This window comes from Theobroma cacao, chromosome 9 (assembly GCF_053813885.1).
Source record: "Theobroma cacao isolate CCN51 chromosome 9, ASM5381388v1, whole genome shotgun sequence".
Lineage (NCBI taxonomy): Eukaryota > Viridiplantae > Streptophyta > Magnoliopsida > Malvales > Malvaceae > Theobroma > Theobroma cacao.
In genome coordinates, this window is record NC_142647.1 from 36,822,182 (window position 1) to 36,966,360 (window position 144,179).

Consider the following 144,179-nt stretch of genomic DNA (forward strand, 5'->3'; position numbering starts at 1 on the left):
ATACGAAAAACCAAAGTATGAAATTTAATTTACAATGCTACATGGGCCCACAAATGAACAAAAGTAGTAAAGACACTAAACCTACAGTTTTTGAAGTAGTATGGCCAACTATAGTTCTCGACGATGTCTGCTATCTACAAGCTAACCCGGCCTAAAATGATGGGATAAAAAAAAGGGTGAGATTATAAAATCTCAGTGAGTAAACAAACACCATCTAAATAATCTAAAGGCGAGTAAAGAGAGATAATTAAAAATAATTCATTTCAGCAAATTTTTCACAACACGAATATTCATTTCAACCAAATAATCAATATGGCTTGTGAATTTCTCAAAACTTGGCTCATGCCAAATCTTGTACTCGGGGACACTTGGACCAAGGGTATCTAACCGAGTCCGCCAAGGCTGTGAAAAATTTTATATAATCATAAAACTTGTTTTTATTTTGAAACAAAGCAGTCGTTCCTTGGCTTTAATTGAGTCTCACTTCACGTGGTGGTTAACGTGAAGTGCACTCAAAAAGCCCACCTCAGGAGATACCATACGCACCTCTACGACCGAGGTGAGAATATAAAAGAGTTTACCGTGCCCCTTTAATAGGTTGGTCCACGGAACCCCGCCACTGCAGTAGCTAATCTTTAATCCACCAATTGATCAAATCTCAATGGCATAGCATGGCAATTACATTACTAACCAATTTTATCAAGGCAAAACAAACAGTTCATATTTTTCAACACAAGTATAAATTCAGCCAATCATGCCAATTTATCACAAGCCATTTAATTCAAATCATAATTTACAATAAATCACATGGTTTCCAATTACTCAAATTCTCAAATCCAACATTCTATTTTCAAATCAATTTATAAAAATTTCAATTTATTTTATAATTTCATTTATTTTATAAATTCATATTTTTCTCATAAAACAAGAAATTCGTCATTTAAAATAATTTTCACAAATCACAAAATTGAATAAAAACTACTCTAAATAATTCAGTCGATAATAGGTTTACTCACAAGTTTCAAAAGTTCAGATTTCGGGTGTACTCAGCTTAGTGATCTCCAGGCATAATTTTCTTGCCTTTGTCGAAAGGCACACCACCTTGACACAGTATAAAATCAAGGAATTTACTACATTGCCTTTAAATTGAAATAACTAATTTAGATCACTAATGCATGGTATGAAATGCAAAAGGTCTAAATTTTGCCTAAACACCGTATTGACCTATTTCGGTCTTTTACCCGATAAATTGAAATACGCATCCAATTTAGCTCCAATTGATCCCATTTCTTTTTCTAATGCTTCAAATCACCAATGTCCAGCAAAATAACCAAAAATCAGCAAAGCCACATTCATATTCCTTCTTGGAAAAATTCGGCCAAAATGGTGCATCATTGTCACAATATTTCCTACTTGATTTTCTTTCCATAATTCATTAATTTTCATATCAAAAACCATGATTTCATAATCAAATAACCTAAAATAACATCACATTCTTCCTCACCATTGACTTGAAAATTCAGCTAAGGCTAGGTAATGGGAAAAATGAATGTTTTTTGTACATATTTTGTTTACTAACATGCTAAACTAACACTAAACACTAACATATATCAAAATCAAATCAATTCAAAAATTTTCTCTCTCTAGACACATATGACCAGCCATGAAATCACCATGAAAACATGCAATTTAATCATGGAAAATAAGGAGAAATGCTTGGGAATAAGAAAACTCAAGCTTAATAGAAAAAATCTTACCTTTTTCACTTAATTTCCTTGAAAATTCACACTTTTTCTTTGATTTTCTCTCTTTAGGGTTTGATTTGTATTTTCTCTCTCTTCTTGCTGGTTTGGTCAACCATGGGGTGGAAGATGGGCTGGTTTTTGTGCCTTTTAAAAAGGAAAAATAATAAATTAATAAAGGCATGACACTTGACATCATGTCATTGGCCCGTTTTTTTTTTAATTTTGACTTTTCATTTTAATTTTCCACCACACCTTTATTCCATCTTTATCCATTCCCACCATAATTAAATTTCACAAATTTGACAGGTGTTGGTGGTGCAAAATTACCATTTTACCCCTGATATGGTAAAATTACCGTTTTACCCCTATACTCCAGAAATACCGAGAATTAAAAATTTCTCACTCATTAAATGCCAATTATGTTCTAAATAATCTAAATAATTAATCTTGATCAATTGTTACCAAAATTTTTTTTAAAAAAAAATTCTCGTTTGGTCCTTAAATGACAAAATGATCGTTTTGTCCATAATCGATCAATTCTCCCGATTGACTCCAAACTGGACCTCGAACTCCAAATCACTGTTTTGAGAAATCCCTGGACTGTGAAATTTGAAAATTTATCTTAAAATTCCTATTTTAATTAGTTCGAGGTATAAATCAACTTAGTTATACTTTTAAGTACAATACCGACTTTTACCTATTTTACCGAGATATTCTAGTACACCGGCATGATGTCAACTATATGTATGACCTGACAGATAATTTAGGGCTGGTCTTGACACAGACACCTTGAAAAAGGTTAAGTTAGAGACGCAGTAATCAGTTAAGACATACCCTAATCAATTAGAGCACCCTTGCTAGTAAAAAATTGTTTCGCGGGAGAATTTAAAAAAAATACTGGGTAAGTGGTACGTGAAACCACCTATTCAAAACGTGGAGTAATCGATTAATAAACTCCGTTTAAAGACTCTCCAACTCTTAAAGAAAACCATTCCCCAGAAGATAAATGTCACGACCTGGAACTCCCATCGAGCCTGTGACAACCGTCGCAATGTCCTGATAAGCACTCATTACCCCGAATGCCGATCGAAACCCCGCAAGGCTTAGCATTAACTTCCGCATCTCCCCGGTGAGCGACAGTTATTAAATCTTGCATTTCAAGAAAACATAAGTTGTTTCCAACTCAAAACAATAAAATATTATTTTCTAGCTCACAAGGGCATTTTCGTCACTTTTTTTTTTTGAAATTTCGAAATCCGAAAAAAATGTAATATGTAAGTGGAAACACATATTTCATGATTTAAATTAAATTTTGAAGTCTAAAACATTCGTTTAAAGTAAAATTATAGCTATTTGAATATAATAAAAATATTAAATAAAATATTCTATTTTCTTGAAACACAATATTTTCAAAGTCTTCTTAAAATAACTTTTGTAGCGTAAGAGTAAAATAAATTTATTCATATAGTAATAAAGATAATTAAAGTATGAAATTTCGTTTACAGTGACACGTGGGCCCCCAACTAACCAAGAAGGTGTAGAGCTACGAACCCTTACTTCCTATGATGCAACTCCGAGATTAATTCTCGTCTTAATCAACTATCAACAAACTGTCCTAAGCCTGAAAAATGGATAGGAAGAGGGGTGAGATTAAATAATCCCAGTGAGTAAACAATTACCATCAAAAGCATCTAAAGCCGAGTAGATGGAGACAATATAAAAACGTTATATCTCAATAATGTTCATAACACAAAATTCATTTCAATCTATACCAAATAATTTCTTTTCATCAAAATTTCCTAGCTTATGAATTTCTTAAACTTGGCCCCTGCCAGAATCATTCTCGCAGGTACCTTCGTCAAGGTATCCCACTGAGACCGCTAAGGCTGTTCAATGACCCATACCCATAAACATGTTTTCACATCTGACACACAACCGTTCCTTGGCGTTGGCTGAGTCTCACTCTCACGTAGTGGCCCGAACGTGAGGTGCACTCAAATCATACCTCAAGAGATACTTCACCCAACATCTCCCCCGGGAGGTAAATATATAATTGAGTTACCGTGCCCCTCTCATAGGCAGTCCACGGAAACCCCCACCACTGCAGTGACAGTTTAATATACCACTAGACCCATAAAAATTCCAGTAGCATAATATGGCGAATAAAATGTAATCCAGTCTACCGAGACCAATCCAAAACTATTCATATATTTCATGCCAACCCCAAAAATTTAGCCATCATGCTACCATATTGTCATAAGCCCCAATTTCAATAACATATAAAATCATAAATTTCAACACAGTCTCCATATACTCAATTTTCCCAAAACAATATTTGATTTCAAAATCAGTATAAATCTCATTTTTATTAAAAAAAAAATTTTAATTGGAAAACATAATATTTTCTAATTTAAACTCTCCATTTAATAAAAGCATCAAAAAAATATAATTACTCTAGATATTTAAGACGATAAATTGTCCACTCACAGTTCTAGGAGTCGATGTACTCCTAATCCCAGTCTTCAAGCACAACTCTGTACTTTTACCAGTGTAATTTGCTCACCACCTATCCACAATGTAAATACATAATTCACCACATCAATGCTTGACCATTATAAAATCAATTCAGGCTCGGTATATATGCATGATATGACATGCAACTTATCCGACTACCGCTTAAAAGCGATGCTGACCTAATTCGGTCTATTACCCGATTAAATTACTAACGCATCCAATTTAATCTCAAATTAATTTTTTTCAGTTTCTATACCTCAATTGCACCCAAATTGACTTAATGTTCCTCAGTGTGGTGCAAATTATCAGTCTCGGTAGCAAATTATGAAAATACCCCTAGTGGGTAAAAATTCATATTTTTGCTTCGAAAATTCTCATTATTTTTCTAGACTCATAATTCATCATTATTCATCATAATTCCTCAAATAAACATCAAGATCATCAGCCAATATTCCCCTTGAAAGTTCAGCCAATAATGGTAATGGAGGAAAATAAATTCTTTTCTTGTTGTTTTGTTCCTAAATATGCTAAACTAACTTAAAACACTAACATAACTTAGAATCAAATTAATCTAACAAGTTTCTCTCTCCTAACCCATTTTTTCAGAATTGAATTCATCCTCAAGTCACATGATTCAACCATGGAAAATGATGGGAAATGCATGGAAATGATAAATCTTAAGCTAAGCTTGAAAAATCATACCTTTAAACACTTTATTCATTGAAAAATCACACTTTTTCTTTGAATTTTCTCACTCTAGGGTTTGTTCTTATTTCTCTCTCTCTCTCCTGCTGATTTTGGCTGACCATCCCAATGAAGAATTCTGGAATTTTCAAGCCTTTTAATAGGCTTAATAAAATATTATTATTTTATTTATCTTTTAAATATTTTATTATTTTATTATTTTATTTTTTTCTAGCCATCTTTTTGACTTTCTTTTTCTACCACTCAATCCTCTTCACTTATCCATGTCTTCCATGAAATTTCTAGACTTTTTCAAAGTTTTGGTGGAGCAAATTTTTAAAAATTACACTTTTGCCCCTGTAAAGTGAAAAATTACATTTTTACGCCAAAAACTGAAAAATTGCCCATAGACATATTTTTCATCCCTTATACTCATACCATTCTCCAATTTGTCAAATGTGATCTAAATTCTCTCAAAATCTCAAAATTTATCCGCAGGTGGAAAAATTACAATTTTACCCCTAGATAGTGAAAATTTCGGTTTGACTCCGAATTGATCCTCGAACTCCTAATTACCATTTTGAGTAATCCCTGAACTGTGAAACTCTTAATTTCACCTTAAAATTCCTATTTGAACTAGTTCGAGAATTAATCGATTTAATGATACCATTAGGGGCAATATCGTCTTTTAACGATTCTTTGAACTTCCTAAATATGCAAACATTCTATTGAGCATGTAAATGACATCGTAATTATTTTATAGAACAGGGTTTGACAATAAAAGCCCCAAGAACTTTCAATTTCTCTCTCTCTCTTTGAAACTTGAAAACGCTAAGTGCACTTCATCGAATCCCATGGCTAAAACTTTTTTCACCCACAAAGTTGTCGATAAAAGAAAAGGGAAAAGATAGGGTAATGATCCCCCATCTCTTCCTCCAAAGAAAAAAGGGAAAAATCAAGATCCCTCAGCCGAGAAGAAGAAATAAAGTAAGAAGAAAACTTCAGAGAATGAAAAATGAACAATCGTTATAGCGATCTTTTAATGAAACACCAGCAATAAAGAAAGATTTAGAAGGATATTTTGATGAATTAAAACTGAAGAATTTGAATACCTTTGAGGATAGAAAGTTTAGCCCCTTATTAGTAAAAGAGTTTTATTCTAACATTGTAATGCATAGAATTGAATTAGTTAATCAAGAGGAATATACAGAAGATGGGCTGAATGTTTTCCTAAATGGTAAAGAATTACAGATTAATGCCAAAGACCTAGGAGAATTTTTAAAAACAAAGTTTGAAGTAAGAGAATTTAAAGTACTAGAAAAGTATAATCCTTGTCACATTTGGGAAATTGTGACTAGAAAAAAAAAATTCCCATCCAGAAGTTATGTCAATGACATAAAAAATGCACAACTTAGAATCCTACACTATTTTATTGCAACCACACTACATGGTAGGAGTAGTAGCTTCAGCTACGTTAGGGGTCAAGACTTATGGTTAATGGAATCTATGTTTAATGACATCCCATTGAATGTAGGCAGATATATGATTGAGAGAATCAGGGGAACATTATTAGGGGATAAAGCTAATTTGCCATATGGCATTATTATTTCAGCTCTTGTCAAAAAGAAGGGGATTTGGAGTCTTAGGTTCGAAACTGACTTAACAAAAAACAAAGATCAGGGAATCTTTTTGGGGAGTGTTTTGAAGATGGGATACAAACTAGAAAGAAATGAGCGCATTAAGTCCACGAGAGGAACACCACTAAAACTCCATCCACCCCTTACTCAAAAGTCAGCCAACCTCCACTTCAAAGTGAAATGATATTCAATCTTCTAATGAAGATTGATAGAAAACTAACTAAATGTTGGTCCGTATAATATGTGCTAGAGGGGGGGTGAATAGTATAATTTGGCTCTTGACAAGATTGGAAACTAATTTCTAGAACTTAAGAAAATAAAAACAGAGCATAAAATGTACAGTAATTTAGAATGGTTCGGTCCTAGACCTACATCCATTACCTTAATTATCCAACCAAAGATTTTTCCACAAATCCAGTATGGACCAGTGAAATTCACAAGCTTTCACCAAGCTTTACAATGGCTTTTACTAGGCTCAGCCATAACCTTTTACACTAATTTTTCACGGGCTCAACTAAAACCCAAAGTGGTTTTCTAAGGTTCAACCACAACCTTCAACAATCAAGCTATCCCAAGCTTGAACAACCCCTTAGAGTGACTCCCTCACTCTAAGAATACAAAAGAAGTAATAAAGAAGTACCTATGATCACTTACTTGATCTAGATGGTACAAGATGAAGTGCTGAACTCTTTTACAAAGATTAGCGTTTAAGTGCAGTAAGGTGCAGTGAAGCTTTTCTGGTTTTTTCTACTTTCTATAGTTCAAATCTCATTTAAGGCTTCAAAAAACTTGTTTCTCATTGTTGGAAAACCCTTTTATACTTGGAGATGCAACTCTTATGGCAGATTGATAGTTTATGGCCGTTTAGGATGAGTTCTAACCGTTAATCTGTCTTGTAATGCTCTGGTTCAAATTGCAAACAGAGAGCTCTTAGTCGACTGACTTGGTCGACTAAGTTGATTCTGTTTCTGGTTTGCAGATCTTGGCTGTAAAACCCGACCCTATAAATACATGTCATGACATACATGCATTGAGTAGCATGTTATTACGCTAGAAAAGCACCTAAGAATAGACGAAACCTGATATTGTACCTAACGGTACACTTAAATTGATTTAACCTCGAACTAGTTCAAATAGGAATTGTAGGATGAAATTTAATATTTTATAGTCCAGGAATGACTAAAAATGATTGTTCGGAGTTCGAGGGTTCATTTGGGGTAAAATTAGAAATTTTGATATTCAAGGGCAAAATCGTCATTTTGCCACCTAAGATAATAATTTGATCATGGAGTGAAATTTTTGACCAAGATTAACTATTTGGAGTATAATTTAATGATAGGAAGTGAAAAAGTTTAATTCTGGTGATTTTTGGAGTGTAGGGGCAAAATCGTAATGTTGCCACCCACGAACAAAATTTGAGATTTTGAGAGAATTTAGATCAAATTTGACAAATTGGAGAATGGTATGAGTACAAGGGATGAAAAATGTCTATGGGCAATTTTTCAATTTTTGGGGCAAAAATGTAATTTTTGACTTTTACGGGGGTAAAAGTGTAAATTTTAAAAATTACTCCACCGAGACTTTGGATAAGTCTGAGAATTTTATCTAAGCTATGGATATGTGGGACAAGTGTATGGTGAAAATTTGGAAACAAATGGATGAAATTTTAAAAATGGGCCAATGGGAAAGTGACACGTGACATTTTTTTAATGAAATAATATTATTTTAATGAAAAGTCAGCCATTTAAACCCAAATTTTGAGTGCTGGCCGGCCATAAGGAAGAACAAGAGAGGAAATAGAGAGGAAAGGAAGAAAAAAAGAAAACCCAAAGAGAAACAAGAAAATTCAAAGGGAAATTCGCGGTTTTCGACCGTTTACGTGTCTAACGGTAAGATTTTTCGATTTTAGCTTGATTTCTACCTTTCCTATGCCTTTATTTCCATTTAGCATGCTTGAGGAGAGAGATCAAAAAGTGATATCAAGGGCTGGACGAAATTCTAGGGGAGAGAAATTGAAATTTTTAGGTTTTGATTTTTAGTTAACTTGATAGTTTTAGTTAGTTAAATGTGTTTAGAAATTAAATTGGGCAAGAAATCATTAAATTTTCACAATACCCACTCTTGGCTGAATGCTCAATGCTGTACAATGATGATGAATTGATTTTATTCTAAGGGAAATGAAGAGAAAATGATGAAAAACGATTAAACGTGATAGAAAAACAAAGTAGAAAATTAACCGAGTTAATGTCCCATTTTTGGCCGAATTTTCCAAGGAAGGGAGTGAGCTGATTTTGTTGTTTTTAGAAGGTTATTGGCTGATATTTAATGGTTAGAAATGTTGGAGAGAGAATGGGATGATTTAGAGCTAAAATGGAGCGCGTTAGCAATTTATCGGGCAAAGTGCCAAAAATAGGTTAATACCGCGTTTAAGCCATTTTAGGCTATTGCATTTCATACCATGCATTAGTATAGGATTTAAGTTAATTATATAGTGATTTAGCATCAATGTGATGAATTGTGTAAATTTTTGTAATGTGTCTAGGAGGAGAGCCTTCCGGAAAAGGCAAAGAAGTCGTACCCGACGAGTAGTGATTGGGGCGCTTAGAAAGCTTTTAGTTTGTACAAACGGTGAGTAAACTTATTATTATTGTAAATTATCTAGAGTTTATTTTAAATGCCCTTTATGCATTTTATGAAATGAGAACGAGATTAAAATGGGATTTTTGATGTTTTAGGAATAAATGTGACAAATAAAAATATATTGTATTGATTATGAAATTGAGTAATTGGAGGCTACAAATTGACTTGAAAAAATATATATTTTCCTAGGAATGGCTTATGAGAAATGAGTATATGTGGCTATATTTTGTGAATGCATTGGGAAATTTATGTAAGTTGTTTTACTATGCAGGCTGGATAAATAAATAAAAGCCACGTTATACTGTCGAAATTTTATTAAAATTGGTGGGTTAGTCACTGCAGTGACGGGTTTTCGTGGACTGCCTATTAGAGGGGCACGGTAAACCTAATTATATAGTTACTCTGGTTGTAGAGGCGAGGAGGGTAACTCCCGGGGTAGTATTAGAGCTCACTTCACGTCGAACCCTCACGTGAATGTGTAACTCGGCCAACGCCAAGGAACGACTGGTTTTAAAAATAAAAATGTGTTTCACGTGTGAATATTTTAACACCCTTGGTGGACTCGGTTAGATGCCTCGGCCAAGGTATCCCCGAGGATTAGTTTTGGCTTGAGCCTTGTTTTAATAAAAGACATAAGCCTTAACAACTATTTTGGTAAATTACAAATATTTTATGGTTTAAGAAATAAATTGAAAACATTATGAAATGGGTTGAAATTTGTTGTTTAAACTTGCCTCCATTTTACTCGCCTTTAGATATTTATGATAATGTCTGTTTACTCATTGGGATTGCAAAATCTCACCCAACTCCTTTCCACCCATTTCAGGTTCAGTATAGACTGTAGATAGCTGATCTCATCGAGGACTACCATTGGATCTGCATTTTCCAAATCGTAGGTTCACAGTCCTCTTTACTTTTGTTTATTCGGGGGCCCTCTTGTTATTGTAAATTAAATTAAATATTTTGACTTACTGTATTTCAGTATGTATAAATTTATTTAGCTTTTACGCTATAAAAATTATTCACGTATAACTCTATAAATATTGTTTTATAAGAAAATAGAATATTTTCCTTAATATTTCTTTTATTTTCTTATTATATTCAAATAACCGTAATTTCGTTTTAAATGAAGATTTTAGACTTTTAAACTCATTTTGAATATGAATTATGTGTTTTGTACTTGTATATTACGTTTTAGCCAGTTTCAAAATTTTTGAGAAAAAAATGACCAAAATATCCCTGTGTGGCGAAAATTTTCTTTTGATTGTTTTTGATCTAAAATAGTATATATTCTCTAAAAACTCGATATTTAACAATGATTGCTCACAGAAAAGGAAAAAAACTGATATGTAAGCCTTGCGGGGTTCCGGTTGGCATTTCGGATAATGAGTGTCAATCGGGACGTCGCGGCGATTGTCATGGGCTCGAGGGGAGTACCAGGTCGTGACATTGGCAAAAAGTAGTTAGTCGACTGTCTTGATCGACTAAGTTGATTCTATTTCTCAAACTCTTCAGCCCGTCATTTCTCCAATTTGAAACTTGGTCAACCAATGTTCTTCTTTATTTCACCAATAAGCTTCCTCCTTGTTATTCAGTTACATTTTGCTGATTTTATCCCTCTTTTTCTTTCAAAAATACTCTTTGAAGAGTCAATAAATTAATTTTATATATTAATTTCTTACACACTCAAGTAAAGGTATTAGACACAAATAAATGGGAATGTTTTATTATCATCAAAAACTAATGGAGCTAACACTAAACAAGCTATAAAGATAACAAAAATTGAGGAAAAGCTACATCATCTTAAAGCCCTTCTCCATCAAGACAAGGGAACCAAACCTCTTATCTTTAAAGCTCAAGCCACTGCTACAAGTATGTCCAATGAAAGAACTGCTATTCAGCAATTTGATCCACACACATCTGAACATGAAGAAGAAATTATGAAAGAGAAAATAGACAATGAAAAGAGCAAGATGTTGAAATACCTCCTGCAACAGAACCAAGCCAAAAAAATTGAAAAAGAAAAAGAAGATGAAGAATTTGAAAAGGAAAATGAACAAGAAAGAGAAGTGGAGAAGGAAACTCAAGTGGAAGAAGAAAACTTGAATGAGGAACGATCAACTATTGTAAAAGCTGATGAAAATCCCTTTGAAGAATATGAAGGCATCCTACTTAATGACTTTATCAAAGAAATTCACAAAGAAGCTAAAGTGGACCAAACCAAACAAAAAGTAGAGATGGAATAGAAAGCTCAATCAACTCAACAAGGGAAAGAACAAGTTGCAGGGGAAGCAGGTCAAGACAAGGGAAAAGCAATTGATATTGATCCAATTGCAAAGAAAACTGCTAGAGAGGGCAACAAAACAATGGCCACCAAAGCCAAAGTCTTAAAAAGAAGAAAGTTTGCCCGAATAGCTAAGTCCACTACCAAGCCAATTTTCAAATTATCTCCTCTAAATTTTCCCCCTCTTCTGAACCTAAATCCTTTCATTCCATCCACATTGAACCTCTTAATGCTCACTTGAAGACTGATGAATCCTCCTTAAATGAGTCTTCTTTTGAATCTGATTAAATGAACTACAACTTTAGGCCCCTCTTATGAATGATGACAAAAAAGAGGAAAAGAATAAGAATAGTAGGTGTAGGAAGTAAGTTGGTAGGAAAAACAAACTCAGTTTTTTTTTTAAAAGCTTTGATTTTATAGTGTGTTTTATGTTGAACAATGCTTATGTATTTTATGCCTATATGGTTTATGCTGTGTTGAAGTTTATGTTTTTATGATGCAATTGTGTTGAATGGCTGAACAATGCTTATATATATTCATGGCTGAACAATTCTCATATATATATATATATATATATATATATACATGTTTATGATTGAATGCCTTTATTTTCCATGCCTTTATATTGGATAATTTTATTAGGGCACATATTTAGGGGAAGCACATATTCAGGGGGAGCAATCCCCAAATCTGCACATAAATTCCTTTTATATATACATTGCACTCTTAATCTATAAGTGTTTTGTCATCATCAAAAAAGGAAGAGAATGTTGACTCCATATGTTTTTTATGATAACAAAACATTCCTCATTCATTAATGTCTAACTTCACTATTTAAGTGTGCAAGATAAAATTAATTCCCTTAATAAAATGAATGATTAAAAACAAGATCATATAAGAGATAGGTTAATCAGTTAAAGTGAGAAAGATGAAAGTAGTTAGTGAAGATAGGGCTTTTGTAACTGATTATCAAGAAGCCGTAATCAGTTAAGGAATGGTTGGGCTACAAATTGAAGCAAAATAAAAAAATCCTAATCAGTTAGCACCGGGCTTTATTAATTAAGAAGATGCTGGACAAAGGAAAATAAAGGTGTGCTAATCGATTAAGGCATGGGGTTAATCGGTTAGTTCACAAGACTTGAAGAACCTCCAAGCGCCAAAATTCAAATTTGAAATAAGTCTGACCATTGAAAGGAGCCAAAATGAGGAAATTCAAATTCAAAAATTTCATAATTGATTAGAGCTTGTGTTAATCGGTTAAGATTAAAGGAAGTGAAGCTCCACTCAATTAAGGAGAGAGTTAACCAATTAAAAGAAGTCTGCTGAAGTAAAGAAGCCTGAAGACAAAAATGAAATTTTTAAGGAAAGTTACATGTGGTAATTTCCTTAAAATTTTCAAATTAAAAATTAATTATAGGACCTTGCCAAAAGTGTTGGGGTTAATCTCAAAAATTATTTTTACAAGAATGTTTATTTCTAATTAATAAAACATAATAAAATAAAATAAAAGTAATAATTAAAACAGTTTTGTAAATTAGAAATCACACACCATGATATTTATGTGCTTGCATCATAGGCATTTGATTTGAATTAAATAAAATGTGTGAAAATCCTCCAATGATGGAATTTTAAGAAAGTTATGAGTGATAATTTCTTAAAAATTTCGAGATGAGAAAATGTGCTAAAATTATATCAAAAGTGTTGGAGAATTTAGAAAAAATTTCCAATGTATGTAAAGAGTTTGCATTTAAAAAAATAAAAAATAAAAAATAAAAATAATTAAGAAAATAAAATTAAATATAAAATTAAGGCTTATTTATCAAGGTTAAAAATACATAACACATGATTAATTGATACCATTATTTGAATGGGCATCATGGGTTGCTCATACCTTCCCCACATATAATCGTACTCTCAAAACTAAATGTGTTTCATCGACCGAAACCTATCATTTTAATGAACTTAAATCAAGTATAAGTGACCAATCACATCTAAATAAAAAAAAATTGATGATGACTCATCTTTTATGTCGAATGATTGGGTTTTGAACTTGCACGATATAATACAATCATTTAAATTTGTTCAATGCATTTGATAGTTCAATTTTAGAAACCAATTAATAGAAGATTTTCGATGAAAAGGCGTTGAAAATTTTAAGTCAATTATATTTAAAGAAAATTTTTTATTTAATTACATTAATCTTTTATATCTTCCAATTTTTTTAACTATTATCAAATAAAATTACTTATAAAATCATATTTCTCTTTTATAAAAGATTTCATAGAAATATCTATTCTGTATTTAATTTTTAATAGTATACAAAACAATTTTTATATCATGAATTGAGTACTTAATATTTTCAAAATTAAAAAAAATCAATACTTAAATTTGAAGTATTAAATTTTTTCAGTTTATTTGGAAGAGATATAAAGCACATAATAAAAACGTCTTGTTTTAGCGTTGCGCCTCTTACCTAAGCATGGGGCCCGCACGGAAAAGAATAAAAAATAAATTGAAGCTGGTATTTTACCTAAACTCTTATCGACATGACTGGGACAACGGGTGCATCAGAGCTCCGGCTGTCATTTTCTTCTGTGGGACTTTTGGCAGGCAATTCTTATACAGAAAAATAGTATTTGAGAGTAGAATACACAATCAGCTTTGTAAGCAAGAATTAGGGGTAGAAATTCAATGGTGGGGACTGCTTTCTTGTCCACTTGGGGACAAAGCATCTCTTAAACCAGGAAATGCGTATCCCACATGCTTTTCCTCCTTTTATGTATTCCTTGAAGCATTCCACATGATTACGAATAAACTATGTATGCAAGTACAACGTGCAATATGTCACAAATTTTGTAGTGCTATAAAGCAACCTTAATTTCATGATTAAAGGTAACTGAGAAAGCAATCTGCTTTAAAGAAGGGAAATGTTATGATGAAGTTTGCATAACTGTTTTGCATGCCAATTAATGCACCAGTAATTAATTTGGGGAATCAATTATTTCTTGTCTTGACAGTTAAACAACGAAGTCATTCATGACTTGAAAGTTTAACTATATATTAAGGCACTTAATACAAAATTATGAATTGATTACAATATGGTATGAAAAAAAAATACAAAAGTGATGACACTAATTTTAATAAATATTATAATATATTTGAGCATGTGCCTAACTGATAAGTGTATATATATTTTTCTTAAGACACTCTTTGTGATTTCAACTTTTTTAACATGCATTTTATGATTGTTTTCTTTTCTCAATGAGCATCCAGTGGATATCTTTTTTTTCCTCTAAATAATTTATGTTCTTTAAGGAGATTAGTTGTTAACTTTATCTAATAAAATTATTAAAATACTTTCAATTTAACATAACTTATTTGTACTCATTTAAAGGTACTTTAATAATTTAATTATGAGAAATCGACATCTTAACTTTTTGTAGGAATAGAAGATATTCACAATGAGTTAATTGAGAAAAAATATATTCATAGAGCGTTAATTGAGAAAAAAATATTGTAGGATATTATATAAAAAATTGAAATTCTAAGAATATGTTAAAAGTAATCTATGCCTTGACCATATAAGATTCCTTTCACATTGCTCTTCAAAAAAAAAAAATTTCCTTTCAGATTGAGTGGTAGTATAAAAATTTTTTAAAATGTTTTTCCCTTGTATATTTGGAACCATCATCTGCTAGAGAATTGATTGCAGCTGAAATTAAGGTAATGATTTTATACTTTGTGTACAGAGAGAAGAAAAGCCTGCATGGCTATTGTAACAATCTGAAGCATTGCTTCTATATATCTGTATCCGTTCTTCTCTTATAAATTTATCAATAATTTGCTTAAAAACGTCCACCACTTTATGATGGAGAATATAGGATGACTTATGGAATTTAATTTTATCAAACTCTTCATTAATTGTTGACAGTGATATTTCTTTGAGAAACCATACATTGTGAGGCTTGAAATGGAAGGTTGATGAGATCGATGAGTTGTGTTAATAGATATTATTGGAAGCTTGTAGAGACCAACGATCGCTATATATTGTGGGGTCTCAAGAACAACTCTTAGCAATGGAAAAGTTATTGTGGCAATCAAATAGTTAAAATTACTGGTGAGAAAGGAATAGTGGGGGCAATGGTCTCGTGTGGGGAATAGGAATGAAAATGCACTGTTAACTTGAGGTATAATCAACATAATGTATACACAAATTCATTTGATAAGGAAAGTGACATGCAATTGACAATGATCTCGTCCACCTTGGTGTTTGTTTCCATGTACAGAACATTCTCAACCCTTCTTTTAATTGGAGAAAAGGTGAAGAAGCCTTTCCATGTTCAGTCAGGTAATCATACCCCCTGGGAACTTTTGTGTCAACCTTTATAATCTAAGACAAGCAGCGAAAATGAAACAGGCATGTGGCCTATACATCAAATATATGTATCTTATCCTAATGGCCAGCTTGTAGAAACCTCAAACTTACCTGTCAATACCTCAAGTTGTGTATTATTCTTCCCATAATAACCATTATCACCATACTCATAATTTCTTATTGACAAAAACAATACCCACATTTATTTATATTAATTTCTTCACATATTTTGTGTGCTTTTATTTATTAATTGTGAGATAGGACCCTCATGTTTCTCACCCAAAGTCATTTTCAAACATCAGATTGCTTAGAATGTTCACCAAATATGAGTTGAAGGCAAGGTGGCAGAATCAGCCTCCTTTCTTGGAAGGAGATGCGGGAAAAGATAGGGGTTGTTAATTTCTTGCTTGTGCAAGGATATGTGGAAAGCCACTGCTTAAAAAAATATTAAATATTCCCTGAGTATCAAATTCTTTTGTTAATAACTAAGTTGAGTTCACTGTATCCATTCTTGTAACTAAGTTGCATCATTCTTTTTTTAAAACGTGATTTGGTTTCATGCCAGAACAAAATAGCTGAGGATGCCTAAATCTTTAAAATTATCTTGCAATCAATTCAAAATAAATGAAGGATTGTTTACTTATTAATTACTTGCTTTCAAGATGCCACAAAGAAATTCTTTTGTTTAATAATTAACTTTCTATATAATTACAATCACAATGAAATCACCCTAACCCCCAAAGCCCATGCATTCAAACCAAACAAATTTCACACAGAGTTTCTCCCTAGGTAGCAACACACTTTTTTTCAACCCCCTCCCCACAAGACATTTAGCTGTCATTAAGCCCCAAATTATTGCAAAGTTTAATTAAAATGAGGTGGGATTCCCACCAACCTTAACTTTGTACACATGCCTAATTAATATCTATTAATTTCTTCCTCTTTTTTCATTTGTCTCTAATATCTACCTCTCAATGTCCATAACTGCATAGCCTTTTCCCATTTGGATAAAGCTTTTGGGCTCCCCATGTTTGCTGATCTCCTTCTGAGATTCAACATCATCAGAATCTTCTTCCAGTTCCAGCGCTTCTTCCTTTGCCAATGTTGAATACTCGACCTTTTCTCCATATAATTTAACCAAAACCAAGTAGAAAGCCATGGAAAAAACGGTTACAAGTATCAAGGTCCAACTGAATTGAATATTCACCAAAGCTTTCGCTCGGTGTAGTGCTTCATCGCTGGAGCACCTAACCACCTGGTGACCGTCTTCAGAGTGGATGAAGCAGCCTTTTGAAATCAAGTCTGGAGTCCAGAGCATGTACCCCATGATTATGAGCCACACACCTTGATACAAAATACTGAGAGACCGAATAAAGCTGACCATAAAACTCTTAGGAAGCCCAATTCCCATTAGGGTGGTGGCTAAAGAAACAACTATGGCACTCTGTAGAAGCAGGTGATATTGACCCTCAACTCCCATGTGATCTGCCGAATGAAGGTGGAAGAGGAGGAGCTGTTGGGCAAAAGCTACTGCTCCCAGAAACTGTGTCAGGGCATACTTAGCTTTGGGGTTAATTTTATCAAGGAGTAGAGCAAAAGCCGCATAGGTAAAGAAAGTCATTGATATAGCGGCGTGCTCAAAGTTGTGGAGATGATTTGATGGGATGGTTCCGTCGGGGTCAAACGGTTGGTGCCTTTCAGGGCCAATAAAGAGCTCCATGGAGATGGAGATGGACGAGCCTACCATGATGAAGAACAGCTCTATGTACCTTAATTTTGATGAGGGGAACCATGGAGAAGATGTGTAGGAATTCGGGTGGAGAATGTGGAGCTTGATGTGATTAAAGAGATGCCAAAAACCAAGAGCCAAGAAGGCAAAACCTGGTGCAACATGCCCCACTAAAGAACCCATATCTTGCTCGATCAGTGTCCGACTGTTGTTTATTTCCTGCTTGTTTTGTGCACAGGAGAAAGCGAGGAAAAAAGAGGAGGGGCTTCTTTACAATGATGAAGGGGGCCAGAGAGGGAAGGGGCAGGAGAGAAAAATGGAGGCAAATGGGTGACGGGTAAGGGGGCCAGTTTTAAGGGTGGGTTGGGGTTGAATTTCTAAGGACTCCAGAGCCTTCTATTGAAAGTTTGAACACTTGTGATGAGTTAAGGAATGAGATTAACACGTTGACGATCAAGCTATTTGCCTAAGAAAGGCAGCCCCTGTTTTCTAGAATACAGAGTTTACACCCCAAAAAAATAAACAGAAAAAAGAAATCCAAAAAACTTTCTGTAAATGACAAATTAGCCCCCAAAATGAAAAGACCATGTTGTTTCAATTTTCAAAATTCAGCCATCGAGGCATGCGTTTCATGCTTCGCTAATTTGTGATCAAAGTTAGGCGTTGCTAAGAAAAGTAGAAATTTGCTATTTAGGCTGCTTCCCCCTTCTTTAATACCACTCTCTTATGGGGCATAGGATGATGTTTAATTTGATAAAAACAATTTTGACAGGCTTAAATTTAATTGAAATATATTTGTATTGGTATAATATTTTAAAATATCTTTAAATTATTTAAAAAATTTTAAATAAATTTTTATTTTTTTATTACATATAATCAAATTCTTTCATTCTTATTTTGGATAAATAAACTCTTACATTTAGTAAAAATACCATATATCATTTTATGTTCATAACATGTTGTTGACTTAGAGGTAAAAAGGTCATATAATCATATTATTATGTTACATCATCATTCATTATAACATGTCAACATACGATGTTAGTGTCACATATCATAGAATGTCGAATGATATTTTAATTAACAATAGATAATCAACCTTTATTTATAATAATTTGGTTAATTTAAAATAAAAATATAAAAACTTGATTGAACGTAATAAAAATATAAAAATTTATTTAAATTTTACTCGATAGTTCAAGAATTTTTTTTTTAAATATTTTACCATTTGTGTTTCAAGGTAAATTACTTTCCTTGAAAAAGGGTTTGGTCCAAATGTTGATGAAATAAACGAGACCAAGCAAAGGATTGAAAGAGAAGATTTCCGTAGTCAAGTCAATTATGCTTATCCAGTAGGCCCAAGTACGAAACCATAGCTGTATAATTGAAATTAACATTTGGAAAGAGAGTGATAGATACCCTACTTATCTCGACTTATCACCATTTTTCACCTAAATGTCAATTCTCAACCAATTCAAGTTACAATTTTGGTTTTGTTGCATTTGGAAACTGTGGATGCACTCTTTTTGCACTGCTAAGTATAGGATGCCAAAGGAATTAAGAAATCGCTAAGCTGTCCTGTCAATTAACGGGACGAGGAATCTTTACGCTGTAAAATTAATAAATGTCTCGTTAACCGCACGCCCTTTTGCTTTGTGGCTTCTATGTTTTCTAAGGACTATTATCTTTTTTTATTATTATTATTTATAGTTAACTTTATTGTAAAAAGAAAAATAGACCCTATATAGAATTCTAGAAATTTAGAATTGTATAGTAATCGAAAAATAATTTACTGAAAGAAAATATTTTTAATATTTTTTGTTGTTTAAATAAATTGTCCATAATCTTATAATTATTTTGTTTTTTCATGTTCATAAAAAAGAGAAAAAAACAATATTAACTTTCAGTTTGTTAACCGAAGAAATAACTTATTGGGAAAAAAAATTTTCTGTATAAAATATTTTTTATTGAAATTTTTAGATCTTAATAATTCAAAATATTCTTTAGGTCTAAACAGTTTTTTTAAGTCTTTTGAAAAATGCTAAGCGGTCAATATAAATTTTTTTGATTGACCTGTAAAATGTTTAACATCTAAAATAAACTTTTAATTTTGGAAACAAGTATAAATCTTAAAAGTATTTTCTGAAGAATATTTTATGTCAAAATAAACGAAAGCTAATAGAGAAAAGGAAATTTCTGCACGGGAAAGAAGAAAGGGGAAAAGGAAATTTCTTCATGTTCCAATATGGAAGTTGAAAATGACTAGGTAATTGGATCGTGTGATTGAAGTTTGGTGTGATTATGACGGCAAGGGCGTCTAAGAAATTGAAAATGATGCAGGAGAAAGCTAACCTCATTCTTATTTGTTTACTTTTGCTTATGGCTTATCTAAGTTGAGCTCTTGCATTGCATGATCAAATTGATAAAATATGTGATAAAAAAAAAAAACGGAGTTGTAATAATGATTTATTGAACTCAGCTTCTAAGCAAAGTCTGACTTTGCTCATCATTTGAATAACAAAACAGTTTTGAATTGAATTTGAATCTCCTGTTGTGAGTTGTGTTTGTATTTGCTTGTGCTTGCACGCAATTTCCTTCGCTAATCGCCACCTTTGTACCATTCTCCTGCCTTGGAAGCCTCAACTACAAGATTATAACTATCGTATCAATTAATTACAACTGTAAATTGTTTTCTTTCTTTTTCGAAAATTACCATTTTTTACATCTTTTTTTCTAATTTCTATCTTCAATTTTTTTTTTTTTTGCACTTAATTAACACGTAAAACCATGAAACCCACTGGTTGTAACTATAATTTACTCTTTTGTTTTCAATACTTTTACTACTAAGTATATCGTAGTGTTACTGTGTATATATATAAAAGTACGGATACCTGTAAAATTTTTTATCGACAAAAATAAATTTTTTATTTATAAATTATTAATTTAAATAATTTTTTAATAGTTATAATATTAATGAACTTTATTTAATGTATAATTAAATATTATTATTGGAATTACAAATTATAATAGACAAAAGTTAATTTCAAATAACGATTTAGAAATTTAAAAAGAATTGAAAATTCAAGTGAGCTTGCAAACCGCTAAAATTGAGTATTACTATATTCAAATTAATTAAACTCGAATGATTTTTTCTAACTGTTTAAAGCGGAACTAAAGTTTTGAACAGTTTAAATTGAATAATGAATGAATTGAATTCAAATATTACATTTATAAATGACAAAAAAAAAAAGAATAGTTAAACCTAGAGTAGCTAGTGTCGATATATCAATTGTGTAAAAGAAGAAGAAAAAACTAAAATTCCCTTTTAGAGTTTTAAGATACTTGTGCATCGATTAGAACTTGGAATGATAGTAATACCCAGATTAATCAAGGAAGTCATTATTTAAGCATCATATCAATTTTCTTGCCAGAATTTTGTTATCAAATAATTAGTATAAATAATTCTCTGATTATTTAAAATTCACATCTTAAATGTGCATTTTGGTATGCAAAGTATAACATTATATTTATTTATTGACTAAATACCCAAATAAATCCCCTTACTATATCAAGACAGTCAATTTAGCTAATTTTTTATTATGTTCAAATAAGTCTTTAAACTTTTATTTTGTATCAAATAAGCCTCTATCATTAACTATTGACTAACTTTCGTTAGCCAATAGTACAATCAATAATTTTTTATATCACGTTATCTGCCATATAGCACGTTGATGTGTTATCTTAATGACGTCAATACCACGTAACACATAACGTGACATAAAAAATTACTGACTTGGAATTGAGTTTTTTCCTTTTCAATGTTAAAAAATTATTTGTCAGGGATTTGAAACAACAAATTAAAAAAATTTAATTATTTCAAATTGATTACCATCATTTCTTAACTGATTATTATCTTCTTAATTGAAACCATCCTCCCTAATAAAAAAAAAAAAACCCAATCTAACTTTTTTAGTTTGATTGAAGCCATTGTTGCTTGATTGAAAGCTAGTGTAGAGAAATCTGGAAATATATAGAAATGATTTTGAGAAGAAGATGAGTAAAGGTAGGACACACAACATTTATAATATTGAAACTAGCAACGACACACAATGCTATTCCACAATAAAAGAAAGTCAAATCCTCCTCTTCTCTTCTCTAAAATTTGTAAGGAAAATCTGATGTTCTTCTCTTCCTTAGAATCTGTAAAAGAAAGTCAAACTATTCTCTTCTCTTCCCTAGAATTTATATAAGAAATCCAATGTTCTTCTCTTCCCTAAAATCCGTAAGAAAAATTTGATGATGTTGAATTTTATTTACTAACAATATATATTCTCTATCCTCTTTTTTCACATTTTTTGAAAATTTAAGACTACCTAAAGAAAGATTTTAGAAGAGGAATAAGAATTTGCAAATAGGGAGAGGATTTAAGTACGTTGATTTAGGAAAGGTTGAAGAAAGTGAAAGGCTTTTTTTTTTTCTTAGGAAGAATGGTTTTGATTAAGAAGATGGTAATCAGTTAAAAAACGATGTTACTCAGTTTGAAGTAATTAGTTTTAGTTTTAAATTTTTGTTTTAAATCCTTAACTAATAATTTTTGGACATTTAGATAGGTAAAGAGGAAAAAATCCAATTGCAAGTCAAGAAAATATTTTTTGAAACGATAGTCAAGAATTTTTTATGCCATGTTATTTACCATATGACATCGACGTCATCAAGATGACACGTCAACATGTCACACGAAAGATGACGTGACTTTGACTAACATTCGTTAATCAACGGTTAGTGTGAAGAGCTTATTTGATTCAAAATAAAAATTTAAAAACTTATTTAAACGTAATAAAAAATAAAAATTTATTTGACTTTCTTTCTCACACTAATTCAGATGTTAAATATGCATTTTGATATGCAAAGTGTAACATTATATTTGTTTATTAGATATCAGGATTGGTCTTTAAAATTTGTGAGAAATTGTGGGATGTATTTATGGAATTAAAAATCCATGGATGCATCCGGTATTTTTGAGGTACGATGTAGATATTCAATTGGTTATGGAACAAGAATGAGATCAAATATGATGGTTACTATCTTATATATAATTATGAATAATTATATTTTCATGATCAGAGTATCTCGTTTTTTATTATTTTTTTCCTTCGAATATGCTTTTTGTTCTGGCTGCCCACTGTGTTCCATTATTTTATTGCTCTTGCTTCCAGTATTACCTAAATTTAATAAATAGTAAAAAACCATTTCTTGCACATGCTGCTCAAACCAGAATATTGGAAGGAAGTCGTATATCTGAATGGATTCTTGCCCTTTTCATTTTCTTGGGCTAACTGTTCTGCTTTTGTTTTCTTTGTATTCATATATATGGTCATCAAAGTTGACTGACTGATTTTTTTTTTTTGGAAGAAGACTGACTGATATTGTAACGATATAGATTAGGCAGAATATTAAATTTCACATTTAATCAATTAACTGGTCCCCAAGAAACACATTAAAATTGAAGTCACTGGTGACGTTGGGCAGCCTTGGACCAACTTGTGTAATCTAGAAAATACATTGCACAATATTTACATAATTATTTTTCTTTGGTATAATGAGAAAAATTTATATAAAAACAAAGAAAAGGAGCTGATTCCTTCTGGCCTAAAGATCTAAACGTGGTGAAAGAAGATAGGCATCCTTCAAGAAAAGAAATAAGGGTAAGCCATTCTCCAAATTAACAAAATGGGTAACTAATCATTTTAACAATAAAAAGTTACATGTACTTAGATACTAATCAAAATTACAATTAAGCAGTTTAATTATTAAGGGAGTTTAGATAAAGTTCAAAAAGATTTAATTTATCAATAAGTTGAGCCATATATTGTTGAATTAATTAGAGTTCAGAATTCAATCTACTAAGCTTTGGTCAAATATAATTCTCTAAGTTAATTCAAACACATGATCAAAGTCAAAGACCAAATTAGGTGTTGTTGATATTGGAACCTCAAGTACAATGGGGTATGCCTTGCCCAGGAAACCTTAGAATGGGGTCCACCAATTAATTTTTTAATTGCAATTATCATCATAAAATGAAGTTAATGTTCCCTTCCTAGTTTCTCTTTCTTCTTTTTTAACGTATAAAGATTTATTGTACAAGAAATACAAATTGATAAATTAATTATTATTTATTACTTTTAATTATTGAAGAAAACAAAATTGCATTACTCTATTTTTTTTTATGTAACAAAATCAGATGGGGTAAAACCAACTTTTGGGACCTCATCTTTCATTTGTACCCATTCAAGACCCAATGTTTCAATATTCTCTCAATTCAAGTAGGGATGAGCAAAACTGTCACGACCCGATACTCCCCTCGAACCCGTGACAACCACCGCGGTGTCCCGGTAGACACTTATTGCCCGAAATGTCAACCCGAAATCCCGCAAGGCTTTACTATCAGTTTTTCTGTTCCCTTGTGAGCAACCATTGTCAAATATCGTGTTATAAAAGATTTTAAGTTGTTTTCAACTTTAAACAAATAAAATATTAATTTTTCGTCTCACAGGGGTATTTTGGTCATTTTTCTCAAAAATTTTGAAACTGGCTAAAACGTAATATACAAGTACAAAACACATAATTCATATTCAAAATGAGTTTTAAAAGTCTAAAATCTTCATTTAAAACGAAATTATGGTTATTTGAATATAATAAGAAAATAAAAGAAATATTAAGTAAAATATTCTATTTTCTTATAAAACAATATTTATAGAGTTATATGTGAATAATTTTTATAGCGTAAAAGCTAAATAAATTTATACATACTTAAATACAGTAAGCCAAAATATTTAATTTAATTTACAATAACAAGAGTGCTCCCGAATAAACAAAAGTAAAGAGGACTGTGAACCTACGGTTTGGAAAATGCAGATCCCACTGTAGTCCTCGATGAGATCAGCTATCTACAGTCTATACTGAACCTGAAATGGGTGGAAAGGAGGGTGGTGAGATTATAAAATCCCAATGAGTAAACAGACATCATCATAAACATCTAGAGTTGAGTATATGGAGACAATAAAGTAAATCATCATAAACTGGGTTATACAATTAGAACACATCTCGTTCAAAATACGTAAAAAGGCTTATGAATCTCACAAAAATCTAGGCTTGTGCCATAAATCCATTCTCGAGGACACCTTGTGTAAAGCCCGACCTTATAAAATATTATTCATGACTTACATGTGATGATAGCATGATTGCATGCTAGGATAGTCCCAAAAAAATTTACAAAAGTCGGTATTGTACCTAGAGGTACAACAAAGTTTATTTAATCCTCGAACTAGATCAAATAGGAATTTTAAGGTGAGATTAAGAGTTTCACAGTTCATGAATGACTTAAAATGGTAATTTGGAGTTTGAAGATCAATTTGGAGTCAAATCGGAATTTTCACTAACTAGGGGCAAAATTGTCATTTGCCACCTTGGGACAAAATGAAAATTTTTAGAAAAGATTTTTGGCCCCATTTGACTTATTGGAGTAAGATTTGAGGTTTAGAAGTGAAAAATTTTAATTTCGGTATAATTTGGAGAAAAAGGGTAAAATGGTAATTTTACCATTCGAAATCGAAAATTTAATTTTTTGAAAGGATTTTGATCAAATTTAATTATTTGGAGTGTGAAATGAGTATGAGGAGTGAAAATTATGCATTATGGAAAATTTTCAATTTTTGGGGTAAAAATGTAATTTTTGAAAAGTTCGGGGGCAAAAGTGTAATTTTGAAAAATTTGCTCCACCAAAACTTTGGAAAAATCTGGAAATTTCACTTAAGACTTGGATAAGTCAAAGGGAATGCATGGTGAAAAAAAATAGGACAAGTGGATGGCTAGAAAAAAAAATGAATTAATAAAATATTTAAAATATGAATAAAATAATATTATTTCATTAAACAATAAAAAGGCATAAAAAAAAAATCAGCCCACCATTCTTCTTCTTCAATATTCGGCCAAGCAAGAAACAAGAGAGAGAAAGGAGAAAACAAAACCCTAGAGAGAGAAAATCAAAGAAAAAGTGTGAATTTTCAAGGAAATTAAGTGAAAAAGGTGAGATTTTTTCTATTAAGCTTGAGTTTTCTTATTCCCAAGCATTTCTCTTTATTTTCCATGATTAAATTACATGTTTTCATGATGAATTAAATTCTGGAAAAATGGGTTAGGAGAGAGAAAGTTGTTGGATTTATTTGATTTTAATTTATGTTAGTGTTTTTAGTTAGTTTAGCATATTTAGAAACAAAACAACAAGAAAAGAATTTATTTTCTCCCCCAACCATTAATGGCTGAATTTACCATGTAGTGAGTGAGGATGAGTTTGATTTTATTCTAGGAGAATTGGTTAAGGAATGATGAATTATGAGCCTAGAAAAATAATGGGAATTTTCAGAGCAAAAATACGAATTTTTACCCACTAGGGGTATTTTCGTAATTTGCTGTTGGGACTGATAATTTGCACCACACTGAGGGACATTAAGTTAATTTGGGTGCAATTGAGGTATAGAAACTGAAAAGAATTAAATTGGAGTTTAAACGGACCCGTTAGGAATTTAATCGGGTGATAAGACGAATTAGGCCAATACCGGGTTTAGATAGTTACCAGTGCATTTTTGCATTCCATATCATGCATTGGTAGTCTAAATTAGTTTAATTTTGATTTAGTACCAACTTGGTGAAACTCTCGATTTTGTATTGTGTCAAGGTGGTGAGTCCTCCGATAAAGGCAAGGAAATTGCATCCGAGGACCAGTAGACAGAGTGCTTCGAAAGTCTGCATTCTAGACATTGTGAGTAAACTTACTGTCATTTTAATTATCTAGGGTGGTTTTTAAATGCTTTCATGAATTCTATGGAAAAAGGAATTTAAAAAGATAAATTTTCATGTTTTATGAATAAATGAGTTTCAATGAAATTAAATTATAAATTGTTTTGAAATTAATAATGATTTTGAAAAATAGAGTACACGGAAACTGTTAATTGTGGCAATTTGATTGTTTAAATTAACTGGCTTATGATAAATCGAGCATGATTGGCTAGTTGGCAATTGTATTGAAATGCGAATTGTTTGGTTACCTTGAAAAACTACGAATTACAAAATTGCCATATCATGTTATTGAGTTTTATTATATGGTGGATTATATATTAATTAATCACTGCAGTAGGGGGTTTCTGTGGACCAGCCTTTTAGAGGGGCACGGTAAACCCCATTATATTCTTACCTCGAACGGAGAGGCGCGTAGGGTATCTCCTGGGGTAAAGTTTAGGGTTCACTTCACGCTAAACCACCACGTGAGGGGGAACTCAGCCAACGCCAAGGAACGGCTATGTTTTCAAAACAAAAACATGATTTATGTGAAATGTGAATTTTAATAGCCTTGGCGGTCTCGGTAGGATGCCTCGGCCAAGGTGTCCCCGAGAATGGATTTATGGCACAAGCCTAGATTTTTATGAGATTCATAAGCCTCTTTACGTGTTTCGAATAAAATGTGTTCTAATGCTATAACACAGTTTATGATGATTTACTTTATTGTCTCCATGTACTCAACTCTAGATGTTTAGGATGATGTTTGTTTACTCATTGAGATTTTATAATCTCACCACCCTCATTTCCACCCATTTCAGGTTCAATATAGACTGTAGATAGCTGATCTCATCGAGGACTACAGTGGGATCTGCATTTTCCAAATCGTAGGTTCAAAGTCCTCTTTACTTTTGTTTATTCGGGGGCACTCTTGTTATTGTAAATTAAATTAAATATTTTGGCTTACTGTATTTAAGTATGTATAAATTTATTTAGCTTTTACGTTATAAAAATTATTCACGTATAACTCTATAAATATTGTTTTATAAGAAAATAAAATATTTTACTTAATATTTCTTTTATTTTCTTATTATATTCAAATAACCATAATTTCGTTTTAAATGAAGATTTTAGACTTTTAAACTCATTTTGAATATGAATTGTGTGTTTTGTACTTGTACATTACGTTTTAGCCAGTTTTAAGATTTTTGAGAAAAATGACCAAAATACCCTTGTGAGACGAAAAATTAATATTTTATTTGTTTAAAGTTGGAAACAGCTTAAAATATTTTAGAACACGATATTTGACAATGGTTGCTCACAAGGGAACAGAGAAACTGATAGTAAAGCCTTGCGGGGTTTCGGGTTGACATTCCGGGCAATAAGTGTCTACCGGGACACCGCGGCGGTTGTCACGGGCTCGAGGGGAGTACCGGGTCGTGACAATTCGATTGGTATCAGAGCTTTTGGTTTTCAAGATCAAAGTTTTTAGTTTTAAAGTTGTTTTAAATATTTACAATATCAGTGTGGCCCCGGATTAAGTTAAGTTAGGTTAGGTTGAATAGAATGCATGCATTTGCATATAGAGCCTAAGGTTACCTAAACTTGCTCGTATTTTTTTATATAGATTATAATGCCTCCTCGACGCGGACGCCCACCTCTCACTAGATCGGTTGGGAGGGGAAAAGGTCGTTCCCAACGTCATCAGCCAGATACAGTAGAGGAGGAATCAGCTGCATCTACCATTCGGGCAGCACCTGCTGCTGAGCAGGCCGATAGTCCTCCACATCCTCCATCTCCTCAGCCACCTACTGGTATTCCCGCCATGCCTACTGAGGCAGCACAGGCATTGGCAGCTTTCTTTGCAGCAATGGCTAGTCAAGCTCAGACTGGTCAAGTTCCACCTGTAGTGCCTCCAGCTACTCCTTTAGTTCCACCACCAATACAAGATGTATCCATTTCCAAGAAGCTGAAGGAGGCTAGGCAATTGGGTTGTGTATCTTTCACTGGTGAGTTGGATGCCACTGTGGCAAAGGACTGGATTAATCAGGTGTCCGAGACTCTCTCTGATATGGGATTAGATGATGACATGAAGCTGATGGTGGCTACGAGATTATTAGAGAAGAGGGCTCGTACTTGGTGGAATTCGGTGAAGTCCCGTTCCGCTACTCCTCAGACATGGTCCGATTTTCTTAGGGAATTCGATGGTCAGTATTTCACTTATTTCCATCAAAAAGAAAAGAAGAGAGAATTTCTGAGTTTGAAACAAGGAAATCTAACTGTAGAGGAGTACGAGACTCGTTTTAACGAGTTGATGTTATATGTGCCGGATCTGGTGAAATCTGAGCAAGATCAGGCCAGCTATTTCGAGGAAGGGCTCCGTAATGAGATCAGAGAGCGAATGACAGTGATTGGTAGGGAGCCACATAAGGAGGTGGTACAGATGGCTTTACGGGCTGAGAAGCTCGCGACTGAGAATAGAAGGATTCGGACTGAGTTTGCAAAAAGGAGGAATCCTGGTATGTCTTCTAGTCAGCCAGTAAAAAGAGGCAAGGACTCAGCGACTTCAGGGAGCACTACTTCTGTTTCCGTGACATCTCCTCGACCTCCATTTCCACCATCACAGCAGAGACCTTCGAGGTTTAGCAGATCTGCTATGACTGGTTCTGGGAAGAGTCTCGGAGGTTTTGACAGATGCAGAAATTGTGGGAATTATCATAGTGGGCTATGTAGAGGGCCAACAAGATGTTTCCAATGTGGACAGACGGGTCACATTAGGAGTAATTGCCCACAGTTAGGACGAGCCACTGTAGCTGCATCATCTCCACTAGCTCGCACAGATATACAGAGGAGAGATTCTTCTGGGTTACCACCGAGACAGGGAGTAGCCATACGGTCTGGTGTGGAGAGTAATACCCCGTCACATCCACCTTCGAGACCACAGACTCGTACCGCGACAAGAGTTTTTGCTGTGACAGAAGATGAGGCACGAGTCCGACCTGGAGCAGTGACAGGTACTATGTCTTTATTTGATAAAGATGCTTATGTTTTGATAGATTCTGGCTCAGATAGATCTTATGTGAGTACGACATTTGCATCAATTACTGATAGAAACCTGTCACCATTAGAGGAAGAAATTGTAGTGCATACCCCTCTAGGAGAACAGTTGATTAGAAATACTTGTTATAGAGACTGTGGGGTAAGGGTAGGTGAGGAAGAATTTAGGGGTGACTTAATTCCTCTAGAGATCTTGGATTTTGATTTAATATTAGGTATGGACTGGTTAACTGCACATCGGGCGAACGTGGATTGTTTCCGAAAAGAAGTTGTTCTTCGGAATTCGGAGGGAGCAGAGATTGTGTTTGTAGGAGAACGTCGAGTATTACCATCTTGTGTAATCTCGGCCATCAAAGCTTCAAAATTAGTGCAAAAAGGGTATCCGACTTATTTGGCATACGTGATCGATACTTCAAAGGGGGAACCTAAGTTAGAGGATGTCCCAATAGTAAGTGAGTTTCCTGATGTATTTCCTGATGATTTACCGGGAATACCTCCTAATCGAGAGCTTGAGTTCCCTATTGATTTACTTTCGGGTACCGCACCTATTTCTATTCCTCCATATAGAATGGCTCCAGCAGAGTTGAAGGAACTGAAAGCCCAGTTGCAAGATTTGGTGGATAAAGGTTTCATTCGCCCTAGCATTTCTCCTTGGGGAGCACCAGTCCTATTTGTAAAGAAGAAAGATGGCACTCTTCGATTGTGTATTGATTACCGTCAGTTGAACCGAGTGACCATCAAGAATAAATACCCTTTACCCCGGATAGACGATCTTTTTGATCAATTACGAGGTGCTATGGTATTCTCTAAGATTGATTTGAGATCTGGGTACTATCAGTTGAGGATTAAGGAGCAGGATGTACCTAAGACTGCCTTCAGGACGCGTTATGGGCATTATGAGTTTCTGGTAATGCCGTTTGGTTTGACTAATGCCCCGGCAGTTTTTATGGATCTTATGAACAGGGTGTTCCATCCATACTTGGATAAGTTTGTGATAGTATTCATCGATGACATCCTGGTTTATTCGAAGAATGATGATGAACATGCTGCCCATTTGCGCATTGTGTTGCAAACTTTGCGCGAGAGACAACTCTATGCCAAGTTCTCTAAATGTGAATTCTGGTTGAAGGAAGTGGTTTTCTTGGGACATGTGGTGTCCGGAGCTGGAATTTATGTCGATCCCAAGAAGATTGAGGCAATCTTGCAATGGGAGCAACCGAGAACGGTAACTGAGATTCGTAGTTTCCTTGGCTTAGCCGGTTATTACCGGAGATTTGTTCAGGGATTTTCTTTGATAGCAGCTCCTCTGACTCGTTTAACTCGTAAAGGAGTTAAGTATGAGTGGGATGATGTTTGTGAGAATCGATTTCAGGAGCTAAAGAACCGATTAACCTCCGCTCCCGTTTTAACACTTCCTGTTAGTGGAAAAGAATTTGTGGTATATAGCGATGCATCTAAGTTGGGATTAGGGTGTGTGTTGATGCAGGACGAGAAAGTAATAGCTTATGCTTCCCGACAGTTGAAGAAGCACGAGACGAATTACCCTACTCATGACTTGGAGTTAGCAGCAGTAGTATTCGCATTGAAGATTTGGAGACATTATTTATATGGTGAGCGTTGTCGGATTTTTTCTGATCATAAAAGTTTGAAGTATTTGCTCACCCAGAAAGAGCTTAACTTGAGACAGAGACGATGGTTGGAGTTGATTAAGGATTATGACTTAGTGATTGATTATCATCCGGGAAAAGCAAATGTTGTAGCGGATGCCTTAAGTCGTAAATCCTCATCGTCGTTAGCAACACTTCAAAGTTCTTATTTTCCGATGTTACTTGAGATGAAATCTCTAGGGATCCAGTTGAATAATGGTGAGGATGGAACCCTACTTGCTAGTTTCGTCGTGAGACCTTCATTGTTGAATCAGATAAGAGAATTGCAGAAATCTGATGATTGGTTGAAACAGGAAGTTCAAAAGCTGCAAGATGGAGAAGCTAGTGAGTTTAGACTCAGCGATGATGGTACTTTCATGCTTAGAGACCGAATTTGTGTTCCTAAGGATGATCAATTGAGACGAGCTATTTTGGAGGAAGCTCATTCTTCCGCCTACGCTTTACATCCCGGAAGCACCAAGATGTATCGGACTATTAAAGAAAGTTATTGGTGGCCGGGTATGAAACGAGACATAGCAGAGTTTGTAGCGAAATGTCTCACATGCCAACAGATCAAGGCGGAGCATCAAAAACCGTCAGGTACTCTTCAACCTTTACCGATTCCTGAATGGAAGTGGGAACATGTGACTATGGACTTTGTATTGGGTTTGCCGCGGACGCAAAGTGGGAAGGATGCTATTTGGGTGATTGTGGATAGATTGACTAAGTCCGCCCATTTCTTGGCTATCCATAGCACGTATTCTATTGAGAGGCTGGCAAGACTTTATATAGATGAGATTGTGAGATTACACGGAGTCCCAGTTTCTATTGTGTCAGATCGAGACCCTCGATTTACTTCTCGATTTTGGCCGAAATTTCAGGAAGCTTTTGGAACTAAATTGAGATTTAGTACTGCCTTTCATCCACAGACAGATGGTCAATCTGAGAGAACTATTCAGACCTTGGAGGATATGTTACGGGCTTGTGTCATTGATTTTATCGGGAGTTGGGACAGACACTTGCCATTGGTGGAGTTTGCTTATAATAACAGTTTTCAGTCTAGTATTGGGATGGCACCATACGAGGCTTTGTATGGAAGGAAATGCCGAACTCCGCTCTGTTGGGATGAAGTAGGTGAGAGGAAATTGGTGAATGTGGAATTGATTGATTTGACAAACGATAAGGTCAAAGTTATCCGAGAGCGATTAAAGACAGCTCAAGATAGGCAGAAGAATTATTCGGATAAACGAAGGAAAGATTTGGAGTTTGAAATCGACGATAAAGTTTTTCTTAAGGTTTCTCCTTGGAAAGGTAATAATTTGAAATTTCCAAGTATTAAATCTTATTTGATTATACTATTGTGATAATTTGTGGTATTTATTGGATGATGAAAGGTGTGATTCGATTCGCGAAGAGGGGAAAGCTCAATCCAAGATACATTGGACCTTTTCGTATCATTGAAAGGATTGGGCCAGTGGCTTACAAACTTGAATTACCCCCAGAGTTAGATCGAATTCATAATGTCTTCCATGTCTCGATGTTGAAAAAGTATGTTCCCGATCCCTCTCACATTTTAGAGACACCTCCCATTGAGTTGCATGAGGATTTGAAGTTCGAGGTGAAGCCTGTACGTATTCTAGATCGAAAGGATCGAGTGCTAAGGAACAAGAGCATTCCAATGGTGAAAGTATTGTGGAAGAATGCTCGAATGGAGGAGATGACGTGGGAAGTCGAGAGCCAGATGAGAAACCAATATCCACATCTTTTATTCGAATCAGGTAAGTGAAATTTTGAGGTCAAAATTTTATTTTAAGGGGGGTAGTGCTGTAAAGCCCGACCTTATAAAATATTATTCATGACTTACATGTGATGATAGCATGATTGCATGCTAGGATAGTCCCAAAAAAATTTACAAAAGTCGGTATTGTACCTAGAGGTACAACAAAGTTTATTTAATCCTCGAACTAGATCAAATAGGAATTTTAAGGTGAGATTAAGAGTTTCACAGTTCATGAATGACTTAAAATGGTAATTTGGAGTTTGAAGATCAATTTGGAGTCAAATCGGAATTTTCACTAACTAGGGGCAAAATTGTCATTTGCCACCTTGGGACAAAATGAAAATTTTTAGAAAAGATTTTTGGCCCCATTTGACTTATTGGAGTAAGATTTGAGGTTTAGAAGTGAAAAATTTTAATTTCGGTATAATTTGGAGAAAAAGGGTAAAATGGTAATTTTACCATTCGAAATCGAAAATTTAATTTTTTGAAAGGATTTTGATCAAATTTAATTATTTGGAGTGTGAAATGAGTATGAGGAGTGAAAATTATGCATTATGGAAAATTTTCAATTTTTGGGGTAAAAATGTAATTTTTGAAAAGTTCGGGGGCAAAAGTGTAATTTTGAAAAATTTGCTCCACCAAAACTTTGGAAAAATCTGGAAATTTCACTTAAGACTTGGATAAGTCAAAGGGAATGCATGGTGAAAAAAAATAGGACAAGTGGATGGCTAGAAAAAAAAATGAATTAATAAAATATTTAAAATATGAATAAAATAATATTATTTCATTAAACAATAAAAAGGCATAAAAAAAAAATCAGCCCACCATTCTTCTTCTTCAATATTCGGCCAAGCAAGAAACAAGAGAGAGAAAGGAGAAAACAAAACCCTAGAGAGAGAAAATCAAAGAAAAAGTGTGAATTTTCAAGGAAATTAAGTGAAAAAGGTGAGATTTTTTCTATTAAGCTTGAGTTTTCTTATTCCCAAGCATTTCTCTTTATTTTCCATGATTAAATTACATGTTTTCATGATGAATTAAATTCTGGAAAAATGGGTTAGGAGAGAGAAAGTTGTTGGATTTATTTGATTTTAATTTATGTTAGTGTTTTTAGTTAGTTTAGCATATTTAGAAACAAAACAACAAGAAAAGAATTTATTTTCTCCCCCAACCATTAATGGCTGAATTTACCATGTAGTGAGTGAGGATGAGTTTGATTTTATTCTAGGAGAATTGGTTAAGGAATGATGAATTATGAGCCTAGAAAAATAATGGGAATTTTCAGAGCAAAAATACGAATTTTTACCCACTAGGGGTATTTTCGTAATTTGCTGTTGGGACTGATAATTTGCACCACACTGAGGGACATTAAGTTAATTTGGGTGCAATTGAGGTATAGAAACTGAAAAGAATTAAATTGGAGTTTAAACGGACCCGTTAGGAATTTAATCGGGTGATAAGACGAATTAGGCCAATACCGGGTTTAGATAGTTACCAGTGCATTTTTGCATTCCATATCATGCATTGGTAGTCTAAATTAGTTTAATTTTGATTTAGTACCAACTTGGTGAAACTCTCGATTTTGTATTGTGTCAAGGTGGTGAGTCCTCCGATAAAGGCAAGGAAATTGCATCCGAGGACCAGTAGACAGAGTGCTTCGAAAGTCTGCATTCTAGACATTGTGAGTAAACTTACTGTCATTTTAATTATCTAGGGTGGTTTTTAAATGCTTTCATGAATTCTATGGAAAAAGGAATTTAAAAAGATAAATTTTCATGTTTTATGAATAAATGAGTTTCAATGAAATTAAATTATAAATTGTTTTGAAATTAATAATGATTTTGAAAAATAGAGTACACGGAAACTGTTAATTGTGGCAATTTGATTGTTTAAATTAACTGGCTTATGATAAATCGAGCATGATTGGCTAGTTGGCAATTGTATTGAAATGCGAATTGTTTGGTTACCTTGAAAAACTACGAATTACAAAATTGCCATATCATGTTATTGAGTTTTATTATATGGTGGATTATATATTAATTAATCACTGCAGTAGGGGGTTTCTGTGGACCAGCCTTTTAGAGGGGCACGGTAAACCCCATTATATTCTTACCTCGAACGGAGAGGCGCGTAGGGTATCTCCTGGGGTAAAGTTTAGGGTTCACTTCACGCTAAACCACCACGTGAGGGGGAACTCAGCCAACGCCAAGGAACGGCTATGTTTTCAAAACAAAAACATGATTTATGTGAAATGTGAATTTTAATAGCCTTGGCGGTCTCGGTAGGATGCCTCGGCCAAGGTGTCCCCGAGAATGGATTTATGGCACAAGCCTAGATTTTTATGAGATTCATAAGCCTCTTTACGTGTTTCGAATAAAATGTGTTCTAATGCTATAACACAGTTTATGATGATTTACTTTATTGTCTCCATGTACTCAACTCTAGATGTTTAGGATGATGTTTGTTTACTCATTGAGATTTTATAATCTCACCACCCTCATTTCCACCCATTTCAGGTTCAATATAGACTGTAGATAGCTGATCTCATCGAGGACTACAGTGGGATCTGCATTTTCCAAATCGTAGGTTCAAAGTCCTCTTTACTTTTGTTTATTCGGGGGCACTCTTGTTATTGTAAATTAAATTAAATATTTTGGCTTACTGTATTTAAGTATGTATAAATTTATTTAGCTTTTACGTTATAAAAATTATTCACGTATAACTCTATAAATATTGTTTTATAAGAAAATAAAATATTTTACTTAATATTTCTTTTATTTTCTTATTATATTCAAATAACCATAATTTCGTTTTAAATGAAGATTTTAGACTTTTAAACTCATTTTGAATATGAATTGTGTGTTTTGTACTTGTACATTACGTTTTAGCCAGTTTTAAGATTTTTGAGAAAAATGACCAAAATACCCTTGTGAGACGAAAAATTAATATTTTATTTGTTTAAAGTTGGAAACAGCTTAAAATATTTTAGAACACGATATTTGACAATGGTTGCTCACAAGGGAACAGAGAAACTGATAGTAAAGCCTTGCGGGGTTTCGGGTTGACATTCCGGGCAATAAGTGTCTACCGGGACACCGCGGCGGTTGTCACGGGCTCGAGGGGAGTACCGGGTCGTGACACCTTGGCCGAGGCATCCTACCGAGACCGCCAAGGCTATTAAAATTCACATTTCACATAAATCATGTTTTTGTTTTGAAAACATAGCCGTTTCTTAGCGTTGGCTGAGTTTCCCTTCACGTGGTGGTTTGACGTGAAGTGAACCCTAAACTTTACCCCAGGAGATACCCTATGCACCTCTCTGTTCGAGGTAAGAATATAATGGGGTTTACCGTGCACCTCTAAAAGGCTGGTCCACAGAAACCCCTTATTGCAGTGACTAATCAATATATAATCCACTATATAATAAAACTCAATAACATGATATGACAATTTTGTAATTCGCAGTTTTTCAAGGCAACCAAACAATTCACATTTCAATACAATTGCCAACTAGCCAATCATGCTCGATTTATCATAAACCAGTCAATTTAAATAATCAAATTGTCACAATTAACAATCTCCGTGTATTCTATTTTTCAAAATCATTATTAATTTCAAAACAATTTATAAATTAATTTCATTAAAACTCATTTATTCATATAACATGAAAATTTACCTTTTTAAATTCCTTTTTCCATAGAATTCATGAAATCATCTAAAAACCACCCTAGATAATTAAAATGACAGTAAGTTTACTCACAATGTCTAGAATGCAGACTTTCGAAGCACTCTGTTTACTGGTCCTCGGATGCAATTTCCTTGCCTTTATCGGAGGACTCACCACCTTGACACAGTACAAAATCAAGAATTTCACCAAGTTGGTACTAAATCAAAATTAAACTAAATTAGACTACCAGTGCATGATATGGAATGCAAAAATGCACTGGTAACTATCTAAACTCAGTATTAGCCTAATTCGTCTTATCACCCGATTAAATTCCTAACGCGTCCGTTTAAACTCCAATTTAATTCTTTTCAGTTTCTATACCTCAATTGCACCCAAATTAACTTAATGTCCCTCAGTGTGGTGCAACTTATCAGTCTCGATAGTAAATTACGAAAATACTTCTAGTGGGTAAAAATTCGTATTTTTTTGCTCCGAAAATTCCCATTATTTTTCTAGGCTCATAATTCATTATTCCTTAACCAATTCTCCTAGAATAAAATCAAACTCATCCTCACTCACTACATTGTAAATTCAGCCATTAATGGTTGGGGGAGAAAATAAATTCTTTTCTTGTTGTTTTGTTTCTAAATATGCTAAACTAACTAAAAACACTAACATAAATTAAAATCAAATAAATCCAACAACTTTCTCTCTCTTAACCCATTTTTTCAGAATTGAATTCATCATGAAAACATGTAATTTAATCATGGAAAATAAAGAGAAATGCTTGGGAATAAGAAAACTCAAGCTTAATAGAAAAATCTCACCTTTTTCACTTAATTTCCTTGAAAATTCACACTTCTTCTTTGATTTTCTCTCTCTAGGGTTTTGTTTTTGTTTTCTCTCTCTTCTTGCTGGTTTGGCCGGCCATGGGGTGGAAGATGAGCTGATTTTTGTACCTTTTAAAAAGGAAAATAATAAATTAATAAAGGCATGACACGTGGCATCATGTCATTGGTCCGTTTTTAAAATTTTAAAAATTTAAACATTTTATCTCCACCACATGATTAGTCAAGGGTCAAAGATGAAGATAAAGGAAGACCATGTGCTGGAAAAATATCCTGGTGGTGGAAAATTACAATTTTGCCCTTGAGGTGGCAAAATTACCATTTTACCCTTTTACTTCAAATTATACCGAAATTAAAATTTTTCACTTCTAAACCTCAAATCATACTCCAATAAGTCAAATTATACTCCAATAAGTCAAATGGGATCAAAAAAATCTTTTCTAAAATTTTCATTTTGTCCCCAGGTGGCAAATGACCATTTTGCCCCTAGTTAGTGAAAATTCCGATTTGACTCCAAATTGATCCTCAAACTCCAAATTACCATTTTAAGTCATCCATGAAATGTGAAACTCTTAATCTCACCTTAAAATTCCTATTTGATATAGTTCGAGGATTAAATAAACTTTGTTGTACTTCTAGGTACAATACCGACTTTTGTAAATTTTTCGGGACTCTCCTAGCATGCAATCATGCTATCATCACATGTATGTCATGAATAGTATTTTATAAGGTCGGGCTTTACAAAAACCAAACCAAACCAATTATCACTCAAATTAAATACGATTTGGGTAAAATGGTTTGGTTTAATTAGATAATTGAATCAATTGATCTAAAATGTTTGGTCCAATTAGTTTTTTTTAATGGTTCTCGGTTATAAAATTTTTAGACCAATCCACTAAAAAACTCAAACTTAATTTTTATATATATTAATATATATAATTTTTTTATATATATTAAGAAGAATTGATAGTTAACTTAATTAATAATATTTAAAATATATTAGTTTATTATATGTATGTATATAAATTATAATTATAGCAATTTAATTTTAGTTATATATATTATTTATAAATTTGTATTAATATGAAATTACAAGATATATATTTTAAATTATATAACATATATGTTAATATTGCAATTTATGATAGTAAATATCCTACATATTAATATATTAAAATTATTTCACCTTAATAATATTTCGTAATATAAAATGTTATGAATATATATATATATAATTGTATAAACATTATATATATATATTTAATTTTTACATAAGAATTACTATAACTTATAATAAACTTTATTTATTTATATGTTTCTATATATTTAATTCTTTCTCTATTCTTATTCTTAAGATAAAACTGCATTTGATTTAATAGAATGGTTATTCCTCATAACAGCTATTCCAAAAAGGACCTAAATAGCCATTACTAAAACCCCTTTTAGTAATGGCTATTTCAAATTGTTGGAAATAAAAAAAATTAATATAACAAAAATACCCTTTTACAATTTAAAAATTACTTTATAAAATAATACTAAACATATTCGTTTTTCTATCTCTTCCTCACTCCTCTCTCTAAAGCAGCTCCGTTTTTTGAGTTTTCAGTCATTGCTACCCTGCTCCATTGTCGTCCACTCTCTCTTAGTTGTTTCTCCGCCATCCATTTTCAATCAAGTGTGAGATGCTGTAAAACCCGACCCTATAAATACATGTCATGACATACATGCACTGAGTAGCATGTTATTATGCTAGGAAAGCACATAAGAAAAGACGAAACTCGATATCGTACCTAACGGTACACTTGAGTTGATTTAACCTCGAACTAGTTCAAATAGGAATTGTAGGATGAAATTTAATATTTTATAGTCTAGGAATGACTAAAAATGATTTTTCGGAGTTCGAGGGTTCATTTGGGGTAAAATTGAAAATTTTGATGTTCAAGGGCAAAATCGTCATTTTGCCACCTAAGATAATAATTTGATCATGGAGTGAAATTTTTGATCAAGATTAACTATTTGGAGCATAATTTAATGATAGGAAGCGAAGAAGTTTAATTCTGGTGATTTTTGGAGTGTAGGGGCAAAATCGTAATTTGACAAATTGGAGAATGGTATGAGTATAAGGGATGAAAAATATGTCTATGGGCAATTTTTCAATTTTTTGGGCAAAAATGTAATTTTTCACTTTTACGGGGGTAAAAGTGTAAATTTCAAAAATTACTCCACCGAGACTTTGGATAAGTCTGAGAATTTTATCTAAGCTATGGATATGTGGGACAAGTGTATGGTGAAAATTTGGAAACAAATGGATGAAATTTTAAAAATGGGCCAATGAGAAAGTGACACGTGGCATTTTTTAAAAATGAAATAATATTATTTTAATGAAAAGTCAGCCCATTTAAACCTCATTTTAAGTGCTGGCCGGCCATAAGGAACAACAAGAGAGGAAATAGAGAGGAAAGGAAGAAAAAAAAGAAAAACCAAAGAGAAACAAGAAAATTCAAAGGGGAATTCACGGTTTTCGACCGTTTACGCATCTAACGGTAAGATTTTTCGATTTTAGCTTGATTTCTACCTTTCCTATGCCTTTATTTTCATTTAGCATGCTTGAGGAGAGAGATCAAAAAGTGATATCAAGGCCTGGACGAAATTCTAGGGGAGAGAAATTGAAATTTTTAGGTTTTGATTTTTAGTTAAATTGATAGTTTTAGTTAGTTAAATGTGTTTAGAAATTAAATTGGGCAAGAAATCATTAAATTTTCACAATGCCCACTCTTGGCTGGATGCTCAATGCTGTACAATGATGATGAATTGATTTTATTCTAAGGGAAATGAAGAGAAAATGATGAAAAACGATTAAACGTGATAGAAAAACAAAGTAGAAAATTAACCGAGTTAATGTCCCATTTTTGGCCGAATTTTTCAAGGAAGGGAGTGAGCTGATTTTGTTGTTTATAGAAGGTTATTGGCTGATATTTAATTGTTAGAAATGTTGGAGAGAGAATGGGATGATTTAGAGATAAAATGGAGCGCGTTAGCAATTTATCGGGCAAAGTGTCAAAAATAGGTTAATACCGCGTTTAAGCCGTTTTAGGCTATTGCATTTCATACCATGCATTAGTATAGGATTTAAGTTAATTATATAGTGATTTAGCATCAATGTGATGAATTGTGTAAATTTTTGTAATGTGTCTAGGAGGAGAGCCTTCCGGAAAAGGCAAAGAAGTCGTACCCGACGAGTAGTGATCGAGGCGCTTAGAAAGCTTTTAGTTTGTACAAACGGTGAGTAAACTTATTATTATTGTAAATTATCTAGAGTTTAATTTTAAATGCCCTTTATGTATTTTATGAAATGAAAATGAGATTAAAACGGGATTTTTTTGATGTTTTAGGAATAAATGTGACAAATAAAAATATATTGTATTGATTATGAAATTGAGTAATTGGAGGCTGCAAATTGACTTGAAAAATATATATTTTCCTAGGAATGGCTTATGAGAAATGAGTATATGTGGCTATATTTTGTGAGTGCAATGGGAAATTTATGAAAGTTGTTTTTACTATGCAGGCTGGATAAATAAATAAAAGCCACGTTATACTATCGAAATTTTATTAAAATTGGTGGGTTAGTCACTGCAGTGATGGGTTTTCGTGGACTGCCTATTAGAGGGGCACGGTAAACCCAGTTATATAGTTACTTCGGTTGTAGAGGCGAGGAGGGTAACTCCCGGGGTAGTATTAGAGCTCACTTCACGTCGAACCCCCACATGAATGTGTAACTCGGCCAACGCCAAGGGACGGCTTGTTTCAAAAGTAAAAATGTGTTTCACGTGTGAATATTTTAACACCCTTGGTGGACTTGGTTAGATGCCTCGGCCAAGGTATCCCCGAGGATTAGTTTTTGCCTGAGCTTTGTTTTAATAAAAGACATAAGCCTTAACAACTGTTTTGGTAAATTACAAATATTTTATGGTTTAAGAAATAAATTGAAAACATTATGAAATGGGTTGAAATTTGTTGTTTAAACTTGCCTCCATTTTACTCGCCTTTAGATATTTATGATAATGTCTGTTTACTCATTGGGATTTTATAATCTCACCACCCTCCTTTCCACCCATTTCAGGTTCAGTATAGACTGTAGATAGCTGATCTCATCGAAGACTACCATTGGATCTGCATTTTCCAAACCGTAGGTTCACAGTCCTCTTTACTTTTGTTTATTCGGGGGCCCTCTTGTTATTGTAAATTAAATTAAATATTTTGGTTTACTATATTTCAGTATGTATAAATTTATTTAGCTTTTACGCTATAAAAATTATTCACGTATAACTCTATAAATATTGTTTTATAAGAAAATAGAATATTTTCCTTAACATTTCTTTTATTTTCTTATTATATTCAAATAACTGTAATTTCGTTTTAAATGAAGATTTTAGACTTTTAAACTCATTTTGAATATGAATTATGTGTTTTGTACTTGTATATTGCGTTTTAGCCAGTTTCGAAATTTTTGAAAAAAAATGACCAAAATACCCCTGTGTGGCGAAAATTTTATTTTGATTGTTTTTTATCTAAAATAGTATATATTCTCTAAAAACTCGATATTTAACAATGATTGCTCACAGGAAAGGAAAGAAACTGATATGTAAGCCTTGCGGGGTTCCGATTGGCATTCCGGATAATGAGTGTCAATCGGGACGTCGCGGTGATTATCATGGGCCTGAGGGAGGTTCCGGGTCATGACAGATGCTATCTGAGAAGTTGCATTTCAAGAAATCAAGGAGAAAATCAAGAAACTAATGATGAGAAGAAGGCAAAGAAAGTCGAATTGATGGCCAAAACACATAAGACATAGGGTAAAGGTAATGCTTCCAATGTGCTGCTCTAGAGGGCCCTAAATTGGGTTGCGGTGGTGAAAAGTACAAAAGACACAAAATTTTTTACTTTATTTTCAAAAAAAAAAAGAAAATATTTAAATATTATTTAATTATAATAAATATTATTAAGAACATTATTTAATATTATTATTTGAATATAATAAATGTAATAAGGAATATTATTTAGTATTATTTAAATTTAATGAAGAATATATTTTATCTTTTAATATTAAATATTATTTAATTATCTTTTAATACAAAATATCATTAAATTATAATAAAAATATATTTGTATTTTGGTGAAAATATTATTTAATTATAGTAAAAGGTATTTTGATTTTATTACTTAGAATATTTTTATCTTTTAACAAAATAAATTCTTTAATTTTAATAAAAGGTATTTTTATCATTTACCACTTACTTCATAATTATTCCTAAAACTATTCTCGTCAACCAATCATTAGAATAAATCATAATAATAATTATTATCCTATTCCATTCCCACGAACCAAACTATATAATAGCTATTCCTCTCTTATTCTATTCCTATAGATTAACGATTCTATTCTCCCTCTATTCCATTCTACGAACCAAACATACCCTTTGTCACGACCCGGAACTCCCATCGAGCCCGTGACAACCGCCGCGACGTCTCAATTTACATTCATTACCCGGAATGTCAACCGAGACCCCGCAAGGCTTTAATATCAGCTTCTCATTTCCCCTGTGGGTAACTGTTTCCAAATACCACATTTTAAAAGATTTTAAACTGTTTCCAACTTAAACAAATGAAATATTAATTTCTGTCTCACAGGGGTATTTTTGTCATTTATCCCAAAAATCTCAAAAATCATCTAAAAATATAGTATGTAAGTGGAAAACACATATTTCTTAATCAAAAATAATTTTGGATGTCTAAAACATTCGTTTAAAATGGAATTATGACTGTTATAATAAAATAAAAATATTCAATAAAATATTCAATTTTCACATAAAACGATATTTTAAGAACACTGCATAAATAATTTTTTATAGCGTAAAAGCAAAATAAATTCTTACATACCGTAATACAGATAACCAAAGTATAGAATTTAATTTACAGTGACACGTGGGCCCACGAATGATCAAAAGTATCAAAAGAAATGAACCTACAGTCTTTGGATGTGGCAAGTTCAACTGTAATCCTTGCCGATATCAGTTATCTACAATCTATTCTGAACCTGAAATGGGTGGAAATGAGGGTGGTAAGATTATAAAATCCCAGTGAGTAAACAAACATCACTCAAAATATCTAAAGTCGAGTAAAAGGAGACTATTAAAACATTTCATCAAACTGTAATTTATCATCTTTCAACTTATTTCAACCAAATGAAATCAATTTATTTAAAGCAAGTAATCAGTATGGCTTATGAATTTCTTAAAAAGCTTGGCTCATGCCAAAAATTATTATCATACTCAGTTATTTGGGATACCTTGGCCGAGGGCTATCCCAACTGAGTCCGCCAAGGCTATTAGAAAGTCATGTTTTTATTTTGAAAACATAGCCATTCCTTGACGTTGGCCGAGTTCCCCTTCACGAGGTGGTTTGGCGTGAAGTGAACTCTAAAAGTTATACCTCAGGAGTTACCCTACTCGCCTCTCCAACCGAGGTAAAAATATAACAGGATTCCGTGCCCCTTTAATAGGCTAGTCCACAGAACCCAGCCCACTGCAGCAGGTCAAACCCACCATACAATAAAATTTTGACAGCATGACAGGGCTAATATATATTACTACCCAGCCTGCAAGGGTAAAATAAAGTGATTCATATAATTCATAAAAACACAGCCCAGCCAGTCATGCCAATACAATAACATAAGCCATTAATTCAATTTTAAATTTACAACATATCAGTGGTCTCCAATTACTCTATTTTCAAAATCGTTATTTCGTTTCAAGACAATTTATAAAATATTTTCATTTAAACTCATTTTGTTTACAAAACATAAAAATTTACCATTTGAACTCATTTTCATAAAATTCACCAAAACCGAATAAAAACATACTTTAGATAATTAAAATGATGGTAAGGTTACTCACCGTGTCTAGAGTTAGGATTTTCGAAATACTCAGACTATTGGTCCTCGGGTGCAATTCCCTTGCCTTTATTAGAGGACTCACCACCTTGACACAATACAAAATCGAGAAATTTACCACATTGGTACTAAATTGAAATTAAACTAATTTAGACTACTAATGCTTGATATGGAATGCAAAAATGTCTAAATTTTTGCCTAAATGCGGTGTTAGCCTATTTCGGTCTTTTACCCGATAAATTGATATACGCGTCCGTTTAAACTCCAAATTAATTTTTTTCAGTTTCTATACCTCAATTGCACCCAAATTGACTTAATGTCCCTCAGTGTGGTGCAAATTATCAGTCCCGATAACAAATTACGAAAATACCCCTAGTGGGTAAAAATTTGTATTTTTGCTCCAAAAATTTCCATTATTTTTCTAGGCTCATAATTCATCATTATTCATCATAATTCCTCAAATAACCATCAAGATCAGCAGCCAATATTCCCCTAGAAAATTCAGCATAATGGGTTTCAATGGGAGAAAATTATATTTCTAGCTTATTTTTGCTATATTTCAATATAACTTAACTAAAATCACTTAATTCAATTAAAATCAACCAAAAATCAAGCTCAAAACTCATCCATGGAGGTTTGGCCAGCATGGGTGTCCATACCCACTTTCTAATTTTGCATGGAAATGAGAAAAAAATGCATGGGTAGTGAAAATCACAAGGAAAATCAATGAAATTTACCTTTTTAATGCTTGATTTCTTGATTTCTCTTGATTTTCTCCAAATTTTTCAGGTAGGATTCTTGTTTTTTTTTTTTTCCCTTTTTCTCCCCTGGTTTGGACAGCTGAAGAAGATGAGAATTCCGGAATTTTTACCTTTTTAAAGGCTAAAATAATATAATATTATTTTATTCATTTTTTTAATGTTTTATTAATTCCTTAAATTCTAGCCATCCATTTGTTTCCAAATTTTGACCATACACTTGTCCCAAATATCCATAGCTTAGGTAAAATTCTCAGACTTATCCAAATTCTTGGTGGAGTAATTTTTGAAATTTACACTTTTACCCCCGTAAAAGTCAAAAATTACATTTTTGCCCCAAAAATTGAAAAATTGCCCATAGACATATTTTTCATCCCTTATACTCATACCATTCTCCAATTTGTCAAATTTGATCTAAATTCTCTCAAAATCTCAAATTTTGTCCGCGAGTGGCAAAATTACGATTTTACCCCTACACTCTAGAAATCACTGGAATTAAACTTTTTCACTGCCAAACCCTCAAATTATACTCCAATACTCAAATCATACTCCAATAAGTCAAATGGGGCTAAAAAAAATTATTTTCTAAAAATTCCCATTGTGTCCTTGGGTGGCAAATGACCATTTTGCCCCTGGACAGTAAAAATTCTAGTTTGACTTCAAATTGATCCTCGAACTCCAAATCACCATATTAAACCATTCTGGGACTTTAATATTCTTAATTTCATTTTAAATTCTCTATTTGATCTAGTTCGAGACTTAAATTAACTTAATTGTACCATTTGGTACGTTGTCGTCTTTTAACGATTTTTCTTTCAGGGCCTTCCAAGTATGCAAGCATATTGTCAATCATATGAATGACATGGAAAGTATTTTATAAGATCGGGCTTGACACCCTTAATAACCTTATTTATTATCACTTTATTTTTTATAACATATTGTTTATAATTAGTTATTATTTATGCAAACTTTGATATAAAACATTATAACATATAAGTTGTTTCATTAATTTCATATATACATAATAAAGTAATATATTATATATATACATTTATTTAATTTATACATAAGCATTACTGTAACTTATAATAGAATTTATTTATATGATTACACTTAATAATTTTATTAGTTATCATCTTAATTTTTATAACATATTGTTTATAATTAGTTATTATTTATACAAACTTCGATATCAAAATTAAAATATTATAACACATAAGTTGTGTCATTAAATTCATATATATAATAAAGTAATATATTATATATAAATATATTTAATTTATACATAATATGTATAATTTATGATTATGGATGAAGTTTATAAGTTTTAATATTATAATTTGTAAAAAAAAAGTGATAAAATTTTGGTATATTGGTCTAAAACCAAACTGACCAAACCAATTTTATGTTTAGTCGGTTTGGTCTTCCTTTATGCTTGGTCAGTTTTGATTGGTTTGGTCTTCCTTTATGTTTGGTAAGTGTTTTAAAATGTTTGATTCATTTGATCTTTAGTTATGATGGACTAAACCACCCAATCCACCTATTTGCTCACCCTTAGATTCAAGCGTGTCCTTAATGGTAGTTAATATGTGGTTATAAGTGCCGTTATCATTTGAAAGGTGTAGTGTTAGAAAAAATTTCATGGGGTTTGTTGACATGAAAAATTAAAAAATTTTATTTTTTGGAAAAAAATGTGGGAAGTCATGAAAGCTTGAGAGAAAATTTTGTGGAAAGAAAATCCTTTCATTCCTCAAATGAAAAGTTACAAAGTGATGGTTTATATATGGGAAAATATAAAAGCAATAAAGTCTATTACAAAGGAGCGAAAAATTAGTACCGTTAGTTAGCAACTAACTCCCTATTTACTTCGAGTAAATAGTAAAAAGTAAAATGGTAAAGTTCAATAAATAAACTTAAATATTGAACAAGTGTCTATCACCTTTCTTAATTGAACACATGAGCTGCACATGCTTTCTTCTTTACTCAATCTTGCAAGTTCTTCAATCTTCATTCCCAGATTAATACTCCCTTTCAAGATAAATAATCATAGCGGAGCATGAATATTCATCTTACTTAGTAACTGGTAATATTGTTTTGGTTGCAATGCTTTAGTAAGCAAATCTACAATCTGCCAATCTATAGAAACATGTATAGGATTAATCACACCTGTAAGTACCTTTTCACATATGAAATGGCAATTCATTTCTATGCATTTTGTACATTCATGGAATATAAGATTACAACAAACATAAATCGCAGATTGATTACCATAGTGAAGTTTGATTGCTATTTCATGCTTAATACCAAAATTAGACAATAAGTTTCCCAACCAAATGACTTCACAACAAGTAAAAGTCATAGATCGATACTATGCCTCTATTTGACTTCGAGCAACAACTAATTGCTTCTTAGATTTTCAGTTAAGTAGTGAATTTCCTAAGAATATATAGTAACCAATGACTAACTTGCGTGTAACAGGGCACCCTGCCCTAAGGGTGAGCAATTACACGATTCGGTATGTTATATTTAAAGACTAAATGGACTAAACAATTTTAAAAAATTGATCAAAATTGACTAAATATAAAATAGGGCCAAATTGATCAAACATTAAATTGGTTAGGTCAGTTCGGTTTTGGATTATTGGACCAAAATTTTATCACTTTTTTTATTGTAAATTACAATATTAAAACTTATAAACTTCATTTATAATTATAACGTAAACAAATAATCTAAACTTAAAAAAAAAACATAACATTTATTCCTTCACTTACACAATTATGTCTTTTTATATAAACCATTAAATTAATGTTCAAAATTCAACATAACAAAGAGTTAAAGATAATAAATTTAACATCCACAAAATAAAACTATTTAACACAAGACCATTAACCATTGCAAATTATCAACTTGAATCTCCTTCATAACTTGGCTCTTCACATTCACTCACATAGGCTATCTAACAATTGAAAGAATATAAAAATATAATTAGTATAATTTTTTAATAACAAAGTAAAAGAAGATTGAAAATGAAAAATTATGTAAAAAGTCATAAAATTGAACATTTACCTTAATTGAAGTGTGAAGAATGCATTTTTAACCTCTTTCCTCATAAATCGTCAACAATAGAAATGGAATCCACAATCCCAATCTTTGACATCTCTAAAATGCATAAACAAAAAAAAATTATAAGAAATAAAGAAATAAGAATTGTAAAAATAATAAAATGAAAAATTACAATTAATTACCTAATTCAAAATTTTCAATGTCTACCATGTCAAACTCAATCTCATTGCAATTGAAAGATAAAGATCCACGCCAATCTTGGGTACAACTAAAGGCTTGTGCAAGCTTAGGAGCTAAAGAACTCCTCTATGCATTAAGCACCCTACCCGTAGTACTAAAAGTTGGTTCAAACGCAACGTGGATGTTGGAATCGCCAACATATAACAAATTATTTTAGCAAAAATTGGAAACCCCTGACTATTGAGTTTCGTCCACATCATAACATCAAAGTCATCGGAATCAGCAGCATCTTGCTCACTTAAATATTTGTCCAACTATGTTTTCTGATCATCTTTGTCACTTGCAATCCTATACCTTTTGTACTCGGACAAAATAGCTTTCCTATGTAATGAGCTTTCACTATCATCTATTATACATTAGCTCCTTTCAACTTGACTACTTTGACCAACATTCACATATTCAGGAAACAACATACTTTTATACTCATCAAGCAACTCTTTCATTACTTTTTTCAAATTTTTAGTCATCATAGAAGCTTGATCAAGAGAATAAATTTTCATTAGACACCATTCTACAAAAGCAAGTTTCTTCTTAGGATCAAGAATAAAAGCAATGTAAAGCAATGAATTCATTTTCTCAACATTTCCCCAATACTTATGAAATTTTTCCTTAATTCTCTTGGCCATTAACTTCATATCAACATCAGGAGTTCTTTGGTAATCACGCATAGTGCAATAAATGATACAAATAGAATCAAGAAAAGTATTAACAATGGTGTAAGAGGTACCTCAAACGTTTATGGTGAGTTCGTAAAACTGTTTCAAGAAAAGACAAAGCCTCATCACATTTGTCCAATCCGTGAGATGGTGCACCCCATCCCTTATCAATAACTCACCTATGTAGTATGGATCAACATCTTCAAATGAATCAAATGCTCATTCAAACTTTTGAGCTGCATCCAACATCAAATAATTGGAGTTCCACCTAGTGTTAACATATATACACAACTTACTTTTTGATTGAATCATAGTAAATCTAACACACTCTTTAAATTTCACTAACCTAGTAGAAATTGCTTCATATATCTCATAGCACCTTTAACATGAGCAACAAATTCATTCATTTCTTTTAATCCGTCATTACCATAAGATTAATAATGTGAGCAATTCATCTGAAATAAAGATATTTGCATCCAAGAATATCTTCCCTTAACATATACATTTTTTTCAAGTATACAATTACAAGATCATTTGAACTAGCATTATCAACTGTCGCTGTGAAAACCTTACTAATCCCCCAATCTCGTAAGTTTTTCTCAATTGCCGTCCCAATGGCCTCACCTTTATGACTAGAAAATGGACAAAAGTTGATTTTTTTTTCAATTTCTAGTCCTTATTTACAAAGTGAATTGTTAAACACATATAATGGATCCTTTATAATGAGGTCCATGTCTCTGTGGTCAAGGATGCTATCGAAGAAGATGTCCTCAATAATTGTTTCAAGTTGTTTCTTTGTTTAATAAAGATTTTATAACAATCCCTTACAATAGTCCATCTTGATGGTACAATAAATTTAGGACATGCAATATGCATCATTTCCTTAAACCTTTGCCCCTCCACAAACTTAAACGATAACTCATCGCGAATTACCATTTTTGCTATGGCCTTCTTAATGCCATCTTAGCTAAACTTCCAAGTACCTAAAGGCCCATCTCCTGATTGAAAAACTAATTCCATTTGACAATTATTACTATCTTGGGGAAATTCCTTACAATTATCCATGTGTTTGTTTAATGAAGATGTACCATTAAACTTAGTATCAGCAAAATATTCCTTACCACAATAATTACACCTAGTTTTTTTCACACCATCATCATTAACAAACCTAGTGAAGTGATTCCATGATTTTGTCTTCAACTGAACTCCTTTCTTCTTCTTTGCTTTGGAACTTAAAGTCTCACCCTTATTTGCTCTTAGTGAAGAGAAATGTGATGTTGGTTATGTACTAGCCATGCCTATTGGTGGCACTAAATCATCATTCGCACTTGACATTGCTACAAAAAATATATATAGACATTATTACATTAATATTGGATAACAAATTATCAATAGCAATGAAATAGAAACAAAACTTAAAAATAATGAACTGTTAAACAGTAAACACAAATACACAATGATGATGACTCAACAGGCCAACACCCTCACTGGAACTGGAAATTTGGCTTCCTCTTAATTAGCTATGAACTATAAGAAATATTGTAATATATACATGAAATATCTTATTATCGATACTCAATTCAAAGCAGACTATAAATGACCTATATATATAAATGAATCATAAGAAATATATAATACATATGTAGCATTTCATATAATATCTCAAAATTATGATTCTTTCTTTTTTTAATTTATTTTGTAGATATGTTGTTTGATTATTTGATTTTTGTATTTAACTTTATGTGGTTTGTGGATGCTTATATTTAGTTTTGATTAGTGAATAAAAAATTGTCATATTGTTAGTTGTTGAACTTGATAATTGGTTATGTAATATCATATTTGATTTAATTCTAATATCTTAGTTATGCTAATGAGTAGTAATTCTGGATGAATGATTGCTTGGTGACATATATTGAAAAAGATGTATTTGATAGTGCTTCTATTGATGCTATCATGCATCGTTTTCAAAATATGAAAAATGATCATGGACAATTATGGTTATCTTAAATATTTTTACTTTGAAGTATTAAATGAATGTATTGAATTTATATTTTCTTGAAGTTAATGTTAAAATTTTTAGTTTATGAATTCTAACATATTTATATTTTTTAAATTATTATTATTATTTTAATTATAACACCACTCGAAAAATTTCTAGGTTCGTCGCTGGCTGACAATGACTATGTCATTGACATAAACCAGTAATGCAACAAATTCTGCACTTATTGTTGTCTTGGTTAACAAAGAATAGTCTAACAATGACTGAGTAAAACCATACTTCAACAGAGAAGTAGTAAACTTAGAGTTCCACTGCCTTAAAGCTTACTTGAAGCCATAAAGTGATTTATATAGCTTACAAACCATCTTAGAACTAGGTGGATACTCCCTTTTAACAGAATAACCCTAGGGAAGATCCATATAAATTGTTTCTTGTAAATCTATATTCAAGAATGCATTATTAACATCTAATTGTGATAAAAACCATCCTTTTGCAACTACTAAAGCTAAAAAAGCTCTCATAGTAGTCTGTTTAGTAATAAGCTTGAAGGTTTCTTGATAATTAAAACCTTTTATTTGATTGTAACCTTTAGCTACTAACCTTGCTTTATACCTTTCCATAGTACCATTGGCATTCATTTTGACCTTAAACACTTATTTAAAACCTATTGCAAAAAAATCAAAAGGAAAAAAAACAACATTCCATGTTCCATTATCCTCCAAAGCTTTCAATTCACATTGCATTACATCTTTCCAATGAGAGTAATTAACAGCTTGATCATAGTTGTTAGGATCATAAGTTTGAGACAAGGTAGCAGTAAATGTCTTATGAGTAGAAAATAATTGATGACAAGAAAGAAAACTAGTAATAGGATGGGATGTAACTGAATGAGAAGAAAAAGGTAGATTAATTTGATAAGCTTCAAGATACTTTGGAACATGCTTAGGCTTACTACCTTTTCTAGGCAATGAAATAATATCAACAATCAGATGGCTCTGGTGGAGTTAAAGGAGTTGAAAGTCCAGTTGCAAGAATTAATAGATAAGGGTTTTATTTGCCATAGTACTTCTCCTTGGGGTGCACCAGTCTTGTTTGTAAAAAAGAAGGATGGCACTCATGATGATGTATTCATAAATGAGATTTTGGTGTATTCGAAGGATGAAGATGAACATGCTACTCATTTGCGCAATGTGTTGCAAACCTTGCACGAGAGACAACTTTATGCCAAATTTTCTAAATGTGAGTTCTGGTTAAAAGAAGTAGTTTTCTTGGGACATGTTATGTCTGGAGCTGGAATTTATATTGATCCCAAGAAGATTGAGGCAATCTTACAGTGGGAGCAACCAAAAACAATGATAGAGATTCAAAGTTTCCTTGGTTTAACCAGTTACTATAAGAGGTTCGTTCAAGGGTTCTCATTGATAGCTACTCCTCTAACTTGTCTGACTCATAAATGAGTCAAATTTGAGTGGGATGACATCTGCGAGAGTCGATTTTAGGAGCTGAAGAACCGGTTGACCTCCGCTTCCGTTTTGACAAATCTTGTTAGTGGAAAAGAATTTGTGCTGTACAGTGATGCCTCTAAATTAGGATTAGGGTGCATGTTAATGCAAGATGAGAAAGTAGTAGCTTATGCTTCTCGGCAGCTGAAAAAGTATGAGACGAATTACCTTACCCACGATTTGGAGTTGGCAGCAGCAGTTTTTGCATTGAAAATTTGGAGGCATTATTTATACGGTGAGCGTTGTCGGATTTTTACTGACCACAAAAGTTCGAAATATTTACTCACCCAAAAAGAACTCAACCTGAGACAGAGACGATGGTTAGAGTTGATTAAGGATTACGACTTAGTGATTGATTATCATTCGGGGAAGGCAAACGTTGTAGCAGATGCCTTGAGTCATAAATCCTCATCTTCATTAGCATCACTTCGAAATTCTTACTTTCCAATACTACGTGAGATTAAATCTCTAGGGATCCAATTGAGTAATGGCGAGGATGGAACCCTACTTGCTAGCTTTGTTGTGAGACCCTCACTGTTGAATCAAATCAAGGAATTGCAGAAGTCTGATGATGAGTTGAAACAGGAAGTTCAAAAGTTGCGAGATGGAGAAACTAATGAGTTCAGACTTGGTGATGATGGTATCTTGATGCTTGGATATTGGGTTTGTGTCCCTAAAGATGATTAGCTAAGACGGGCTATTTTGGAGGAAGCTCATTCTTCCACCTATGCTTTACATCCCGAAAGCACCAAAATGTACAAGACTATCAAGGAAAGTTATTGGTGGTCGAGTATGAAACGAGACATAGCAGAGTTTGTAGTGAAATGTCTCACATGCCAGCAAATTAAGGTGAAACATCAAAAACCATCGAGTACTCTTCAGCCTTTACCTATCCCTGAATGGAAATGGGAGTATGTGACTATGGACTTTGTATTGGGTTTACCGTGGATACAGAGTGGGAAAGATGCTATTTAGGTGACTGTGAATAGATTGACTAAGTCCGCCTATTTCTTGGCTATCCATAGCACGTATTCCATTGAGAAGCTAGCTAAGCTTTATATAGATGAGATAGTGAGATTACATGGAGTCCGAGTTTCCATCGTGTCAGATCAAGACCCCCGGTTCACTTCTCGATTTTAGCCAAAATTTTAGGATACTCTCAGAACTAATTTGAGGTTTAGCACTACCTTTCATCCACAGACAAATGGTCAATCTGAAAGGACCATTCAGACTTTGGAGGATATGCTACGGGCTTGTGTCTTTGACTTTACGGGGAGTTGGGATAGACACTTGCCATTGGTGGAGTTCGCGTATAACAACAGTTTTCAAGCTAGTATTGGGATGGCACCATACAAGGCTCTGTATGGGAAAAAGTGTTGAACTCCACTCTGCTGGGATGAAGTTGGTGAGAGGAAATTGTTTAATGTAAAACTGATTGATTTGACTAATGATAAGATCAAGGTTATCCGAGAGTGATTAAAGACAGCTCAAGACAGGCAAAAAAGTTACTCGGATAGATAGAGAAAAGATTTGGAATTTGAAGTTGATGATAGAGTTTTTCTTAAGGTCTCTCATTGGAAAGGTAATGATTTGAATACTTTGAGGTATTAAGTCTTATTTGAATATATTATTGTGATAAATTGTGGTATTTTGTTGAATAATGAAAGGTGTGATTCGGTTGGCAAAACGAGGAAAGCTCAATCCAAGATACATTGGACCCTTTTGTATTATTGAAAGGATTGGGCCAGTGGCATATAGACTAGAATTACCCCCGGAGTTGGATCGGATTCACAATGTCTTCCATGTCTCGATGCTGAAGAAGTATGTACTTGATCCCTCCCATATCCTAAAGGCACCTCTGATTGAGTTGCAAGAAGATTTGAAGTTCGAGGTGCAACCTGTACGTATTTTAGATTGAAAGGATCAAGTGTTGAGGAATAAGAACATTCCAATAGTTAAGGTGTTGTGGAAAAATGCTCGGATAGAGGAGATGACGTGGGAGTTGAGCACGAGATGAGAAACCAATATCTGCATCTTTTCTCCGAGTCCGGTAAGTGAAATTTTAAGGTCAAAATTTTATTTTAAGGGGGGTAGTGCTGTCAAGCCCAGCTCTATAATATACTTGCCATGTCATTCATGTACTTGATAGCATGTCAACATACTAGGATGCCTCGAAAAATCATTAAAAGTCGGTATCGTACCTAGTGGTACAATTAAGTCAATTAAAACCTCGAACTAGTTTGAATAGAGATTTTAGGATGTATTTGAGAGTTATTAAACCTTAAGAATATCTTAATATGGTGATTCAAAGTTCGAGGATTAATTTGGAGTCAAATTAAGAATTTTCGTAACGTAGGGGCAAAATGGTCATTTTGCCACCCCGAGGGTAAAATTGGAATGTTGGACGAAATTTTTTACCAAGTTTGACTAATTGGAGCATGATTTGAATTTGAGAAATGAAAAATTTTAATTCCAACATTTTTTCAAACATAAGGGCAAAATAGTCATTTTACGTGTCCACGAGGACGTAATTGGAATTTTTGAAATTTTACACCACCATAACACTTGTCAAGCCCATGAATTTTACCTATTATTATTTTATACTTTGGATAATTAAGAGATTACATGTGGTGGTGAGAAAATGCTTAATTGGTTAAGTTTTAAACATGGACCAATCACATGGTGACACATGTCAAGCTTTAATATTTTTATAATTTCCTTTATAAACTCTCCTATTTCACTCTTTATGGCCGGCCAAAGCAAAGAACAAAGATAAAAGAATAGAAACAAACCCTAGAGAGAAAAATTTAAGAGAAATTTGTTGAATTTCAAAGAACAAAGCAATCAAAGGTAAGATTTTTCAATTTTAGCTTAAGATCCACCTTTCCCATGCTTTCTTTTTCATTTTCTATGGATGAAACACAAGTTTTCATGGGGGAATACTTGCTGGCAGAACATAGGGAAAGAGGTTTTGATGGTGGATTTTGCTAGATTTCATGATATCTTAGTGTTTTTAGTTGTTTGATGATGTTTGGCATGAAAAGCAAGGAAGAAAATCACATGCCCTTCAACAACCCTCTTTGGTCGAATGTTATAGGTGACATGTTGATGATGGATTTTGTTGTATTTCATGTTATTTAGCTCGTAATTGATGATTTATGGTATTGAATATCGGAAACGGTTATCGAAAAGTATAGTTCCTTTAGTAAACAACTTGAAAAATAATGAAAAAATCATAGTGAATGGACTTGGATTTGATTCTTAATGATATAGATGGATTTATTGGACTGTGTTAACACTGATTAGCACGTTAGTCCGGAATCAAAATGAATTTCGATTATGATGAATTAAGTCACAATCAAGCTCATTGAGGTACTTTGGTGTATTTGGAATATTGGAAGTGTAATGAATATATTTGAAGTTGAATAAGATGTTTTGGTTAATTCAACAGTGTATAGTTCGAGTTAGGTCGAATAAAAATTCAGTCTGATCATAATTGAACCCACGTAGAATACCGTCATTAAGTGATTATTCGAACAATTATCATTCAATTTCATGCATTCATATAGAGCCTGAAATAGTTTTATAACAGTTTGGCACAAATATATTGAATTACGTGTTGTGTATTATGTATAGGTGGTGAGCCCTCTGATAAGGGTAAAGATATTGTACTCGAGGACCAAGAATAGCAGTACTCTAAACTCCCGCTATAGTGAGTAATCAGACGATCATCTTAACTATCTAAAGTAGTTTATACTCGTTTTTATGATTTTAAAGAATAATGAGTTTAAATTGTAAATTATTATGTTTTAAAATTGAAGTGTTGGTTAAACGAAAAGAGATTTATAACTTGTTTTGAAATCGAGTACTGGTTTTGGAAATTGAGTAAGTGGAGACTATACACTTGTGTTATATGTTTTGACATATGGTTTGAATTGATGTCTTATGACAATGTGACGGCATGAATGGCTGGATTTGTGTTTTGTGTGGAATGTAAAAACTGTTTTGTTTTACCTTGATAGGCTGGGTAATATTATATTAGCCATGTCATGCTGTCGAAATGTTTATTGATTTGGTGGGTTATTTGATTAGCTTATTGCATGGGTGGGTTTTCGTGGACCAGCCTATTAGAGGGGCACGGTAAACCCCGTTATATTTTACCTTAGTATGAGAGGCACGGAGGGTATCTCCTAAGGTAAGTTTAGAGTTCACTTCACGCCGAACCACCACGTAAGGATGAAACTCAGCCAACGCCAAGGAATGGCTATATTTTAAAAGTAAAAACATGTTTTATGGGTGTATGTCGTTTTAACATCCTTGGTGGACTCGGTTAGATGCCCGGGCCAAGGTGTCCCCGAGTATGAGTTTTGGCACAAGCCAAGTTTTTAAGAGAATCATAAGCCTTGTTGATTATTTCTATGAAATGGAATTGTTTTATATGAATTGAAATGAGTTTTAAATGTTATGAATCATATTATGATGGGATGATTTAACTGTCTCCACTTACTCGACTTTAAATGTTGTAAATGAACTTTGCTTACTCACTGGGTTTATAAAAACTCACCCCTTTTTTTTACCCATTTTAGGCTCAGGACAATCTGTAGACAGCCAATTTTATTGAGGATTTCTTTTGGATTGCATCCTTAGAAATCGAAGGTCTACAGTCTTGTATATTTTTGGTTATTTTGAGGCCCACATGTCATTGTAGAATATTTTTATATACCTGGTTTAGTGTGCTATTATATATATGAATTTATTTTGCTCTTACGCTACAAAAGTTGTTTATGCAGGATTCTATAAATATTGTTTTATAAGAAAATGAAATATTTTATTTAATATTTTATTTAATTTGATTAGCCATAATTCCATTTTAAATGGATGATCTAGATTACTAAAATTATTTTTAAATAAGAAATGTATATTTTTTGATCGTAAATTTTATTTTCACCAGGTTTCAAAATTTTTGAATAAAAATGACCACAATACCCTTGTGTGGCAGAAATTACTTTTTGTTTGTTTTTTATTTAAAAATAGTTTATTCCCTTAAAACATGATATTTAGTAACTGTTGCTCACAAGAGAGATGTAAAATTGATGCAAGAGCCTTGCGAGGTTTCGGTTGACATTTCGAGTAATGAATGTCTATTGAGACATCATCGCGGTTGTCACGAGCTCGAAAAGAGTACCAAGTCGTGACAATAGAGGTTGAAAACTAGTTTTAAGCATACTTATAAAAAGCTGGCAAAATGGTTGATACATTTGATTTACTTCTCATCAAGAAAATTCATGTAAAATATGTAAAACCGTCAACTAAAGTAAGAAAATAACATTGACCCTTCACAATAAGAATTGCATAAGATCCCCATACATTTGTATACACAATTTCAAAGGCATAACCTGTGTTTTTAATATGAGTAGGAAATGGTAATTTCTTTATTTTAGGATAAGGACAACTTTCACAAACTAAGTCTTTTAAACAATCAATCTTAGGACATTGTTTATGAATAACATTTATTCTTCTTGAATGTATGTGGCCTAATGTAAAATGCCACTAATCGAACTGTTTATGCATTGTTTTATAAGTATTGACAAAAGGCTTAAAAGAAGAATGTACAAAATTAATAAAACTGAATTTAAAAATGTAATCTTCATCTTGGTAATCTTGTAGGAAGTATAGTCTTGAGGAAACTTAAGCAACATCAATCACCTTCCATGAGAACAGATCTTGAATAAAATAGAGTTTATTAGTGAAAAGAACACAGGCCTTTTGACAAGAAGTCAATTTGGTTACTGATATAAGATCGAAATTGAATGAATGGACACACAAAACATTTTTTAAGGTCAACAAGGAAGTCAACTTGATTGTCCCTTTATGAGTCACAACAACCTTGGCATTATTAGGTTTAGCATAATTGAAACTATATAAAGAACAAGATATATGATTACTAGCACCAATATCTACAACCTAGGAATTTTGTTTAATCATAGCATGATTGACATTTTTGTATCTAGGGGGAAGATTATTCATAGTATTAAAACAAGAATAGTCATAAATAATACCTGCAAAAGTTGAGTTGACTAAATAAGGTTTTGTTTGTTGTGTATTGGTGAACTGTCATGAGGATCATCACTGTTTATACCACTCTCATTGAGAAGTATCATCAATTTCTGAACTTGATGCTTATGAGTGACATCTAGGACATGGAATTCATACCAACAAGCACTTTATCTTGATCAGATTGCATATAACTTCTTGCAGAAGAACTGTTTCCAATAGAAACATTTTTAACAGTCGATCTTGTTTTCTTAAAATTGTAGACACCTTTCTTTTTTTTTTTTCCCAAATAATGAATAATAAATAAAATAAATAAAAAAATGGAAGCATGTTTGGCTTCCATAGTCAATAATCTACACAAAGCAATAAATGCTCATTGGGCAACCAAATTTGGGGTCACCTCAAGTTGATTTTCTTTTACTCGGAGGCTTCTGATGTCCAAAAATTTGGATAATTGGGTTCTATAAGAACCTTAAAAATTTTGGTTCAAAGGGAGGATGAAAAAAACTTAAAGGAGGAATCGAATCTGCAAAAACGAAGAAAGAAAAAAACAAAACAGCTAGAAAAATCTAGCAACTAAAAACCTTGGAACAGGACCTAAAAATCCTAGCTTTTCACTTTAGCAGTCGGTGAAATACCCAACAAATCACAAAAAAAAAACCCCTATTCTCTACTAACATAATATCCTAACCAAAAAAAAAAAAAAAAGACAAAAGCAAAAAGAAAAATTTGAAATTGATGGAAGGGAGGTTTTCTGGGTTTCGAATGGGTTAGAGATTTGTTGGTTGTTTAATTAAAGAGAAAGGAGAGAAAAGCCATTGTTAAAGAGAAAAGAGATTGAAGGCTTAGGGTTAGGTTTTGGGTTTGAAAGAGCAAGGAAGAAGTGATTTTAGATAGAAAGGGGAGGAGACGCTGGGTAGAGAGAGAAAAGAAGTGAGGATAATGAAGAAAGGGAGAGAAAAATAAGCTTTTATACATAGGGTTAGATACTAAACGACATCATTTTGGGTGTGAAAAGGGGAAAGAAACGGATTAGACCAGGCTTTAGTGCCTTCTTGAAGCTGGATTGAGCCCGTGATCCACCTAGAAGTGGGTTAGACCTTGGACAACTTGTTGGAGCACACCAAAGCTATGTGACTTGGGCTTGTTTCGACCTACTAGGTAATGGGTCTCTTGCTAGATACTAATTAGGTTGGCTATTGGGCATGGCTTTGCTTGGTTTGCATATTATTATTTCCTTTGTTCATTTGTTATGCAATAGTTTTTTTTTTTTATTATTATTTTCTTAGAATATATATGAAAACTAAAAAAATGTGAAAAGAATGAAAAATTGTAAATACTCACCCATAAAAAAATAGGTTGGTCAAGTAAGTACAAAAATATGTATTTAACTATAGGAAAAGATAGGCTAGGCAAATAGAAAATAGATCTAAAATATTTTTAATTGCAAGAAAATAGGTTAAGCAAGTAGGTAAAATAAGATTTATTTGGTCAAAAAAATAAAATATATAAGAAAAAAGAAAGATATTTATTCATAGAAAAGGGTGGATTAAATAAATTGTACATGCATATAATAATAGAGTGGAAATTTGGTTATATAAAAATTACATGAAGATTAAAAATAGACATTTATTGTTAAATACTAAAAATGGTAAGATAAGAAAAATAATGATAATAATAAAATAAAATATATAGTTTGGAAAGTGTCTGGGTTTGTTTTTTTTTTAAATAGTATAATATTAATAATTATGAAAATTATAAGTCATATCGAGGATGGGATGTCCATTCGGAACAAGAGAAGTAGCAATTCCAAATGAGTTTTCTTAGGTTAAGGATTTTGATTAAAACCCATCAGTATGTTAGGAAGGTTTTAATTTTAAGTCCCGATGTTTCTAATCCTAAACAAATGGAAATTGTATTAACCTAATTACTAACCAAACAAAACACAAAAACGAAGGAAACAAAAAAAAATATAATAATAATGACAATAATAAATACTAGAAGGAATAAAAGAAATGTATTGTTTTAAAATCTATAGGGCTATGAAAGTGATTATATTCATAACGATAAATAAATAGTAAAAATAAAATTTTCAAAAATAGTAAACTCATAATAATAATGAATATAACTAAAATATAAAAAGCGAATGTATATAATCATAAAAAATAGACTTATGAGAAAAGAAAAAAATAGTTAGTCAAAAGAAAATAGGTTAGATAATTTTAAAATATAAAAAAATAAAAAAATTGAGTGACAAGAAATATATGCATAAATAATAATAATTCTAAAATAAAATATTTGATTAAAAAATAGCCTTTAGGAATAAAGAAAATATACATAGCAAAATAGATAAATACTTAAATATATAAAAATATATAATAAAATGAAATAAAAAATATAGTTAGACAAAAATAATAAATATAAAATATTTATCCATGATATATATACATACAAAGAAAATTAATAAAATGAAATTTCGAAGAAATAACGAAAGAATTGTAGGAAGTTTAATAAACAAATATTGAAATTTATGGGTACATCACACCTCATTATTGCATTGTTAAATGTCATGGCATTTAGACGTATTGTGTGCACGAGTCAAAGCCATGATGATGGGATTTTTCGAGAGAGCTTGCGAAGACGAGTTTCTTCAACAAATTTTCTAGGTGAAAAAATATCTTTGAGTCCCACCAATACAATGAGAGGGCTTGGAGAAGGTCTTTAATAAAAGGCTTTCACTCGTGTTAGGGACGACATTCATGAAAATATTATTTTTACTAACAAACGATTAGCCCGATGATGGGATTTACCTAGTAAATTTACAAAGGCGAGATTCTGGAGTATTTCTCTAGGTGAGAGAGTATCCCTGGATCCCACCAGTATGATGGACGGATTCGGAAAGTATCCTCAATAAAAGGTTTTCATTTGGTATTATTCAATCTTTTATGCCAAGCATTTCATAATTGCATTATGCGCACGTTACATCCGTAAAATCAAATAAAATATTTTAATTTGTTAATAAAATAAATAAACAATAATTAAAAAAAAATAAGAATAAAATTAATGGTTTAGGATAACATATGATTAAATGGTACTGTTCATGGAACGGGCGTCATGAGGATGCTAATCCTTCCTCGTGCATAACCATACTCCCAAACCCAACTCTAAAAATTTACAGACTAGTTTATTGTTTTTTAGACAGACCTAAAACTAATTTAGGACTTCGTCGAATAAAACAAATTTAATGGGTGGTCAATCACACTTAGATAAAAAAAAAAGATTGGTGGCGACTCCCGAATTTTCCAAATCTAGATTGGTGGCACCTAGATTTGATTGTATCAACAAACTTTCTTCGAGATTCTTCTCTTAGAACCATATTCTACGCCTTATTCAATTTTGGAAGAGGTTCCCTAGATATTGTTTAAGACCTCAATGTAGAAAATGACTCATTAAGTTCATTGAAAAACTTAAAAAACATATCTTTTTATATTGGTTAGAGTATTTATTGAAACAAGCTCAATTACATTGACTATATTCACAGTGTGATAATGCCTTAAATTTTCTCAATTCCTTCCAAATGCCTATCAACTTGATAAAATATGAATCCACAGTTCTAGTTCCCTGGTATGCATTACTCAAAGTATATTGTAAATTACACACATGTGTGTCATCAGGCTGTGTAAAATTCTACTTCAAAGTATTTCATATTTTTGAAGCACTATCCATGTAGAAAACTATTGATGCAATTAATGGTGAAATGGAATCTAAATCCAAGCCACTATCAAATTATTACATCAAGTCTAGGAGTTAATATCACGACTCGGTACTCTCTTCGAACCCGTGACAACCACCGCGATGTCCCGATAGACATACCTTACCCGGAATGTCAACCGAAACCTCGCAAGGCTCTAACATCAGTTTTCCACCTCCCCTATGAGCAACAGTTACTAAATATCATGTTTTAAAGGAATATAGACTATTTTCAAATCAAAGACAATCAAAAAGTAATTTCTACCGCATAGGGGTATTTTGATCATTTTTTTCCAAAAATTTCAAAACCTGCTAAAAATATAATATATAAATGAAAAATATACATTTGATATCTAAAAATAAATTTAGGTATCTAAATCGTCCATTTAAAGTGAATTTTTATCTAATATAACAAAATAAAAATATTGGATAAAATATTCCATTTTCATATAAAACAATATTTATAAAATTCTACGTAAACAATTACTGTAGCGTAATAACAAAATAAATTTATATACATAATAGCACACAGCGCCAGGGTATACACAAATATTTTACAGTGACATGTGAGTCCCGAAATAACAAAAATAAACAGGACTGTAGACCTACGATTTCTAACGGTGCAAATCCAAAAGTAAACCCTCGACAAAATCGACTGTCTACAAATTGCTCTGAACTTGAAATGGGTGAAAAGAAAGGAGTGAGTTTTTATAAACCCAGTGAGTAAGCAAAGTTCATCTATAACATCTAAAGCCGAGTAAATGGAGACAATTAAAACATCTATTCATAATATGATTTATAACATTAAAACTCATTTCAACCATATAAAACAATTACATTTCATCAAAAATAATCAGTAAGGCTTATGACTCTCTTAAAACTTGGCTCGTGCCAAAACTCGTACTCGATGACACCTTGCGCCGAGCATCCAACCGAGTTTGTCAAGGTTGTTAAATTAACATATACACATAAAACATGTTTTTACGTTTAAAAACATAGCTGTTCCTTGGCGTTGGCTGAGTTTCACCCTCACGTGGTGGTTCGGCGTGAAGTGAACTCTAAATTACCTTAGGAGATACCCTTCGTGCCTCTCATACTAAAGTAAAATATAACGGGGTTTACCGTGCCCCTCTATTAGGCTGGTCTACGAAAACCCGCCCATTGCAGTAAGCTAATCATTTACCCCACCAAATCAAAAAAAATTTCAGCAGTATGACATGGCTAATATGATATTACCCAGCCTGTTAAGGTAAAACAAAACAATTCATATATTCCACACAAACCCAAATCTAGCCATTCATGCCATCACATTGTCATAAGCCATCAATTCAAACCATATGTCAAAACATATATATAACACAAGTATATAGTCTCCACTTACTCAATTTCCAAAACCAGGATTCAATTTCAAACCAAATTATGAATCTCATTTCATTTAACCAACACTTCAATTATAAAACATAATAGTTCACAATTTAAATTTATTATTCTTTAAAATCATAAAAACAAGTATAAACTATTTTAGATAGTTAAGATGATCGTCTGTTTACTCACTATAACGGGAGTACTCCTACTCCTGGTCGGGTACGATATCCTTACCCTTACCAGAGGGCTCACCACCTATACATAATACATAACAAGTAATTCAATATATTTGTGCCAAACTATTATAAAACTATTTCAAGCTCTTTATGAATGTATGAAATTGAATGAGAAGTGTTCGAATAATCACTTAAAGATGGTGTTCTACGTAGGTTCAATTGTTGTTGGACTGAAATGGTATTCGGCCTAACTCGCACTATACACTGTTTAATTAGCCAAAACATCCAATTCAACTCAAATAGATTCATTGCACTTTCGGTACTCCAATAAGTTCGTATACATCATTAGAAATCAATTCTAAGTCCATTTACTATAATTTTCTCATTATCGTTCAAGTCGTTTACTAAAGGAACTATACTTTTCGATAACCGTTTTCGATATCCGACATCACGAATCATCAAATACGAGCTAGATAACATAAAATATGACAAAATTAATCTTCAAAATATTCTCTATAGAATTCGGTCAATTAGGGTTTGATGAAGAACATGTTATTTTCTTACTTGTTTTTCATACCAAATATCACAAAACACTAAAAACACCTAGATAGCTTGTAATCTATCAAAAACCATCATCAAAACCTTCCCCCCTTGATTCGGCCAACATGCTTCCATCATGAAAACTTGAGTTTCAACCATAGAAAATGAAAAAGAAAGCATGGGTAAGGTAGATCTTAAGCTAAATCACGAAATCTTATCTCCGATCGCTTCGTTTTTCGAAAATCTAATGAATTTCTCTTGAATTTTTTCTCCTTAGGGTTTTTCTATACTTTCCCCCTTTGTTCTTTGGCTTGAACTACAATGAGAGAGTGAATGGGAGAGTTTATGTTGAGTTTATAAAGGAAATTATAAAATAATAAAAACTTGACACATGGAAACATATAATTGGTTCACATTTAAAACTTAACTAACAAGGCTTTTCCCTTCCACCACATCTAATCCCATAATTATCCAAAGTATAAAATAATAATAGGTGAAATTCATCGGCTTGATAAGTGTTATGGTGGTGTAAAATTTTAAAAATTCCAATTACATCCTTATGGACACGTGAAATGACCGTTTTGCCCTTATACTCAGAATTGAAATTTTTCACTCCTCAAATTCAAATTATGTTCCAACTAGTCAAACTTGATCAAAAATCTCATCCAACATTCCAATTTTTATCCTCGGGTGGCAAAATGACCATTTTGCCCCTACATTATGAAAATTCTCGATTGGATTCCAAATTAATCCTCGAACTCCAAATCACCATTTTAAAAATTCTAAGGTTCAATAACTCTCAAATACATCCCAAAATCTCTATTTGGACTACTTCGAGGCTTTAATCGACTTAATTGTACCACTAAGTACAATACAGACTTTTAACGATTTTTCGAGGCATCCAAGTATGCAGACATGCTATCAAGTACATGAATGACATGGTAAGTATATTATAGAGTTGGGCTTGATAGTTAAATAGAGGATCTGTTATGTTTGATTTTAGAATCGTTCCATCAAGCAAATCAATCTTATTCCTTACAGACAAGGCTAGTAAGAAAGATCTACTCCAAACTATGTAATTACTAGAAGTAAGTTTGGGATTCACTACAATTGATCCATGATTATTAGTGCGATGTACCTAATAAGGAGATTGTGGATCCTCTAGATGTGAATTAGTAGATCTAGGGTTTGAAGAATTATTTGCCATGGTTTGTGAATTCTCAACCTTGAACAAAATACTAGAAACTCAACAGTAAAACAATAATCCAATATAAACAAATCAAGATTCCAAAATAGTTAAAGAGAAACTCCAAGTAAAACAGTCTCAAAGCAAAACTAGACATATAGAGTCAAATATGTGATCTCCTGATGAAACAAAGAAAATAAAAAACAAACAATAGATAGAATGAATTGAATCGATTGCAAAACCTTAAGTATGTTTGAAGAGGATTTGCATTCGAGAATCCCTATCTCATATTAGGAGGTCTGATATCATGTAGGAAATCATGGAATCTTGAGAGAAATTTTTGTGAAAAGAAAATGTTCTCATTCCTCAAGTGAAAAATTACAGAGCAATGGTTTATATACATGAAAATATAAAAGCAAGAAAAATTGTTACAAAGGAGGGAAAAATTAGTAAAGTTAGTTGACAACTAACTAACTCGTTATTTACTGCAAGTAAACAATAAAAAGTAAAATGATAAATTTTAGTAACTAAAATTAAATATTGAACACGTGTCCATCTCCTTTCTTAGTTGAACATTTGAGCTGCATATGCTTTCTTCTTTACTCAATCTTGTAACCAAGTTCTTCAGTCTTTCATTCCCAAATTAATAAAAAAATGGTGAATAATTTAAAAAGTTGTCTTCATTTAAACAGAAAAAAAGTCTTCCCAAAGCTGAAACCCAAGGCAAAGAGGGGTCTCCTCATTATAAAAGAGAACAAATATAGAATTAAAAAATAAAAAATGGCTATGACGAAAATGTTCAAAAAAACTTCCATTCACTCCTAATCCAAAAGTCTACTACATCAAGTTCCAAAACCATACAATAACAGCCATCATCCCATCAAGATGTTTCTCATCAATCCAAAACATTAACAACTGACCCAAGAGTCAGGACCCAAATTCAAAATATGCCCGATGATTATGTCTAGCATCTTTTAGTAATAGATGGATCAGAGAAAGGAAATCTATCCGAGAAGGCCAGAGCAAATCCCAAAGTGAGTTTATTCTTTGAAGGTAAAAACATTTCGACACGATCAAAATATAAAATACAATTCAAGTCCGTTTAATTTCATATTTTTTTTTTCATATCTTATCTAAAATTATAAGGTCTACAATAACTTAACCGAATGAAGTTGGATCCGATGTACACTTTTTACAAAGTCAGTTGTAAGACTAACAAAAAAATTTTTGCATAAGCCCTTTTGCAAAGTTATTTGTAACTTATAAGCCTAACAAATAAAGTTATCACTTATCAAAGGATTGAGTTAATTAAACATTAAGTACCGAAATTTTAACAACCTTAGCTCATCTTGTCTACGTGGCATTTGATTAATAAGTTCCACGTTGGAAACGAAACAAATTATAGTTCTGCAAATTTCCATGTGGATGCCATGTGATAACTCATAATGGATGGATTTTTTAGTAAAAGAATTGTTTTTTCTGTTTTTAATTCTTTTTTAAATAAAGTTAAGCAACAAAAAAAAGGTAAAAGCAGGGAAAGGGAGGAGGAAAGGAGAAGAAGGAAATAGGGGTGGCAGTGACACCTGCGTCAGTGTTGTCTATTTAGGCTAAGGCAGATCAATGACCTAAACAGATCAGCGAGGATATCGGTGCTGCCCCTTCCCTTCCCGAATTTCTCTCCTATGCTTTCTTTATTTTCACTTTCTTTTCTGATTTTAATTTTATATATGTATCTGATTATTTTCTTTGTTTTGTTTTTTATTTGATAATGATTAAAAATTGATTTTGTTTTATAAAAAATCAACCATTGTGGTTTGCATGTGGCATCCATATTAAAATTTAAAATATTATTTAAATTTTTTTTTATTTCACATGTGACATACACATAATGCGATTTTATTGGTTGAATGTCACATAGCAAATTAGTGTTAAAGTTTAAGTTAACATGCTATACGATTTGAAAGTTAAAGATACAAATTGAACAATTATTTTTTTTTTGTTCAAATACCAATTTTTACATTTAATTCGAATATCAAATGTATAATAATTAGCATTTAAAAGACTTTCCCCTTAAGCATACATAGATCGACAACTTAATAATGATTAATGTGTAACATTGATGCCAAGTATAGATTATTTTTAATTATATATTATGTTGTATCTTAATTTATTAAAACAATAACATCAAATAGAAAGTATGTAAATTAATTAGTAATTTGAATGAATTACCGACAAAACTAAGGAAAAAGATGTATATGTATGTATTACTAAATTTTTTTTATAGTAAGATTTAGAATTCTTAATTATCATTTAACTTTTTACATGGTAAATTTTTTTAAAAATTTGTCACAGGACTGGCAAATAATTCCCAGGCTAACCAAATAGAAATTAATGGGATGAATGGTTATTTTCTTACATATAGAAAAAATGAAATCAATTGATAAAATAGACCTTTATTATACTAAATGCATAAAGTCAACATTAATGTACAATTACCACCAAGTCGATCAACTTGTAGGCCATATAAGCCCAAGCATATCCAACAGTCTAGATTGAACTTTCAGCAACCCAATCACGTCCCACACCAACTTAAACTTAATAATACCCGAACTTTTAAGCATGACAAATATGGTGCAAAACCTATCTATGTGAACATTTATCATATAGACGTTAGTTTGCATGATGACATACTAAGACTAGGGTAGGGATATCAACATAAAATATATGCCATATGGACTTATAAAGAATTACCATGTCAACACTTGGGTCAAATATGACTCTACTATTCCTTGGAGTAAGTTGGTTTTGAGTTAAAGCTTGGAATGATTCTCCTAATAGATATGTACGCCTAGAATGGACCTGACTTAACAAGCCCATTTTGGGGTTTGTAGAAAAATCTTGCTCCAAGTAAAATTGGGCTTCAAAACTTGGAACCAAAGTGTTACAACTTGGTTTGCTAATTGCTATGGATAGTACTTAGTGTAGTTTTGGATTTACAATATGGCAGTTCTAAAAAAAATCTATTTGCATTCAAGGTTTAATTTGGCTCAACCATGGATACATCATTTTTTACTCAAAAAGCTGAAATATGAATCCTCTTTTCACATATAAAACTATAACATAAAAAAGTAAAACCAAGCAAATTACTTAAAGTTAAGTCATTTATTCATTTTCACTTATAGTCACATAAAAAAGTAATTCCAAATTACTCAAATCCAAAATTTGAAGAGTTTCCTGCTGGAAAACCGTGTTATTTCTGAAAACCTAAACTGACAATCAAAGCAAAACCAAGCAAGATTAACCAAGTTGCTTTGCTTAGCGAAAAAGAGAACATAAAGAATTAGATAATATCTAATCTCACCTAGCATATACACACATCGATCCTTTTCCAGCAAATAAAGAAGTTAATTTAATACCCTTGAGCTTGAGGATCGGCAATGGTTTGAAAACTCCTATTTCCTAATGGAAAAAACATTTGAGTATTTACGCTTTACGGTTCTTTTACGCATGTACTCTTCGATCCAGCAGGTCCTATGGCAAGCATGCTACTTTCATGATGGAGGGCCTGTTCCTAGCTTGGTGCACCAACTTGGATGTCATTTTTGTAATGGGCCCCTGCCAAAATTTTATATTCTCTATGCTCTCTCTTCCTTTCATTTTAGTTGTTGTTATTTGAAAATTTATATCCAAGAGCTGATATATCATAAGAAAATTAAAATTTTTGAAAAAAATTGGACAGAATTCCGAATATATCTATTTACATGTCTATCTTCAGGTTACACCAATATTATTATCTTTTTCAAGAGTATTTTTACACTTGCAAGTTAGTAATGCATCTTTATAAAGTGTCAAGAAATGCTTTAAAATTTTCCTGTGCATATATATACCTTTTACCTTTGTGCAATTCCTAAATATTTTACTTAGATAAGTTAATAGCAATTTAATTCCTCGTAATTAGATAGAATTTTGGAGATCTGTGTACCTGAATAATTTATGGAATAGATTGATTTAGTATATAACATTAATCTAGACGTTATGGTATGCGTCATAAAAATAAATTGTCCACATATATAAATATCTACATCAGGATTCTTTATCTAGCAACTTGTGGTTCTCAATTATTTGCTATGATTCAGTGCTGACCTCTGTATAAATAGGCGCATCCGAGATTAGCAACCTCTTGCAACACTACTGTCTTCTACTGGAAAAGCACCCCCAAAAAAAGGAACAGTGGCAGATGGCTAGAATTCTTCTCATCTTAGCTTCCGAATTCATCATTTTATCCATTCTCTCTTCCTCTGGCCTCATCCAATGCAGCAGAGAAGATGATCATGACTTTATGAGCATCCTAGATCGGAAGCTACTCGGCCTAAAGGAAGAAAAGCTAAGTCGCTTTCGCATCTATTGGCACGACATTGTTAGTGGTCGTAACGCTACATCTATCCAAGTGGTGCAACCCTCCAACGGATCGGCAACTGGGTTCGGCATAATTAGTATGATCGATGATCCATTAACCGAGGGGCCTAAGTTAAGCTCCAAAATGGTTGGAAGGGCACAAGGGTTCTATGCACTCTCGTCACAAGAAGAGGTAGGCCTGTTGATGTCCATGAACTTTGCTTTTACTGTAGGAAAATACAACGGTAGCACCATTACAGTGCTGGGGAGAAACACAGTCTTTTCCAAGGTGAGAGAGATGCCGGTGATCGGAGGCAGCGGCCTTTTCCGATTTGCCAGAGGTTATGTTCAGGCAAGAACTCATACATTCAATCTGGAGACAGGAGATGCCATAGTCCAGTACACCTGCTATGTGCTGCATTATTGAATATTTGACCCACTTACTTCAACTTTATTAATTTATTCCATGTTGGTGCATGCTTGCTTTCATTGTGTTGGCCACTTTCGATTATTTTTTAGGTGGGTGGGGTGGTTTATTTTACTTCTTACGATGTAATAATTACTATGCTTTGATTTGAAGTTTGGAGATGATGCCTGTCTATATATGTACCATGTGGAATTACTCTAAAGAAGTTTATGCAATATGGACTCCAATTTCTAATCAATTTACATAGATCAGTCGATGAAACCAATTTAGAGACAGGAAGAACAGAGGCAAGATTGCATTAGGTGGAGGGAGTTGGGTGTTCTTTCTCTTTTGCCTTAAGGACTTGAACAAAAGAGAAGGGCCAACCCCCAACTTCCTTGAGGTCCTTTGGTAAAAGCAAATTTTTATTTTGATACTTTATATTACTAAAGTTAGAAAAGTTAAAGTGATATGACTTTCATTATTTAATTAATATGTAAATGATCAAGGCAAGTAATACTTTGGGTAGGTCTTATTTTTTTATATTTCTTGCGAATCTGGAGGTAAGGTTTTACGTGTTCTCTTTATGTAATTTATTTTATTAATTAATAAAATTTTAACAAGATAGTTAGACCCTGCGAAAATTTTCAATATAAAAAAAACCTTTAAATGTATTAAATACTTGTATTACTTTCATTTTATTTTTATTTTATTTACAATTACATGTATAATCAATTTACTCATACATAAATTTACTGAGTTGAACAGTTTACTTATTCTACCTAATCAGCACATTAAATATAAAAAATGAACTACTCGCTTCTCTAACTTCTATGCAGTTATAATATTTTTAAAAAACATTTTCATTTAAGTAATATTAAACTAATCTCGCTTCAAGATTCTATTGGCATCTATTACTAATCTATATTTATAGATAACTTTTTTTAAATAATTTAAAAAATTTGAAACAACTTAATTACATCAATTTTATAATTCTTGTTACTTCAATGTTAGGGTTCTTAACTTGAACTTAATTAAATAAAATTGATCGTTAGAAATATTCAATTTATAGAATGTTTAATGGATTGATGTTGTAATTTTATATTATATATATTTGTCATATACAATTTAGTGTTCTATGTAAATAGCAAAAAAATAAATGCACATAGAAATTTTAGCACATAGAAATTTTATACATACAGGGATGAATTCAAAATAAATGCATGTTGACTTTTAGCACGTCAAATTTTGAAGTAGAGATGATTATAGATGATTTTTATGCGATAAAAAGTAGTTGTACATGTTAAAATAATGAAACTTTAATGTTAGGGTTTTCTTTTAATTTGTGTTTATATTATTAAACTATTTGATTATTTGTATGATTTTAGGTATAATATTTTAAAACATTTCTTAAATTATTTAGGAAATTTTAAATTAATTTTTATTTTTTTATTGTGTTCAATCAAGTTCTTATATTTTTATTTTGGATCAAATAAATCCTTATACCGAATTGTTATTAGTTAAAACACTATTTATCCATTTTATATTAGTTAACTCTGACGTGACATACTAACTTATTATATTAAATGGTGATGTGGTATGATGTCATGATAATGTGATAGTTTCAATCTTCACATTAACGCCATATCAACGCTAGGTGGGCATAAATGACAGATGTCATTTTGACTAATAGGAGTTAGTCAATTGTTAGTTATAAGTCCATATTTAGTAAAAAATAATAATATAAGGGCTTGATTGAACATAATAAAAAAATAAGAACTTATTTGAATTTTTTGGAATAGTTCATAGGTTTTTAAAATATTATGCTATGATTTTATTATTTACCAATAAAAAAGTTTATTTTTACCCTTAATTTTAAGTAAGAATTTTGCCTCCAAACTAAAAATTTTGGATTCATTCTTTGTTAGAGGATGGGATTTTAAGCATCAATGTTGATTTCTCTTTTATCACACAAATTATGCCAGGTGTCATGAGCCAACCTTGTATAGGGTCATGACATGGTAGAACTGTCTTGGAGACTAAGTCTTTTGTACCTTTAGGAGAGACATTCCCTTTTTAAACATTGTAATGATGCTTGGTGACGTGTTTAGAAATGCTTGTTAAGTCTTTAAGAGGAAAACCCTTTAGGAAATGAATGTCCCCATCTCACACCTTGTAACGGTTCTTGGTGATATGCTTGTAAAATCTTATTAACTCTTTATAGGGGTGAGCAATTGGCGAATTGTTGGGTTGCCTCACTAGTAAAGGTAAGTTTGTAGCTAACCATCTAAGACTGCCCCTATGGCCTAATGATGGCACATCTTGGTCTTTTTGTACTTATGTTGATATTAATAAAACATTTTCTTTACATGGCTCTAGTGGTTACGTATATGACATTCTTTATGCCTTATGATTTTAATGTTACGTTTCCTTTAACTAATTTGTGGCCATTATTGATGTTTGCTTAGATATAATCAAGTTGTTGATTGGCTTGTGTGGAAGTGTTCATCCACGCACTGCATGGACTATTGCATATTTAAGCGAAAAAGCGCAGTTCGTAACAGTTGATCTCAAAGCACGGGACGAGATGTGTTAAGTGAAAGAGAAAACATGGTGACCACACAAAGTGCACCAGAAAACCATCAAAGAATTGATGAGTTAGAGGCCACGATGGTCACAATAAAAGCTCAAATGATCCCATGTGAGCAAATAGATGAAATTAAGACAGTTCAGCGAGAACTTTTTGAGATGATAAATATCTTGAGTGATGAGACCAAGGATGTGTTAAGCACTCTCCAAGGTGAGTTTGGAGAATTAAAAGCTTAGGTAAATCTCTTGATTATTGCTGTAGGTAATACTAGTGCAAACTTAAGAGATAGAGGAAAAAGGGCCAAAGTGCCAAGGCCCAAGTGATACAAAAGGGCTAGAGATGCAAAGGAGTTGAAGAACTTCCTTTTTGATATTGAATAGTTCTTTTGAGTTGTGAGCAAAGAGTCGGAGAAAGACAAGGTGCCGATGGCCATAATATATCTTGTCGGGGATGCGAAGTTATGGTAGTGGTCCAAATTTGTCGATGGTAAATGCCACATCAATACTTGGGCGAACTTTAAGCAAGAATTGAAGAATCGATTTTTCATTAAGAATGTACAGTACATGGCTTGGTGAAAGTTGCAAGAGTTGACATGAACTAAGTTAGTAAGGGAATTTGTGAGACCCTAATGTTGGATATTAGGGACATGATCGAGAAAGATAAGTTGTTCTATTTTCTAAAGGGTTTGAAATCGTGGGCGACGACGGAGTTGCAGCAATAAAAGGTGCATGATGTGACTTTAGCGATACGGCTACTGAACATCTTACTAATAATAATGATAACTCAAATAAAAGGAAAAACCCTCTATCAAGAAAAAGTAGCCCAAGTTTCAACAATGGGGGCAAAATTTCCAAAAGTTAACAAACCCTTGAGTAAGGAAAGAGAAAAGAGACCACTTGCTAGAGACACACCCTCAACCAAGAATAACTAAGTCGTGGAGCTTCAAATCTTGAGCCCCAATATCTTGTTTTCTATGCAATGAACCTCATCGGCTAGTTGATTGTCCACATCGAGTAGCTCTTAATGCGATAGGTACGGCTAACATGGAAACACCTCAGCCCTAAACCCCAGTTGAGGAAGTTAAGGAAGAGCTAACGCGAATGGGTTCAATTTGGTTCCTTAGTGCTTTACAAGCACAGGTAGAAAAGATGAAGAAAGAGCCTTAATGAGTTTTCATGTATGTGGATGTGTTGTTAAATGATAAAAAGACCAAAGCCATGCTTCACATGGGGGCATCTCCGATACCTTTATCACCTTAAGAAAGGCAAAAAGATATGGTTTTAAGGTTGAGAAAGACTTTGAGCAGATGGAAGCAGTTAACTTACCAACCTCAACTATTGTTGGAAACTCTAAGGATGTGAAGATTAAGATTGGTTGTTAGGAAGGGAACATATAGATGACTGTTGCCACTATAGATGACTTGGATTTTGTTCCGAGCTTGGATTTTATGATGAAAATACAAGCCATCCCATTCCTTGTTACGAGTTGCTCAATGTTCTTAAGCAAATAACAATGCATTGTACTAGCTACAATTCTATCAAAGAGTGGGAAGAAGATCATATCAACTATCTAGTTCAAGAAGGAGATTAAAAAGGGAAAGCCCTCCTATATGGCCATACCCATCTACAAAGGCGAAGATAGCACAAATTCGATACCTGTTGGAGTAAAGTTGGTTTTGAAAGAATTTCAAGATATGATGCCAAAACAGCTACCTAGGTTCCTACCACCTCAACAAGCTATTGATCAGCAAATAGAATTGCTTTAGGGAGTCAAGCCACTTGTAAAGGGACCATATAAGATGGCTCCCTCAGAGCTAGTTGAGTTAAGGATGTTAGGAATGAGTTAGCTCAATAATAATGATGAAAATATTCAAGACGAGGGTGAATTGGATTTCCAAAAAAAATTTCTAACAAATCGAACTTTGAAGCTCGATGACAAGTTTTTCAAATTTGTTTTCTCTTTGAAACAAATCAAAAGAAATGAACAAACAAGTTGAAAACAATTTTCAAAACTCTTTAAAATAAAATATGCAAACATATCAAAAAGGATTTGAGGAGTGAATGAGAGAACAAGTTTAAAAACAAATATTCAAATCCTTTGAAGAGTGAATTGAAAAACATATTTGAAAATAATAAATTTAAATCTTTTCACAATAAAGTGAAAACACACAAGTATAAAAGTAAAAGGTGAATGAGCTGTAAGTTTCAAAAATTTCTTCAAAGTAAGAAGTATAAGTTTGAGAAAAAGGGAAATTCTCAAACTTGATTTCACTTTAGAACATGTCAAAAACAATTTGAAAATCAAATGAGCAAGTAAGTTGAAAATAGATTCTAAAAAACTCTTCAAAATGAAGTGCATAAAACAAAAGTGTAAAGTAACTTGAAGAGTAAATCAAAGAATAAAGCAAGTTAAGTGCAGATTTTCAAAGCTCTTCAAACCAAAGTACAATGCATAAGTATTTCAAAGTAAACTAAAGGTGATTTGAAGAGTGAGTTAAAGAAGACGTAAGTTCAAAAACAAATGTTAAAGTTTTTTCACATCCAAGTAAAATGCACAAGTAAAAAATAGTGAAGAGTAAAGAGAAAATGCACAAGTTAAAGAGTAAAGAGAAGAGAGAAAAAACACAAATCATATATAGAGGTTCGACCCTTTTCATAGGTGTCTACATCCTCTCCCTTGGCTCACCAAGGTGTTTGTAATCCACTATGGAAAATACTTTTTCAAGGCTCAATAATAACCTTTACAAGAATGCCTTATTACAAGAGCAAGCATAACCCATACAATTCCTTTTCACAAGAGCAAGTATAACCCCTTGCCATCTTAAAGATTAGGCGTAACCTTTTACCTTTTCAAGGATCATACGTAACCTCTTGTCCTTTCAAGGATTAGGCGTAACCTTTTAACAACACTGCCTTTTTAAGGCTTAGGCATAACCTTTCTTTCTTACAAGCTCAAAGCAAAGATACCTCTAAAAGGTGGGTTTTGCTCAATCAGTACATAGGAAGAAGAGTTTGGAAGAGCTAAATATGATTACAAAAGATATGTGTGAAAGCACAAGGAATTTGAAGCTCAAAGGCCGCTCACAAGCTCTTTGGGAGAATATAATTGGCTTGTTCTAGCTTGGTTTTTCTCTCTTTTTCCTTTTTTTCTTCAACTTATTTGATTCTTGATCCAAATGATCTTGTTCTCAGCTTTTCTCTCTTTTAAAATGTGTTGGATAAGTCTCTTTTATACGTGAAAAAACTTTATAGATATTAAGTATGATTTGGTGGAAAAACTAGCCATTTTTTTGGTCTTTTTTAGGTCTAACGACTACTTTTGGAGTTTGAGAATCGATTCTTTACTATTCAGATATTAGCTTTTTTTTTTGTTTGAAGCTTTTTGCTTTCAAAGAATCAATTCTTCATTCCTTAGAAGTTAGTTCTTTCTTTCTAAGAATTGATTCTTTCCTCTCTAGATATCAGTTCTTTTGGCTTCAAGAATCAACATTTGCCTTTCCAAGAATTGATTCTCTATGCACCCAGACTTGCAAGAATTGACTTCTTTTCTATTAGGAATCAAATCTTGAGCTTCCAGAAGCTTGTCTAAGTATTCCATCTTCCAAGAATTGATGTTTCCTTTTCAACAATTGATTCCTTGTTTGTCTAATTATCCACACAAGTCCCCGTATCCTTAAACAAGCAATATAGTAAAAAGTAAAGTGTCAATCTTACAAAGAATTGAATTAATTTTTACTGTTAACTACTAAAATTAACACACTCTAATCTTATTCAAGCAACCAAATTTAAATTATTAAAAAGGAAAATTAAATCTAACAAACTAAAACTGAAACTAATCTAAAATTAATCAGCAATTTGTTTTAAAAACTCAATCAACTACCATACCTAAAATTATGATATCTCTCAATATTTCATCTGAATATTGTATCCCTCTCTTAACTTACTTCAATGGATTATGTTGTTAACTTGGAGTCCTAAATTATTTATAAGTCTCTGTCAAGTTTCTTATAAAAATATCTCTTTCAATTAACTTACTATATGTCAATGCAAATTAAATTGAAGAAAGATTCAATAAGTTCGTGCTATAATCTTGGCTACATATGGCTTATAAGTGTATGTCTACACTATATGCAAATCAAATCACCTAATCAACTAAGTACATTAGATCATATGCTATTCTATTCAAAGTCTACCTTAAATCTCCTTCGTCAAGATTTAACACAGGTTTCCAATTCAATCTAATTGGTGATTAGGCATTTTGAAGCATTAAAAACATAATAGAATAAACAATTTAAAGCCATCAAACATAAGCAAAAGAGAGGTAAATAATTTAGACTATGTATTGAGTTCAATCATAATCTTAGATAACTAAATTAGTTCCCCATAATGTCACAAATTATCATCAAATAAAGTTTAAACATTGAAACCAAACTAAGAAAAATAAATAATAACAAAAAGAGTAAAGGAACTCCAAGAGTTGAAATTTTGATCTCAAAATCTTCTTGAATCATTCAAATTCTTCTTAGATCTAATAAGACTTTTCTTTGATGATTTTGTGGCTGAATCTTAGCTCTAAATCTTGTGTTTCATTCTTTTAAAAGTATTCTAAAAGGTTACTTTAATAAGGCTTTGAAGTTGGGCCAAGTTGGGTGAAGAAATAAGTCAATTCTAACAAGGATTTCCTCATCAGACTATGTGAGCCATGTCATACCTCCACCAAGGCAGCAGCCTCGAACATTTAATTTACAAATTTCATGATTTAATTTTTCTCTTCAAGACTACTGTAGTACTTCAACTTCAACAAGGATTTTGGCCACCTTTCAAGTAGAACTGGGTGAAGTGGTGAACATGAAAGTTGTAGTTTTTTATCTTATTTTTCCAATGGTTCAAGAATCACTTCATTTAGAGTTTTGTATAGAACAATATGGTCAAAATACCAAGACATGTGCAGTGAAAGTTTTATCTCATAATTTCTCTCCTTCCATTTAAAGTCCTTCTTCAATAAACACCTACAAAGGAACAAATAAATAAAAAAACAACTTATCTTGGGCACATAACCATCAATTTAAACACAAGATTAACTAAGATTAAATTGACTCAACTAATTAACTAACTTAAAATAATTAAATAAAATTTAATTATTTTTTATGCATTACTACAAGAACTAAGCCGATTTACTATCAAAATTAAGACTATACAACTCTATATCATAGAGTTATCATTCCTCTTGCTTGAACTTGAGACTCAAAGTGTATAAAAGTATTTTTTTTTCACAAAACAACTTTAAATACAAGTTCAAATGTTAATCAAGTAAGGAAACATGAAAACACATCAAAAGCATTCGAGGATCACTTAAGCTTCAAGGATCGCTCAAGCTATTTAGGGATCATTTAGACAAGAAATTTTGATAATTTTTGTCATGCCCAAACATTAATCATTTTGAAGCTATTAAAGCTAACAAAGGAAACAATTAGACGAGCTGATCCAAGTGAGATTCATTCGACCTTCAAATGCACCTTTTGGGGCCAGATACTTTTCCAAAAGAAGTAAGATAGGAGTTTGTGGTTATGTGTGGACTATCGAGCTCTGAACAAAGTCACAGTATGGAATAAATATCTAATTTCCCTTATAGTAGATCTTTTTGACCAATTAAGTCATGCAACGTACTTCTCTAAATAAGATCTAAGATTTGGCTACCATTAAGTAAGAGTGGTCGATGGAGATGAATAAAAAACCACCTATATAAAATGATATGGTGCATTTGAATTTCTTGTTATGCCTTTTGGACTAACCAATGCTCCTGTCAATTTTTGTACAATGATGAATCAGGTTTTCCATGATTATCTAGACAAGTTTGTGGTAATCTACCTGAATGACATTGTGGTGTATAGTTCAACCTTAGAGGAGCATCAAAGGCACTTGTGGCAAGTCTTCCAAAGGTTACGAGACAACTAGTTGTATGTGAAGAGAGAGTGCGCATTTGTGAAAACCCGAATTCAATTCCTAGGCCATGTAATTGAGCAAGGTCACATTTGGATGGATATGCAGAAAGTGAGACCATTAAAGAGTGGGCAACTCCTAAGAATAAAACTAAGCTTTGCTTAATTTTGGAGCTAGCCAAACTATTATCGAAGATTTGTGGAAGGATAAGAATATAACTAAGCTTTGCTCATTTTTGGGGCTAGCCAACTATTATCGAAGATTTGTAGAAGGGTATTTAAAAAGAATGATGGTACTTACAAAATTGCATAAAAAGGGATAGAAGTGGGACTAAAACCTTAATGACAATAAGCTTTTGAATGTTTGAAAGAAGTGATGACGACGGACCTATCCTAGCACTTCTAAATATTGAAAAGCACTTTGAAGTACAGACAGATGCATTAGACTTTGTTCTTGAAGGGGTATTATTGTAAGAAGGACATTTAGTCATGTTTGAAAATCAAAAGCTGAACAAAGAAGAAAGGATATACATGGCGCAGGAAAAAAAACTCTTAGTTATAATTCATTGCTTACGAATGAGGCGACATTATTTACAAGGGTCCCAATTCGTGGTAAAGACAAACAATACTGTAGTCAGTCACTTCCTCACTCAACCAAAGCTCACAACTAAACAAACAAGATGGCAAGATTTCTTAGCCGAGTTTGATTTCTGCTTCAAATGTAAGTCCGAAAAGGCTAACCAAGTGACAAGCGCCCTTAGCAGAAAAGCTGAATTTGCAACTCTCAAGGTGATAGCTCCGATTACAGTAAGCAGAGTAACTACGAATATTTGCAAACTTGTTGAAAAGAATTTGAAATGAGATCACTGAGCCATTACCATCACGAAATTAGTGATGAGCGAGAAGTTTAAGTACTTTTAGGTGGAAAATGAACTCTTACTAATAAAAAGACTACAGATATTTATTCTAAGAGGTAAAGAGTTGAGACAAAAATTGATATAAGAATGTTATGACACTCTATGGGTAGGACATCCAGGTTGGCAGCATACTGTGGCGTTATTGAAACAAGGTTACTATGAGACCCCAACCTCTTTAGGCTTGTAGCTAAGCATAGATGTAATAATACAAGCCAGGGGTAGTTTCGTCATTTTCTCTAATAAGCTCTCAGAAGAAAGTTTTATGATATTTTAAGGTCTAAATAAGTATAAGACTGCATAAATGATGTGTACTGATGAAAACACAAAGAAAACTATAAGTTTCAATAATTTTCAAAATAAGGGCAAAATGGTCATTTTTCACCTCGGGTTAAAATTTTAAGTTTTTATGAACCCGAGTATGTTTAGACCATTATGGACCTTGTCCCAGTGTCAAAAGAATAAAAAGATTACATAAAAGATTGGAGGAGAGTAAGTTAATTGGTGGAGGGGTAATTTCATAATTTTAAAGGAATGGATAAATTTGGCCTATAAATATCTTGAATTTCCAACACTTCTTGAAATTTCCAGTAGCTTGTCTTCTTCTTCCTTCTTCCCTCTCACGTTTCTTCAATTCCTCCATGGGAGTTTTCTTCAAGCTTCCATAACTTCTCTCTCTAGCTTCAATTTTCATGCTTTTGGTGCACCCTTCCATAAACCCTTGTGCTATTTCATCCTCTCACATTAAAACCCTTGATAAATCTCATTTCTATACTTCCTCTCACTAGTTGGACGTTTTAGAGAGAGAAAGAGAGAATTACCTCATTGATTTGAAGCAATTAGAAGAGAATTTGACTACAAAGGAGCCTTATGGTAAGTGATGAATTAAGCTTGATTTTTAGCTGCAGAAAATGGCTAGTAATTAGGATTTATGAACTGTTTTGTTGTTGACTATGTTCATTACTTTTTAGTGATTAAGATAGTGAACATAGATAGCCATTTAATGTGGCAATTGAAAGATAGCTAAGAGATAGCTTTTAGGGTTCATAGTGTGTAAATTGACCTATTGATTATGCTAATGTGATCCTAGGTTCTAAAGAAGCCCCATCATCTCATTTGGACAATTAGGGGAATTGGAGTCATCTAAAGGCTCTACAATTAATTGGTGAGTGGACTGCCTTCAAAACTTGTTTTGGGAAATATAATGTATTTGCTACCCATTTGAATGAATTATCAAGTTTTTCATAAAGACAAGTGCCTTGGGAACAAGCTTTTGCAAAATGGTTTTATGTTGTGATATGTGATTGCTATGGATTCATGCACTATTGTAGTATGATGATATATAAATGTGTGTGTTGTGCATGATGAATGATATATGTATAATGACTGTAACCGTGTGTGTGCACGATGTGGGGGGATGCACATGCCGGTGATGATGGTGGCGTGAGAGGTGGATGATGATAGTGCCCGTGTGCACGATGTGGGGGGATGTACACGATGGCACTGATTGTGTACGAATGTGGGGGGATGCACACAATGGTGCCGGCTATGTGCATGATGTAGGGGGATGTACATGAGTCAGGTGTGATTATGATGATGTTGATGTTTATCTATGTAATTATGCATATCTAGACTTATGAAATGAAAACTTATGAATGTGATATATGATTGACATATATGAGAAATTTGATACATTGCACTTTGGGAATTTTCATGTGTTGTATGTTGATTTTGTTGGTTTAGCAAGATGGCCTTTTTGTTGAGTGAGGGGAAACTTTTTTGTTGTTGTTTTTTTTAGCTGCAGCGAAATTCATTCTCGCTGTAGCGAGAAACTCTCAGGTTTGAGAACCTTCACCAAAAATGATTCTCGCTGCAGTGAAAAAGGAATCTAGCTGCAATGAAAAACTCTCTGTTTCATCAGCAAAATTTCGCTGCAGCGAGAAAGAATCTCGTTGCAGCAAGAAACTTTTTATTTTCTGGGTTGCAATTTTGCTGCAGCGAAAAAGAATCTCACTATAGCGAGAAACCTTCTGTTTTTGGGTTACAATTTCGCTGCAGCGAGAAAGAATCTCCCTGCAGCAAAAAACCTTCTGTTTTGGTCTCCTATCTTGTCTAATTGCTGCCCTATCTTTCACTTCTTTGCTACTATATCAGAGCATGGACCTTCAACATTAAGGATTCAATGAGTTAAGTTTAAAATGGGGAGGTTTAGTGAGAAACCCTCGACCAGTTGAGAAACCCTCGTTCGGCTAATAACTAAATCCTAACGTCGCTGAAACGAAAATTCATTCTCGCTGCAACGAAGAGTCGTTGTCGTATTTGACTTGCTTGCATATTATTAAAGCTTTCATTCTTCAAATGGTTCGTTATGTATGGGATCATGATTTTCAAATGATTAATCATTTAAGGGCTTGATGAGGGGTTTTTAATAAGTATAGAAACAAATTGCGTTATTTTGAAAAAGAATCCATCATGATTTCGTTAAAGATTCTTTATGGTATACTTGTTCCCTTCCTTGTTCACTCACTAGGTTTATACTCACCGTTTTCAACTTCATGTTTTCAGATCACGAGGCAACAAGTAACTAGGACGATATGTTTTTGTAGACTTATATCCATCTTTTGGTAGGTGTCTCGGCATTCAGTAGCTGTACATTCATTCGAGTCCCTCCGCTGGAAGTCAAATCTTCTTTTTAAGATGTATAGGCAAACTTGATATAAATTATTGAGATATATGTTGTAGGCAATGTACACTTAATTGGTATGCCAGTATGAGTTGGCAAATGTTTAATTTTATTTTGATGCTAAGTTATGAAATATGACTTAGCAATTATGATGGGATGATGAACACGTTAGATTAATAGGCTTGCTTGGGCTTAGTAGATTACATCCATTGGGCCCATGCGCCAGTCATGGCCTGAAATTTGGGTCGTGACAGTTACTATTGGCCTATATATAGTAGGATGTGATGGATTATACCAAGATATATCTTATTTGCCAACAGGACAAAGTAGAGAGACGAAAGCCAGCAAGAATGCTTCAATCACTACCAGTACTGACCAAACCTTGGGAAAACATTTTTTTAACTTCATAATAAGGTTCCCTAATATGGGAGATATGACAACAACTCTGGTAATAGTGGATCATTTTTTCAAAGTACGCTACATTTATCCCAGTATAGAAGTTTGGCTCTGTGAAAGAAACAACTCGTACGATTTTCAAACATGTGATAAAAAAACTAGGGTGTTCCTAAGAGCATTATTGGTGACAAAGATCCAAGGTTTACTGGATTCGTTTGGAAAGAGCCTTTCAAGCTATTAGGGTCAAAACTCAATATCTCCTCTAATTATCATCTACAGACAAATGGTCATATAGAGCACTTCAATAGACTATTGGAGGAATATTTACAACACTTTGTACAAACAAACAAAAAGAATTGGCTTAATCTACTAAATGTGGCTCAATTAAGTTTCAATTCGCAAAAAAGCTCTGCCACAAACAAAACCTTCTTTTGAAGTGGTCATTGGGTAACAACCTAGACTTCCTCTCACTTCAGTGGATTTTTATAGTGGGAAGAATCCTTAAGCCTTTATCTTTGCTAAAAAGTGGAGACAGAACGTTGAAATCGCCCGAGCCTATCTTGAGAAAGTTTATGTCAGAGGCAAATTTTCGAGCCATGACTGATGCAAGGGCCCAATGGGCTCAGCCCACCAAGCCCAAGCAAGCCTACTTACACGATCTTATGCATTAATTTATATTCCTTTAGAATCCAAAATTCATAATACTAAATTACAATTCCTTTGAAAACAATTCATAAAGCCCAATCATGCATTCATAATGGCATCATCAACCATTATATACATATATAGAATAACAAATGAACCTTAATGTTTCACATTAAATATCCATATACACATAATTAGACCTCGACCGTCAACGGAGTGACTCTGGGCACGATTGATAACACTTAGTGGCACGTTAAACCTACCGAGCAATGTATAGGGAGGAGCACCTTGTCCTAGGATCCAATCACTTTTAACTCATAAAACCTAAAACATGAATTTTAAAAAAACGTGAGTACAAACTCAGTGAGTGAACATAGAAAGGGACTAAGCAACGTTAAGGAAGGTTTAAAAATCATGATACACATCTTTGAAAACAATGGAATTTAGTTTAGCTCTTACCAAAACCCCTCATTTAAACCCCAAATGAGTAAATCACTTGATAAAAAGGGTCCATGCTCAACAAAGGATTTGAAGAGTGAAAACTTTAATAGCATTTGTGCAATTCAAGTCAAGTAAACGATGGGTCCTCGCTGCAGCAGAAAGGTATTCTCGCTGCAACGAGATTCCTACCAGCATTACCCCTCCAAATCTGAGAGTTTCTCACTGTAGCGAGAATGAATCTCGCAACAGCGAGAAACAGAGCACCATGAAAAAGTTTCTTTTCTTTCAAGAAAAAGCCATCTTGCTAAAATGACAAAAAAATCAACATGAAACACATAATAATTCCCAAAGTTCAACATGCAAGATTCACATGTGCAACACCATATACCATACTCATGAACTTTCGATAACACACATATCTATATATGTATATATATATATATATATATATATATATATATCCATCACCATACACACCCTCCCATCATTGTCATATGCACTCCCACTAGCACATGGCTGGGTCAGCATTAGCTTATGCGCACTCCGACTTGCACATAACCGGGTCAGCATTGGCTTATGCGCACTCCCCCTCGCACATAGTCGGGTCAGAATAGGCTTATACGCACTTCCCCTCGCACATAACCGGGTTAGTATCAGCTTATGCACACTCCTACTCGCACATAGCCGGGTCAATATCATTACACAATATTATTCGTATACACACACACACACACACACACACACACACACACATATATGTATATATATCAACATAGTATATGAGCACATAAGTCCGTCCTATTACACATTTCACATTTTCACAACATCAAAATATTTTATCAAAGGCTTGTTCCCAAGGCACACGTTTTAAAAGACAAGTTGGAATAAATCATTCAATGTTTCATAGCAATACAATTATGTCTCCCAAAACGATTTTGAAATGCAAGTTCAGTCACCTTACGATAGAGGGATATTACATCGCTATTTGATCGAAAGTGTCTCTAATTATTTTCACTGGCCGGTCGCTCGATGTTTACTCTAGCACGCCACCACAGTACTCTAACCTTATCTTTGCACTTCCTAACAATAATACGAACTCAATATATTTAATTATATACGTATACGGGCAGCACTTTAATCAATTAATCCTTACTCAAATTTATATTTTTCATCCTATCATGAAACCATATTCAATTAACTCACATCTTAATACACTTTTTGCTAACATTACTTATATCCATTGCTTACGAAATTTCTTAAATTATATCACCGATAACTTAATTATGATGTTACGGGTCTACTTCAACCTTTCTAAATAATTTCCACTCAAATCCATCTCCACACATAATCCACATATATGGCAACAACAATCATTCTCACTTTCACTCGATTATTTCCTAGTTACACGCATCGTTATCTATCTAACTTTCAATACTTTGTTTCTCAATCCTCCATCCACAATATTCCTTTTTCATTTCTTTCAAACAACATGCCATACAATCTTAATAATTTTCAACTAGCTTAGGCAAATAGATCCTTTCAACAACCGTAATTCCTCACAATATTCAACTAACCGAAGGCTTTAAAACATAGTGTTAAGCTTATCGTTTTCCTTTTCCACTTTGAGTCCTTCATGTACCCATGGGTTTATTGGCTTACATGTTACCAATTTTTCTCCAATCAAGCCAATCTTTGCTGCCACAAAACATTTCTCTAAGTCACTAACTCAATTTCAAAGACTACTCAAGCCAAAAACAAGAATTCTTATTGTTACTTGCTTAATCACCAAAACCAAACTTTTTCTTCCTTTCTCTCTTTTTCTTTCTTCTCCTCCTAGGGTTTAGATGTGCTGAAAATTGGGGTTAAAGGCTGTAAATTTAGTGCTCAAGAAGTTTGGAGAAGAAAGGAAAAGAAAACATGGAAAGGAAAGTGAAGAAAACTTGATTTCATGGTGGATAAAGAGAAAATGGCATGGAAGCTTCAAGAATGGCGTGGAGCATGGAGGAGAAGAGGAAAAATGTTGCTGGAGGAGATAAGAACAGTTTTGGGTTGAAAAAAATCAGAGTCAAAGCTTCCTTTGGAAGCTTTGACCAAACTTCACCTAAAATTATCATTTTGCCCTTTTTGTTTCTTTCCATTTTAATTTAGTCCTCCCAACACTCATTTAACTCCAACTTCCTTCTATTATCTTCTTTTACACATGTACAAACAAAGTATTAAGTTTGTACTCCAACGCGGTGTCCCCGTAATATTTAAAATATTTATTTACCCATGTTATCTTTACTTAATAAAGACACGCGGCCCCATTAACGTCATTTTTTCTCCAAAAGTTTCTCATTCTTCCTCTCCCCCACTTAGATTGACCATATACTCCTCCTTCCTGAAAAATTCTGACATTGAATAAAATATTAATATTTTAATATTATTTTATTAATAAAATAATATTTCATTAATAAAATAATATTTCAATAATAAAATAATATTTTATTCCAAAAATTTTCTCGTCTCCTTGGTACCCAAAATACCTTATTATGTCTCAATTCACTTCTGAATCACTTTTTATCTCGTAAATTCTTCTTCGATAAAATATTATTATTTTATTATTTTTTGCTCGCATGCGGAATATTTTATCCCAACTGTTCTTTTCATCTTTCATCACTTTTAAACATTATAATTAACCTCAATTGGCATCTAATAAGCTTTATTAGTCACCACATCAAGTACAAGGTATTACAGTCTCCCCCACTTAAATAGAATTCGTCCTCGAATTCACGTCGATGCGAGTTATCAATCTCATTCCATGATCTTATTCCATTTCTCCTTTTATAGGGAATTTCGATCTATTCACCTCGTTTACCTCCAGTTCAACTTGAATGCTTCACTTATGTCTATTATTATCATTTAGAATCAGATCAGCAGTACCTTTCACAATCATAATCTTTTATATTGAGACTCCAAGCATGCCTCTATCACTATCATTAAATTTGAACCATACTCCATCTCAATCATACCGATTTTGATCACATATTATACTTACTTATGTATACTTAATCACCATTTTATTGTTTAGCTCCTTGCCAAGGTTTTCGACATTCATTCATTCATCTTATCCCCACATGCTATTATGTAGCATATAGCATTATAAACATACCATACTCATTTCTGTACATAGTCTCAACATTGAGAAAGGTTAATGCTTTCAATTATTTCCGCATACTTTAGATTTATCTTGCATTTACACCACATACTTCAATTATTCCTATGCTATGGATTATATTTCTTTAATCCCATTCTCTGATTATCTTTTCTAAAAATTTTTATATCATCATATTTCAACTTCTATTGGGACTTCTTGCCGTTGTACTATTTATACAACTCATCAATACATGAAGTTCAAATCTCCAATTACTAAGAACAATTCTTCACCTCAGTTAGTCAAGTCATCAATTTCACATATACATGTGTACATACATTTTCAAATGTCAACATCCCTCGTTACGCATAGGGATCCATGTGTTCACGTGTCTTGGACTACATTTTCCTTTTATTCATCCGCATCCCCATCCAAAATTCAATATAATAATCCTTATAGTGCATGTCAACATTCTTGTTATGCCTGCGCATAACTTCATATAGTTTATATAATTTTCAATTATATGCTTGAGTTTCATCATACTATATCATTAATCACATCTCACTTGCTAAATGTCACTTGCATTAAATTGCAATATGATATTCGTATATACTTTGTAATCTCCTTGATCTTTCAAAGGTTTATCTTTATTGGATCATTGCATCTTATGCAATACTACAATCTCTAAAAGTCATCCTTATTTCTTAATTATTCTTCATACCTCTAACATATATATATATATATATATATATATATCCTTGTTGCATTTCGACTTTAATGAGTCACTTAAAAACTTAGATTGATTCGAATCGTGCATGCCTTAAGCATTTTTGAATTCCAATTTTCATACTACCTTAGGAAGTTTTCGTAATCGGATTTCATTATCCAGATTATTTTCAATCATCTTTTGTTCTATTCTTCCATACTAATGTGACATCATTCTCCCTGGACCAATCTGCAGTTTATATTTGGAATTGTAAGACTTGAAACAAGGTTCTCCTTAAGTACCTTTCAATGTCAATGCGAATCTCACTTTCAGCTTACGACTTCCTCTTTACAATCACATAAATTAATGCTTGCTTTCACAATATCCATAACAGAACTCCTCTTGAGTATTTTCGTGGGGATACCTATCTTAAACTCATGTCTCACCGCATGTGATCACTTAACCCGTGACTTAGCCATTAGGCTCCTCAGCAAGTTTCAAAGATTCCACATTTTATACTTGCCGTGTATGATTAGAAATTTCTTCTCAAAGATGTTTGTGCATTCCTGAAACACTTAGTCTTTTATTTGCTCCTTAACATCTCAAGCATATCGTTCTATAGACATGCACTTATTCTTAAAGGTATATAAATACGTACTCATCCATTCAATCCCCAACTCATCTTCATAGGTTTCTAGGGCGCCGCACAATTGGCCTTGTGTTGTTACTAACCCTTTTCATTTAGCTGAGTCAAGACAAGAATTGTAAATTCTCATAACGATATTCTGGATAAACCCATTTTCTATACCACCTTTGTAATCCTTCATTCACACTTTCATTACTTGTTATTGACATCCCTTACCCATCTCTCATATATTCATCTAACTCTTTGCTCATTCTTTCCTTAGCCTTCAACAAGGCTTAATCTCTCGTCTCCTTTATTTCTTAGGATTTGACTTTAGTCAACATATTATCCATCCTAATACTTCACACGATATCTTATCTCAATGTAGTCATCTCAAGAATCTTTCAACTTCTCTTTTAATTATATGCCCATATACAAGGCGATAAAGAAACTTTTCAATTCATTCATGTAAGCATTCTCCGGAACATTTAAAACTCCCAAATAACAAAGCTTAATGACCAATGACCATAATTCAACTTGTAAGCTCATTATTGTGCCACTTCTATCTTGCTCATGCATCATAGACATGAGGTATTCGTAGCGTTGTGGTGCTGGATAGTCAGTGCTGCAGCGTCACGACTGCTAGACATGGAATAGTTTCAACGCTGCATCGTTAAAGAGTTAGTGCTATAGCGTTGTGGCTGCTGAAAATTTCTTCCACGAATAAGTTCTTCCATCTTTAAAGTTACTACAGGGATCATGCTCAACCATTTGGCTTTCCTCCAAGCCTATCCCACCATTTTCATGACCAGGCATATCTTCTCTTTTTCTTATTATATGCACTAAGTCGAGTCAATATTTTCAAATTCATTTTATCCTTTAACATTTATTTTCAACCCATAAGTCTAACCTTAGGACAATCTTGCCATATTGTGCATCAAATTCTCAATATATAATACCACACACAAAAATATTCACATTTATGACATTCCCCAATTCCTTAACATTTACAATTAATTATCTTTCTTGTCCGGTAACTCAAATAGTTTTGTTAACTTTCAGTACAAATGACCATGAAAATAGTTCATCTTTCTCCACGCTTTAGACTCACAATCTTTATTAATTCAAGGATTTACCTTTTCCCAAGTTCCATAATTTGCCTCCCTTAGTCCATATTTGTGCCAAATTATCATCTTATATTGTCATGGCATCATTTTGTAATCCCCTCCATGCTTAAATTACAATCCTTGACTCAATCACATCATCCATTCTAAGTATCACCTATAGCCTCATTGATTTCTCCTATATTCTTTCAAATTGTAACTGCAACTGGGATTTCAAATTTCACCTTTCCATGATTAATTAGAAATCATTTGTCAGGTCTCGTAGTTGTTTGTACCATTAATGACTTTCTACGTCGATCCTTAATAATTATCTAAGGCGACCAACCATGCCACTAAGGTGAATATCCTCCTTCAATCATTATATCGCTCATCTATCTCTATCATATCGAAGGACTCTAATACGCATCAAGTCATTAAAACAGCTGTTTCATAATCCATTTGAGTCATACAAAATAAAAGTTGACTCTTAACTCCTTTGTATAGGTAACTACTACTATTTCCTTTACACTGCATTTGCCTACACTTAAAGTGATACGAACTTCAACGAAAATACTAAGTGTCTTTAGGATCCTCGTCGCCTTGATCTGAGCACATCGACGGATCCTCTTTCGAGTCCTCCTCTTCCTCCTGAGATTTTCTCATTTTTTTTATTCTCAATCCAAGCTTGTTGCTGCCCCGCAAATTCCTCCTTACTAACAGGTACAACACCTCTCCCAAAACTAGGAGGAAAGTGTCGGACAACGGATACAGATACCATTCTAGGACGATAATTACTGATAATCATTTTTCCCATCTTGTTCGTGTTCTTTTTCCTCGGATTGATTTCATTACGCACCAATCTTGCGAGACTCCTCAAGCTCTTAAATAGTGGTTTACCTCTCGAGGAAACTGATCCACTAGAAAATAGAGTCAAGTTACTTGTTACGCTTTCACCCTCGGGCATATATCGGCTCTGAGCAGTGGAATCTAGCGAGCCCTCACTAGTACTATGAGAGGTATAGGGACTGCCGTCTTTTCTAGACATGATGTGTGCAACTGGTGCATGTCCACCTATAAGCAACCATGTATTGATTATTTATCCATTTAGACATCATAAGAACAGGTAAGTTTCTAAAGAAGTAGGGGCCCATGTAGCCTCCCGTCCTTGACTTGCGTTGCGCACCCACAATCCAAGGATAAGACTCTACACGGACTCCAACAACTTCACTGACCACACAGAAATCCCTAGGATTCAACTAAACCTAGAGCTCTGATACCAAGTCTATCACAACCTAATTTTTGGGCCATGACCGGTGCAAGGGCCCAATGGGCTCAACCCACTAAGCCCCAAGTAAGCCTACTTACATGATCTTATACATTAATCCATATTCCTTTAGAATCCGAAATTCGTAATACTAAATTATAATTCTTTTGAAAACAATTCATAAAACTCAGTCATGCATTCATAATGGCATCATCAACCATTATATACATATATAGAATAACAAATGAACCTTAATGTTTCACATCAAATATCCATATACACATAATTAGACCTCAACCGTCAGCGGAGTGACTCTGGGCATGATTGATAATACTTAGTGGCACGTTAAACCTACCGCAATGTCTAGGGAGGAGCACCTCATCCTAGGATCCAATCACCTTTAACTCAGAAAACTTAAAACATGATTTAAAAAAAAACGTGAGTGCAAACTCAGTGAGTGAACATAGGAGGGGAACAAGCAACGTTAAGGAAGGTTTAAAAATCATGATACACATATTTGAAAACAATGTAATTTAGTTTAGCTTTCATCAAAACCCCTCATGTAAACCCCAAATGTGTAAATCACTTGATAAAAAGGGCCCATGCTCAACAAAGGATTTGAAGAGTGAAAACTTTAATAGCATTCGTGCAATTCAAGTTAAGTAAACGACGGGTCCTCACTGCAGCGAGATTTCAATCAGCATTACCCCTCTAAATTCGAGAGTTTCTCGCTGCAGCGAGAAACAGAGCACCATGAAAAAGTTTCCTTTCTTTCAAGAAAAAGCCATCCTGCTAAAATGATAAAAAAATCAACATGAAACGCATAATAATTCTCAAAGTTCAACATGCAAGATTCACATGTGCAGCCCCATATACCATACTCCTGAACTTTCTATAACACACATATCTATATATGTATATATATATATATATATCCATCACCATACACACCATCCCATCATCATCAGCTCATATGCACTCCCACTAGCACATGGCTGGGTCAGTATCGGCTTATGCGAACTCGTACTCGCACATAGTCCGGTCAGCATCGGCTTATGCGCACTCCCCCTCGCACATAGCCGGGTCAACATCGGCTTATGCACACTCTTACTTGCACATAGCCAGATCAATGTCATTACACAACATTATTCGTATACATATATATATATTTATATCAACACAGTATAGGAGCACATAAGTCTGTCCTATTACACATTTCACATTTTCACAACATCAAAATATTTTATCAAAGGCTTGTTCCCAAGGCATACATTTTTAAAGACAAGTTGGAATAAATCATTCAATGTTTCATAGCAATACAATTATGTCTCCCAAAACGATTTTGAAATGCAAGTTCAGTCACCTTACGATAGCGGGATATTACATCGCTATTTGATTGGAGGTGTCTTTGATTATTTTCACTGGCCGATCACTTGATGTTTACTTCGGCATGCCGCCACAGTACTCTAACCTTATCTTTGCACTTCCTAACAATAATACGAACTCAATATATTTAATTATATACGTATACGTACAGCACTTTAATGAAGTAATCCTTACTCAAATTTATATTTTTCATCCTATCATGAAACCATCTTCAATTAACTCACATCTTAATACACTTTTTACTAACATTACTTATATCCATTGCTTACGAAATTCCTTAAATTATATCACCAGCAACTTAATTATGATGTCATGGGTCTACTTCAACCTTTCTAAATAATTTTCACTTAAATCCATCTTATATTTCCACACATAATCCACATATATGGCAGCAACAATTATTCTCACTTTAACTCGATTCTTTCCTAGTTTACACGCATCATTATCTGTCTAACTTTCAATACTTTGTTTCTTAATCCTCCATCCACAATATTCCTTTTTCATTTCTTTCAAACAACATGCCATACAATCTTAATAATTTTCAACTAGCTTAGTCAAATAGATCCTTTCAACAATCGTAATTCCTCACAATATTCAACTAGCCGTAGGCTTTAAAACATAGTGTTAAGCTTACCGTTTTCCTTTTCCATTTTGAGTCCTTTATGTACCCATGGGTTTATTGGCTTACATGTTACCAATTTTTCTCCAATCAAGCCAATCTTTGCTGCCACAAGACATTTCTCTAAGTCACTAACTCAGTTTCAAAGACTACTCAAGCCAAAAACAAGAATTCTTATCGTTCCTTGCTTGAATCACCAAAACCAAGCTTTTTCTTCCTTTCTTTCTTTTTCTTTCTTCTCCTCCTACGGTTTAGATATGCTGGAAATTGGGGTTAAAGGCTATAAATTTAGTGCTCAAAAAGTTTGGAGAAGAAAGGAAAAGAATACATGAAAAGGAAAGTGAAGAAAACTTGATTTCATGGTGGATAAAGAGAAAATGGCATGAAAGCTTCAAGAATGGCATGGAGCATGGAGGAGAAGAGGAAAAACTCTTGCTGGAGGAGATAAGAACAGTTTTGGGCTGAAAAAAATCAGAGTCAAAGCTTTCTTTGGATGTTTTGATCAAACTCACCTAAAATTACCGTTTTGCCCTTTTTGTTTCTTTCCATTTTAATTTAGTCCTACCAACACTCATTTAACTCAAACTTCCTTCTATTATCTTCTTCTACACATGTACAAACAAAGTATAAATTTTGTACTCCAACGCGTGTCCCCGTAATAGTTAAAATATTTATTTACTCGCGCTATCTTTACTTAATAAAGACACGCTGCTCCATTAACGTCATTTTTTCTCCAAAATTTTCTCATTCTTCTTTTCCCCCACTTAGATTGACCATATACTCCTCCTTCATGAAAAATTCTGACACTGAATAAAATATTAATATTTTAATATTATTTTATTAATAAAATAATACTTTATTTCAAAAATTTCCTCTTGTCTCTTTGGTACCCAAAATACCTTATTATGCCTCAATTCACTTCCAAATCACTTTTTATTTTGTAAATTCTTCTCTGATAAAATATTATTATTTTATTATTATTTTTTCGCGTGCGAAATATTTTATCCCAATTATTCCTTTCATCTTTCATCACTTTTAAACATTATAATTAGCCTCAATTGGCATCCAATAAGTTTTATTAGTCACCACATCAAGTACAGGGTTGTACAATTTCCAATCGAACAAAAAAGTGGGCAAACAAAGGTCGAAGGGAGCAACACTTTAAAGTGGGAGACCTTGTGCTAGTGAAATTGGTACCTGAACAACTCAGATTCTTAAGAAAAAGAAATAGACGATTAGTACAAAAGTATAAAGGCGTAGTACTGATTACGACTAAGGTAAAAAAGACATCTTATAAAATTAATCCACCTAAGTGGATGAATGCGCATCTAGTGTTTCACATCAATAACCTGAAGTCGTTCCATGTAGATCTAGTAAATGCAAGTAGAAGTCAAGCCACGAAAGCCACCATCACAATGCCAAGTATAAGAGATTCTTATAGAGAGAATAATCATAATCAACTGACAGCCAACATAGGAGTATTTGGTGAAATGGGAAAGTTTAGGAACAAATGAAATCACCTAGGAGAAAGAAGTAGACTTTCGTGCTTTCAAGTAGAAGATCAAAGAGTTCCAAGTTAAGCAGTCAATGAGGACGTCGACAGATTGAGTAAAGGAAGATGTCATGAGCCAACCTTGTATAGGGCCATGACAACATATAACTGTCTAGGAAATTAAGTCCTTTGTATCGTTAAGGGAGGCATCCCCCTTTTAAACATTGTAATGGAACTTGGTAGCGTGTTTAGAAATGCTTGTTAAGTTTTTAAGGGGAAGACCCTTTAAGGAAGGAATGCCCCATCTCACACCTTGTAATGGTTCTTGGTGATATATTGGTAAAATCTTGTTAACTCTTCATAGGGGGTGAGTAGTTGGCGGATTGTTGGGCTGCTTCACTAGTAAAGGTATGTTTGTAGCTAACCACCTAAGGCTACCCCTATGGCCCAATGATGTCGCATCTTGGTCCTTTGTACTTATCTTGATATTAATAAAACATTTCTTTATGTGACTCTAGTGGTTGCATACATGAGATTTGTTATGCCCTATGATTTCGATGTTGCATTTCCTTTAACTAATTTGTGGCTATTGTTGATGTTTGTTAAGATATAATCAAGTTATTGGCTGGCTTGTGTGAAAGTATCTATCCAAGCGTATACGGACTACGTATACTTAAGCAAAGGAGTGTAATTGTGACACTAGGTGTGTAAATTGTTGGTCCCAAGTAAATGTGTTAGAGAGGGGGTGAATAACACTTTTTGGCTCTTAGCAAGATGAGGAACTAATTTAAAAAGCAATGAAAATAAAAACAGAGTAGACAATGCACAGGAATTTAGAGTGGTTCGGTCCAAGACCTACATCCACTACCTTGATTATTCAACCAAGGATTTTCCAAACTAATCCACTATGAACGGTGAAATTCATAAGCTTTCACCAAGCTTTACAATGGCTTTTACCAAGCTTAGCCAAGACCTTTCATAATAGTTTTTATCGGGATCAACTAAAACCCAAAACCTAACTTTTCAAGGTTAAGTTAGAACTTATACTCAATCAAGCAATTCTAGCTTGAATCAACCCCTTAAAGTGACTTCCTCACTCTAAGAATACAAAGAGAGAAGTAATAAGAGTGTACCTATGATCACACAGTTGATCTAAATGGTACAAGTGAAGTGTATATCACAATTATAAAGATAGAAGTTGAGTGCAGTAAATGAGCAGTAAGTATTTGTAGGTTTTTCAACTCTTTTTGTTTTTTTTGGAAGCCTTTAATGCATTTCTAACTATTGGAACCCTTTTTGATACTTGGAAAATTAGCTCTGATGTGAGTTAGATAGTTTTTGATCATTGGGAACAGTTTGGTAGCAATTTCGACTGTTAATCTGTCTTTTAGTGCACAATTCAAAATTTTTGACAGAATGCTCTTAGTTGACTAACTGATATCTTAGTCGACTAAGTCGTTTCTGTCTTTTGATCCCAGTTTTTGGTAATGTGCACTTAGTTGACTAGCTCATTCCTTGATCGACTAAGTTGGTTCTGTTTCTCAATACTCTTCAGCTTGCCAAATTCTGATTTAAATCTTAGCTGACTAACTCTTCATTAATCAACTATGGAGCTTCTGTCTTGTTGATCAATTGTGACTTCCTTATTCTTATGATTTTTGATATGTGCATTTGAATGATTGATTAATTATTTTCATACAATTTTTGTCCTACACACTCAAGTAGAAATGTTAGACACAAATGAATGGGAATGTTTTATTATCATAAAAAACTAATGGAGCCAACATAAATTATTTTGTGACAAAAATAACCAAATGTGATTTGGTTATGTCTACCCTTTAAATCAAGAAGGCTTATAGAAATGGCATGATTGAAGGCACCTTAGGTAGATTGGATCAGATGATTTTGGGCTTGATTTGACTAAGCTTTGTGTTGTTGACTTGAGTTATGTTTCTCATGTGTCCCTGTGCTTGGTACTTTCCTCTATTTGTAAGTAATGTGCCAACAATTATCTTTTACTCTTTTTTTTTTTTGGCTCAGTCAAAGTGTGTATCCAAAACATATCTAGTAGAATAAGAGATCTAATACAAACAATTCCATAGTGGAACTGCCCATATTAACTCACATTGGGTATAATAAAAATGTTGTTCATAACTAGCAAAAGACAAAAATAGCTTGCAATTCTCTCCATAACTAAAACGACAAGGAGATTGCTAATAGCAGAAATGGGAAAAGTAACACCAATACATCCATATTAGAATATTTGCATTAGCAATGCAACTTCAAACAACTATTATACAAGAGATGGACCGTATTAGAAAAGAGGGTGCCACCATGCAAAGAACATAGAGTATTTGTCAACCCTATATATGGAAAAAATGAAATGCTCTCACTTAGAATGTGCCAAAAAAGAGTCAATCTCATTAAAGGTCACTCATTTGTTTCAATGCATCTTACTTGATGGATGAATCTATCAATAACTTCTTTGCAGTTGCAAATGGAGATAATGCAAAAATTGCATCAAGACATTCTCGAAAGAGATATCATAAACAATCAAAAGAATGTGTTGCATCTTAATTTACCTCAAAACAACCTCAAAAGTGATGACTAAAAAAAATAGATAGTCATGAAAAGTCATACGATGATCAAGAATGTAGAAGACCAAAATGGGTCAATGAAACTATAAATCAGTATTCAGAAATAATGGTACAAGCCAAACACTCCTTTTACTTCTTAACAGCTTCATCAAATTTAAGCATAAGCGAACACTTCTTTCTAGACTTTGGCAATATTCTCACCAAGGTTGCAATGGCTCCCACCTTCCAAATATCTAGTTTTCAAGTTTATGTGCACATTAACTAACTCTCACCTTTGCAACAATTGCATCTGCAAGTTGGATTGCCACAAATCTACTAGCTAAGCGTTTATCTACTTGTCTAGTTAAAATCTTACTTGTCTAGTTGAGCTTTTGCTTGGATGCAAGGCATAAAGTCCTCCTCTGTTATTTCTTTTTGCTACAACTTGCTTTGTCTCCTTGTCCTTTATCACAAATCCATTAGATGAGAATTTGCAAGTATAAGCATAATCGATGGTTAACTAACTAATAAAAGGTAAATATTTCTTAATATCAAGCACAACAATAATGTTATCACTGTCTAAGCTAGTATTTTTAGTTTTGATTGATGCAAAACCAATGTGTTGTCTAAAGTATGTCCATTGCCTATCATAATTTTATTATGTCTTTTATATGCAACAGTATGATCTAGCTTACCAGCACCTATTATCATATGTAAAGAAGCATAAGTGTCTAGAGCCAAGCTTCATCTTAAGTATCTATATTGGTTAAGACTACTAGATCTTGTGATGGAATTTTAGCTCGATAAAATTGATTGAAACACTACTAACAGTTAATGCGGTATGTCTTGGCTTGCTACAAATCTGACAGATTACCTAAGTTTCCTATCCTTACATGGCAGGAGAATTTGCTCTAAAGGTTGTAATAGGTTTGGTGATAGTGTGATTAACTTAAGGAAATCCACATCTTTGAGGCAAAAAACCAAGCTGAGATTACTTAAACTTGAGATTCAAATTTTGCTGGAATTATTGGCCAACAAAAGCCACGTTTTGATTGAGAGATCGAAAACAATTAGATGAATTCACTATCTTCATTGTTTCATGTCCTCGAAGTAAAGTCATAATTTCTCGAAATGATGGAATTGGAGGTTTCATCCTGATTGTAACAAAAGGCTCATATACAAGGCCAAGACCTTTAAGTAGTTAAAATACCTTGATTCAATCATAAACAGGTTTCCTAATGCTAGCTAGATCATCACAAATCCCCCTAACTTTCCTAATATAATCAGATATGTTAGCTTTAAAATGATTATAGTTTTGATTATGACAAAATGATCAAATTTTCTTCAACATTATTTGAATGATCCTTGATAAATTCTTGAAATGATTTAGCTCTCATATATTTGTTCTTACATGATTTCAAGCTTGATTATTTTAGTTGTGTGAATTTTTTAAAGCTATTGAATGTTCTACAAATGTCAACAAGCTCGAATGACTTAATTGTATGACTGTTAAATTTGCTTAAAAGAATTCTATTTATGATCCCTCTAACCTTTATCTTTGAGATGTTGAAGTTGCAAGATAGGTTCTCAAATGGTGAAGTTGATCTCAGAGCATTCAAAGATCATCAATCTACACTACACCAAGCCTGCTTCAAGTCAAGAAACTTAGTCATCACTCAACATTTGATTACAAGGAAGATATGGCCAAAGTTACATGCTAAAATCTTAAAAAAACAAAGCTCCAATCAATCCTTGAGTAAGGGAAGTCAATCATATGGAAAAACGGGCCAGAATGGATAACGAATCTTAAAACGAGACAGCCATAGTTGTCCTTATAAGCTCTGTAGTCAACCCTAAGGTAGTAAGCACGTGAAATCCAAGCTTTTATGAAGCCATAGTCGACCTTGAGAGAAAAGTAGTTGACTACACCAAGCTAGACTTAAAAAAAATAAGCTTTTTGGAAGTGGATTGATTAGAGAACTTTGATACCCGACTCTAGATGACCGTTAGACATAAAATTCAAAAGAAAAATAGCTAGTTTCTTGCTTTAATCACCTCTAACGATCCAAGACTCTTTTAACTATAAAAATGATCATTTAGAAGCAATTAAAGTTGAAGAAGAAGAAAGAAAAAGGCCAAACTCTTGAGAATCAAAGTCTTGATAGATAATGAGAGAAACCAAGCTTTCTTGAGCTAAAATTTCTTTGTGTTTTCACTCCTATCTTCACATCCAATGTTAGGTATTCTTCCTTCATTGTTGCCACTTATCAAAATTTACCTTTTAAAGGCACTCTTACTATTCTTGTAAAAGTTCTAACTTAGCCTTGAAAAGTTAGTGTAAAGGTTACGGTTGATCCCTAAAAAAGTCATTGTATTGGTTTGTGATCAAGCCCATTAAAAACCATGGGTTATCGCTTTATCGTGTAAAAAGTCGGTGTATAGGTTATGGTTGATCTCGAAAAAAGCCATTATATGGGTTTGTGGATGAGCCTGTTAAAAACCATGAGTTATTGTTTGATCTTGTGAAAAAGCTATTGTAAGGGTTACTGCTTCATCTCGTTAAAAAGCAAGAATCTTTTTTAATGGATTGCAAATTCCTTGGTTGCCAAGGGAGTGGATGTAGGCATTTGAGAAAGCCGGACCACCATAAAATCCTTGTTTCTTGATTTATTTTTATGCTTTGTGATTTGTTGTTGAAATCATATTTTAGAAAAATCATTTACTTTGATTTTGACAGAAGTAGAAAATCCATTTTGAAGAAGGTTTGATTATTACCTAATGTTTTCATTTTATTGTATTTTTGTTTTGCTACGTTTCATTTCAAGAAAACCCTTTCATAAAGTGCTTGTGGTTTAATTTGATATCATTCACATATTGGTTTCCTTCTTTGTTAAATCCTCTGCTACCATCATTACTTATTTATTTCTTGAAATATTCTTCTTAAGTTGCTTTTATTTGATTTTAACTTGAAAAATGCTTTAAATATTTCAAAGTGATTATTTGCCCATGTTTGATTAAGTAGACTTGATTAAATTTGCATATTCATCATAATATACCTTGGAACTTTTCTAACAAGCTTTTGAAATAGGTTTCTCATTTAGGGTCGGTTATTAAGTCTTCATAATCGACTATATATTTGTCTAAATAGTTTTTGAAAAGGTTTTACTAAGGCAAAATACAACCATAGTCAACTAAAGCTTCTCAGTAGTCGACTATAGCAAGTCACACTTCATTCTTTAAAATTTTTAAAGTCCAATTCACCCCCCTCTTGGACATTCTTGCCACTTACACAATAAGCTAATGTTCTTAACAAAATATTTGAATACTGTCTTTCTTGTGAGTTTATAATTTTTGTAATATATAAAATTCTCTTTCTTGTGATTATTATGCAAAGGCTTCTACTCGAGCATTCTAGGCATCAAAGGAGGTTTCAAGCTCAACAACCCAACTGAGGACTTCTTTAGATAAATTCTTGGTAATCCATCTTTGGAAAAGAATATTAGACTTTTTCAAATGGGAATATTCAAGATTTTCCACCAGAACATGATTTTTTGCCATTAATAAACCCCAACATATCTTGACTTTCAATTAGTCCCATGATTTGGGTTTTTCAAAGGAGAAAATTAATCTGATTACACAGATTAAGGCACAATTACTTACATTAAGTGTTAAAGGATATGGGTATTTTGATGATGTCATAAATAAGAGAAAAAAAAGTTCAATGGTGATAGAAGAAGAAGAATAAGAATGAAACTTTGAAAGATAGCTTTTATGTGAGATAGATGAAAGAGAATAAACATATTTGTTTATTTTTTAAATGGAAGGAAGAAGCGGATTTGAAGAAGTTTAATAGAAGGAAAAAAAAGATTTGACAAAATTTAATAAGAAAAGAAAAAACTTGAAGAATTTTAATAGAAGAAAGAAAAAGACTTGAAGAAATTTAATAGAAAGAAAATTTGAAGAAGTTTAATAGTAAAAGGAATAACATTAAAGAAATTTAAAAAAGAAGAAGAAAAAAACTTGAAGAAGAAAGGGAATGAGTGGTGCTAGTAAGAATTAGTTTCTTTTTTTTAAAAAAAAAAAGGTGTCGAACGACATGTTAAAAGAAATTATAGTTCGATCAGATTTAGGGATTGGATTTTGAAACTAAAAGAGAAATAAAGTGGTCAAAATAAAGAGGAGGGAAATTCAATGGACAAGAGAAAAGGGCAAAGGAAGGTGATGATAAAAAGATAATGAGGGGAAGGTTGCTACTATACTAAAATCTAACAAAAAAGGTAAAAAATGAGGACTACCAATTTGTCCTTACAACTCTGATACCAGGTGGAAAAACTTAACAAAGAAAAAAGAGGTAAGCAGTGCAAAGAAAATATTTTTTTTCTTTCTTGTGTTTTGATGCGGAGAAGTTCTCTACTTTTATAGAGTACATGATCTATGATTTTGAGCTGTTTTGTGCAACAAAAAGTTTTCCAATAGTACAAAGGTAATTTTGTGCTAATTTTGTGCATATGTGAGCTATGATTTTGAGCTATGGTTTGTGCATCTATAAAGGTGATTTTATGTGATTTTTAACACATGTGAGCTATAGTTGTAATGCTATTACTATTTTCTTCATGATGGTGCAATGGATTATCTTATGATATGTGATCCACTTTTACTGATAAAACATATCGCATTTATAGATTTAAAGATATCATCCTTAATTCTTATATGTGTCATCTTTTATGCTTGTGTCTTATTCTTGGATTGACCTTTATCTGTATGTTTAGTTAATTGTTATTATCTATAACTTTACTACTGTGTTTGTCATCCTTTTTGACATCACTACCTTAACTAGTTTACCTATTATTTGCGAGTTAATTTCCATTGTCATTATAAACATAGTTGTATTCAACCTTTGCTAAAATTTTATATGGACAAAAATTAAAACAAACACCCCTCATTCAATTCAAGATCATACCTTTTTCTTGCTGTAATTCTTCCACCATTACCTAGTTTAATTGGTTGGAAAAAAAATGTGGCCAAAAAGTTTCTTCTTTTGGCTTTGGTAGCTCACAAAAAAATGGCCTTAAGTTTATTCATCTTATCCAATCTCTATCAATCTTATTTCGACTTAATGAGTAAGCCTTTCTCTCAATTTGATGGAGTGTTTTTAGATCCTTCAGTTATGGTTATACTCTTAATTCTCTTTTCTCTTTCCAATAACTAAGCTTCTACCAATGAAGGTTCCATTACTTATGTTGTTGAATTCATTGGTATAGAGCTCAAGTCAAATCAATCTTTTCAACACTACTTTACCTTTTTATGAATCTATCCATTGATCAGGATAGTAAAAGTAAAGAATTCTTTCCTATTTTAAAGAGAGAATATAACCCTGAGTGGCTTATGATAGAATTGACTATTGATGTTTTATCTAATAACACTTCCCACCTTATTCTTTTATGGGTTAGCTATTTGCTACCAAAAGATTTATGTGTAAGGTTAGATATACCACTATGAATTCCACGTGTAGATTCAAGTTTCACGTATTCTAGAAAAGTACTCGCATTATGTAACAGGTTTCAAAAATTTTATAAGCAACTGTATTAAAGATGGTATAAAAAATTGAAGTTAGCAGTTATTAAGGGAGAATAACAAATTTTAATATGTCTAACCTATTATGGTTATCATATCTTTCAAAATTTCCTTATAGTAACCATCCAAGAGTATTTAGACTTCTATTCCCACTTTAAATTGATATTACCGTATAGCATCCAAAAGCAAACAACTAATCAAATAATGTAAGAAGAAACTATACCACTTTTTCTAAAGTTAAAAAAAATAAAACTTTTTTATGATATTAACAAACATGACAATTTGGTTGGTTCATAGCTTAAAATGAAGAAATAGATGCAATCCTTTATTCAAACCACTAATCATTATGTATGAAAATGCTGTTGAATAAAAATAAAAAAAATTCTAATTTCCTCAAAGAAATCCTTTTCTTCCTTAACGATATTCGCTCACACCAACCAAAAGAAAAAAGCAAATAAAATCTTAATAAAAGAAAACTCATATTGGAATTTATAGCCATGCTTTAAAGGACAAAATATAGACTCAAAAAAACTCCAAACTTATATAACCTACATTCAAAATTAGTTTAGAGTGCCCAACACTAAAGGCATACAAAAAAGCATCAAATTCCAGAGTTCAGTGAGATTGTTCTATATAGATGTGTTAAAATGAAGAAATAGATGCAATATTTTATTCAAGCCACTAATCATTATGTGTGACAATGCTACTGAATGAAAGCAAAAAAAAATGCTAATTTCCTTAAAGAAATCCTTTTCTTCCCTCACGATATTCAGTTACACCAACCAAAAGAAAAAAGCACATAAAATCTTAATAAAAGAAAAGCCAAATTGGAATTTATAGCCATACTTTAAAGGAAAAAATATAGATTCAAAAAAACTTCAAACTTACATAACCTACATTCAAAATTGGTTTAGAGTGCCCAACACTAAGGGCATACAAAATGCATCAAAGCCCAAAGTTTAGTGAGATTGTTTTATATAAGTGTATCAGTCATCAACAACCATCTTGGCATAAGAAAGCGATCACTAAGACCATTATATAGAGCTTGTTAAAGGTTTACAAATCATAATGTCTTATTTCACTAACTTAGATCAAATGTATATAAAAATTAATACATAAACCACAATATCATAAATAAAGTGATTTATAGAAAAATATGAAAAATATATCAAGCTATCCTAATGAAACAGGGGAAGGATTTTTAAGCCTTTGAGCTTCATCAATTATAGCATATGCCAAGGTATTTGAGAAAGAAAATCTTGATCCACAAATGCTATGTTGTATGTTGTGAAGGGCACATCAAAGGGTAAGGACAAAGCTTGCAAATAAAACAGAAAATTCCTCAAACATAAAACTAAAGAGAAAACCAATGTTTCAACACACTCAAAACTAGAATAACACAATAATTTCTCCAAATTTTAAATAGAACGGTAATTTTGATCTTCTAAGCAAGAAACTCACATTGGATGACAAACTTCCCTTATACATGGGCCTTGAAACAAACAAAATCAAAAGAAAAAGAAAACGGTTGAGAAATAAAGGCTAAATTTGGGGGAGAATCAAAGAAAAAACAAATATTAGAAGTAGAAGAAGAAAAAAGCAAGAGAAAGACTTAAACAAGGCCACGGTCAACTTTATCAATGTTGATAATGCAAGGTATAGAGGCTCATTTGGGGAGAAGAGCTTTCAATCCCATAAATGTAATGAAAAATTACATAGAAAAGATTATCGATAATTTTTTTCCATAATTATATATCTGTTTAAGGTTCAAATAACATGGTTTAAAATCAAACACCATTACAACAAAATTCTCCAACAAACAAAAACTATCATTTTCATCAAACCTTTTTGCATTACATATAGCCAAACTAAAACAAAACAATTAAAATGTAAAAAAAGTGATAAGCTGATGCTTGCTAATAAAAATAGATATATTGGCTAATACTAATACTAATACTACTGCAAAGAAAGTGATAAGCTATGCAACTGCTATACTTGACATGAAGCATAATTCTCAACATCCAAGTTTGATTCAAAATAGAAATAATAATCTACCAATGGAAGCTAAATAAAATAGAACAACTAAGCAACCTCGAATAAGATTTTAACCAAAAGTATATATAATATATATAGGCAAACCAAATTACTAAATATTGGCAAATCAATTTGTAGCGGAAGAAAATATTTTAATATTATGCACCCAAACAAAGGGAAACTTTATTAGCATATGAAATCTAAATAACAAAAGTAAAGTTCTTAAAGTGGTGATTCTCTCTAAAGTAAAAATATAGCTAAACAAAAGGCAAGAAATATTTAGGGATGTAAATGGGTTATGGTTATATAGGTATTCGTGAGTTGAGTATCCAACTCAATATAATACGGTTAGGGTACCCTATATTCGGTTATGAACTCAACATGGATTTGGGTAGGTTTCAAGTATCACCTTCAAGATGCCTTAAACACAAACTCAATTATATATAATGTTACAAAAATTTTAAATTTTGTGGGATTTGAACCTTTATCAACCTTATCTTAACACAATCTTTACCCTCTCAATCGACCTAACTTTTTGTAAGTAGTAAATGTAATATTTATTTATATTAGTTGAACTATAATGTAGACTTAAATATATAAAATTTTATTACTAGTTAGGAGGATGGGAAACTCTGCAAGTCTTTACTAATTTTACCAATTTAAATGGGTATTTAACAAATTCAGATAATTAGTGGATAGTTCTTTACTATTAAGATTTGATTTTGGATAGTGTTTTGCAATTTTGTATGGGTTTTAATAGGGTTTGGATATCTGGATAGCTAAATGGTTTTGGGTTAGGTACTTTACTAGTTTACATCTCTAGAAATAATACTAAGTCTAGCAGATATATTATTGCATCCATGCCCAACCTTAAATAGATCGTATTCACTATTAAAGATATATTCACTCCTCATGGAAAACATAGTGTAATGCAATTATCAATCCCACTGCTACTAAACTGGCTTCAAAGGACCTCTAAGTTCTTGACATTGTCGAAGACAATTTTGAACAAATTTCATATGCTAATAATTTCAGTTCCTACAGAGACAATCTATTGTTAAATGTGCTTAAAGCATATGCATATATAAGAATTATAAGGCCCCGAACACAAACCTTGATAGTCAATTTCTTCAAGAGGATACGGTTTTCAACCACATGAAGTATAGAGGAAGGGACAAATCATTAATATAAGGCAAATAACATATTTGTATAAGCCAAACACGGTCTTTTATAAAATAATATAAAATATGTAAAGCAAACCAAACAATAGAGATAAGAAATCTTACTAATTATGTTGAAAATATAGAGCAAATGCAAGCCTAGGATAGATTTTACGCAAGAAAAGGACAGAACCCAAATCAAGAGAGAGCAATGGAACCCACTCAAATTGGAAGTAGAGAGGGAGCAATGGAATTAGAAACTTAGCCATAACAAAAAAATTGATTGTGCAAAAGTGATAATGAAGAAAGAAAGACCCAAGCCACAAAAGTGGGAGAAAAAAGAAAAAAGAAAGAAAAGAAAAAAAGAAAGGAAGAAAGGAGAAAAGTAACGTACTCGGCAAGCTTTCAAAGAGTAGTAGAAAATAGTAGAAGTAAAAGAGAAAATAAGATCGAAACACCTAAAATAACCTTAAATTTAAAACCAAAAGCCGAAAACACCCTCACTATTATAAATGGAAAGTCCAAAACACTCTCGAAATGTCAAGAAATGCCATGATCACATATTAGTTCATTAAAAACTAAAAAGTATCCCTTAAAAACTTAAAAATGACAAACCCAAATGTCATGCTTTGAGGCGATATATATGTTAGAATCATTATAGTTAAGATTATGGTGCAATAAGTGAATTGACAATTTTGTAAGCTAATTTCCATTATAGAAAATCCGATAGATTAGATTTCAATGATAAATTATTTAAAATGAAAATATTAATAAAAAGATAAATAAAAACTGTCAGTACAATTAAGAGAAGATTGTAAAATACCCTATTCTGTCCAGGATTACATAATATCATTTGAATACTAAGGTACTTCAAACTCAATTAATTTGATAAATGTTACTACATCTTTTTCTCTTAGAGCCTATTTGGCCTAACTTTTTTTTGACAATGAAGCTCTTATGAAAATTAATAGCTTTTAAAATTAAACTAAAGCTATTTGGTAAAATAAATTATATAAGTTTTAATTTTAATTAAAATTACCATTAAAAGTATTCATGTTATTATTGGCTCCATAAGTTTTTTATGATAACAAATCATTCCTATTCGTTAATGTCTAACTATACTAGTGTGCAGGATGAAAATGTATTTCAATAATAAATTAATAACTGGAAAGTAAACATCAAAACTCATCAGAATAAGGAGTTACAAATGAGCTACAAACTGAAGTCTATTAGTCAGATAACTAAGGGAGCTAGTCAGCTAAAAGTCTAAAAGTGAAATTGACTGCTTCAAAGACAGTAAGTTCTTAATTGGTTAAAATCTTACTTAACCGATTAACGGAGTAAAGCAAATTGCAAGACAAAGAAAACTTAATCGACTAAGAAGAATGGTCAGCCAGCTAAAAGTTTATTGTCAAAAATTCGATTGTGTGACAGAGAAGATTTAATCGACTAAGAAGAATGGTTAACTAACTAAAAGCTCACCGTTTGAGAATTTGAATTTGAATGTTTGAAGACAAACTAACGGCTAGAAGAGACTCTAAACTGTTTCCAACAGTCTGAAGCTGTCAACATCCCTTAGAGTTGATTTTTCAAGTATAAAAGACATCTCCAACGGCTTAGAAAAGCAAGAGAAGCTTCTAAGAACAAAAAGAGCCTAAAAATAGAAAAAATTCTCTCAATCCTTATTGTATTTCACTTTAATCTTTGTAATAGGTTTTAGCACTTCATCTTGTACCATTCAGATTAGGTTAGTGATCATACGTACTTCTTCATATCTGTACTTCTTGATTACTTAGAGTATGCGAAGCACTCTAAAGGGATTAAACAAGCTTGGTTTAGCTTAGTTGTTGTTGTAGGTTTTAACTTAGCCTTAGAAAAGTTAGTTTTGGGTTTTGGTTGATCTCGGGAAAAACCATTGTTAAAGGTTATGGCTGAGCTTGTGAAAAGCCAATGTAAAAGCTTGGTGAAAGCTTGGGAATTCCATCGATTCTAGTGATTTGGTTTGAAAATCCTTAATTGGAAGATCAAGGTAGTGGATGTAAGTTAAAGAGACCGAACCACTATAAATCTTTGTGCATTGTCTAACCTCTTTTATTTTTCATTTCACTCTTCTTTAAATCATTCTTTCATCAAACATTTAACTTCTCATCATTGACCTCTAACAAGCTTTTAATTAGAAATTAAGTTTAGTGACATTCAGAAAGTGTTAGTCACCTCCTTTTAGCACACATCTTTGGGACCAATAGCTATGATACCTCACATCCCACATCTGATGTGAATGTGATTGTTAAGACATATATAACAATCCAAGTACATTACTACTAGTAACTTAAGCTTAAGCTTTTGAGAGCCATGGTTTAGGCCCAAAAAGTTACTAGATTGGTGCTTGGACTTGGGTTGTTACAAATGTTATCAGAGCTTGCACCAGTCTGATGTGGGCTCCCACATTGCTCTAGTAAGATTTTGGTCCTATGAATGATTTATGGTCTTGATGAGGACATTAAGGATTTGAGTGGGTGAAATTGTGATACCCCACATCCCACATGTAATGTGAATGTGATTGTTAAAACCTATATAACAATCTAAGTCTATCACTATTATCAAGTTGAGCTTGAGCTTTTGAGGGCCACGTGATTTGGGCTCGAAAAGTTAGTAGGCTGGTGCTTGGCCTAGGATCGTTACACATGCCATCTTCAATCATCTAATAAACCAAAGCAGAATAAATCTGATTCGAGGTTTATATACAATTTCGGATGTTAAAATCAAACCAATCCATAAAGAAACAGAATAACTCTCAAACTTATATAGTAGTAATAGTATTAGATTTTTCTTGATCTAGCAAGCAATCGGACCATGATGCTTCAATTCCCAAAAAAAGAAGACAAAAGAGAAAACAGTGTATTTGACATTAAAATCTTTTTTGGTGAAGATGAGAAAAAAACCTTTAAATAGCATCTTAATACAGCTTTGAATTTTAAGTCTTCTTTTCTCTTAATTTTTGTAAGAAAAAAAAATCCTAGATTTTGCTATTTGTTGCTGTGTCTTCTATTGCTTTTAGTATTCTTTGTGGAGAAAGGTAGAAGAGAAGGAGATCATGATTTGCGTTGAAAAAGGGTGATTTGCAAAGGGAGCGAAAAAGAGGAGAGGGAGGTTGATTGAGAAAGATGGGGTATTTCCTAAAAAATTGGTATGTTTTTAAAAGAAGAGAAAGCTCCTCTCTAGAACTTTTCTTTAAGCTCATTTTTTAAAATTTTGTTCTATAAGAAAAGTTACTTTTTTTAATAACTTGTCAAAAATTCTATTTGGCCAGACTTTTATTTTTAAGAGGTAGATAAGTCAAAAAAAAGTTAGGCCAAATGGGCAGTTAATTTGCTTTTATTTGTCAATTGACTTATTTTATTTATATTAATAAAAAACTAACTTGGGTTGCCATTTGCATTTAATTTAGGCCAAAGTCCAACATTTAAAGATGACACCACTAGAAAATAAAAATGATCTATAATCTATAATATAAAAATACATATGTTGAAAATTTTTCTAATCGACAATGTTTTTTTATATTTTAAAATTGCTATATTAAATTTTATAAATATTAATAAAATTTATACAATTTATAAATGAACATTTTAATTGCATTAAATGGTTATTCTTTAAATTTTTTTTTATTATAAATATTAATAAAATTTAACTAATTTGCAAATAAAATCTATTTACGTTGAATAACTTTCATAAAAAATATTTTTTTATTCTAATAATCACAAAAACAAATTTGACTTAAGATAGCACATTTTTAAAATGTGCTATTAAAAATATTTTTAATAACACTTTTTTTATATTTTTTAGAACATTTTTGTAAATCTAACTTCACTATATAAATTTTTATATGTATTATGAATAAAATATAACAGAAATTGCATACATTAGCAAAAGTTGTACTTTGTATATTGCTATTAAATGTGAAAAAAGTGAAGCTAAAAATTTACATTACTGTAGTTTTTAAAATTTTACTACACAAAAAAAATCTCGCCTAAAGAAATGTGATTAAAACTCAATTTTTTTTAGTGAATATTGGATAATTTATAAATGAATATTACAAAATTTTAATTAAATACATTTCAAATTTTATACTTTAAAAATTATTTTTACATTTATATAATTATTATTTAAAAATAAATAAAAAATTCCACTGTGTATATCTTTTTTAAGTCCTGGGTGGGATCTGTTAGATTTAAGTTTTAAAGGACCTAATTGAAAAGCATTTTCAATTTGAAATTTTAAAAATTTTGGCCATTTTGCTTCCAATGTGGGATTGCCTCCTTTTAGGTCACCAAAGTTGGCTTCCATGACTAACAATTTTGAAACCCTTCAACATATGATTAGAGAAAGGAGTGTCATGTACTTATCATTTCACTCTAACTCTCTCTATTGGATAATGCAATTTACTCTATCTTTGGTGAGTAGGAAGGAAAATAGAGGCAACGGAAAAGGGGGAGGAAAAAAACACTTGAGAGGAAAGATAATTGTTTTCCTTACAATATTATAGATGAAAAAAAAAAGATGAGGGTAACATTATAAATAAAAAGTACAATGTTTGAAAAAAACTTTTAAAATTATTAAAAATTAAATAAATTCTTATTTGTTTATTTATTTATTAATGATAGTAAATTTATTAGGAAGCGTCATACCAAGAAAGGTGAGGACTCCATCCAATGTTCACTGTACAAACAAGACTCAAAAATGAAATTGCCTAGAAACACAAAGAAAGCAGTAAATGAAATAAGATTTTATTTGTTTATTATATTCAATCAAGTTTATATATTTTAATTTTAGATCAAATAAAATCTTATAATTAACATAGACTATTTTTTATTATTCAAAATGTTAATTGAATGTTTAATTTAAGTAGATTTTTTTTTTTTGTAAGGATTAGATTTAGAGGAAAAGAAAGATACAAATTCATCTATTTTTCTTCTCCTCTTCTTTTCCTCCTACCAAACAAAGGAATGGGAAAAAAAAAAAAAAAACACTATCTATCTCTGATAGCATCAATAACTAAGTGCTGCCTCCGACAGTGAAGTTGAGATGAGCTTCCTTCTCATTTCCTTGATTGGAGAGTGCAGTTGCCTCACCGTGCCACATGCTGCCGTATTGCTTGTGGTACAAATATTGACTTGACAAAGGTCGACGACCACGTCTCTCTGGAATTCATTGGATTAACCCTTGATTAAGTCGGTGATTTCCCAGAAGCAGGAGAATATTATAATTGCTTTGCTTTTTCTATACGCAACACTTGACAATTTCTTTCGCACCTGGAAAAAGACTGTTGCATGCGAGAACTTTAGGTCATCATCATTACTCAAGACAACCATGACCCACACTTGACAGATTAGGTTCACCAACCATACTTCTTTTCCGTCTTTATTTCTTGCTTTTACTCTCGAAAACGAAAAAGAAATTATGCTGTTTTGAAAAGGATACCAATCGCAAAACCAAGACGTTGAAGTGTTGGACGTACTCAGTTTGCAGAAAATTTGAGAGAGAAATATTGGAAAATTTGGCTTTACAAGTGTGACAGCAAAGGCTTTAGGTCCGTCGTTCCCAACGACAGACCCAATTTCAACCGCAAATTAATTCCCAATTTTATGTCTCCTCACTAGCAGAGCCAGTTAAAATTTCATAGAGAAAAAAGAATCTCCATCCATGGAGGCCCTTTCACTAGTCAAATCATCAAGTTTAAAATTTTTTATTAATTATTTTGCACAAGCAGAACCTTAACAATTGTACCATCCCTTTAAATATATCAAATTCCAACCAAAATTATCTTTTTTAAAAAAAAATAAATTCAATTTTTGTTTTTACGTAACAAATTATTCCTAGTATAAGTGGTAATTGAGTGGGTTGAGCTCATTTTGAGTTTGGATCAATTTAGATCACGCATCTTATCAAGTCAGATGATGTTTAGTAGATTAAATCATTTTCAGGCTCGAATTATTTCATATATTGAGTCATTGAAATTTCAAGTAATATTAGATCAAATTGTTTCGAATTTGAGTTAATGCACAAATTAAGAAGTTTCAAAACTCAAATTTAATAAAAAAATTTATTTTTTATGTATAATCTTTTAAAATATATTTATTTTTATATATGTAAATATTTAACTCATTAATTAATATATAACTTCCTTATTTAACGAGTAAAATTCTTTTTTTTTTTTTTCAGGAAGCGAATACGAAGGTGGTAGCAAAATTGCTTTTTAATATTGATGTAATAGAATGAAGGAATTAGAAGGGAGAAAAATAGAGCTTGATTCAGTGGTGCCAAGCAACCCACCTCCAAAGACTGTCTAGTCGATGCCAAAATGCCATACGCAAAAGTTTCAAAACGTGTATATAAAGTGAATTAACTAGTTTACTCCTACTCCATTAATCCTTTTTGGGGGTTGGTAACCTAAAAGAACACTAAAAAACAATACAAAAATCTAATTCTAGAAGACTGCTTGATCACTATATAAATAAGCATAAAACAGAGGTAGCCCCATATTTCGATGCTCCACTGTCTCCAAGTATACATATATATGCTGGAAAGTTAGGGCAGCAGAGTAGAATTCTCCCATGGCTAGACTGTTTCCAACCCTATGTTCCCAAATCATCTTTTGCTTTTTCATCATCTTGGCTGCAGCAGATGATGAGAGTTTTGTGAGAAGCATGGACAGGAAGCTTTTGGGGCTGAAGAAGGAAAAGCTTAGCCATTTCAGGCTCTACTGGCATGACATTGTTGGAGGGCGCAACCCAACAGCAGTCGCAGTGGTTCCACCGTCAAGCAATTCATCAACAGCCTTCGGGTCGATCAGGGTGATCGACGACCCTTTGACCATGGGACCCAAATTAAGCTCGAAAATGGTAGGCAGGGCGCAAGGGTTTTACGCCTCAGCATCCCAGCAAGAAGTTGGGTTGATGATGGCCATGAATTTTGCGTTCATGGAAGGAAAATACAACGGGAGCACCATAACAATACTAGGGAGGAACACTGTGTTCTCAAAAGTGAGGGAGATGCCGGTGATTGGAGGGAGTGGGCTTTTCAGGTTTGCCAGAGGCTATGTTCAGGCCAGAACTCACTGGTTTGATCTTACCACTGGGGATGCGGTGGTTGAGTACAACTGTTACGTGATGCATTATTGATGCTTTTCTTGGAAATCTTTCAAAGTTTAGGCCATTTTTTGTTTGTTCTTAGTTCTTTTGGGGTAATGGGCTTTGAATCATGTTTTCCACTTCTAATTTAATAATCTGTTGCGGAGTTATTTACTATTAATAAAGTATTTAGCTTGGGAGACTTGTGCTCTGATTTAGACATTTCCAGATTTTTCAAGACTGAAAACTCCATGTGGCCTTTATTAATTGGTGACAACTGCCCACATCATTGACTTAACGACCTCGACTTGTAACCATCCAGAAAATAAAGACAAGGGACGACTGCCTAACAAACTTTTCAAAGTCTGATTCAGCCTGCTTACTCCTTATGTTCTTTCACCACAAAACCTTTATATTAGCCCAATATGTTGGATTTGGGCTTGAACTATTCCTCCAAAATGTCTCGAGATGATTTTTTCTTCCGTTTCTGCAAAGACAGCGTGCGACTGAACCCAAATATATCATAAGTTGGATTTAGATCCTATTTCAAAGAGCAAAAAAAATCCTACACAGGCAATATTGTCCCTTCTCGATATACAGTGTAATGTAGTTATGTAAAAGAATACATAATATCTCTAAAAGATCAAGAAAAACATGAGAGAACTTCTCCACTAAACATGCTGTTAATTTTTTCTTTTTAAAAAAGTGAATTTCATTTCATTACTAACACCAAAACAATTACAATATGAATAACTACATATTAACACAATTATAGCCTCTCATATTGTATGTTATCCTACAATATGAAGGAAGAGCCTCGTTAAGAACTTTTTCATGGAAAAGCACAGTGAGATAAAAACCATGAAAAAGAAAAAAAGTACCCTCCTACCATGTTGTTAAATTTTAGTTGTTTTTTTTTTTTATGTTTTTGTAGCTATTTAATATACTTTTTTTGGACTTAACTGTTTTAGATATTTCTGATTTTCCTGCTCAAATTTAATGTATTTATAAATCAACAAGTTGTATGGTTTTCTATTTGTAGATGAGAGATGATAAAAGAGAATTACAACTAACTTGTATGCCCTTGAAGATTCCAAAAGAGGTAGCCTTGTGACACATAATACTAACGGCACATTTGATTCGCAAAATGGAATAAAATAAAATAAAATAATTATTTTATGAAAATAGAATAAAGAATAAATATAATAAAATTGTTATTATGTAATTTGGATCATAGAATGAAATATGATAAGAATTGTTATTATAATTAATTCTAATATTTGATTGATAGGAATAATTTTGGAATAGTTAAAGAATAAATGATAAAATAACAAAATTACCTTTTATTCTAATTTAGTAAACTAGACAAAATTATCATGAGTATCATTTAATAATATTTATCCTTTTTCAATCTTTTAATTTTTATTTTCATTAAAAATTTAAAATATTAATAATTTATTATTAAATTATTAACATAATTTTTTATTTCAATTTCTTTTTATTTTTTCTCTATTTGTATTTTCATTTTTTAATCTTTTAATTTCTAGTTTCTTTAAAAATTTAAATATTAATAATTTATTATTAAATTATTAATATGATTTTTTATTTTCATTTCTTTTTACTTTTTTTAATTTTATTTTCCAATTTGTAAGTTGTAATTATTTTCAATAAATAGGGACATTTTTATCCAATAAATTTTCAACTCTATTCCATAGTCATGGAATAGCCATTAACATAGATGAAGTGGAGAATGGCTAAACCAAGATTTTGAAAAATAGCCATTTTAAAATGACTAGTCCCTACCTCAAAAACCTACCAAACAAAAGAATAAAAATGAGAAAGGAATAAAGGAGGAATGGTTTAGCCATTTTCAGGTACCAAACGAGCCATAAGTAACTCAACCACAATGTTGAAGAGGAGAGGGGAAAGAGGACAACCCCGTTGAAGTCCACTTGCCATGACAAATTGCAATGTAGATGAGCCATTGATAAAAATAAAGATGAAAAGGTGGAAATGCACCGATCGATCCAATCATGTTATTTGTTACAGAAACCCATAGGCTCAATAATGAAATCCAAGTAGGACCCATTAACACTGTCAAAGGTCTTTTCAAAATGTATCTTATGTAGAAGGCCATTTATTTTCTTTTTTGTGTTCTTGCTATAATTAGTATGAGCTCCTTTCAAGGACCTTTTTATTATTTTGGGATTATAATTATTTTTTAATATTATCTATGCTAGAGAATTATGTTCCTAGGCTATGCTTTCTTGAATTCACATGCTATGGTTGTTATACATTTTGGTAATATTCGAAATTTAAATCCTTTACACTATTAAAATATGAATTTAATCATTCAATGATAATTCGTATAAATATAGTCCTAATTCTAATATTTACTAAAGCTAATCCAATCATTATCGCTGTCAACTTTTTTCGTTACAATTAGGATTGTGGTATTGATTATGTTGTGTAAAATTTTAAGGGAATTATAAAAATAAAAAAATAATGTGGCTTTTTAGGTTGCCATGTGGCATGTTTTGGCCCACCTAACCAGATCCCATCAACTTTTTTACACTTTAATTTGCAACCACAGTCTTGTCACAACCTTAACGACACAACTTTTGGGTTTCTCTCTCGATTAATTCACAGTTTATTTAGGTCAATTTTTAAGTTAATTTTAATTAGTTTAGGGTTTAGTGTGTATTTTGGATTTTTAACCGTTTGGGTGACAATAAACGCCACATGGTCATGACCTCAAAAGCCACATCATATTTTTTTTTTATTTTTAAGATTCCCAAAATTTTATGTCAATATCAATTAACACCACGACAACGTATGATCAATGTCATCTTAGCAATTTTAATAAAACTTTACAATATTAATGAATTGACTAATATTAACATTAACTAATATTAACAAATTTTATACATACAAACACTTGGTTTGTACAAATTATAATTGAATGACTTAATCCAACGATTTGGTAGAATACATGAACTAAATTCAGAAGTTGACTATTATTTTTGATTGATAATATGATCTCCAGTTACTTTATGTACCATATATATGTTATATACGTACTATCTAGGAGCTTGGAGATTTTTTCTTTTCTTTTTTTTTCTTATTGTTGTTTGGTTCGCTAAACATTAGTGGTAATCAAGTTCTGCTTTGACAAAATTGATGCCTAACATCATTTCATTTTTGTACCTTGTGGACCAATCTTTGTGTGGTATGGTCCAGGTTAGGTTCTTTCTAAGCGGTTTAGTCGCTCTTTTGAGTTCTTAGACTCATTAAAAAATTATAGGTATAATATTTAAAAATGTTTCTAAATTATTTCAAAAATTCAAATAAGTTTTTATATTTTTATTATATTCAATTAAATTTTTATATTTTTATTTTAAGTCAAATAAATCTTTATGATTAATAATTGATTTAGTTAAAATGTCATTTATTATTGTATACTAAGTGACGTTGATGTGATATGTTAAGATATTATAATTGATGATGATGTGACATATTGAAATATCATAATTAATGATGATATGATATGTTAATTTGATATGATAACATGCTCATATAATATTTTTCAGCCTCTACATCAATGTTATGTTAACGTCATGTAAATATAAAATGACAAATGATATTTTGATTAATGATAATTAATTAATTATTAGTCATAAAAGAATAAAAGCTTATTTGATTCAACATAAAAATATAAAGACTTGATTGAATATAATATATAAATAAAGACTTATTTAAATTTTTTTAAAAAATTTACAGCTTTTTACGAACATTATGTTTAAAAGTGATAACTCTTTTACTTTTTCATCGAAGATGTAATATCATAGTGATGTATTCTATCAAGGCCTAAGTGCTAGGGATTGACTTTTTAATTTTTTTCTTTGATCGAATTATAATCAAGAAAATCATTTTTGATTGAATTTATCTTTATCTTTTTTTTAATCACACAATCAAAACCAATCGAATATAAGGGAAAGCAATGCAGTTTGGTTTTGATTGCAACCTTATTTGATAAAATATCTTGGAGTGGAGGTCCATAAAAGTCATGATAGGTGGAAAATGGCTAATCACGGCTTACCAAATGGTAAATGAAATAGGGGAATCAATTAATCAATGAGATCAAATGCTGACAAAGCTTTTGGTGGGTTATGGCCTCATGGGGATTTGTCAATTTGTGGTTATCATCTATAGTTGATTTTACATCTTTTTAACTAAAGTGGTCCAATTCCCCTAATGTCAATTAGCTACATTACAAGATGGAGATGTTGAATTTTTTTTGTATTTATATATAGTGGTAACGTGACAGCTTTTTAATTTTAGTCTAATACAATATGTATTTATTATAAACTTTTCAACTTTAAATTAATTTTCTTATACAGTGGTAATGTGACATATTTTTTATATCTGGTTCATTAATAGTGTATGAAATCTATACACTAATAATAGACTATCATATCAAATTTGATATATAATAAATTATACTTAATTTGAGATCTTCTAATTGAAATTTAGGATACACAAAATCGTATTTGATTTTGATCCATTACTCTGGGAACAAAAATATTACTAGTCAAATTAATTGTTAGGATTTAGTACACTAGAATCTTCCTCATCTTTAATCTACGTACAACTAGACCTGATAATTCATGTTCGCATGTTTTTACTATGTCATGTAAATATAATGTATTAACAGTTATACGGGGTAAACACATATATGACATGATTAACTAAATGTATAGGATCTTAAATACGAATATAGATACATTTATAAAACATATAACATGACACGACATGCCTAACAAATTTATTAAACAGGTTAGGTTAAGTTTTATATGACACAACACGATTTATAATCCGTTTAAATAAACACAATTAAAATTTTAAACATGATTAACATGATTAATAAAATCATGCAATTACATATGAAATATAACTTCATTATTTAAATTTAAAATTAATAATCATAAAAACAATTACAACAAACCAATAATATCCATTAACCATAATAAAATCCACCATCATCATCAGCCATAATAAAATCTGTCACATTAATATCAACCATAACAAGATAAAGTATTTATATGGAGATTTAAACAAGTTTTAACCAGGTTATTAACGTGTTAGGTAAACACATTTACATGATTAGTTAAACAGGTCACGAGTTATACGAATACCTGATAATTGGATAATTAAATGAGGTTTCAATTAAACTAGATTCATGTAAAACAAGAGCCAAATAATTACTTTCATGCCCACATTTCTTTAACCAAGTTTTATATTTGAGACAATCTTATTTCTTATGTCCCTTCTTCTTGCAAAAGAAACATTCAATTTGCTTTTGGAGGACAACTTCAAGACCTCCTACACTGTAAGATTGACCAAATTCTTTCATTTTATCCTAAACATGTTTAGGAGCATTAACTTTGGATTTCACACCTTTCTTGTGATGAGTTTCTTAACAAGAAAGGTATTGTTGGTTTTTCCAAATTTTTTTGTTTGAAAATGGACCATCCTAATGATGTACTCCCGAATTCCTTCTATTAGCCTAGCAATTTTTGTTCGTGTATATTAACCGCGTGCTATAAATATAGAGTATTAATAGTTTTACAAGTAAACATGAAAATGACACAATTAATTACACATGTTAGAATCCTAAACACGAATACAGATATGTTTGTTAAACATGTAATACAACACGACACACTTAACACATTTATTAATTAGGTCAGGTCATGATTTTTAACTTGTTTATACAATTAACATGATCAAGACGATTAAATTAAAATGCATACAATTGCAAATGAAATATAACTTTATTATTTAAATTTAAAACTAATAATCATAATAGCAATTATAATAAAACAAAAAAATCCATGAAGTATAATAAAATCCACCACCACCATCAACAATCATAATAAAAGAAAGTAATTATATAGGGGTTTAAATAGTTCATAATCATATCATAAACATATCTTGTAGACACATTTACACAATAATTAAATGGTTAATAAATGGATAACAAGTTATGAAGATAGTCGATAACACAATTAATTAAATGTGTCTTAAACAAAAGTTACTCAAGTTTGACACATTTAAGATATAAAAATTTCTTATCTTAATTATATCGATACGATTGAAACACGATTACCCTAAATCCAAACTCACTTAACTTTATATAGTGCTATCATGTCATATACAAAATTGCTAAGTTTATCATCTATCTCATCATATTTCATGGAATAAAACCCCTTCAATATAACACTCTAGACTTTTGTACTATTACACTTAAGAATTCCTTTGAATTAGTTATACTAAGAAGGCCACTTAACATGTATATAGGAATGGACCTCTTAATAACAAGCAAATCATTTATTTATCTCTCTCATGCCTCAAAAGCTTTCCTATTAACTTTAAATTTTTTGTAATAGATTTTAAAGGCTTATTGATATTCATAGTCAGGTTTATGTCTATGATCTAAATGGCAAACTCTACATCCGTTTTCCATTTCTTAAAATTTAATCCAATCAAAATCTCAATAGTGACCAAATTGTTATTGATAGAAAATGTGACAAAAGATTTAAAAAATGTAACTTAATTTGAACATATAGGGTAATAAAATACTCCAAAATCATAATTGAGTACAAATAGCATAACCAAGAATCTAGGCACATTATCATGTAAACACTTTTAGGCTAAATACATGAGATGCAATTAAGAGCCTTTCACATAAAAACAGTCACGAGAATTTATCACAACCTTGCAACTTACCATTTTTACGTGAATAAATTATTCGAGCTAGTCAATTTCCACACACATACTTTTATGTACTACCTTCTGATTTCAATAGATAAACACCATGCACACGAAAACTATAAACATCTCAAAAATATATGAGAATGGTATATATAATTTTTTCCTCCTCACTTAATCTACAACTCTCTAATAAGTGAGATTCTTAATGTTTTCTAAATAGGATACAAGACCTAACCTTACCTTTATGTAGTAAAATGCTTAGTGTCACTCGTCATAAGATTTAAGATTTCCTACACCGAGCCACATTATTAAACCTATATATAAAATTGGAGCTTATCTCATTTTATTAGATCATGTCATGAACTATAATATTGTCTAATTATCAAATCACATTAAGTTAATCGATTTTGCTAAAAAAATTAAATAATGTAAGTTCACACTCTAATTATTCAAGAAAATCTAACATATCAATTATATATCCTTCGTTATATATCTTATTAGTTCTAAGTAGGAAAATTTATGGAAATTTATCTACAAAAGTTATTGCCTTATTAGTATCTTATTTTAATTCAAATATTTTTGGAAAATAAATTTTAATTAGGTTATGACAACTATAAATTATTATGGGAGACAGCCTTTTAAATATATATATACATATATATATAATAAATTTTCTTGTTAAAATGCAAAAGTTTATTAACAGATAAAAAAAAGGAAAAAAAATTAGGGTTTCCAAAGCCAATGTACAAGTCAATTGTGAAAGATTAATCAACTTCTAAAAGAAAATAGCATATTTGTTTTGAATTCATGTCATTATGTTTTTTTTATTGGGTTTTTCTCAGCAATTCATGTCATTAGTTATTTGATAAATGCAACTTACATACACGAAATCAATCAATTCATGATTGACTCTATTAAAGTTTTCAAAAAGCAGAATAAAACAAATAGATATTGGCATGGTGTTTGGTTGACGGTGCCACTTCAACAAGGGAAAAAGCATAACAAGAAAAAAAAAAACAATTATTTATCCAAAAAAAAAAACATTCTAGACTGGGCCATCATATAAATGATCAGATTGTGTATAATATATACTTGGAAAAGATAGCTAGGAAATGCAATTAAAATTTCTCGCCGATAACATAAATGATTACTTAACTGATGATATCATGAACTAATGATGATAATCATATACAAAGCCCATGCTTAAGTGGGGTGCCATTTGCATTAATTTGGATGGATGCCAGTGGGACACATCTTTCTTTGCACATTAAGCAACTTTCTTTTCCTTCATATTGTGGGTGCCCACTTGCGCAGGGCTCCATTTGTTAAAACCAAATAGAATCTAATGGACCGTATCTTAAATCAAATTATATCTGAATTATTATCTATTAAATGTATGGATGGTATAATTTTTTAATTTTACAAGAGAAATATTTAAATATATATACATATATTATATTGATGGTTGAAATTTGCACACTTACCTCTTTGTGGATTAATGTGTGTATATAAACATATATATATATATATAAATATTTTACTTAGAAAGTTTTGAATCATTTTTAAAATTCAATATCCTTTTCAAATGCATATATATAACTCAATTGTTAATATAATTTACAAAACTGATCTTGCCATTTTCCCATAAAAATTAAAGCTTGAGTTGGTTAATGTTATATTCCGAAAACTATAAGATTACTCCATGAGTAGAATCAACACAAAATACAGTTTCTTTTACTCCCCAAATATTTACATACCGGAAACATTTCTATATAGCCCAGTATAAGTACAATTAAATTGCAGCTGTATTTGTGTTGTAGTTTGGGTGTCACAGGTGCTTCCGATATTATGCAGCATTGTGTAATGATCTGTTGTATATTGAGTTCCAACTATAATGTCGCACTTAAATCTATAGCAACTTCATAGTTACAGACTTCAATTGGCATTTTGATGTTCTTATTCAGCACCTATATAAATTCGTTTGTCAAAAAGAAAATATAATTAAATTATTAAAAAAAAAAGAGAGAAAAGAAAATTGAGGAACATGCGCATAAAAAACCAAGAATATACAATGTCCCATTCATTAGTTAAGCATTGTGGATTCATGAAATGGATAAAGGTAGACAAAGGTGAGATGGACCACACCATCTTCGGAATATACGACTTTTTCCAATAACATGTTCCCCTTTGATATATATTTCCCATGGGTTTACCCGACCTTTTTCTTCATTATTCTTCTCATCTTTCCAGATCCAGTGCATGGTCGGTTGTAGGTGGCAGCTCTCTATTGGTCCACACCTTTGCAGCTCCGAATCTCAACCATTAATGGATTAAAATTCTCACCGTCCTTGTTGGAAGTATCCTCATTCCTCATGGATCGTCAAAGAGGAAGAATCCTTCTGGTGCAAGGAACGAAGCAAAGCTACCCAAATCTGTTTCCCAAAAGAAATAAAATAAAAGAAAGGTAAAAGCAACGTAAACCCATTTGAAAACCCCCTTTTCGTTTTTTATTTTTTGCCTCAAACAAGGTTGGGACTATGTGTTAACCAAAATAACTAATGGCGCTTGCTAGACATGTTTCTTGAAACCATTAAATCATAAGATATTACATCCATGCATCTTATATTAAGTCACTCGATAATTCTAATAAGATATTGCATTCATCTTATAAATATTAAGTTGCTCGATAATTCTAAAACTACCTCTTCCCGTACTAGCAGTTAATTTATAATTAGTTAATGAGAATAATCATGGGTGGTAGAGGTGCATGTTTGATTCTTGTTTCGATTGAAAGGGAGATGCTCTTGTAACCTTTTATATAGAACCAATTTGCTGTCATTCTAACTTTTGCAAAACTAAAGTCACAAGAGTTTTATTACCTTTTGACAAAGAGTTGGATTTGAAGACTAGGTGATTGCTTTAGAACGTTCAAATATACATGTTAAGCTAGGCATCTTCATAGTGTATAGACTATTCTACAAATCGCCTGAAGCCTTTAAACCTCAAGGACCATAAGGAAAAGGGCGGGCCAATCAGTCATGACAAAAGTTTCTAAAGCATGGCACTAAAATCAAGTCTTTATCTACCAAAAGAAAAACCTTTTTACCAAACTAACAGCTGCTGCTACTTTTTTATATCGCCACCGCTCATAATTTCACCCACTTCTCTTTCAGCATCTTATCTTATCTTAATGTACCCTTCCATTACATATTTACTTCCTAGTCACAGTGTTTTTTGTGATTTATTTGTATAACCAGAGAGAGATGTCACACCTTTCAAGAGAGAGCAGGGCAGGAGCTCATAAAATTAGCATGGGAAATTAAAATAAAGATAAAAAAGAATAAATATCATCCACTAACTAAATCCTATATAAACCATGGCCACTTTCTTCTTGCAAACAAACCAGTTCATTCTAGAGAAAATTTTAAAACAGTGATTGACTCTCTCCCTCTTTCTCTGCATAAAATACCACATCTCATTCCAGCTTTTAAATTTGCTCTGAAAACATATGGCTAGATACTACAGAGATTCATTCTTAGACTATCTGTCCCTTCCACCTCTCCACCTATGTTTCTTTGTTTCCATCCTCTTTTTTGTACTGGGTTTTTCCTGGTACATAAACTACGAGTCCATGTTTGAGGATTTCATCAACCAGCTGAAATTCTTCCTCATGCTGTCCCCGGTTGTTCTGCTGCTTCTCATTCACTGCTTCTCAGGGAGCGTTCCTTTCCTTATTCCACTGCCGGAACAAGATTCACTTCACAGAACAGGAGGGTCGCCATGGGGGGTGGCGCTTTTGCTTGTGTTCCTTCTATATATGATCTCTTATCAATCTTCTTTTCATGAGCGTTGGTTCCCATTGGGGACTAAATAATGATCAAGAGACATGTATATGTAACCTTGGGGGTGTGTGTTTTTTTTCTGTGTATTAGTTATAACAGAGACATTTTGAGGTTGAGCTTGGCTTGCCTTTTTGGTACACAAGACTTGCTTTTTTATCTTTCCAGTATATTATATGTTGTATGTAGCTTTGTGTTTTGGTCAGGTTCTATATGTAGAAGATCTTATGGAATTTGCTGTGTTGATATGTATATTGATTTCATCTGTTGTTTCTTAGGTTTATAACTGAGGTAATCTCATAGTTGATTCAGTGAATTCTTTACTGTGAATCATTTCTCTGATTGTTGGATGGGTTCATGGATGCTTAATTCAATCCATCTTTGATTTGACTATGGTGAAGACATGCATAGAGAGCTTAATTGGACCTTTAAACTTTTTCTATAAATTTGACTAACATATTTAAAATTGACCTTAGATATCATTATTAATGATTTTTTAAGATATTATTAGTGGATCTTTCTTTGTTGCTGTGCTCGTGGATATAAGTCATCAAATGATCGAATCACATAAATTATTGTGTTCTTGTGGGTGTCTTTAATTTCTTTCTTTATTCTATTGATTAGGTAAGATCTTGGATAATTTTTTATAGATAATTTTACAATTTTCACAACAAATTGACATCAGAGCTTTAAGGTCTTGAGTTAATTTGAATCTTGCAATGGTAACTTCGTTGACCAAGTATGAGATTGGAAAACGATTTTAGCCTATGGCGTGTTAAGATGCGTGTATTGCTAATACAATAAAGACTGTTGAAGGCATTGAAATAAAAAGACCATTTTCTCTCCAATTTATCTAATGGTGAGAAAGATGAACTTATGAAAAAAGCACATAGTTTTATTCTTCCAACTTTGTCTGATGAGGTGCTAAGAGAATCACAGATGAAGAATTTGTTACTGCAGTGTGGCTTAAACTCGAGAGTATTTATATGACCAAATCCTTGATGAATTGGCTTTATATGAAGCAACGATTATATACTCTCAAGATGTGAGAAGGTACATTCGTTAATACCCATATTGATGAATTTAATAGAGTTATTCTTGATTTAAAGAATATTGATGTTAAAATTGAGAATAAAGACCAAGCCTTAATTTTTCTATGTTCTTTACCTCCATCATATGAAAACTTCGTGGATACTATGTTATATGGTTGAGATATTCTCATTTTCGATGATGTATGGGCATTTTTAAATTCCAAGGAATTGAAAAAGAAAGTTGGTAGTATCTAGAATGAAAATCAAGCAAAATGCCTGATTGTGAATAGATGAAAAGATAGAGAAAAGGGCTTAGATAGAAAAGGAAACTTTAGAGCAAAAGGGAAAACTTCCTGGAATTGTGGTAAAAAAGAGGACTTTTGTCAAGATTGTGTCAAATTTAAGGATGATGAAAAGATCAACAAATATGAGAATACCACAAACGTGGTTGGAGATGACTTTGATACTTTAGGGGAAGTTGACAGTGTTCTTGCAGTTACTATTGGTAACTTGATGGATATATGGATCTTGGATTTAGCTTGTTGCTTCCATATATGTCTTAGGCATGATTAGACTTTCTAATTTATTGATATGGGCACTGTACAATCAGAAGATGATTTATTTCTCTCAGTTGTTGGGATTGGTGTTGGTTCAATTAGTTTTTGATGATAATAAAACATTCCTATTCATTTGTGTCTAATTTTTTTACTTGAGTGTGCAGGACAAATAATGTATGAAATTAATAAATCAATCTTTCAAAGTGTATATCAAAAGAAAAAAAAGGGATAAAAATAAGGAGACATGATCGATTAACGAGAAAAAAGTTCCTTAGTTGAATAAAAAAGAATGTTGGTTGGCTAAGATTCAAATTGGAGAAATGGCGAGCTGAAGAATATTGAGAAACAGAATCGACTTAGTCAACCAAGATGTGAGTTAGTCGACTAAATGCTCTCTGCCCAAATCTGGACTTCAGGATAGAACCAACTTAGTCGACTAAGAAATAGGTTAGTCGACTAAATGGTCTTTGCCAAAATTTGCAACCAGAAGACAGAACCAACTTAGTCGACCAAGAAGAAAGTTAGTCGACTAAGAGCTCTCTGTCTGCAATTTGAACTAGAGCACTAAAAGATAGATTAATGGCTGAAACCAACTCTCAACTGTTTTCAATGGCTATAAACTGCCAAACTGCCATCAGAGTTGTTTCTCCATGCATAAAAGGGTCTTTCAACGGTTAAAAATTAAGTTTTTGGAAGTTTTGGAAGAGATTTGAGTCATATAGAGCTGAAAAATCAAAAAATCTCCTCTGCACCTTTCTGCACTTAAACGCCAATCTTTTGTATTTGTATTCTGCACCCAACCTTGTACCATTTAGATCAACCTTGTGATCATAGGTACTTTTTTTTACTTCTCTTCTTGTATTCTTAGAGTGAAGGAGTCATTCTAAGTGTTTGTTTCAAGTTAGGATTGCTTGATTATGTTAAGGTTCTAACTTAGCCTTGAACTATTAAGTGTTAGGTTATAGTTGAGCCTGTGAAAAACTATTATGAAAGGTTTTGGCTGAGCTTGGTAAAAGCCATTGTAAAACTTAGTGAAAGCTTGTGAATTTCACCAGTTCTTAATGGAATTGTTTGAAAAATCCTTGGTTGGACAATCAAGGTAGTGAATGTAGGTTTTGGACCGAACCACTCTAAATTCCTGCACATTGTCTACTCTATTATTAGTTTCTTTGTTCTGAAAATTAGTTTCTCATCTTGTCAAGAGCCGATTTGTGCTATTCACCCCCCCTCTAGCACATCTAATTGGGACCAACAAGTGGTATCAGAGCTAATTCCCTACTCTTAAGGTCTAACACCCTTTGGGAGGATCCAAATGGCTCTCCAAAAATCCATAGTTGCTAAAGGACAATCAACAAACAGACCACCTCTGTTTGATGGCTCTAACTATCCTTATTGGAGCACTAGGATGTCAATTTACATTAGAGTTATAGATTATGAAATGTAGGATGTCATAACTGATGGACCCTTTATTCCCTTAACTTTGAATGTAGTAACCAATGAGTTGATGCCTAAGTCAAGGTTTGAATGGACTGAGGCTGAAACTAAAAGAGTCCTAACAAATTTTAAAACCATCAATACATTGCATTGTGCCTTGACCCCTACTGAATTCAATAAAGTCTCAAGCTGTACAACAGTTAAATAAGTGTGGGATAAACTTAGAATAATCCATGAAGGGACTTCTCAAGTCAAGGAGTCCAAAATAGCCTTTTTGACACATAACTATGAAATGTTCAAAATGGAGCCTGGTGAAGACATCGTCAGCATGCTGGATAGATTTACAAACATCACAAATAAATTGAGTCAGCTTGGAAAACCAATACCTGAGCATGAAATAGTTAAAAGACTTCTTAGAAGCCTACCAAAAAATTAAAAGCCTAAAGTGACTGTAATCTCAGAGGCCAAGGACCTAAATGTTATTACCTTGATGAGATTTGTGGTTCTCTCCTTACTCATGAGCTGGAGCTTAAAGAGGAAAAAGAAGAAGATAGGAGGGAAGCAAAGGAAAAGAAAAAGAGTATTGCACTTAAAGCTAGCATCCTTGAAGAAGAGATGGAAGAGTTGTCATGTGATGATGATGAAGAGTTAGCTCTAGTTGCAAGAAAATTCAGAAAGCTAATGGGCAGAAGAAACTGAAGATTAGCTAGAAGAGGGTTTAGAAAAGATCAAGGTGCTTCATGGAAAATCAAAAAGAAAAATGACTCCAACAAAAAGGAGGAGCTGATATGCTACGAGTGCAAGAAACCTTGCCATTTCAAGTTCGAATGTCCATTGCTGAAAGATGAGACTCCAAAGAAAAATAAGAAATCCAAGAAAGCAATGATGGTAGTTGCATGGTCGGACAATGACACATCAAGATCTAAAGCTGAAGATGAAAAATCTAAGAAAAGAGCAAACCTCTATTTGATGGCACAAGATGATGAAACCGAGGTATCCTCACCCCCCTGTGATATTTCCATTGATAATTTACAAGATGAGTATGACAGCCTTTATGATGAATTTGAAAAACTTTTTTCAAAATACAAAACATTAAAGAAAAAGGCTGCGTCTCTTGAAAATGATTTTGAAAACATGAGACAGAGTTCAAGTATGTTTTTGAGCACATAATTTTTTTGCAAATTGAGTTAGAACACTTAAAAATGGATTTGAAGTTTTAAAATTAGAGTTAGACAATAAATCTGAAGCTTTGCAAAAAATACTTGATGAAAACACAGCTCTTAAATGTTCAAAAAGGGAAACATCAAGTAAGAACTCATATTTTAGGAAAAATTCTCGTAATGACTCATCTAGAAGTTATAGTTGTAGAAAACATGGACATTTGTCATATGACTGTTTTAAGAAAAGTAACCTACAGAAAGTTAGAAAAATTTGGGTTCCAAAAGGATCCTATATTGCAACTAACACTCAAGGACCCATCAAAGTATGGGTACCTATAAAGAAAAACTGAAAATTTGTTTTGTAAGTTGAGCTGCACTTAAAGGAGACATGTTCAAGAGCTCAACTAAAAAAAAACAGCCTTGGTACATGGACAATGGTTGCTCACGACACATGACAGGAGATGAAATGTTATTTGCTCAACTGGACAAAAGACAAGGAGGTACCGTGTCCTTTGATGATGATTCAAAAGGTAGAATTCATGATATAGGAACGGTTGGTAAGAACTCCCAAACTCAAATCAGTCATGTGTTATTGGTGAAAAGATTGAAACATAATTTATTGAGTATTAGTTAATTATGTGACAAAAGATTTAAAGTATGTTTTGATTCAAATAAGTGTGAAGTAATAGACATAGGTATTTTGATTCAAATAAGTGTGAAGTAATAGACATAGGTACAAACAAAGTCTCATTTATAGAAAAAAGATTGAAGAATATGTATGTTGTTTTTCTTGAGGATCTTGAAATGAATAGTGAAATATGTCTTGTTGCAAATGCTGAAAATGATAACTAGTTATGGCATAGGAGATTAGGACATGTAAACATGCATACTATGTCAAAACTAATCAAGAAAAATTTAGTTGTTGGACTGCCAGACATAAAATTTGAAAGTGACAAAATATGTGATGCTTGTCAACTAGGAAAACAAGTTAGAACATCCTTCAAGACTAAGAAGACTGTGTCAACACCTAGACCTCTTGCATTGTTGCATATTGATCTATTTGGCTCAATAAGCATAACTAGCTTAGGAGGAAAATCTTAGGGCTTTGTAATAGTTGATGACTACTCTAGATATACTTGGATTTATTTTCTTGCTCATAAGAATGATGCTCTATCAGCTTTTATAAGTCATTGTAGGAAAATAGAGAATGAAAAAGGACTAGCCATAGTTAGCATAAAGAGTGATCATGGAAGATAATTTGAAAGTGATGAATTTGAGAAATTTTGCAATGAAAAAGGGTTGGATCACAATTTCTCTGCACCTAGAACACCCTAGCAAAATGGAGTTGTAGAGAGAAAAAATCGAACCTTAAAAGAAATGGCTAAGACTATGCTATATGAGAATAACCTACCAAAATATTTTTGGGCTGAGGCAGTAAACACAGCAGCTTATATACTTAATAGAGTCTCAATAAGACCCATGATATCTAAGACACCATATGAACTTTACAAGGGTAGGAAACCAAATATTTCTCACCTTAGGAGTTTTGGTTGTAAATGTTTTGTATTGAACAATGGAAAATAGCCTTTAGGAAAGTTTGATGTAAAAAGTGATAAGGCAATATTTTTAGGATATACATTAAACTTAAAAGCTTATAGGATTTTTAACAAAAGGACTTTGACCATTGAAGAATCAATCCATGTAGTTTTTGATGAGTTAAATGCTTTACAAAAAGAAATTCATGTTGATGATGATGATGTAGAAATCCTAGAAAAACAAATGGAAGAAATGAGCTTAGAGAACAATAAGAATAATGAAGAAAGCTCACCTAGAAGATAAGATGAAACTCAACCTCTAGAAGATTTGCAAAGAGCAGAAAATCAGCATAGTGATCTTCCAAGGAGTTGGAGATATGCAAAAGACCATCCACAAGAATAAATCGTAGGTGACATTTCTCAAGGAGTTAAGACTAGGAGAGCAACAAGAGAGACTTGTGAGTTTTCAGCTTTCATATCTCAAATTGAGCCTAAAAACTTTGAAGAAGTTGAAAAAGAGGAAAGTTGGATAATGGCCATGCAAGAGGAACTTGACCAATTCAAAAAAAATCGTGTATGGTCACTAATACCTAGACCTTCAAATCACCTTATTGTTGGCACTAAATGGGTGTTTAGAAATAAGGTAGATGAGTAAGGAAATGTAGTTAGAAATAAAGCTAAGTTAGTAGCATAAGGTTACAACCAAGAGGAAGGAATAGACTATGATGAAACCTTTGCACTAGTTGCTAGAATTAAAGCTATAAGGTTGTTGTTAGCTTTTGCATGCTTCATGAATTTCAAATTGTACCAAATGGATGTCAAAAGTGCATTTTTAAATGGATTCATTTAAGATGAAGTGTATGTTGAGCAACCACCAGGTTTTGAAGATTTTGAAAAACTTGATCATGTTTGCAAACTTCATAAAGCCTTGTATAGATTGAAACAAGCTCCTAGAGCTTGGTATGAGAGGCTTTCAAAATTTCTAGTTGAAAAAGGTTATGTTAGAGGCAGCATTGATACTACATTGTTTATTAAAAGATACTTAAATGATTTAATTGTTGTACAAATATATGTGGATGACATTGTATTGGTGCAACTAATGAGGCTTTGTGCAAGAACTTTGCTAAAGAAATGCAGGGTGAATTTGAAATGAGCATGATGGGAGAGTTGAAGTACTTTCTTGGTCTTCAAATTAAGCAAAGTGAGAAAGGAATTTTCATCAACCAAGAAAGATACACTCAAAAAATGCTCAAAAAGTTCGATATGCTGAAGCTGGAACTAATCTCCACACCAATGAATCCATCCACTATAATTGATATGAAAAAGGAAAGAATGTAGATCAAAAGCTCTATAGAGGTATGATCGGTTCACTACTCTACTTAACAGCAAGTAGACCAGATATTTAGTTTAGTGTGTGTTTGTGTGCTAGATTTCAATCACAACATAAAGAATCATACTTAACAGCTGTTAAGAGAATTTTTAGATACCTCTTAGAAACTCAAACTTTAGGCATATGGTATTTTAGAAAATCAATCCTTAGCTTAGTTGGATATTCGAATTCTGATTTTGCTGGCAGCAAAATCGATAAGAAAAGTACTAGTGGAACCTGCCAATTTCTAGGTAGTATGCTTGTGTCATGTCCAGCAAAAAGCAAAATTCAATGGCTTTATCTACAGTAGAGGCAGAGTATGTATCACTAGGAAGCTGTTGTGCCCAAATAATATGGATTAAACAACAACTAAAGGACTATGGGTTATCAATGCATAACATACCAATATTCTATGATAACATAAGTGCAATCAATATATCTAAAAATCCTGTGCAGCATTCTAGGACTAAACACATTGAGATTAGGCACCATTTTGTTAGAGATCATGTAGTGAAAGATGATATTAAGATTGAATTTGTGAATACTTTACATCAATTAGCTGACATTTTTACCAAATCTCTAACTGAAGATAGATTCTATGAAATTAGAAGGAATTTATGAATGATTAGTTTGCAGGAGTTATGAGAAAATCTTTGACTCATGCACATAAAATAGAATGCATTTAGTCGACTAAGGTGAATCTTAGTCAACTAAGAGTGTTCTGTTAGCCTTAAATAATAAGACTCAGTCAATTAAATGAAGAATGAATAAAATAATGTGTTTACCAGGTAATAAAGCAAGAAAAGAAACCGGACAGAGAAATAAACAATTTTAGAGGGAACTTTTCAAATTTTAAATAGTAAAAAAACTAACAAGTAATTAAGGGAAGTCAGACTGTTTTCTTAGAAGAAATTAAATTGCCTTTTACCCATTTCCTCTGCATTCTCTCCTCTGAAACCAACCTGCACAAAAGCAAAGCCCTCGCCACTCAAAACCTCACAGCCCTAGTAAGAAGTCTTTCAAATCAAAATGGCAAAAACTTCTTAGAGCAAAGAGGTTATTGAAAAAAAGAAAGGAAAATGGCCACTAGAAGAAGGCACAAAAGCAGAAGTGCAGAAAAAGAAACAGAAAAATGGGTTTGCTTCAATGATAGATAAATCTAGAAAATCACAAAAAGAAAAAAAAACAGAAAACAGAGAAAAAGAAACACAAGGATACAACACCCAAGAAAGGTACTACTTCTTCTTCTAAATTCAGAAATAAAATGCATGAAGAGAGGTTTAGGAAAATAGAAAATGCTCTTATTACCTGCGGGAAATACATTGGCTAGGAAAGTTTTAGTGAAAATCCAAAAATTCATACTAGTCTATTAGATTATTTTAATGAATTGAAATTGAAGAAGTATAACACATTTAAGAATAGATCCTATAGTGCCAACTTGGTGAAAGAATTTTATGCCAATATAGCATTAGGAGAGGAATAACTAGATGATTCTGATGACTACATTGACAATGGACTAAATGTATTTTTAAATGGTAAAGAATTTGTGGTTACTGCTGATGATTTTGGTAATTGGCTGAAAGTTGAATGTGAAGAGGGAGAGTTTGAATTCCCAGAGAAATACGACCCATCCTCTTTGTGGGAAATTATTACTGGGAGAAAAGAGAAGTACTCATCAAAGAGCAATGCTGGTTTGATAACCATTCCCCAGATAAGAATTCTGCACTACTTTGTTGCACAAATATCCATGGTAGAAATGGGAGTTTAAGCTACATCAGCCTTCAGAATCTTTGGCTGATGGAACATGCGTTTAATGGAGTTGCTCTGAATCTAGGCAGATTCATGATTGAAAGTATGAGAGGAGCATGCAAGCTTGAGAAAATTAATCTACCTAATGGAAATGTTATCACATCCTTAGTGCCAAAAAAGGGAGTCTGGGCAAAAAATATGAACCGAACATGGTAAAAACTAGAGACCAAGCCATTTACTTTGGTAGTTTGTCCAAAATGGGGTACAAACTTGATGGAGAAAGATTCATTAAAACCCTCAAGGCTGGTCCAAGAAAAGAATCCACCTTACCTGCTCAACTAGAGGGAGTACTATCTCAATTCTCGAATAAGATAATCTTCAATCTCCTTATGAGGATTGATGGAAAGCTCACTAATCAGGGAGCCATAATTCAAAAAATTGAAGAAAGGTTAACTGAGATAGAAAGGGCAATGAAAGAAAAAGAAAAAATGTCATCAGAACCTGCTGTTGCAGATACCTCTGTAACACCAAGTAATGCACCAGCACAGTAAGGTGCTGAAGGTTCAGCTTTGCAAGCAGAAGGGTTTGTTCCTTATGGAGCAAGTTATGGTGTTCAAGTAGAAGACTCCACTTACAAAATTACCAGCCCTATCCTTCAAACAAAAGACTCTCACCTTAGTGTTGATCAACCAACTAAGGCCCCCTCACTTGAACACCAAAGCAAAGATAAATCAAAATAAGGAACAAAAGTACTAGGTTCACCGAATCAAAATGCTTTTCAAAACCTGAGAAACAGTAGCCTTCCCCTCCAAATTCAGAAGAGGTATCCATTATGGATGTCTTCCACCAAATGGTTAGGGAAAAACAGGCTAAAAAGAAAGCTACGAAGGCAAAAGCTCAACAAGATACATATGCACCAGCCCTTAAAGTGAAAGCAAAATCTAGAAAAGGGAAAGAAAAAGTCACTGTAACACCACAGACAAAGACAAAACCACCTGCCAAAGGGAAGAAAATAATGGCAACAAAAACATCATTCATCAAAAGAAGGAAGTCCTCCAAATTGGTAAAAAAGTCCAAGCCAGCAACAGCTTCTTCTCCACAAGAATCACTTGAAGTGTTTGACACACCATTGCCTGATCCCCTTACCCAAGAATTACCTCCAGTCTCTTCTCCTCAACCCTTAGATGTCCAATACAACACTAATGAGTCATCTCCCTCATCCTCCTCAGAAGCTGATTATGAATTGATGATGTCCAAAAAGGGGAAAAGTATGGCAAAACCTTATAAGGAGAAGGAAGGAAAAGGATCCAGAAATTTAATTAAAAAAATGTTAGGGTAGAGGTACCAGGAATTTAGGAAACAAAGGAAGCAAAAATGAACCAGGGGCAATTTAGGAATATCAGCTGTTACTTCTGTTTTCCTGCTGTCTTTGCCCTACTGACAATTAAACACTTTAGTTTAATCTTGTGTTTATGTTTTGTGTGAAAAATGGGATGCTGATATGTTTATATTCTGGATATTGACATATTGATGTTTGAATGCTTAAATTAAGTTTATGATGTTATCTCAATTCACTTAATGATACTGATTTTGGGCTGATGGCATAGCATTGAGAATGAAATATGTCTGTGAATATGTATGGATAATAAGTATGATATATTTGATAAACATTGATTGGTATAAGATAATAATATGCTGATGACAGACAGTCAACTAAAACACTAATAATGTTTTGTCAACTTGTTATCTGTTATTAATCATTCTCTAGGACAACATAAATACTCTAAATATGTAATGTCACTGACTGTATGACATGAATTAAACTTGCTGGATTAAATAAGAAAAATATGCACATATTAAGGGGGAGCATATATTTAGGGGGAGCAATTTCCATTTTCTGCAAAAACTAAAAAGAATATAAGGGCACTGTGCTGTTAATCAAGGAATGTTTTGTCATCATAAAAAAGGGGGAGATTGTTGGCTCCATTAGTTTTTGATGATAATAAGACATTCCCATTCACTTGTGTCTAATTTTTCTACTTGAGTGTGCAGGACAAATAATGTATGAAATTAATAAATCAATCTTTCAAAGTGTATATCAAAAGAAAAAAGGGGGATAAAAATAAGGAGACATGATCGATTAACGAGAAAGAAGCTCCTTAGTTGAGTAAAGAAGAATGTTGGTTGGCTAAGATTCAATTTGGAGAAATGGTGGGCTGAAGAATATTGAGAAACATAATCGAATTAGTCGACCAAGATGTGAGTTAGTCGACTAAATGCTTTCTGCCAAAATCTAGACTTCAAGATAGAACCAACTTAGTCGACTAAAAAATGAGTTAGTCTACTAAATGCTCTCTGCTAGAATCTACGACTAGAAGACAAAACCAATTTAGTTGACCAATAAGAAAGTTAGTCGACTAAGAGCTCTTTGTCTGCAATTTGAATCAAAGCACTAGAAGACAGATTAATGGCTAGAACCAACTCTCAACTATTTTCAACGGCCATAAATTGTCAAATTGCCATCAAGTTGTTTCTCCATGTATAAAAAGGTCTTCTAACGGTTAGAAATTAAGTTTTTGGAAGTTTTGGAAGAGATTTGAGTTATATAGAGCTGAAAAACCAAAAAATCTCCTCTGCACCTTTCTGCACTTAAACGCTAATCTTTTGTATTTGTATTCTGCACTCAACCTTGTACCATTTAGATCAACTTTGTGATCATAGATACTTTCTTTTACTTATCTTCTTGTATTCTTAGAGTGAGGGAGTCACTCTAAGTGTTTGTTTCGAGCTAGGATTGCTTGATTGTGTTAAGGTTCTAACTTAGCCTTGAAAAGTTAGGTGTTGGGTTATAGTTAAGCCCGTGAAAAACTATTGTGAAAGGTTTTGGCTGAGCTTGGTAAAAACCATTGTAAAGCTTGGTAAAAGCTTGTGAATTTCACCAGTTCTTAGTGGAATTGTTTGAAAAATCCTTGGTTGGATAATCAAGGCAGTGGATGTAGGTCTTGGACCGAACTACTCTAAATTTCTGTGCATTATCTACTCTGTTTTTATTTTCTTTGTTCTGAAAATTAGTTCCTCATCTTGTCAAGAGTCAATTTGTGCTATTCACCCCCCTCTAGCACATATAATTGGGACCAACAATTGGCATAATTTGGATCAAGATGTTTGATGGTATGGTAAGGACACTTGAGGTGAAATATGTTCCTGACATGAAAAAGAATTTATTATCCTTGAGTTTGTTAGATAAAAAAGGCTACAAATATAGTGGCCAAGATGGTGTATTGAATGTATATAAATGAGCCATAACTATCATGAAGGGCAAGTTATTTAGTGATCTTTATCATCTAGTGGGAAACACAGTCATTAAAACTATTTTTGTGGTCTCATCTAATGATCCTGAAGATGATGTAACAAGTTTATGGTATATGAGATTGGGTCATATGAGCAAGAGAGGGATTAAAAAATTGAGTAAACATGGTTTGCTATGTAGTCAAAAGGTTGGGAAGCTAGATTTCTGTGAGCAACATATAGTGAAATTTAGCACTACAACTCATCGAAACAAGAGTGCAGTAAACTACATTCATTCAAATTTATGGAGTCATTCTCTGGTGACATCAAAAGGTGGATCATTAGACATGTGGACCTTTATTGATTATTTTTCAAGAAAGGTGTGGACGTATTTTTTGAAGGCTATGAGTGAAGTGTTGAACACCTTTTTGCATTAAAAGGCATTGATGAAAGAGAAAACTAAGAAAAGGATTGAGAGCTTTTGAGCAAACCAAGGTTTGGAATTTTGCAAAGGTGAGTTTGGTCTGTATTGTAAGAATGAGAAAATTGTTAGACATCGCACTATTGTTAAAACACCACATCAAAACGGTGTGTAGAATGGATGCAAAGAATACTTCTGGAGAGAGCAAAATACATTTCTCTAATGTTGGCTTAACCAAAGTATTCTAGATAGAAGCTATCAACATGGCTTGTTACTTAGTCATTCGATCTCCATCAATTGCAATTTAATTTAAGACTCCCAAGGAAGTTTGGTCTAGTAAGCTCATTGATTACTCTATATTGAGAGTATCTGGTTATCGTGTCCATGCTCATGTGAGTGATGGTAAACTTGAGTTAAGGACGACGAAGTGCATATTCTTAGGTTATGCATATGGGGCGAAGGGTTATCAATTGTGGTGTATTGATTATAAGTCCCTCAAGTTTATGGTGAGTTGGGATGTTATCTTTGACAAATCTGCATTACTTTATGAGATAAAGTTTAGAATTACAAACAGATCAGACCAGGAAGTTGGCAAGCAGGTGAAGCTTGAAATCAAAGTTCCCAGGATAATGCGAGATGATTGTGAAATCCAAAATGAACTGCAAGAAGTATAAGAATTGGTATCTTAACGAAGCATTACTTGTATCGATGGTGATTTTAATTCTTATGTTTTATCTGTGGAAATAGAGATTGATGAGCCTTACTTTTATCATGAGGCAATTACATATGCCGAGTCTTCTAAGAAGATTGAGTCTTTACACTAGGATCAAACATGAAAGCTTGTGAAAACACCTAAAAGTACTATTGATGTTAGCTTAGTGTGTGAAAGAAGTGCAAACAGTACTTGTAATATGGTTAGTTTCTCTAATTCAGATTTTACTGGTGATCTAGATAGTAGAAGATCTCAAATAAGGTATGTGTTCACTCTCTTAGGGTTTGCAATCAGTTGGAAAGTAATAGTTGCTTCGTCTATAACTGAAGCTGAATGTATGACTGTGACTGAGGTAATGAATGAGGTTTTATGCCTTCGAGGCTTGGTTAGTAATCTTGGTTTTGGACAAGCATATATACTTGTGTTTTGTGATAGTCAAAGTGTCATACACTTGACCAAAAATCAAATGTTTCATAAGAAAATCAAACGCATTCAAGTCAAGTATAACTTCGTATGAGGGATTGTTTCTAGATGTGAGATTGTAGTGAAGAAAATAGCTATAACTAAAAATCTGACAAATATGGTGACTAAGTTCTGGGATAAAGTTCAAGCATGCTTGGACTTGATCGGTATTCGAAGTGCTTGAGACCCTTTGGGGCATTAATGATGTTGACAGAGATTGATTCGTAAAGTAAAGCTTTGTGAATTCAAGCCTAAGGTGGAGATTTGTTATGATAGTCTTGAATTATAGTATAATTAGGATTGCTTAATTCTAATTAAACTAATATACCTTTTTTGAGATAGTTTTTAAATCTAGTTAGACTAGTATAACATATCAAAATTACATTATGATAAAATTATTGTATTTGGCATTATACAAGGATCTTATGGGGTTGAAGAATAGTCATCACCTAGATTTAGAAAGAATGATTTAGATGTATGTGGAATATGGGTTATGAGTTTGAGACTATTTTTATAATCTCTTAATTTTTCTCTTAGTGGATCTTTCTCTGTTGTTGTGCTCATGGACGTAGGTCATCAAAAGACTGAACCACATAAATGTTTGTGCTCTTGTGGGTGTGCTTGATTTCTTTCTTTCTTATTTTATTGATTGGGTAAGATCTTTGGTAACTTTTTAGATATAATTTCGTAATTTCTACAATAGATTACTTGTGTACAAAACATCTCAAGTACTAGAAAAGACCAAATGAGAGTCAGAAACACGCAAAACCAACCACTTGGAAACACAAAATAAGGAAAACAGGGGAACGACATTTACAACCAACATAGGGGAAAAGAAGAAACACACGAGAGGCGAAGGGCTTTTTATTCTTTACACACTTCAAAGCTTAGGAAATGCCATCCTTCACATTCATCACCTTTGTAAGCAACACGATTGCAAGAGTTTCAGTGGGAGTTCTTCCTTCCACCTCACCCAAATTAAGCCATATTAGCGAAATGCCATCCTCCACATTCATCACCTCTGTAAGCAAAACGATTGCAAGAGTTTCAGTGGGAGTTCTTCCCTGCACCTAACCCAAATTAAGCCATATAAGCTTTTACCCCCTCTAGCCCTTTCTTAGCTAGGGACTTCGCCTCTCCATCGACAAAACGAGAGATGTGATGGATCTCCCAATGTTGGACACTCCTAAGTAGATTCATAATTTATATGACAATACTCTTAACCTTCCATGGTACCACTTGTGGGCAAGAAACCCATTTAACCACATTCAACGTGTTACACTCAATAATCAGGTTATGATTAACCCAAGCTGAAGTCACAAACAGGAGTAAGGCGTCTCTCACAACCAGCAATTCCACCCTATTATTAGATATATAGTAAGTAAAATTTAAATATACATACATACATATGTATATATAATAACTTATAAAATTTACTTTTTTATCAAATTCATATAACTTAATCAAGTAATTAGATATTTATTAAATTTCTGATTTTATTATAAATAAAACTATTATGAACAGACAATTTAGAAATAAAATAAAACTCGTTACTTTACGTTAAAAATGTGAAAATATGTGCTATTAATTCATCTTTAAATTATAAATTTGAAATTTAAATAAATGATTTTTTCTACCTTATAATATTTAATACTAATATATTGACAATATAGGAGTACAATATGTTAAAAATATCAAAAGTGATACTTTTAATCAAGTGCCCAATCAATCATCATCCAAGCAAATGGAAACGTAATCGAACAATAATACATACACACAATAGATAAAATTTTAATGTGATTTGACCTTTCAGGTTGCTTATATTCAGATATGAGAGAAAATATTCATCATTAATTGTACAGAATTACAATCAACATATAAATTATAACGACTCCGACTTAACTCCTAATTCAACCTCAAATTCAAACAAATTGGAGGCACTTTTCATGTACTTGGTAAACTTGTTCACAGGTTGGACAACTCGTCAAGGTCATGGCCATGGGTCTAACCTAGGATAGGATTTTTTAAAAATTAATAAATATTTATTTATTTTAATTTAAAATAAATATTAATATAAAATATAAAAATAATATCTAAATATTTAATTTATTGATAAATATATAATTTTTTATATACAGAAAAAGGTTGAAATCTAGCTTGCAAAGCAGAGCCAAACTCTCCCATGTGAAAACAACATTCTGGTGAAGTGGCATAGGAAATGCCTAAAGCCATGCGGTTTCTTTTCTTTCACTTGCAGTGACAGTGTTGAACTACAAGTGGCAGATGGCAGGTGGCACATGAGTCTTGCATGTACGAATCTGACTACGCACCGTGGTAAAGTCCAAATCAGCTGTGATCTTGCCCTGAAAATGTCATCGATAGCCGTGCGATCACCATACAATTAGATGCGATAAATAATCCAACGGCTATGGGACTGACTTTGTAACTGAGTGACTGACATAAGCGGCAGCTTTACACGTGTTTTTTAGAAAGTACCCCCATCAAATTCGAAGCACAGTCCAAAATGACAAACAATATTCCCAATAAAAAATCAAAATACATACACCTCAAATTTTGTTTCAATATTTTAGTTTAAAATTATGCATTCGAATTTCGAATTTCAAAGATTTTTTCTCTTGTTCGAAAGGAAAAAATGAAAAATAATTTATGAATGGATAGGAAAAATTGTATTGATCAACTTAAAATATATGACATTCGAAAAAAATCTATTCAAATAATAAAAAATATAAACTTTTTAACAAATTATTTTACAAAAAAGAAAACTTTCTTTCAATAATCTATTTTTTATTACCAAGCGGAATCTTAATGTCCATCTACAAATTCTTCCACAATGTTATTTTTTAATTAAAAAGCTATAAATTTATGAATTAATATTTGATGTATTAATAGTGTATAGGTTTTTATACACTGTCAGCTTATCAAATGTTGCCACCTAATTAGTGAGGTAAAACTAAAAATTTTAAGTACTTAAAATTAATATAAAAAAGTTTTAATAATTAGTTAAATAAAAAATAAAAAATTCTTTCTTTTTCTCTCTAACTGCCTCACAACGTTCTTTGATTGTTCTCTTCTTTTTTATCGTAACTGGATTATCTTCTTCTCCCCTTCTTCTTCTTCTAGCATTAAAATTACGTTTACAAAATTATTTATCTTCAAGAGATTTCAAGATAATTTTTATATTTTTAAGTGATTTTTACATTTGATGTAGGGTTATAATGTGATAATCAATTGTTCTCTTCTTTTTTATCCTAACTTGATTATCTTCTTCTCCCCTTCTTTTTCTAGCTTTAAAACTAAGTTTCAAAATTGTTTAATTTCAAGAGACTTCAAGATAATTTTTATATTTTTAAGTGATTTTTACAATTGATTTAAGGTTACAATGTGATAATTAATTGTTTTTTTTCAAGTAAATAAATTAAGGTTTTACTTATAATTTGATTTAGAGTTATAATGTGATAACCAATAAAAATAGTGAAAGTAATTAACTAAGATCAATTTAATATCAAATAAAAATTCTAACACAAGTTACGACAAAACTTTTCCAAAATTTTTTCAACATTAATACTATCCCACAGTCACAATTTAAGGAAGGATTTTTTATCACAATTGGTGGTTAAATCAACCAATTGCCCACCCTATCTGGCAATAGTCTCTTTTTCCCAACAAAAAGATAATTTTCACATCAAATTTTTTACTCTTTCTCTCTCTTAGAGTTTTAGCAACACACTTTTTTAAGAATTCAATAAAATTTTAGTTTGGATGCTTATGAAAGAACTAGAAAAAGAAAGTGAAAGAGGTTTGGGAAAAAGAAATATTTTAATTTGTAATTTTAATAGATGAAGAAGGGGTGAAGAAGATGGAGTTAGAGGGAGGTAAAAAAGCCAAACAATAAAATAACATCGTGGGGAGTTGATGAGAGAAAAAAAAGAGATTTTTTTTGTTTTTTATTTAATTAATTGTTAACAATTTTTTAATATTTAAGTTCAAATCCTTAAAATTTTGTAGTTTTACTTCATTAATGAGGTAGCAACATTTGGTGAGCTGACAGTGTATAGTTTTTATACACTGTCAGTGTATTAAATATAAATCCTAAATTTATTGAAAAAATCTCTCTATTTAATAATTTGCTTTAAAACAAATCTATCAAGATCTTTTTTTTTAGACATCTTTTAAAAATTAACTTAAAAAGGAGTTAAAGTTTTTCAATATTTGATTTTGCAATATAATCCTTTAATTTTTATCATGTTAATTCCTTCTCTCTCTTTTTTTCATGTCTTATATAATTTTTTATTCAATTTGTTTATATGATTCAAAATAAATAACATTAATTTAAAAAATCTATGTAAAATAGCAAATAAAAATTTTAAACATCAAATCTATAAATTTTTTTAAACTTTGTCCTCTTTCATTTCCTATATATTAAAATAAAATAAAAATTTGCATACTTTTTGTAAATAGAATATCCAAATTTTTATAAACCCTTGAAGAAAAACCTATATGTAAAAAAGAAAATAAAAGTTTAAACATAAAATATCCAAATTTTTATTTCTTTTGTCTTTTCTTTTTATTTTCTTTCTTTCTCCATTTTTTCTTTTCTTTCTTAAAGGAAACAAACATAATAATTTCTATTTTCTCTTTTTCATTTCTTTTAGTTCATCCAAACAAGTTAGATAGCCTAGATAGGCCAGACAACAGGCCTAGTGCACATAGTGTAATCTAATTTGAGCTCTTGGATTTGTTAAAGTATTTCTAGATTTAAATGTAGATTTAATAGATTAGATTAGGATTTGGATTTAATTTGAATATTATCTCTTCAAATTAGATCTTTTATCTTATATTACCTTATCTTTATCTTGTAACATAATCTTATCTAACAAACTCATTTGTAACACAGCCTAGAGAAATACAAAGCATTCTATTTCTCAAAAGCTCTCTCTCATTTTCTTTTCTTTTGCTTCTGTTATTTTGTGAGTTTTATGGCTTATTTAAAATTTATTGTCAGAGTTTAAGGTCGCACGAGGTTAGGTTTAAACTCTAGCATGTGATAGTTCGTATCATAGCCAAGGTTTGAGGAAATGGGAGATGGCATCGATAAAGAACCAGTTCGCACTAGTCCAGGAAGTTAGGGAGAACAGAGGAGCAGCCAAGTAAGGTAAGTTGAGGGACATGATGTCCACTCTCGAAGGCCGAGTAGCTAAAATGGAGGTGGTCGTGGGAGAAACGAGTAACAAACTCGAGGGGTTTGAGGCCAACATGGATGAGTTAAGGTCCAAAGATGACGAGCTTTGTGGGGAGTTTCACAAAACGATAGAGACATTAAACCATCGAAATGCAACATTGAAGGAGCTGGTCAAGTCATTGTGGCAAGAAGTATGGGGGCTTAGGGACAAGCTCGTCACACTAGAGGCAACCATAAAAGGTGGTGCACAAGCTACTCAATGGGGGACTCGTTTAAAGGTGCCTAAGCCCAAAGAATTTCAAGGTAAGAGAAAAGCCCAGGAGGTGGACAATTTCGTATGGAGCTTGGAACAATACTTCAAGTCCATGGGCATCATGAAGGATGCTCTATGAATTAATTCCCTAACCATGTATTTGGTGGATATCGCATTGCTACAATGGAGACATATGTACATTGAGAAGCTTGCGGGAGAGACCATTAACACCTGGGCGAAATTTCAAAAAGAGTTCTAAAAGTAAATTTACCATGAGTACGCAAACGATAAGGCCTATGTCAAACTCAAAAGGCTTACCTAACAAGGTAAGATAAGAGAATATGTTAAGTAATTCTCTGAATTGTTGTTACAAATCAATGATTTTAGTGAAAGGGAAGCATTATTTTCCTTTATGGATGGGCTCAAACCATGGGCCAAGTTGGAACTCCAAAAGAAAAGTGTGTAGAACGTCTTGGAGGCTATGATCGTGGTGGAATCATTTTTGGATTTACAAAAGTCCGACAATAACTTTTTCTTCCCCAAACCTAAGAAAAAAGGCAAAGGTAAGGGCAATGATAGGGAAGAGAAAAATAATGGATCAGAAGAAAGGCTAATGAAAAATCATCACACCATCGAACTAAGACAATTGTTAAGCGGAAGGGCAAAGAAAGGAAGCCCCTAAAATGTTTCTTGTGTGAAATACCACACTTGACAAGGGACTGTCCCATGTGTGAAAAGCTCATGGCCATCATGATGGATAAGGAGGATATAAACAACGAGAGTGACAACCAGTGTGTAAAAGGACCTACTGAGTAGTCACATTTGAGGAACTTAGTATTACACAAGGATAAGGAGAAATACTAGTGTAGTGGCAAAAAATGCCATCATCCACGGCCAAGGGAGCCTATTAGCACACAGAGATTGGGTAGCATCATGTTAAACTTAAGGGAGCAACAAATAATAGCAAAATGTTGTACAGTCCGAAAGACGAAGATCAGTGGCAACGAGACTACCACAAACAAATGCCAAGAAGCCCAAGACATAGGCACAGAAACGTCAAGACTTGTCAAGCACTCATGAGACCAAAGGCCCAAGGCAAAGGAGGATTGGTCCGCAATAAGTGCCCAAGGAGACAACGCATTCCAAAGAACTATGTGGAAGCCAAAAATGCACAAAACGAGGTCGTTTGAGGCTAAGACATGTAAGAGGATGACTATGATGTAAAAGTGCATTTTTCAGTAACGAAAGTGTTGCTGGATTAAGTAGGGGAAGATGTTAGGTCCCAAAAGTTTAGACCAGTCCAGGCAGGCTAAGCAGCCCACCAAACAACAGCCCAAGCAAGCTAGGCAGCCTAGACAAGCCAAACAACCCAGATAGGCCAAACAACAGTCCTAACCCACGTAGTGTAATTTAATTTGAACTCTTGGATTTGTTAATGTATATCTAGGTTTACATGTAGATTTACTAGATTAGATTAAGATTTGGATTTAATTTGACTATTATCTCTTCAAA

At 32.5% G+C, this 144,179-nt stretch overlaps 3 protein-coding genes, 3 long non-coding RNA genes and 1 pseudogene across 7 annotated transcripts; 4 read left to right on the plus strand and 3 right to left on the minus strand.

Annotated features, from left to right (window-relative positions):
- Positions 1-16,542: 16,542 nt before the first annotated feature.
- Positions 16,543-18,044, minus strand: LOC18589640 (uncharacterized). The gene has a single exon (XM_018126414.2). The coding sequence runs from the start codon at positions 17,789-17,791 to the stop codon at positions 16,844-16,846; it is 948 nt and encodes a 315-aa protein (XP_017981903.2). The 5' UTR covers positions 17,792-18,044; the 3' UTR covers positions 16,543-16,843.
- Positions 18,045-24,397: 6,353 nt separating this feature from the next.
- Positions 24,398-37,545, minus strand: LOC148760918 (uncharacterized). The gene is made up of 3 exons (XR_016028221.1): positions 37,415-37,545; positions 36,681-36,764; positions 24,398-24,573 (listed from the first exon to the last, which is right to left on the minus strand). It is a non-coding gene; the product is annotated as an uncharacterized LOC148760918 (long non-coding RNA).
- LOC148760919 (uncharacterized) lies at positions 26,343-28,112 on the plus strand. Its single transcript, XR_016028197.1, has 3 exons — positions 26,343-26,426; positions 27,262-27,327; positions 28,068-28,112. It is a non-coding gene; the product is annotated as an uncharacterized LOC148760919 (long non-coding RNA).
- Positions 37,546-43,380: 5,835 nt separating the features above from the next.
- LOC148760920 (uncharacterized) lies at positions 43,381-45,236 on the minus strand. Its single transcript, XR_016028174.1, has 3 exons — positions 45,125-45,236; positions 44,392-44,475; positions 43,381-43,532 (listed from the first exon to the last, which is right to left on the minus strand). It is a non-coding gene; the product is annotated as an uncharacterized LOC148760920 (long non-coding RNA).
- A 24,574-nt stretch (positions 45,237-69,810) lies between these two features.
- Positions 69,811-70,713, plus strand: LOC18589641 (dirigent protein 22 pseudogene; annotated as a pseudogene). Its single transcript, XR_016028642.1, has one exon. The product of XR_016028642.1 is annotated as a dirigent protein 22 pseudogene (transcript).
- A 41,535-nt stretch (positions 70,714-112,248) lies between these two features.
- On the plus strand, positions 112,249-113,087 carry LOC18589642 (dirigent protein 22-like). Its single transcript, XM_007014698.3, has one exon. The coding sequence runs from the start codon at positions 112,368-112,370 to the stop codon at positions 112,932-112,934; it is 567 nt and encodes a 188-aa protein (XP_007014760.2). The 5' UTR covers positions 112,249-112,367; the 3' UTR covers positions 112,935-113,087.
- A 9,951-nt stretch (positions 113,088-123,038) lies between these two features.
- On the plus strand, positions 123,039-123,812 carry LOC18589643 (uncharacterized). The gene has a single exon (XM_007014699.3). The coding sequence runs from the start codon at positions 123,166-123,168 to the stop codon at positions 123,529-123,531; it is 366 nt and encodes a 121-aa protein (XP_007014761.1). The 5' UTR covers positions 123,039-123,165; the 3' UTR covers positions 123,532-123,812.
- Positions 123,813-144,179: the final 20,367 nt, after the last annotated feature.

Bases quoted from the DNA above. Each gene is read 5' to 3' on its own strand.
- LOC18589642 (XM_007014698.3), top strand. From the start codon at position 112,368: ATGGCTAGACTGTTTCCAACCCTATGTTCCCAAATCATCTTTTGCTTT.
- LOC18589643 (XM_007014699.3), top strand. From the start codon at position 123,166: ATGGCTAGATACTACAGAGATTCATTCTTAGACTATCTGTCCCTTCCA.
- LOC18589640 (XM_018126414.2), bottom strand. From the start codon at position 17,791: ATGGGTTCTTTAGTGGGGCATGTTGCACCAGGTTTTGCCTTCTTGGCT.